This window comes from Odocoileus virginianus, chromosome 4, assembly GCF_023699985.2.
Source record: "Odocoileus virginianus isolate 20LAN1187 ecotype Illinois chromosome 4, Ovbor_1.2, whole genome shotgun sequence".
Lineage (NCBI taxonomy): Eukaryota > Metazoa > Chordata > Mammalia > Artiodactyla > Cervidae > Odocoileus > Odocoileus virginianus.
The window spans coordinates 77,479,082-77,623,260 of NC_069677.1; the positions used below are offsets into that span (position 1 = coordinate 77,479,082).

The window sequence follows — 144,179 nt, forward strand, 5'->3', positions numbered from 1 at the left end:
TGAGCTTCCTGATGGGCTTCAGGGAAGTGTTTTTATGGGTAAAGTGAGGGACGGGGAGGTGGCAGGGTGGGGATTAGCTTGTGCACAATTATTTGATTGGTTGATGGTGAGGATATCAGTTATTGGGGTGGTGTCACAGGAGTTAACATCATCAGGCTCCAGTCAGTCTGAGGGCTATGTGCTCAGGGACATCATTCAGTTAGCCTCTTCCATTGGTGGGGGCTTTAGTATCTGTAAAACAACTCAGGAATGTGCATGAGATACATTATCCATGTATTTCAGGGAGGAACTAAAGATCCTGTGATTGCCATATGGCTGATTTACTGTTTAAATTGTTACCAATTCTCTTGGTTGAACTGCTACTTTTCTCACTACATGTTCACATACTTTTAATCAATAATTTTAAAAAAAATAGTTTTATTTTTAAATTTATTTTTGGCTGTGTTGCTGCCTAAGGCTTTTTCTAGTTGCAGTGAGCAGGGGCAACTGCAGTGTACTGGCTTCTCACTGGCTCTGGGGTGAGAGGGCTTCAGTAGTTGTGGCATGTGGGCTCGGCAGTTTTGGCTCTCGGGCCCTAGAGCACAGGCTCAATAATTGTGGCATACAGGCTTGGTTGCTTTGTGGCATATGGGATGCTCAGTTACTTAGTTGCTCAGTCATGTCCGACTCTTTGCAACACCATGGACTGTAGCCTGCCAGGCTCCTCTGTCCATGGGATTCTCTAAGCAAGAATACTGGAGTGGGTTGCCATTCTCTTCTCCAAGGGATCTTCCTGACCCAAGGATTGAACCCTGGTCTCCTGCACTGCAGGTAGACTCTTTACCATCTGAACCACCAGGTACAATGAGTTGGTGGTTTTTTTTTTTTTTTCAGGGTTACAGCTCTATTTTATTTAGATAATAGCAGGAAAATCCATCTTCAAGGTGTGAGGGCATGTCGATCCAAAGACGGGAAGAGAAGAGCGCCCCATCGCGTGGGAGAGAGCGAGGGAGAAGAGCTTTGGCTCCTCTTTTTACATGTTTCTCTTTCCCTGGGCCTGTCCTGTGTAAATTGGGCCAGCCAGGAGTGTTGTTTGTTTTACCTGATGTTCTCACTCCAGTCCTTGGACCTTCCTTTATTCTATTTTCACGGGTTTTTCCCTTCCAGGTCTTTTAGCCACTGCCATTCTGGACTCCTTTTCCCTATTCTAACTACCTAACATTCCCCCACTCAAGAGATGGGAGGCCCAATTCTTTGGGAATAGGGGCATCAAGGTCTTTCTGGCTACTTCCTGCAGACCTGGGACGGCGAGGGGTATTGGGCCTCCCCCTCTTGCTAGTCTCAAGCCTCAGAGTCTTCATAGTGGTGTCCATCTAAGGGTGATATTTTCCGTGGTTGGCTGTAGTTTTATATCTTTGTTGAACTGGCACTGCATTTTGCAGCTTGACCTGGTGGCAGAGGCTTAGCCTCTATGATCGCAAAACTGGAGACTACTGCATATTCAGCTCTTCTTTTTTCGTCCAAGACAAAGCTGCTTCTATCAGTGTACCAGATTTCCTCAGGATTGATCAGAGGATCTTCTGACAGTCCTTCTCAGGGTTTTGTCCAGTGGTCCAAGGTTTCTTAACCGGAGGTCTTCTGGAATCTGAGGCTGAGCTGTGTGGGCTTTCTGCGGAGTTAGTTTTTCGCTGCCCCGGTTTCCAGTACGATGGACCTTCCCCTGCGCTGGGTTTTCTTCGCGTTCTGCTTCTACCGGCCTCCTGCTGCACTTGGCCTCTTCCACGTGGAGGTTGTTTCAGCCAGGTTAAATCCGAGTCACGGCACCATAGGTGTCAGGCGAGTGTATGCTCCTCGGTTCTTTGTCTCATCACAACAAAAATTTGGAGTGACGGACATTAAAGCCCCCTCCGCGGATCACAGCTCTTGGGTCTTGGACAGACCATATTATAGCTCTCAGGTCTCAAACGGACCGTGCTATAGCTCTTAAATAAATCAATATTACAGCTCGGTGTTACAGCTCTATTTTATTTAGGTAATAGCAGGAAAATCCATCTTCGAGGCATGAGGGCACATCAATCCAAGAGAGAGCGTTGGTGGGGTTTTTAAACAAAAAGCTTGTGACTTAAATTTGGGGAAGCATTAATCATCTTCACCTAATTTGAGGAGTAAACTTTGCATGTTGAGGCTGTAATTTAAATTATGGTGGGTTCATCTTGACCATTCATTCTGATGTAAATGAACTGAGCTATATTCTGGGCCCAGGGTAGCCTTCTCTTGCAAGGAGCTTACGTGAGGGGGAGTGGAAGAGGCCTCTGGATCTCCTGGCTCTGGTGAAGGGGTTGAATGCAAAAACCTGACAGGTTCCTCCCTTCTCTTGGATCCCACAGCCATGTCCTCCATGAGTAGCAAGGGATTGAAAATAAGAGAGTGACTTGGTTATTTCTCTCAGTTTTTTTTTAAAAAAGAGAACTTTGTTTACATAAATGCTCCATCACTATATTTTCATATTTTGGTCATGCTATGGGGCATGTGGGATCTAAGCCTCATTCCCTGCAGTGGGAGTGAACACAGAACCTTAACCATTGAACTACCAGGGAAGTCCTAAGACAATTAAGAAGGCTAAATATAGCCTTCCATCTTTGCCCCAAATGCCCTTGATCTTGACTTTGAAACCCATCAAGAGGGCTGGGTGTCTACTATCTGGGCTTCTTACTAGAGTTTTAATGCTAATGTTTAACAGAATTCAAATCATCTATACAAATAAGACGCAGAGAGAGAGCCTATTACAAACAGATCCCCCTCTCCCCAACAGCTCCAAAATAGTGGAGACAATTTGTTTGTTGAAGTCACTGGTGCTGACAAGCAGGCTGCCACCTCCCTGCCTGCTCTAGGGTGTCAGTGAAATCTGACACGGTCCTCGGCTTGTCAGCTTCAGTTCTTTAGGAGAAACAGGTGGTAAAGGGAGAAAACTGGAGACAGGCCACTCCTAAAGGAATCTATTGTGTGGCAGCTCATTGCATTTTTTTTTTAATGAAAAAAACCATCATTAGTTTTACTTTTTAACTGTATCCATTGGAATTGTATTGGAAGGTTTCATTAAGGTATTCCTCAGAGTAGACTTGAATGTGGGAAAGATGAGTATTCATAAATGATAACGAACAATGATTATTTTTTCCATTTATTTTTATTAGTTGGAGGCTGATTACTTTACAGTATTGTAGTGGTTTTTGCCATACATTGACATGAATCAGCCATGGATTTACATGTGTTCCCCATCCCGATCCCCCCTCCCACCTTCCTCCCCATCCCATCCTTCTGGGTCTTCCCAGTGCACCAGCCCTGAGCACTTGTCTCATGCATCCAACCTGGGCTGGTGATCTGTTTCACCCTTGATAGTATACTTGTTTCAATGCTGTTCTCTCTGAACATCCCACACTTACCTTCTCCCACAGAGTCTAAAAGTCTGTTCTGTACATCTGTGTCTCTTTTTCTGTTTTGCATGTAGGGTTAAACGATTAAGTATTAATTAGCAAATACATGTTTTGGGGACTTCTCTGGCACTATAGCGGTTGAAATACCTCTCTGCTAACACTGGGAGCACTGGTTCCAGCCCTGGTTGGGGAACCAAGATCACACGTGACATGCAGTGTGGTCAAAAGATTAAAAAAACCAAACATACTTTGTACATTAGGTGCCACTGCTGAATGGCTTAATAGTAAAAATCACTCACCCTTTAAAAACATTATTTAATAACCAACCACTACTGCTGATCCAGAAGGGATACTCTTTCTTATTAATGACAAACGTACTTTCTTGAGTAAACTTTCATCACTTGTTCCTTCTTCATTTTTTTCACTCAGCGAAATTTATCTGACCCAAAAATATAATAAAGCAAGACCTATGTAATGCAGAATTAAAGTGGAGATTCATTAAAGCGGACTCCAGTTGAAGGTCATTTAATTTTTTAATCTGTCATAAAATTTGAAATTAAGGAAGCCCGTCTTTATTTATTTAAAAGCTTCTGTGGCTGTTCTGACCCTTCCTTGTGCGTTTGCCAAATGCCCTGTAAACAAAGCCTCCTCTGGGACAGAGATGGTTTTCTGCGCTTCTCCAGCTCCTTCCCTTGTCTACGCCACCCTCCGCCCCGGGCCCCGCCTCCCTCCGCCCCGGGCCCCGCCTCCCTCCGCCCCGGGCCCCGCCTCCCTCCGCCCCGGGCATCTCCGCGCAGGCCTCTGATTGGTGCAGAGCGCAGCCTTGCCTTTTAGGGACAGTTGTCGGGCTTTTAAAGTGGTAAGGAAAAGGGTGCAGCGGGTGCTTTTATCAACCAATCAACTATTTTCTTGCCAGATCCCCAAATATTCCCGGGCCAATGGAGGGGAGAGCCCAGGATGCCCGGGAGAGGCCGGGCTTAAGTTGAGCCGAGAGGCAGGCGCTCAGACAGCTCTGGGGCCCCGCCAGCCCCCATCTGGCACTTGTCTGTGTCGCTGTCAGAGTCTGTCTTGCTCCGCGTTCCCTCGCAGGGGTGTGTTGGGGGGAATCCTCATTCCGACTCTCAAAATGGTTATCAAAGTGTTTGTTGCCACATCATCTGGGTCCATAGCGGTAGGTGTCTGATGGAATTCGGGGCCTTTCTTCTCGTCCTCTTTTCTGAAAAACTCAGACTTGGAAGTAGAAGCAGCGGGTATGGCCCAGCGCTGGGCTTACATTTCTTTTTGAGGCGTGTGTAAGTAAGCCTGCGAGCCCTTTGCTCTCTCCCTTGATCTGAATGGTGTAGAAGAAGTGTGTAAAACGTGTGATCTGGGGCAGCTGGGTGTGGAAGGGGATTCGAAGAAGGGGGGTGTGTTGGATGCTAGGACTTTTAATGTGTGATTTGTGTCTGTTGTGTGGCATCTTTGATAGAATCAGAGGCTTTTTTTTTTTTTTGGTGGAATGTTTCTGCCCTTCATCCTGTGAGACTTAGACAAATTTAAAATTGCAAGTAAATGACACTTTATGTAACAACATTTTTAGCGTATGATGGGCCAGATTACTAAAATGACCCTTGGCTATAATGACTTGTGTATGCGATGTAATCCTAAGGAAAGTGTAAAGTTGGCATGTGTAATACTATTATTTGAGGGTAATGATGTCACAGTGAAAAAAAAAACCAAACATCTCTGAGGGTACAGATTTAAATGCTCTAGGAATCCAAACAGACCAAAAATAGGTGCTTTATCTGATTTCCTTGGGACAAGGCTGAGAATCACCCAGCCATCTCTCTAAGTCCAGCCTTCGTTATGTGCTTTAAGAAACAGGGGTAAGAGAGGGACTTATTTTATTCTTGGAAATGATTCAGGCTTTGATATTAGACTTGAAGCTGCAGTGTCTATCTGGGACTGATATTTGGACCGGCATTTTAGCATCTGGGAGGCTGTGGAGAGAAAACAGTTTTATTAGCCCTGAGAGGTGAAGATCAGCACAGGGGCTGTTTCCTTTTATATCTGATTCCTGGAACTTCTCGGGTTGCAGCTTGGATTTCAGTGGGCCCTCAGCCAGGATGACACCCTAGGCGAGTGACTGGCCCAGGGAACAATCCTAACAGCAGCTACTGAATGCCATCCCCCCTCCCCTACCACCCACCTCCAGCCCTGAAAATTCACACCAGTTTCCAGAGAGGACAAGAGGAAAACCTGAGAAAAGAGCCTGGACCTTCCCTCTGACACAACTGTTTAGTGATCTGCCAAACATCTTTCATGATGTTCCAATTTTATGAAAAAATTCCAAATGTAAAACTGCAAAGTCTTTTGCAGCTGTTGATGACCTCAGAAACTTTGATCTACAGAAAGCACATTTTTGGATTGTTTAGATTAAAAAAAATTTTTGTTAAAGAAAATGACTTTCATCATGGAAAAATGGCTTTTATTGTGGGCTTCACATAATCTGTTGACACACTCATTGCTGGAAACTTTTACTGCTAACCTGTCAATCTTCTACATATTCCATAGATCAGGTCTGAGTGACCCTAGACATCCTTAACAAAGACAAAGAACAAACAAGTCCTTTCTTAGGATTTTCTGATTTCCTACATTCTTGAAATTTGGGAACATGATTTAATTAGCCTGGGAGGATCTGGAGGGGTACTGTTTATTCCTGGATCTTGAAAAATCCTAGTTCATTCTGCTGCTGTAAGCAAATGTTTTGGTGCCACGTGGGACAATGTGACCTTGAGAAAGTTATTTCACCTTGCTAAGCCTCAATTTCCTTGTCTGTAAAATGACGATAAGAATAGAACTCAACTTATAGTGTTGTCACAAAGACTTAGGAAGTAAGTTAAGAGTGAGGGTCAGTAAGGGTCAGTAAGCAAGGGTCAGTAAGCCAAGAGTGCCCAGCATGGTGTCAAGTGCTCAATAAATATTATCATTATTAGTTAATGCTATAATTATCAGTTATTAATATTATAATTGTTACAACTATTGGATATTATAATTATTAATGTTAAATGTCAATAATATTATTAGTAATTGTTAAACAATATTGTTGTCATTGTTATAATTATTAGGTAATATTAGAAGGTCTTCATTTATGATGATGTTCAGAATAATTATCTCAAGCCACATACCTTGAAGAATTTCTGTCTTATCACAAAGAATAAGAACAGATTATTCCTATGGTGTCTGTGCTAATGATTTTTCGTGGTTGAGGGAATTTCACCCGGAAGTTTCTTTGTAGGACAACCCAGAGCAGCTGCCGGCATTTATGCTGTGTGGATGGTGGTTGGTCTACAAAACCTTTACTCCTTATTTCTTCAGTCTATATGCTTTAAAACTAGGTTCTTGCCTGTGACATCATCAGAGAGAGCATAATGACTTCTGTTGGGTGAATGAAATAAATAAAAAAGGAAAATACCAATTGTAATCTCTTGATGAAGATTACACATGCAGTTGTGTATTACACCTCTGTTTCAGCAGTTGATGCCGAACTGTGGTTCCTTGATTCACTACTTTAGAGACAGATGTGGGTGAAGAGACTCTGGGAGCAGGAAAAGGTTGTGTCTTCGTTTCTAACCATCCCGTCATCCTGAAGGCCGTTGCTGCAAGGGTCTGAAGACAAAGGGGAGAGAGGACAGTCCTCCCTGTTTTCAAGATGCACAGTCCCTGAGCCACCATCATTAAGGACAGACTAATGTTGGCTCATGGATTTCTTAGTCCTTTTTCCAGTCTTGGGCTTTCATGGTGGCTCAGTTAGTAAAGAATTTGCCCACAATGCAGGAGACCCAGATTCTCTCCCTGGATTGGAAGATCCCCTGGAGAAGGGAATTGGCTACCCACTCCAGTATTCTTGCCTGGAGAATTTCATGGACAGAGGAGCCTGGTGGGTTGCAGTCCACGGGGTCGCAAAAGAGTCAGACACAGTTGAGTGACTAACCTTATCACTTCATAGAGGGAAAAACATAGCTCTTGAATAGATGACTCTGGGTGTGACCCTTGGAAAATTATTTAATTCACTGCACCTCAGTTTTGTTATCTTAAGATGGTGATCAGAATTCTTGCCTGGTGTGGCCATCAGGACGAGACAACGAGGTAACATTGTGCTGGGTGCCCGACTGCGCAGCTACTCAACTTGTGGTGTGAAATGCTTTTCCATGCATTCCTCAGTTCTCACCAGCCCTGGGAGGAAGGCAGTGTTCTATCCATTTTGCAGATGAGGTGATGGACAAGCAGAGCTTCAGCTCAGATAACAACCTTCCCGGCCAGGATGGACTCGCTGGTCACCTGTCACTTAGATGCAGCATACTTTATATTACAGTGCAGTCACCTGTTTTGGAGAGGTTTCTAACTGTACAAGACAATAAGCGGGAGATGCCAAGCGAGTGACCCAAAGATCGGTCTGACGCATCACAGTCACCAACAGTGGCTGGTGATTTCAGGACCCAGAATGACACTTTCTTTTTATTTTTTGATTTATTTTATTGAGGTATAGTTGACTTACCACACTGTGTTAATTTTTGCTGTATAGCAGAGTGATTCAGTTATATATTCATATACGCTCTTTTCCAGATTCGTTTCCATTACGATTCATCACAGGATATTGACTATGGCTCTCTGTGCTATATAGTCAGGCCTTGTCTATCCATTCTATATACACTCGTTTGCATCTGCTAATCCCAAACTCCCACTCCATCTCTCCCACACCCTCCTCCGCTTTGGCAACCACAAGACTGTTCTCTTTGAGAATGACACTTTCTTTTGAGTCAATGTAACAGGATAGGAAAACAGAGCTTTCTGAGCTTCCACTGAGGTCCTGAAGGCTCCAAGTGACACGGACCCTGAGGACCCCAGATCCTCCAGAGGGGCTGCTCAGAAGAATGAGGCAGCCTTGGCCATGGCACCCTGGAGAGGGGAGAAGGGGTGAGGCATGCAGGGAGAAGTGTGTCTGCCGTGAGGACTGCTGCGGGGCTCTGCACCACTCCTGCCCTTGAAACCATGAAGGGGAGGTCCCCTCTGGGGGCTGATGTATCCCTGGGGTCAGCTTGGGAGGCCATGTGGAGAAAAGCTGTACACCGACTGCAAGGAGTGGGGAGTGTGTAGTGGGTTTCCCTGAACAAGGGTCCACCAAGGGGGTGTTGCAGGAGAGTGCACCCGCACTCAAATGGGTATCAGAGTGTGGGCAAAGGCCACGTGCCAGCCAGGTGAAGCCACTGTTCACCCCTCCCTCTGGTCTCATCCTAAGACCCTTCTCCAGCCCCCAGCAGAAGTCAAGTGCTCCAGATAGCTAGGAGAGCAGTGCTTTCGACTCATTTTAAGTGATTGGTGTTTGGGAAGTCCAGGATGGCAGATTTTATTTTTCTTCTCTTTTTTTGAATGAGGTGCTGAGAGATAAACATTAATGCAATATCATGCTCCCAATAGTCAGTCAACTTTCTGTAGATGTAATTGCTTGTCTTGAGAGGGATAATAGTCAACAGATCTTCCTCTCCTGTTTTCTCCATTTTTCTTTGGCTTTCCAGAAGAGAAAAAATAAATCAGGACTTGGGAAAATGTTCTCCATCTATTTAGAAATTGTGGAATAAAATGAAATACTTTTCCATCCCACCTCAAGTCCTGAGGCATGATTTTTTTTTAAGTTTTTCTTTTTTATAATTGACAGGTAGTTAATTTGCAATGTTCTGTTAGTTTCAAGTGCATTGTATAGTGATTCAGTTAATTCCTGAGGCATGATTAATAGAGATGGGAATCTCGTCCATGGGGAAGTGGACTTCAGCCAGGCTGAAGGTATTTGAGGAGCAAGGAAGAGAGGGGTTTGAACAGAATAAAGAATGTTGCCTTCTGAGTATTTAACTAAAAGTAAATCTACCTGAAATGAAGATGTCTCTACTCTTTGAAACAGCAAAGTTATGTCCGCAAATAGCTAAAGGAGTAAGTAATTTATAAAGTGACAAAAGTAATTATGAACAGGTTGGAGAGTATGTAGAGAAAACATGATTAATTAAAGTAATAATTCAGTCCAACAACCTGTCGTCATGTCTGATGGGATTTTCTGATATTCAGAAACTCCTCCGTGAGGCCGGGGAATTTGGAGTCCAGTTTCCACTAGAAGGACGAGGCGATCTGGGGTTTCTCTAGCATAGCCTTGGGGAAGCTCACCCTGGTGGGGAGGTAAGCAGTCTGTCCATTGGTTCTGAGAGATGTGACACTCAGGAATGTGCCCAAGTGCTTATGCCAGATTCTTAAGGGACCTTCCATCATTCTATTCCTTTCTGTATGACTTCTGTTTTTATTTTTTGTCTACCCTTGCCCCAAACTGAAATAGATCCCTTGGCCTGAGTCTTATGGATTAAATGTTGTATTGTAGCTAAGAGCAGCCTTTAATTTATTGACCTAATGCTTTTAGTTGCTTTATCTTTGTTATGTTGATGATGCAAATGTTAATTAAGAAAACATATGATTACCATTTATATATGGGTATATGTAATTCATATACAAGAATTTATATATAATTTATATTTAGGTAAGTATTAGATACTCAATCGTGTCCAGCTCTTTGTGACTCCATGACTGTAGCCTGCCAGGCTCCTCTGCCCTTGGGATTCTCCAGGCAAGAATACTAGAGTGGGTTGCCACTCCCTTCTCCAGGGGACATTCCTGACCCAGGGATCTAACCCAGATCTCCTGCATTGCAGGCATATTCTTTACCATCTAAGCCACTAGGGAAGCCCATAATTTATATTCACTGTACATTAATTGAAATTATAAAACAGTAATTTAGATTAATTAAATTATTAAACAGTAACATTATACTTATAATTAATATGCTATGTCTATATATAATCAAGTCACCACCCAAACCAAATTACACAGGGTTGTTTTTGGTGGTGATTTGATTCTAGGGCATAAGCATCCATGTGTGTCTTTCTTTACCTTACCGTAGGAAAGAACCTCTACACAAAAGTCATTGATATCATCAATCATTTTGACAAAAATGAATAAAATAAGAATTTTGGGGAGGTGTATAAATCTCTGAAAGCTCAGCCGGTAAAGAATCCTCCTGCAATGCAGGAGACCCTGGTTCTATTCCTGGGTCGGGAAGATCCTCTGGAGAAGGGATAGGCTACCCATTCCAGTGTTCTTGGGCTTCCCTGGTGGTTCAGCTGGTAAAGAATCCGCCTGCAATGTGGGAGACCTGGGTTCGGTCCCTGGGTTGGGAAGATCCCCTGGAGAAGGGAAAGGCTACCTAATCCAGTATTCTGACTTGGAGAATTCCATGGACTGTATAGTCCATGGGCTGGCAAAAAGTCGGACACGACTGAGTGACTTTCACTATATAAATCTTTATCGAATGAATTGGATTTAAACAAAAGAGGATTTGAATCTAGATGTTGGGTTTAGGATGGGCATGTACCTTTTTAGCATTTGTTTGGAATCCTCAGAATCTAGTCCTTCTGCTGATAAACAAGTTATATGAAATGACAAGGGGACTCATATCCTAGAAAACATTCTTAATGACTATTTTCATTGTGAGGCAATACTCCATTCAGAGGACTTAAGATACTGGATATTTTTATGTCAAAGAAGATACTAATTTAAACTTTTAATTTTAAGAAAGGACCATATTGTGCCTCTTTATCATCTGTACAAATGAGTTCTTGACATTTTTTTCTTTTACCCAAATAACATCTTATGAATCTATTCGTGTGAAGAGCTTGGCACCATGTCTTGTGCAGAGTAGGGAATCAATAAATGAGTATTGATTGGCTTATGCTATTGATCATTCTGAAGTTTCTCCCAGAGTTCTTACAATGCGGTCCACAGTCTGCTGTAACTTGTTTACCAGTGTTTATAAAAAAGATTGGTGGTCCAGTGGGTAAGACTCCAATGCAGCAGATGCGGGTTTGATCCCTGGTCAAGGAACTAAGATCCCACATACCCTAAGTAAAAAAAAAAAGTTATCATGCGTTCTGGGAGTGAATTCCTTGACTTAAGAGAGAAAAATTCTGACTGAAGAGAGAAAATTGTAATTGTTTCTGGGGAAGGAGTGCTAAGATTTCAAGATGGCCACATTCACAAAGAAATGACATTGGTAGGTACAGTCCTTACTTGTGAACCACGTGTGGAGAAAAGGGTCCCTGGGTTTTCTCTTAGGTGTGGCTGCACTTTGATTTTACTTAAAGAGTTGGATGTGAGTAGAGAACAGTTACTGCATTACTCTTTCATGTGCCAGGAGAAATATCCACCAGCTTTTCTAGTTTTTTTTCCTGCTCTTCCTTTTCCAATAATCTCCATGTGGACTTTTCAGTTTCCTGTGTTATTTCTAAAGCTACTTTTGTTCAGCCTGACTCATGTTCCCATTTTCATAACTGTGAATAGTGCCTTTTAGTGTGGGTGTACTTGGTATTTGAGTTTCATAGTAAATTGTGTTTTTTTCTTCTATCATCTTGTTCTTTGTAACCAATCCCTATTTATTGTTTGGCTTTAAAGCTTAGCAGAGAATTAAAGTATTTTGAAGACCTCAGATAAAAGCTATGATGATAATATCTCTATTCCTATTCAGTTGACTATATCATGATTTAAACATTAATGAGATTAAAATTTCAGAATTTAAATGATTGCTCTGTTGATCCTATGGGATGAAGAAGTGTGATTTTATGATTTTTCTTGTTTAAATACTTAGCAAAGCTATTTGTATTGTATGGTATAGTTGGAGAAAGGGTTTTTACAAAACAGCCTAATGGTAATCTTTTTCTTCTCGTGACTAGATTAGGAAGAAACAGCAAGAAGTTGTGGGCTTTTTGGAAGCTAATAAAATCGATTTTAAGGAGTTTGATATTGCTGGAGATGAAGACAACAGGAAGTGGATGAGAGAAAATGTTCCTGGAGAGAAGAAACCTCAGAATGGGATTCCGCTGCCTCCTCAGATCTTTAATGAGGAGCAGTATTGTGGGGTGAGATTTAGTTTCTCTGAAAATTTTTCTGCATGTGAGCTTATCAGAAATTAAAGCAGATAAGCTTTGAGGTAGTGTTTACATTTGTTGACATTTTTTCAGCTTGTGATCTATTTCTACCATTCAATACCTGGATGGTTAGATCCATGGTAAAGAATAAATAGTTAAGATTTAAAAAATGATAGAAACAATAAAATGATGATTCAGAAGTTCTTGGGATTCCTTTAGGTTTTTTTCTTTTATTTTGAAGAAAGGAGGCCACTTGTTCAGACAAAACAAGTGTTTAGTTGAAAAGACATTCTGATCAACCTGGTAGGGTACACATACCTGCATCCACTGGGTACACGTTCACCTTTGTAAAGAATAATTTGCAGAAGTAAAGTTTTGTGTGAAAGTGAAAGTGTTAGTCCCTCAGTCATGTCCAACTCTTTGTGATCCTATGGCCTGTAGCCCGCCAGGCTCCTTTGTCCATGGAATTCTCCAGGCAAGAATACTGGAGTGGGTTTCCATTTCCTTCTCCAGGGGGCCTTCCAGGCCTAAGATCGAACCTGGGTCTCCTGCATTGCAGGCAGAAAGTTTTGTGTAAATGCATCTAAAATGGCTAAAAAACTGTTCTGGACACCCTTCCTCCTTGTGAGGACACAACAAGAAGACGACCATTTATGAACCAGAGATGGGGTACTCAACCAGACACTAAATCTGTTGGCACCTTCACCTGGGACTTCCAGCCTCCAGATATGTGAGAAATAAATGTCTGTTGTTCATAAACCACCAAAAACAACAAAACAAAACCAAGAAAAACTCTTCTGGGCATTTAATTATAATAGCAATTTTATTTTATACATTTAGTCATTCATTTTACCATAAAATCACTTTTTCCTCAGGGTTTATAGATTCTGCTTAGTAAATCAAATTGTTGAAAAGAAACATTTAAAAGCTCAAAGGACTTTGGAGCATGAGAACTGGAGTTAGCTTTGGGGGGTCATCTAAGTCTTCCAGGTCATTTTTCAGATTTGGCCATCATTCTTCTAATTACCTAGAGCTGTGCTGTTTCTGGAGATTGGAGCCTGACATAGGATTTTTTTCACTCACTTCTTCTCTTTTATAAAAAATTAATTATTTATTAAAAAATTATAAGCAATTTTTTTTTTTTTTGGCTTCACCACCTGGCATGTGGGATTGTAATCCCTCAACCAGGAATCAAACCTTTGCCCTTTGCCTTGGAAGCATGGAGTCTTAACCACTAGACTGCCAGGGAAGTCACCACTTTTCTCCTTGCTATACAAAACTGCTGGTCCTTTAGCTCAGCTTCTCTTTATTATTATATTTCTCAATTAAAGCAAGTGTCATCAAACTATAGCCCAAGTGCCAAGGCCTGCAGCTATGTGTTTTCGTGAAATGTTATTGGACATGCCTGCACTAATTCACCACCTAATGCCTATGGCTAATTTTGCATGATGGTAGAGCTGAGCATTTGCAACAGAGACCGTCTGACCCACAAAGCCAGAAACATTGAGATTTACTATCTTTTCTGGTGTTTCAGATAGTAAAGAATCTTCCTGCAAAGTAGGAGATCCAGGTTTGATCCCTGAGTCAGGAAGATCCCCTGGAGAAGGAACTGGCAACCCACTACAGTATTCTTGCCTGGAGAATCCCATGGACAGAGGAGCCTGGTGGGCTACAGTCCATGTGGTCTCAGAGGCAGACATGACTGAGTGACTAGATGACATATGACATGACATTTACAGAAAAGCTTTCAGACCTCTCATTTGAAGCATAAATCGTTCTGCTGTTGGGGGTTTATATTACTTTCTTAGGGCTGATATAACAAAATACCACAAACCTGGTGATTCTTATGGACTGTATGTTCGTGTCCCCCTAAATTCGTATATTGAAGTTCTAAGGCCCAGGGTGATGGTATTTGAAGAAGGGATCTTTGGGAGGTGATTAGGATCAGATGAAGTCCTGTGGGTGGGGCCTTCATGGTGGGATTAGTGCCCTTATGGGAGGAGGAAGAGAAAGAGACCCCTTTCTCTTTACCTTGTGATCACACAGCCAGGGGCAACTGTCTGTGAGCCAGGAAGAGAGCCGCACTCAGTGATGCTGAACCCAAAACACATTTCTGTTAGTAAGCCATCCAGTCTATGGCATTTTGTTATGGCATCCCCAGCTGATGGTTACAGTGCTTTAAAACAACAGAAATTTATTCTTTCACAGATCTGGAGGCCAGAAGTTTTAAATCAAGGTGTCAGTAGTGTTGGTTTGTGCTGCAGGCTCTAAGCAAAAATCTCTCCATGTGTCTCTCCTGGCTTCTGGTGGCTGCCAGCCATCTCTGACATCCTCCACTTGTTGACACATCATGTCCATCTCTGCCTCCACCTTTACATGGCCTTCTTCTTGGGGTCTCTCTGTGTCTTCACATGGCTTTCGTATAAGGACAGAAGTCACTGGAATAGGGTCCACCCTAGTCCAGCATGGCCTCATCATAAGTAACTACATCTGTGAAAGTAAAAAGAGAAAGTGTTAGTTGCTCAATCATGTCTGACTCTTTTCGACCCCAGGGATTATAACCCACGGAGTTATAACTCCTCTGCCCATGGGGTTCTCCAGGCAAGTATAAGGAGTGGGTAGTCATTCCCTTCTCCATGGGATCTTTCTGACCCAGGGATTGAACCCAGGTCTCCAGCATTGCAGGTGGGTTCTTTACCATCTGAGCCACCAGGGAAGCCAATATCCCAATTTGCAAATAAGGTCATTTTCTGAGATTCTGGGTGGACATGGCTTTTGGGTAAATTCACGGGCTGTGTGAATTTACATGGCTGTGTTAGGCTTCTTCAGAGGCTAAACTTAAAGTCCTGTGGATGTGGAAGTGTTTTCAAACATGTTTAAAGTGTTGAGCAATTATTTAGTGGAACTTATGGCCAGTCCCTTGGACTGCAAGGAGATCAAACCAGTCAATCCTAAAGGAAGTTAACCCTAAATATTCATTGGAAAGACTGATGCTGAAGCTGAAGCTCCAATACTTTGGCCACCTGATGCAATGAGCTGACATATTGGAAAAAACCCTGATGCTGGGAGAGACTGAAGGCAATAGGAGTAGGGGGTAGCAGAGGATGAGATGTTAGATAGCATCACTGACTCCGTGGACATGAATTTGAGCAAACTCCAGGAGACAGTGGAGGACAGAGGAGCCTGGTGTGATGCAGTCCATGTGGTCACAAGGAGTTGGACACGATTTGGTAACTAAACAAGGAACAATGGTCCAGTCCAGCTCTCTTGTGATTGACGCTGGGGCTTCCCAGAGTGAGGAAAGTATTCCCTTGGTAAGGGAGGGTCCCTCCCCTGTACACCACGCTCCTTCCCCCACACCCTCCAGACTGCTTGGCTTCTGGACGGCTCTCCAACCTGACCTGAATTTCTAAGAACTGTGACTCGTATTAGATGAGGAAAGGAGAAAAAGGCTTCTTGGGGTGGGGGACAATGGTGATGGCCAATTTTTATTTTTTAGAAATTAAAAATTTATTTATTTATTTGTCTGCACTGGGTCTTAGTTGAGCCACGAGGGATCTTTCGTTGTGGTGCACGGGCTCTCTAGTTGTGGGGTGAGGGCTCAGAAGTTGAAGTGTGTGGGCTCAGTTGCCTAGTGGCATGCGGGATCTTAGTTCCCCAACCAGGGGTCCAACCCACAGTCCCTGCTGCAGGGTGGATTCTTAACTACTGGGCCACCAGAAAAGTCCACATCAAATGTATTTTAATAATCGAAAAATGAGTCTGTGTGCACACAGAAAAATTAAAATGGTTCCAGAGTTGTCCACAGTGGAGATGATTCTTCCTCCCACTTTAGACCCCTCTGGTTCCTTTTTCTGAGGTGGGCCAACTTTATGAGCCCACCACCTGGCAAGTGACACCTGGCCTCACTCAAGAGAGCACTCTGCTTGTTTTCGCACTCTACTGTTGCTGTCTTGAAATTCATAATGATTTTTGGCAAAGGGTTGCCTTGTTTTTATCACTTTATTTTTACCACTTTATTTGCACTGGGCCCTGCAAGTTATGTAGCCATCCTGCTTTGACCCACCAGTGTTGGCAATTTCTTGTTTGACTTCCATGAATTTTGTATGTGTATTAACCATTGTTAATCACTTAAAAAATGGGAATAAACTCTATACACTTTGTTCTTTTCACTTAATAACTATCTCAGAGGTTATTGCAAAGCTGCACATATTTTTTTTAAAAAAGCTTTTTAAAATTTTATATTGGAGTATAGAGTGTGTTAGTTGCTTAGTTGTGCCCGACTCTTTGCGACCCCATGGCCTGTAGCCCACCAGGCTCCTTCGTCCATGGGATTCTCCAGGCAAGAATACTGGAGTGGGTGGCCATTTCCTCCTCCAGGGGATCTTCCTGACCCAGGAAATGAACCCATGTCTCCCACTTTGCAGGCAGATTTTTTTTTTAACCACTGAGCCACCGTGGAAGCTCAGGAGTGGGATTGGTGGGTCACATATTCTTTATTTCAATGGTTGCAAAACATTCCATTGTATATGACATAATTAATTGGCACAGTTCTCCAATGGGAACCATTCAGGTTGTTTTCAGTTTTCCTCTGGCTCAGCCTGCAATGCAGGAGACCTGCATTCAACCTCTGGGTTGGGAAGATCCCCTGGAGAAGGAAAAGGTAATCCACTCCACTATTCTTGCCTGGAAAATCCCGTGGACAGAGGAACCTGGCAGGCTATATAGTTCATGGGGTCTCAAAGAGTCGGACACGACAGAGCAACTTCATGTCTCTTCTCAGCTACAGACAGTGCTGCAGAAGTCTCATTACCCATACAGAGCTTTGTGTTTAGTCTGAGTGTATATATAGGATAAATTCCTAGAAGATGTGCTGAGTTACAGCATATATGCATCTCACATTTCAATAGATATTAAATCTGGACTGTAGTTGCACCAGCTTATATTTGGGTGTGGCTGGTTTCCTGTGACTTTGACAATACTCTATATGCAAACTTAATCAATTTGTTAGATGAAAAATGTGTTCTCACTGCTTTGACTTGGATTTCTGTCTTTATAGCCGAGGCTGAACATCTTTTCCTCTATTTATAAGCTTTCTGTGTTTTTTTCTATGACATTCTACTTTTTCTGTTTAGTTCCAGGTAATGTTTATTGGTTTGTGAGAATCTTTACTTATGATGGAAAGTAGCCCTTTCACTACCATAGATGTTGCAAATATTTCCCTATGTTTCTTATTTGTCTTTTGACTTTTTGAAGTGTTTTTTTGGGAATGTGGGGCTTAACATTTATTTTCTGTGGACAGTTTATTAATATATTTTATAGTTCCTGCACTCTATGTCTTGTTTAGAAAATCATTCAGCACTCCAATATCATTAAAGGAATCATCTCATTTTCTTCTCGTACTTTTCCAGTGAAAGTAGAATTTTAAATCTCTTACTTTTTCTTATTTTCACTGTCCTTTTCAATTAAGACTAGTTACAGTGGAGATGATACTGAAGTATTTTCTTTCAACCTATGTTTATCCCAGAGTAAAAATTCTGTAGTTACTTTCTGCTATAGGAATAGAACTTCAAAGGCATTTCTTATTTCATTTTACTGTCATCTAGCAATGCTTTCTGTATGAACTGTGGAAGAAGAAAAGATTTCCCAACTAAGAAAAAAGACTTCTATTTTTAAGATGTGTTTTCCTATTATAAATACGGCTCTAATGAGATAAGCGTACAAATGATTTTATGTTTAGCTGTTTTAAATTCTTTCTGCATTCAGAGAGGTATTAGTAGTTTTTCTTACTAGCAGCTTTGCTAAACTTGCTTTTCTGCAATCTGTGGATATTCCCAACAAAAGGGCATTAATGAGGCAGAGGACCTTGTTTTCAGAAAGTAGGTAAAATGACTATTTGTATTGCAGATTCCAATTTTAAAAAGAGACTCAAAGTTCTGAAGGATGTGTCAGGTTTAAAATGGCATTGTTGTTGTTCAGTTGCTAAGTCATCTCCAACTCTTTGCATGCAACCCCATGGACTGCAGCATGCCAAGCTTCCCTGTCCTTCACTATCTCCCGGAATTTGCTAAAACTTATGTCCATTGTGTCAAGGATGCCAGCATAAATCTACTCAATATTCTGTAATAGCCTATATGAGAAAAGAATCTGAAAAAGAATGGATATATGTTTATGTATAACTGAGTCTCTTTGCTATGCACCTAAAACTAACACAGCATGGTGAACCAACTATCCTCTAATATAAAATGAAAATTAAAAAAATAAAGTAATAAACCTGCTTTAAAAAATAAAATGGCATAAATCTGGATGGTTCACATATCTTTCCACATAATGTGGACCATCAGAATAAGGCTATCATTTAGGTTGACTCAATGGCCTCTGTGAGTTCTCAAATGATGACGGCAGCAGCTGGAGGGGAGCTCAAGGGCAAGTGGTGGCTTTCTCTGCACCAGGTCAGTGCGAGGGCTGGTGTCATGGGCGGTTCTGTGTACCATCGTGTCCCTGCCAGCCTGAACTCCTGCTGCTCTGGGCAGAACAGATGAAGATGTTATCTCGAGGGCATGGCAGACAACCTCTAGCTACAGAAAGGGGACACCACCAGGAAGCCAGGCCCAGTGGAGGCCAGGTCATCCGCCTGGCAGAAAAATACTAACAGGAAGTAGCAGACTTGTCTGCTGATGCCAAGTTGGAATCTGTGCATCTTCACCTACGTGAGGGCTGGGGTGCCTGCCTGGTCCTGGGTGCAGCTAAAAGGGTCTTCAACCATGCAACAGAGAGGCAAATATGTCTGGGGACTCAGGGCTGCAAGAGGGGACAGGATGCCCGCCTGATTAGGGCAGGGGGAGGGTGTTTTCAACACACTGATGTTACTGAATATGCTATTTTATTTTTTTTCAGTATGATGACAATTTTATTATATCTTCCATATAACTTTGATAGTGTACATATCAGCATGTTAATAAAAATTGTCTTTTGTTTTGCCATTATGGTCAAGTTTTCTTTGCTTTTTAAATTAATTAACCTGTCTATTTTTGGCCAAGCTCAGTCTTCATTGCTGTGCACGGGCTTTCTCTAGTTGTGGCAAGCAGGGGCTACAGTTTAGTTGCGGTTCATGGGCTTCTCATTGCGGTAGCTTCCCTCATTTCCGAGCACAGACTCTAGGCATGTGGGCTTCAGTAGTTGGTGGCACATGGACTTAGTGGCTCTGTGGCATGTGGGATCTTCCCAACTAGGAACAGGGATCCAACTGGTGTTCCCTGATTGGCAGGCAGATTTTCAAATACTGGACCACCAGGGAAGTCCTTCTTTGTTTTTTAAAAAAATTTTTATTGAAGTGTAGTTGAGTTACAATGTTGTGTTAGTTTCTGGTATATAACAAAGTGATTCAGTTATACATGTATTTGTTTTCATATTCCTTTCCATTATGGTTTATCACAGGATATTGAATATAATTCCCTGTCCTATAACTACTACTTGACTACTTGTTGATTACTCAGTTGTCTCCAATTCTTTGCAACGCTATGGACTGTAGCCCACCAGGCTCCTCTGTCCATGAGATTTTCCACGCAAGAGTACTGGAGTCGGTTGCTATTCCCTTCTCCAGGGGATCATCCTGACTGAGGGATCGAACCCGGGTCTCCTGTACTGCGGGGAAATTCTTAACCACTGTTTCACCAGGGAAGCCTGAAAGAAGATGGTGTCATGGATATTTGAAGCACTGGGTGACATCACCCCCATATCTCTGGACCCTCTAGGAAGGTTTTAATATTTGTTTTTATCTGACCTCCCTCAAGGGCCTGGGAGTCAGGGCTGGGGTCAAGTGAAGTGGAACCTTTGTGAGTTATAAATTCTTATCACTATTATATTGGTAAAATGTATTTTTCAATTTTATGAAAACAAATGATGACCATAGCAGACACTTAAAAATTTTTTTCCTACTTAACAAAATAAACCACCAACACCTCTCGTATTTAAAGATTGTTCTAAACCATCCACCCTGACTCCCTGTGGCAGTTTCATGGAGGCACGCAGAAGGCATCCTTTGACCGTGGCCATTAATAAAGAGATTGTGTAGCTCTTTATGTTTGTATCTTCTTCTGTGTATCTCTTGAATATTCTTCTATTGAGTTTTTGCCTTTTCCTTATGATGGAAGAGGAAAAAGCATAAAATATTATATATATTAGTATTATACATTAGTTATATATATATAAGTATATATTAGTTATATATATATATGTGTTTTATATATATACATATATACAGGCTTATACACACACACACACACACGCACATATGTATGTTGTTAAGAAGAGCAAAAAATTTTGAAATCCCTCCAAAATTTAGAAAGAGATGTCTGGAGAAAATTTGCATGTTAGTGAGACACTCTATTTTCTTGGGCTTCAAAATCACTGTGGACGGTGACTGCAGCCATGAAATTAAAAGATGCTTGCTCCTTGGAAGAAAAGGTATGGCAAACCTGGACAGCATATTAAAGAGCAGAGACATTACTTTGCAACAAAGGTTCATCCAGTCAAAGCTATGGTTTTTCCAGTAATCATTTACAGGTGTGAGAGTTGGACCATAAAGAAAGCTGAGTGCCGAAGAATTGATGTTTTTGAATTGTGGTGTTGGAGACTTTGCAAAGTCCCTTGGACTCCAAGGAGATCAAACCAGTCCATTCTAAAGGAAATCAGAATATTCATTGGAAGGACTGATGCTGAAGCTGAAGATCCAATACTTTGGCCACCTGCTGTGAAGAGCTGACTCATTGGAAAAGACCCTGATGCTGGGAAAGATTGAAGGCAAAAGAAGGAGATTGGCAGAGAATGAGATGGTTGAATAGCATCACTGACTCAACGGACATGAATTTGAGCAAATTCCAGGAAATAGTGTAAGACAGAGGAGCCTGGCATGCTGCAGTCCATGGGGTCACAAAGAGGCACACATGATTTAGCAACTGAACAACAAGTTACTAGTACTACTATTACTAATGTGTCCTATCACATAATCTTTAGCAACAACTAGTGAGTGTGTGTTCTGGGAATCAATGAATCTTTCTAATACCAAAGACTCACTCACAGTATGTGATATTTCCCTTAAGACATGAGGCAGCTTACAAAAATACATTCAGTACAAAAATACATTCAGTACAAAAGAAGAAAATAATCACAGAGAATCAGAGTGACAGGTAGGAAAAGAGCAAACTTTGGATAAGATGAACACAGAGGAATTACATAACATTTTCTTCTTAACATAGGTGGCCTGTCTTTGGTTTTAAGCTCTTAACACATGTCAGAGGAGGGTAGGCAGTAACATGACCACGTTTGAGAGTCCTGTTCAGTTCAGGCCAGACTAACTCTGTACAGGTTGAGCCTACGGCAACACTGTTGAAACTGCATCATAGCCCCAGCAATAAAGACTGGAAACAGGAAAGTGGACTGGAGGAGGATCTTTTATGTTTTAATGATAAAAAGTGAAACTTTTCCAAGCTATTGACTAACACACTGCTGGAGAGTTGGCTTAGGGCAGGACCCACCTGGTGAAGGACTGACTTGAGTGTGGCCTGGTCCGGGTTGGGGGTGGGGAAGGGCAGATCTTTACTGAGCTTCTGATTTCCATCTGCTGCCGGTTTCTAATCATTCTACAATTTTTCTCCCTTTGGGCAAAATAATCATGTTTCTAAACCTTCTGTAATCTTGCAGCTGCTGGTATTGGAAGAGCCTGAGACAGGTCCAGTCCCTTGGTGGTGATTTAGTTACTAAGTTGTATCTGACTCTTTGCAACTCTATGTACTGTAGCCCACCAGGCTCCTCTGTCATTGTGATTTCCCAGGCAGGAATACTGGAGTGGGTCACCATTTCCTCCTCCAGGGGATCTTCCTGACCCAGGGATAGAACCTGGGTCTCCTGCATTGCAGGTGGCTTCTTTACAGACTAGAAGCTACTATATAACAGCACAGAAATCTTGTTTTAGTCCTATGTTGTTTGGACCTTAATCAGGGTCTGAACCATAGGACCAAATTATAAGGAAACCAGCTAAAGATGTGAAACTTTTAGAGAAGACTTTCCCTATGTATGTTTGAGTCTTGTCAGTAATTCCTGAGCCGGAATACTCCATGTGTGTGTATTCTCACTATATTATAACAAGCACGATGAAGGTGTGTAAAAGCAAATGTAAACTTCATGGTTCAATTTCCCCAATTTGGGGATTGATCATCTTTGGCAAAGTGATTAAACTTTTGTGTTAGCTCCTCACTTTATGGCTAATAAATAAGAAAGATTAACTTAGGTCAATGTATTGGTTCACAAGTGTGCATTGGGTTTAATCATTCTTTTTCTTTGCTTCAAGGATTTTGACTCTTTCTTCTCTGCAAAAGAAGAGAATATTATTTATTCCTTCCTTGGCTTGGCTCCCCCTCCAGGCTCAAAGGTAAGCTTGAGTATCCCCATGGGGTTCGATATAGGTCATAAGTGAGGATAAGATCAGCATCTGAGACTGTTAAAAAAGTAATGATCTTTAAATTAACATGTTTGTAGTATACTTCTTTTTCTTATGCAGAGATATCATGCATGGGTTCTACTAAAACATATTTCAGAACTATACTTTTATTATTTTTGAGGTTTACACCCATTGTAATAAGTTTCATAGTACTTAAGAAATATTGCATTCAATAATTTTTAGTGTGTTAATTGAATAAGTAAAAATATAAATTCTCAGGTTATATCTGTAAAATTATTTTGTCATGAATTTTTCATAACAGCTTATTTTAGTTAATTTTATAGTGATATATACTCCTGTATTATTTCTGTTTAAAATAAATTGAATTTTGCCTTTTTGCATCTGGTAAGGAGGGAAAAAGTATGATCTAGACTCATAAATAAATTTCATAAGGTTTTTCCCCCTTCTAGTGTTGTTTCATCTTTAATTATGTATTATTATATCATTGAAGTAAAGAATTATGCTAATAACACAAGTACCATGAATTCGAATGTTTGATGGAGATCGCTTGGCTTTATTCTTTACTTCCATTGAAATCCTTACCTCTACCAAGCATCTCATACATGACTCTCCATAGATACAAGACAAGCACACATTTATCTAATTCATTTATTTCTTAGTTAATTTGTTTGTGCCCTGCTTCATTTCAAAAGAGATTTGTGTGAAAGTTAATTCTCACACAATTAAATTCTGAGTTCCCCCCAAAGGCTTACCTTACAGAGATGGGTGTGTCTCAGAGACATGTGGGTGTGCTGTCTTCCATGTGTCTGCATTCTTCAGCTAATAATACCTGAGGTCTCTTGTGTGAAGTTTAACAGATTCCATCTCCAAATGGTAATGTAGATTTCTCAGGTAGCTAATGGTTCTATAGGAGGATAAAGCCTCCTATTAAGACAATGAAATACCTTTCTGGCTTTGGTCAACTTAAATGCAACATATTTCGTACATTTTATTAACAGCTTAAAAAAGTGCTAAAAACTGTTACACACAATTTAATCTTTTTTTATTTGATGAAAGAGTTTGTTAACTGAGTCACATCAGTTTAGCTATTATGTTTAAGATATGGTGCCTTAGTGTTAGGATATATTTCTTGGTGGGGACACTCAGGTCCCTGGGATCTTGAAAAGAAAGGAAGGGTGGAGGGAGGAGTGTTTCAGGGAAAGGTAAGAGCAAGTGCAAAGGCCCTGAGGCAGCATAGAGCTTGGAGATGAAAACCTGCTTGATGGCCATGAGGCCTGAGTCTCTGGAGTGAGGGAAACAGATACATGGGATGTAGGGGTGGCAAATGGGCAGCCTGTGGCTTACAGGGGTGCTCTGGGGTCTATCTTAGGTGTGTGAAGATGTAAGGGTTTTTAAGCAGAGGAATAAAGTGATCTTATTTCCTTCTTAGAACTCTTTTGACTACAATAGGATGAATAGATTGCAGTGGAATGAATGTCATGGTGGCTTGGACTAGGGTGATGGGGATAGAATGGTACAGAAGTGGATGACTTGAGTGCCTGTTCTGAAGGAAGAATGCTGGTGAGAATTGTTGATGGACTGAATCAGCGATGAGCATGTTGGACAGCAAAGAGATGTATTGCAGGCAGATTGTTTACCATCTGAGACACCACAGAGGGACCCCACTATTTGCAGCACAGTCTGGGCTAGAAGCTTCGTTGCTGTCACTATTGCTCAGAGTTTATGTGTGTGCACTCTGGCAAAGTCCTTCAAGTCTCCTTGGGGAAGACAGACACTTGGTGATTTATGGAAACAATATTATTTGTCACAGTATCATTTTGTAGTAAACAACATCGTGGAGAAGTGTCAGCAAGGAAATCAATCTTGCTCAAGCTAAAAATAGACATTCTTGACTATTGTGGAGAAAATGTATACTTATAAAATGATATTCAGCATTATAAACAGCATTATTGCTTACAGAACCAGTTTTTTGTCTTAGTCAGGCTGTTACAGGCCAAGTACTGGGCTGGTTTTCCCAAGAGAGCTTTGTGAGTAAGCACTGTCTCTGTAAAGTCAACCTTAGTTCTTCACAGGCATCTGGTCATATCTGATTCAATAAGCATCATTCTTCTATTTTATTTTTAATTGAAGTATAGTTGATTTACAATGCTGTGCCAACCTCTGCTGCAAGATGACCTAGGTATATACATATCTACATTCTTTTAAAATGTTCCTTTCCATTATGGTTTATCCCCAGAGATTAGATATAGTTCCCTGTGCTATACAGTAGGACCTTGTTGTTTCTCCATTCTAAATGTAATAGTTTGCGTCAACCAGCCCCAAACTCCCAGTCCATCCCTTCCCCCACCTCCCCGCCTTGGCAACCACAATTCTGATCTCTAGGTCTGTGAGTCTATTTTTGTTTTGTAGGTAGGTTCATTCTTTTTTATGGCCAAGTAGTATTCCACTGTATATATGTACCACATCATTATCCATTCATCTATCGAGGGACATTTAGGTTGTTTCCATGTCTTGACTATTGTGAATAGTGCTGTTATAAACATAGGGGTGCATGTATCTTTTTGAATTATAGTTTTGTCTGGGTATATGCCCAGAAGTGGGATCATATGATAATTCTATTTTTAGTTTTCTGAGGAACCTCCATACTGTTTTCTGTAGTGGCCACACCAACTTGCATTCTCACCAACAGTGTAGGAGAGTTCCCTTTTCTCCAAACCATTTCCAGCATTTGTAATTTGTAGACTTTTTAGTGGTGGCCATTTTGACCCATGTGAGGCGGTACCTTGCAGTTTTGATTTGCATCTCTCTGAAAATTAGTAATGTTGAGCATCTTCTCATGTGCCTACTGGTCACTTGTATCTTCTTTGGAGAGTGTCTATTAAGGTCTTCTACCCATTTTTTCAATTAAATTGTCTGTATATTTTGGTGATAAGCCCTTGTCAGCTGCATCATTTGCAAATATTTTTTCCCATTTTGTAGGTTGTCTTTTTTTAAAAATTTCTTTTCCTGAGAAAAAACTTTTAAGTTTGGTTAGGTTCCATTTGTTTATTTTTGTTTTTATTTCTATCGCCTTGGGAGACCAAGACATTTATATGAGTTACATCAGAGAATGTTTTGCCTATGCTCAATGAGCCTCATTCTTAATAACACACAATCAAGGCTTTGGTTGCATAACCAGTTTCCAATTATGCCTTGGTAACAGGGACTATAGATTCTTACTGAACCTAGGCAAATAACTATATTGTCATAAAAAGTAAAAAGATTCAATTAGAATTTTTGAATTCTGGGGAAATCAGGTAGAGAGAATGTTATTTACAAATGTTTGATTTCAGTGTACAAAAGCAGTGTCTGCCACAATGTCAAAATTTATAAAATACTTAAGATAAAAAACAGAGGACTTCCTGACATATCCAGAAAATAAAACATTAAAATAATGTCAACAATATTCCAAACAAAAACTACAATCATACCTCACTGATTCATTGTGTTCTATGTAATTAGCTCTTAATTACACTGGATCTGAGTTTAGAAATCTCAGGAATCCATCTACATCTCAACTAGAATTTTGGAAATTCTGACTCAGTCCAGTCATATGGTCTCTAACTGATGCTATCAGAAGCCTATACTCCACAGCACTCGAAGTATAATCCTTTTCTGTGGCACTCTGAGCAGTCATTCTACATAATAGATTAAGCATGATGGCTTGTAGCTGATTACAAAGGCTTTCAGGGAAGCTAAGAAAAATATCTGTGTGTGACAAAAGACTTAAAATTACTGTGGTTAATTCATTCTTATTAATTTTCAAATTTGAAAGACTTGATGAGAATTATGACAAGAATAATGCACCTGGCAAGAAATTTGGTTATATATGCTAACAAAGAGCTAGCAGAAAAAGAAATTAAGAAAACAATTCCATTGCAATTGCAGCAAAAAGTAAAATACCTAAGAATAAATTTGACCAAAGAGCTGAATTACCTATGCACTGAGAACTGTAAGACATTGTTGGAAGAATCTGAATAAGACACAAATAAATGGAAAGATTTTCTGCATTCATGGATTGGAAGAATTAACGTGGAATCTATAAATTCTTTGACCAAATTTAGGAAGTTTTTAGCCATTATAGTTTCAAATATTATTTCTGCCCCATTTTTTCTCATCTCCCCATCTGACAGTCTAACTCCATATATGTTAAGTCTTTTGTCATTATCCTATATTTCCTTGAAGCTTTTTTTTTTTTTAACCTTGTTTCTCTCTAGTCTTCAAATTGTATAATTTCTGTTTGTCTATCTTTAAGTTTACTTACTTTTTCCTCTGTCATCTTTATTTTGCATTCAGTCTGGTGATACTTAAATTTCAGATATTGTACTTTTATTTTACATTATAGAATGTCCCATTTGTTTGCTGTTTACAGTTTTTATTTCTCTGCTCATAGTTCAAATTGTTTCATCATTGTAAGAATATTTTCCTTTACATCTTTGAGTATATTATAGTCTTAATAGTTGCTTAAAAAATTCCTTGGCTGCTAATTCCAACATCTGGCTTCTTTCTGGATTGTTTTTTCTTTTTGGGGGTGGGTCACATTTTCCTTGTTCTTTATACTTCAAGGGTTTTGGATACTTGGACATAGTGAATGTTGCGTTGTGCAGACTGTATTTTGTTACATTCTTCTGAAAAATGTTGATTTTTTTTTTTTTTTGGCTTAAATAGGGCATTCACTTTGTTGTACTCAGACTGCAAACATTATGTTTCTAGCAGCAACTTAAAACTGAGTTGAGTTCTTTTTTCTTTAGCTGAAACCAGTCACATGCACACATTGTTCTGGGCTCAGCTGAAGATTTTGGCAGAGTTTACAAACAGAATCTGGGGCTCTCTCCATTTGCCTCTCTCCTGTCCAAGATTCTGTCTTGATTTTCCAGGGGCTCTGGTTGCCCCAAATTCAGGTTTTTCAGACAAGAAAAAAAAAAATCTGTGAATTTTCTGTTGTGGTTTTATGTTTCTCACAAGATTTGCTTACTTTCAGGTTTAAGCCCTGAGAATGGCAACTCACTTGGTGCTATTCCTACTTTCTTAAAAAATATTAAAAAAAATTACTGCTCAGTAGTGTTAACTATATTTACATTGCAGTGCAAAAGATCTCCAGAACTTTTCATTTTGTAAGACTGAAAGTCTTATATTCATAAAACTCCCCATTTCTCCTTATTCTCAGTCCCTAGTGACCACCATTTTTTCTCTGTTTCTATGAATTTTTTCCATTTTAGATTCCTCATATGAGTGAAATCAAATGGTAGTTGTCTTTTTGTGACAGGCTTGTGTCAGGATTTCCTTTCCTTCTTTTTTTTTAAGGCTGAATAACATTCCATTATATATTCCATTCACCCACTGATGGTATTTGGATTGTCTCCACTTCTTGGCTTTTGTTAATAATGTGGCTGTGAGCATGAGGGTACAAATCATTCTCATCTTTCAAGTGTCAACTTCCTCTTGAATCATCTAGCTTTGGTTCATTCTCTTGTTTTTCCTTTACTTATGTCTTAAAGAAAATTTATTTTTTTAATTTCACCTAGAGTTTATAGTCAGTGTCTGTTAGAGTGTCTGTAGAAGATTACTTTCCTATACTAGAATTAGAGTTGTCAGTGAAATTAGATTTTAGTGAAGATTGAAACATGTTATAACAATAAAACAATAATTAAAAGAAAACTTGAAATGAAGGGCATAAACAAAAAGAAACCTGGAATATCGGCTTTCAGAGGAATTAAAGCTACAGAGGAATTAAAGACCAAAAGTGATAATGAAGTAAAAGAGGTATTATATAAAGAAAAATGGTAAAAATATATGAAGAAAATATAGTAGTTACGGATCTTTGTGGATCATAGTACATGGCAGTCAAATACATAAACCAGAAACCCCTAGAGAAAACTTGTTAAAAATATACCTTTCAATACATACCTTGCATTTCTTACATATTGTACTCTTTTAAGCATACAAACAAATGTTATTAGCAAAATTAATTTTTAAAAATCAAAGTTAAGAAAATTTCTTACAGTATTATTGGGATATAATTGACATATAGCCCTAGAATTTAATGTACACACCATAATCATTTATATGTATCATGAAATGAACCACAGTAAGTTTAGTGAACATCCATTATCTTGTATAGATACCAAACCGAAGAACTAGAAAAGAAATTGTTTTCCTTGTGTGAGAATTCTTAGGATTTACTCTTTTAACATTTTTCATATATCACATACAGCTTTGTTAATTATATTATCATGTTGTATAGTACATCTCTAGTTCTTATTTATCTTGTCACTGGAAATTTGTACCTTTTGTCCATCATCATCCAGTTCACTTCTACCCACCCCCTAACTCTGGTAAACACATTTTTTTTCTATGAGTTTGTTTATTTGTTTTTGAATTATAATTAACCAACAACACTATGTTAGTTCCCATTGTACAACATAGTGATTCATTATTTCAGGATGTTTCAAAATGATCACCATAATAAATCTAGTTACCATACAAAGATATTACATAATTGTTGACTGTATTCCCTATATTGTATGTTTCATAACAGTGATGCATTTATTTTGTAACTTAAAGTTTGTATGTCTTAATCTCCCTCAGTTATTTATTTCCTCCCTCCATCCATCTCTACTCTGGCAACCACTATGTATTTATGACTCTGTTTTTGTTTGGTTATGTTTATTCATTTAGTTTACTTTTTAGATTCAATATATGAATGATACCATACAGCACTTGTCTTTTTCTGTTTGACTTATTTCAGTTAGCATAATACGCTCTAGATCCATCCATGTACTTGAAAATTCCATTCTTTTATATGTGTGTGTTGTGTGTTAGTTGCTCAGTCATGTCTAACTCTTTGCGATCCCATGAACTATAGCCTGCCGGGCTTCTCTCTCCATGGGATTCTCCAGACAAGAATACTGGAGTGGATCACCATTCCTTTCTCCAGAGAATCTTCCCAACCCAGGGATCAAACCTGGTCTCCTGCATAGAAGGCAGATTCTTTACCATTTGGGCTACAGGGAAGTCCTAATTCTTTTTATATGACTGTGTAAATTCCACACATATATGGGATATATATATATATATATATATATATATATATAAAATATCTTCTTTATTTACTCATCTATTTAAGGACACTTAGGTTGCTTTGATATCTTGGCTATTGTAAATAATGCTGCAATGAGCATTGAAGTGCATATATTTTTTTCATATTAGTGTTTTCATATTCTTCAGATAAATACTCAGGAGTACCGCTGATGGATAGTATGGCAGTTCTATCTTTAATTTTTCGAGGACTCTCCATGCTTTCTTACCTAGTAGCTGTAACAATTTTTATTTTTATCAATGGTGCATGAGGGTTCTCTTTTCTCCATATTCTCACCAAAACTTGTTATATGTTGTCTTTTTTTTTTTTGCTTTACAATATTGTGGTGGTTTTTGCCATACATTCACATGAATCAGCCATGGGTGTACGTGTGTTCCCACCCTGAACGTCCCTCCCTATCCCGTCCCTCAAGGTCATCCCAGTGCACCAGCCCTGAGTACTCTGCCTCATGTACCAAACCTGGACTGGCAATCTATTGCACGTATGATAATATACATGTTTCAATGCTATTCTCTCAAATCATCTCACCCTCACCTTCTCCCACAGAGTCCAAAAGTGTTCTTTACATCTGTGTCTCTTTTGCTGTCTTTCACATACAGTCATCATTACCATCTTTCTAAATTCCATATATATGCATTAGTATACTGTATTGGTGTTTTTCTTTCTGACTTACTTCACTCTGTATAATAAGCTCCAGTTTCATCCACCTCATTAGAACCAATTCAAATGCATTCTTTTTAATAGCTGAGTAATATTCCATTGTATATATGTACCACAGCTTTCTTATCCATTCGCCTGCTGATGGATATCTAGGTTGCTTCCATGTCCTGCTATTGTAAACAGTGCTGTGATGAACATTAGGGTACATGTGTCTCTTTCAATTCTGGTTTTCTCAGTGTGTATGCCCAGCAGTGGGATTGCTGGGTCATATGCAGTTCTATTTCCAGTTTTTTAAGGAATCTCCACACTGTTCTCCATAGTGGCTGTACTAATTTGCATTCCTACCAACAGTGTTAGAGGGTTCCTTTTTCTCCGCACCCTCTGCAGCATTTATTGTTTGTAGACTTCTTGAGTGCAGTCATTCTGACCAGTGTGAGATGGTACCTCATTGTGGTTTTGATTTGCATTTCTCTGATGATGAGTGATGTTGTTTTCATGTGTTTGTTAGCCATCTGTATGTCTTCTTTGGAGAAATGTCTTTTTAGTTCTTTGGCCCAATTTTTGATTGGGTCGTTTATTTTTCTGGAATTGAGTTGCAGGGGCTGCTTGTATATTTTTGAGATTAATTCTGTCATTTGCTTCATTTGCTATTATTTTCTCCCATTATGAAGGCTGTCTTTTCATCTTGCTTGTAGTTTCTTTCGTTGTGCAAAAGCTTTTAAGTTTAATTAGGTCCCATTTGTTTATTTTTGCTTTTATTTCCATTACTCTGGGAGGTGGGTCATAGAGGATCCTGCTATGATTTATGTCAGAGAGTGTTCTGCCTATGTTTTCCTCTAGGAGTTTTATAGTTTCTGGCCTTACATTTAGATCTTTAATCCATTTTGAGTTTATTTTTGTGTATGATGTTATAAAGTGTTCTAGTTTCATTCTTTTACAAGTGGTTGACCAGTTTTCCCAGCACCACTTGTTAAAGATTGTCTTTTCTCCATTGTATATTCTTGCCTCCTTTGTCGAAGATAAGGTGTCCATAGGTGTGTGAATTTATCTCTGGGCTTTCTATTTTTGTTCCATTTATCTATATTTCTGTCTTTGTGCCAATACCATACTGTCTTGATGACTGTAGCTTTGTAGTAGAGGCTGAAGTCAGACAGGTTGATTCCTCCAGTTCCATTCTTCTTTCTCAAGATTACTTTGGCTATTCGAGATTTTTTGTATTTCCATACAAATCGTGAAATTATTTGTTCTAGTTCTGTGAAGAATACCGTTGGTAGCTTGATATGGAGTGCATTGAATCTATAGATTGTTTTGGATAGTATACTCATTTTCACTATATTGATTCTTCCAATCTATGAAATGGTGTATTTCTCCATCTATTTGTCTCCTCTTTGATTTCTTTCATCAGTGTTTTATATTTTTCTATATATAGGTCTTTTGTTTCTTTAGGTAGATTTATTCCTAAGTATTTTATTCTTTCCATTGCAATGGTGAATGGTATTGTTTCCTTAATTTCTCTTTCTGTTTTCTCATTGTTGGTGTGTAGGAATGCAAGGGATTTCTGTGTGTTAATTTTATATCCTGCAACTTTACTATATTCACTGATTAGCTCTAGTAATTTTCTGGTAGAGTCTTTAGGGTTTTCTGTGTAGAGGATCATGTCATCTGCAAACAATGAGAGTTTGACTTTTTCTTTTCCAATCTGGATTCCTTTTATTTCTTTTTCTGCTCTGATTGCTGTGGCTAAAACTTCCAAAACTATGTTGAATAGTAGTGGTGAGAGTGGGCACTCTTGTCTTGTTCCTGACTTTAGGGGAAATGCTTTCAATTTTTCACCATTGAGGATAATGTGCTGTGGGTTTATCATATATGGCTTTTATTATGTTGAGGTATGTTCCTTCTATGCCTGCTTTCTGGAGGGTTTTTATCATAAATGGATGTTGAATTTCGTCAAAGGCTTTCTCTGCATCTATTGAGATAATTATATGATTTTTAACTTTCAGTTTGTTAATGTGGTGTATCACATTGATTGATTTATTAATATTGAAGAATCCATGCATCCCTGGGATAAAGCCCACCTGGTCATGATGTATGATCTTTTTAGTATGTTATTGGATTCTGTTTGCTAGAATTTTGTTGAGGATTTTTGCATCTATGTTCATCAGTGATATTGGCCTGTAGTTTTCTTTTTTTGTGGCATCTTTGTCTGGTTTTGGTGTTAGGGTGATGGTGGCCTCATAGAATGAGTTTGCAAGTTTACCCTCCTCTGCAATTTTCTGGAAGAGTTTGAGTAGGATAGGTATTAGCATTTTGTAAATTTTTGGTAGAATTCAGCTGTGAAGCTATCTGGTCCTGGGATTTTGTTTGTTGGAAGATTTCTGATTACAGTTTTGGTTTCTGTGCTTGTGATGAACCTGTTGAGATTTTCTATTTCTTCCTGGTTCAGTTTTGGAAAGTTATACTTTTCTAAGAATTTGTCCATTTCTTCCAAGTTGTCCACTTTATTGGCATTTAGTTGCTGATAGTAGTCTCTTATGATCCTTTGTATTTCTGTATTGTCTGTTGTGATTTCTCCATTTTCATTTCTAATTTTGTTGATTTGATTCTTCTCCCTTTTTATCTTGATGAGTCTGGCTAATGGTTTTTCTATCTTATTTATCTTCTCAAAGAACAAGCTTTTAGCTTTGTTGATTTTTTCTATGGTCCCCTTTGTTTCTTTTTCATTTATTTCTGCCCTAATTTTTATGATTTCTTTCCTTCTACTGACCCAGGGGTTCTTCATTTATTCTTTTTTCTAGTTGCTTTAGGTGTAGAGTTAGGTTATTTATCTGATTTTTCTCCTGTTTCTTGAGGTAAGCTTGTATTGCTATGAACCTTCCCCTTAGCACTACTTTTACTGAATCCCATAGGTTTTGGGTTGTTGTGTTTTCATTTTCATTCGTTTCTATGCATATTTTGCTTTCTTTTTTAATTTCTTCTGTGATTTGTTGGTTATTCAGAAACATGTTGTTTAGCCTCCATGTGTTTGTATTTTTAATAGTTTTTTTTCCTGGTAGTTGACATCTAATCTTACTGCATTGTGATCAGAAAAGATGCTTGAGAGGATTTCAATTTTTTAAAAATTTCCCAAGGCTAGATTGATGGTCCAGGATGTAATCTATCCTAGAGAAGTTTCCGTGAGCATTTGAGAAAAAGGTGAAATTCATTGTTTTGGGGTAAAATGTCCTATAGACATCAATTAGGTCTAACCAGTCCATTGTATCATTTAAAGTCTGTGTTTCCTGTTGGTGGGAATGTAAACTAGTACAGCTGCTATGGAGTACAGTGTGGAGATTTCTTAAAAAACTGTAAATAGAACTGCCATATGACCCAGCAATCCCACTTCTGGGCATACACACCGAGGAAACAAGATCTGAAAGAGACACATGCACCCCAATGTTCATCACAGCACTGTTTATAATAGCCAGGACAAGGAAGCAACCTAGATGCCCATCAGCAGACGAATGGATAAGGAAGCTGTGGTACATATACACCATAGAATATTACTCAGCCATTAAAAAGAATTCATTTGAATCAGTTCTAATGAGATGGATGAAACTGGAGCCCATTATACAGAGGGAAGTAAGCCAGAAAGATAGACCAATACAGTATACTAACACATATATATGGAATTTAGAAAGATGGTAATGATAACCCTATATGTAGAACAGAAAAAGAGACACAGATGTACAGAACAGACTTTTGGACTCTGTGGGAGAAGGCGAGGGTGGGATGTTTTGAGAGAACAGCATCGAAACATGTATATTATCTAGGGTGAAATAGATCACCAGTCCAGGTTGGGTGCATGAGACAAGTGCTCGGGGCTGGTGCACTGGGAAGACCCAGAGGGATGGGATGGGGAGGGAGGCAGGAGGGGGGATGGGGTGGGGAGTACATGTAAATCCATGGCTGATTCATGTCAATGTGTGGCAAAAACTACTACAATATTGTAAAGTAATTAGCCTCCAACTGATAAAAATAAATGGAAAAAAAATAAAGTTTGTGTTTTATTGCTAATTTTCTGTTTGGTTGAACTATCCATAGGTGTGAGGGGGGTATTAAAGTCTCCCCCTATTATCATGTTACTGTTAATTTCCCCTTTCATTCTTGTTAGCATTTTTCTTCCATATTGTTGTGCTCCTATGTTGGGTGCATATATATTTATAATTGTTATATATTCTTCTTGGATTGATCCTTTGATCATTATGTAGTGTCCTTCTTTGTCTCTTTTCACAGCCTTTATTTCAAAGTCTATTTTATCTGATATGTGTATTGCGAGTCCTGCTTTCTTTTGGTCTCCATTTGCATGAAATATCTTTTCCCAGCCCTTCATTTTCAGTCTGTATGTGTCCCTTGTTTTGAGGTGCATCTCTTGTAGACAGCATATATAGGGGTCTTGTTTTTGTGTCCATTAAGCCAGTCTTTGTCTTTTGGTTGGGGTATTCAACCCATTTACATTTAAGGTAATTATTGATAAGTATGATCCCATTGCCATTTACTTTGTTGTTTTGGGTTCGAGTTTATAAACCTTTTCTGTGTTTCCTGTCTAGAGAAGATCCTTTAGCATTTGTCGAAGAGCTGATTTGGTGATGCTGAATTCTCTCAGCTTTTGCTTGTCTGTAAAGCTTTTGATTTATCCTTCATATTTGAATGAGATCCTTGCTGGGTACAGTAATCTGGGTTGTAGGTTTTTCTCTTTCATCACTTTAAGTATGCCCTAAAATTCCCTTCTGGCCTGAAGAGTTTCTATTGAAAGATCAGCTGTTATCCTTATGGGAATCTCCTTGTGTGTTATTTGTTGTTTTTCCCTTGCTGCTTTTAATATTTGTTCTTTGTGTTTGATCTTTGTTAATTTGATTAATATGTGTCTTGAGGTGTTTTGCCTTGGGTTTATCCTGTTTGGGACCCTCTGGGTTTCTTGGACTTGGGTGGCTATTTCCTTCCCCATTTTAGGGAAGTTTTCAACTGTTATCTCCTTAAGTATTTTCTCATGGCCTTTCTTTTTGTCTTCTTCTGGGACTCCTATAATTCGAATGTTGGGGCATTTCACATTGTCCCAGAGGTCTCTGAGGTTGTCCTCATTTCTTTTAATTCTTTTTTTCCCCTCTCTGTTTCATTTATTTCCACCATTCTATCTCCCACCTCACTTATCTTCTGCCTCAGTTATTCTACTGTTGGTTCCCTCCAGAGTGCTTTTGATCTCAGTTATTGCATTATTCATTATTGATTGACTCTTTTATTTCTTCTAGGTCCTTGTTAAACTTTTCTTGCATCTTCTCAATCCTTGCCTCCAGGCTATTTATCTGTAACTCCAGTTTGTTTTCAAGATTTTGGATCATTTTTACTATCATTAATCTGAATTGTTTTTCAGGTAGACTCCCTATCTCCTCCTCTTTGGTTTGGTTTGGTGGGCATTTATCATTTTCCTTTACCTGCTGAATATTTCTCTGCCTTTTCATCTTGCTTAGATTGCTGTGTTTGGGGTGGCCTTTCTGTATGCTGGAAGTTTGTGGTTCCTCTTTATTGTGGAGGTTCCTCAGTGTGGGTGGGGTTGGACGAGTGGCTTGTCAAGGTTTCCTGGTTAGGGAAGCTTGCTTTGGTGTTCTGGTGGGTGGAGCTGGATCTCCTCTCTCTGGAGTGCAATGAAATGTCCTGTAGTGAGTTTTGAGGTGTATATGAGTTTGCTATGACTTTTGGCCTCCTGTATTTTAATACTCAGGGTTATGTTCCTGCATTGTTGGAGAATTAGCTTGGTATATCTTGCTCGGAAACTTGGGTGGAGCTTGGTTTCAGTGTAGGTATGGAGGCTTTTGGATGAGTTCTTGTCAATTAATGTTCCCTGGAGTCAGGAGTTTTCTGGTGTTCTGAAGTTTTGGATTTAAGTGTTCTGCCTCTGGCTTTCAATCTTATTCTTACAGTAGTCTCAAGACTTCTCCATCCATACAGCACTGATGATAAAACATCTAGGTTAATGGTGAAAAGATTCTCCACAGTGAGGGACACCCAGAGGGGTTCACAGAGTTACATGGAGAAGAGAAAAGGGAGGGCGGGGGCAATTGAGATGACCAGGAGGAGAAGAGGGGTAATCAAAAGGGGATAGAGCAATGTAGCCAGTAATCAGTTCGCTATGTGCTCTCCACAGTCTGGAACCCTCAGAGAGGTTACAGAGTTACATAGAGAAGAGAAGAGGGAGGAGGGAAATAGACGTGACCAGGAGGAGAGGAGGGGCAGTCAAAAGGAGAGAGACCAGTCTAGCCAGTAATCAGTTCCCTAAGTGTTCTCCACAGCCCAGAACCCCCAAAGAGATTCACAGAGTTAAGTAGAGAAGAGAAGGGGGAGGGGGGGAGATAGAGATGACCTGGGGGAGAAAAAGGAGAGTCAAAAGGGGAGGGAGCAATCAAGCCAGTAATCATACTCCTAAGTAAGAATGGGTACTGAAGATTGGATTCTTAAAGGTACAAAATTGATAACAACTACCAAAGAGCAAAGATTAAAAATCTAGAGTAGAGGTTAGACTCTCAAAAATACATATTAAAAAACAAAACAAAATGCAAAAATTATGAAAAAAATATGAAATTTGCTTTAAAAAACAGGGTCTTTTTTTTTGAAAGGTAATAGTAGGTTTTTAAAATGAGAATTAAAGGAATAATAAAGAACTTAAAAATTTAAAAAATTAAAAATATTAAAAATGATAATAGTAAAATATATCTAGGAATTTCTCTGGAGCTGTTGAGGGCAGTGTGAGGTCAGTTCAGTTTCAGATAGTTCCTTGTTCCAGCTTATACTTCTTCTCAAGGTCTATAGGTCCCTTCCAATGTAGCCAGTGCTAGCTACAGGGATTTAATCTGTTGCACCTATTACTTCCAGTGTAGTTCCTTCTTATTTGTTTATTTTGGCTTCCTCTGTTTGCAAGTCTCTTCAGGGTCTAATTTCCACCCTGACACAAGGGGGCGGAGCTGGTCATTTATTTAGGCTCACTTGTTCAGTTGTGCTGTGGGGAGGGAGGAACACTGCAAACAAATATCACTGGCGTGTGTGGGGAGTGCTCGCAGTGTCTGGGCCACACTGGGTTTGCCCCCGCTCACGGCGTGTGTGCTTTCCCGGTCTACACTGCTCAGGCTCCAGGTTGCTCTGCAGGGGAACTGTCCAAAGCGGGCCCTGGGTTGCGTGCACTTCCCAGGTCTAAGCGGCTCAGGTTCAGGTTCTCAGGTACTCCACAAAGGCGCAGACTCGGTTGGGCCTGCGTTTTGTGCCCTTCCCAGGTCTGAGGAGCTCAGGTGACCAGGTGCTTGGCAAGCGCAGTCTCCCCAGGTGGGCGGTGCGTTTTATCACCTCCTTGGTCCCAGCCACTCAGTTTCCTGGGTGCACCACAAGAGTGCCGTCTCAGGTGTGATGTGTGTCTCTTCTGGGGAGCTGATCTCTTACTGAGACTCTCCTGGTGGATGTCCACTGTCCAGTTCCCAGGAAGTCTTGGTTAGCAACTGGGATCCTGCTCACAGTTTGGTGGAGGATGCCGTCTCTGGGGCCAAGATTGCCTCTCGTCTTCTGGCTCTGGCTGTTGCCCGCCTGCCTCTCTGCCTCCGGCGGGTGGAGGGGCCAGTCCACAGCTGGCTAGCTCTCCTCTGGTATTCACTCAATCCTTTGTTCTGTGAGCAGGCCAGGTTGTGCCTTAGAGCTTTTCGAGGGAAAGTTCTCTCTCTCTCTTTTTCTCTCCCACAGTTTGGGTTGCTATCTCATGTTAGCTCCCTCAGATTGTCCTCAGGGCATTCAGGCCTGGTCCTTACCCTAAGCATGCAGTCCAGGCCTCCCTGTTCAGCCCTCATTTGCTGCTGGCAGACGGGAGCATCTAGGCTTCTTCTCCGCTGGGAGTTGTGGTTAGGCATGTAGTCTGTGTGAGTGTTTTTTTTTCCTCTGAGTTATGTTGCCCTCTGAGATTCCAAAACTCCCCACAGACCCGCCAGTGAGAGGGTTTCCTGGTGTTTGGAAACTTCTCCTCCTTTGTGGCTCCCTCCTGGATGGGTCTCCATCCCTAACTCTTTTGTCTCTCTTTTTATCTTTTATATTTTGTTTTATCTCCTTTCAAAGAGAATGGGCTGTCTTTCTGGGTGCCTGGTGTCCTCTGCCAGTGTTCAGAAGTTGTTTTGTGGAATTTGTTCAGCATTCAAATGATCTTTTGATGAATTTGTGGGGGAGAAAGTGATCTCCCTGTCCTATTCCTTCGCCGTCTTATAACTGCCCTCTATGCTGTCTTTTTGATAATGGACATTCTGGTATGAGGTGATATCTTATTGTGTTTTGATTTTCATTTCCCTGATGATTAGTGATTTTGAGCATCTTTCATGTGCCTGTTGGCCATCTGTATATCTTCTTTGGCAAAGTGTCTGTTTAGGCCCTCTGACCATTAAAATTTTTGCGTGGTTGAGTTATATGAGTTCTTTGTATATTTTGGATATTAATCCCTCCTGAAATGTACTGTATACAAATATCTTCTTCCATTCAGTAGGCAATCTTTTTGTTTTTTAATATTTTCTTTCACTGTGCAAAATCCTTTTAGTTTGATGTAATTCAGTTTATTTATTTTTGCTTTTGTTTCTGTTCTCTGCAGAGACATCCAAAAATACATTGTTGAGACTGATGTTAAACAGTGTACTGCTTTCTTCTAGAAGTTTTATGGTTTCAGGTCTTACATTTAAATGTTTAATCTATTTTGAGCTCATTTTTGTATGTGGTATGAGAAAGTAGTCCAGTTTGATTCTTTAGCATGTAGCTGTCCATTTTCCCAACTCCATTTATTGAAGAGATCGTCTTCTTCTTATTGGATATTCTTGCCTACTTTGTCATAAATTAAATAACCATAAATATGTGGGTTTATTTCTGGGCTCCCTATTCTGTTTCATCAATCTGTATGTCTGTTTTTGTGCCAGTACCATACTGCTTTGATTTTGTAGCTTTGAAGCATAATTTGAAATCAGGGAACCTAATACCTCCAGTTTTATCTCTCTTTCTTAAGATTATTTTGGTACCTTGGGGTCTTCTGTGACAGCAAACAATTTAATAGATATGTGTAGACATATGTGTGCAAATACAAGAATAAGAATATATTAGATAGAAATAGAATGTATTTTTCTTGTATACTTATTACACAATTTCTAAATCTATTATATTCTTGGTCACAAAGGAAACCTTTACAAACTTCAAAAAGAGATGATTTTATAGGATACATTTTTATTCCAAGTATAGAATTACCATATGAAAGAGAAATACCATACAAAATTAAGAAATAAATGTATTTCAAATAACTCCATATCCAAAGTAAAACAAAATTGCTATTACAAATCATAAAATAATAAGCAAAAGATATTTTTGCTTATACAAATCACAACATATGGCCAAATTTCCATACAGAGGGAAATTGTTAGCTTTAAATATTTTTGGGCTTCCCTTGTGGCTCAGTGGTAGGGAAACCACCTGCCAATGCAGGAGACATGGGTTTGATTCCTGGTCCAGAAGATCCCCTGTAAAAGGAAATGGTAACCCACTCCAGTATCTTTCCCTGGGAAATCTCATGGACAGAAGAGCCTCATGGACTCTGAGTCCAGAGGTTGTAAAGAGTCAGACACAACTTAGCAACTAAACAACAACAAAAAATAGCAGAAAAATAAAAACCTAGTAAAATGAATACTCAACTTTTAAAATTAGGAAAATAGAAAAACAGAATAATTCATATGCAGTGAATGAATAAAAGGAAAAGCCAAGATTAAGACAAAGTAGAAAGTGTATCTGTGTATGTTTATGTGTGTGTATATATATTCAATTTATATATTATTTGAATACAAATTGATGGGGAAACAATGGAAACAGTGAGAGATTTTATTTTCTCCGGCTCCCAAATCACTGCAGATGGTGATTGCAGCTATGAAATTAAAAGACGCTTGCTCCTTCAGAGAAAAGCTATGGCCAACCTAGACAGCATATTAAAAAACAAAGATATTACTTTGCCAACCAAGGTCTGTCGAGTCAAAGCTATGGTTTTTCCAGTAGTCATATATGGATGTGAGAGTTGGACTGTGAAGAAAGCTGAGCGCTGAAGAATTGATGCTTTTGAACTGGGTGTTGGAGGACTCTTGAGAGTCCCTTGGACTGCAAGGAGATCCAACCAGTCCATCCTATGGGAGATCAGTCCTGGGTGTTCATTGGAAGGACTGATGCTGAAGCTGAAGCTCTAATCCTTTGGCTACCTGATGCGAAGAACTGAGAAACTGGAAAAGACCCTGATGCTGGGAAAGATTGAAGGTGGGAGGAGAAGGGGATGACAGAGGATGAGATGGTTGGATGTAATCACCAACTCCATGGACATGAGTTTGAGTAAACTCTGGGAGTTGGTGATGGACAGGGAGGCCTGGCATGCTGCAGTCCATGGGATTGCAAAGAGTTGGACACTACTGTGTGACTGAACTTGAATACATTTATATGAATTAAAAATATTTATTTATTTTATTATTGTTTACTTGGCTGCTTGGGGTCTCAGTTTGATCATACAGGATCTTTTGCTGTGGTGTGTGGACTCTCTAGGTGTGGAGCATGGGCTCTGTGGTACATGGGCTGAGTAGTTAATGGGCACCCAGGCTTAGTTGCTCCACAGCATGTGAAATCCTTGACCAGGGATCGAACTTGCATTCCCAGCATCGCAAGGCAGATTCTTAACCATTGGACCACCTGGAAAGTCTCATATATGTAATTTGGCTATATATAATTTGAACAAACAAATAAAATAGATAAAATACCTGATCAGCTGAGGCGTTACTTAGAAAACTTTCAGTTATATTTAGATCAATTTCTGTTACGAATTTGGATGGGAAAAGCCTAAATAATGTATTAGCGAACTCTATCTAGCAGTGGGTTACAGGTAATTAATTAAAGCAGAATTTTTTCTATTGACATAGTTCATTACATGAACTTATTAATGGAGAAAAACTATAAGATTCTGTCTATAAGTACCAAGAAGATATTGGATATAATTAATCAGATATTCCTAGTTAAAAATAAACATGGATTAAAAAAATAAACATGGATTAAAATATAAGCAGAAGGAAACTGATTAAATGTGATAAAAACCAATTGTCAAAAGGAAACTATCATTATAAACCATGAAATACTGAAGCATTTCTATTAAAATAAAAAGACAATAGGCATGTCCATCATCACCATATTATTAAACATTGTTTTAGAAACTGTGGCTATTTGGCTTCCCTGGTAGCTCAGATGGTAAAGAATCTGCCTGCATTGCAGGAGACCCTGGTTTTAATTCATGGGTCAGTAAGATCACCTGGAGAAAGGATAAGCTACTCACTCCAGTATTCTTGGGCTTCACTGGTGGCTCAGATGCTAAAGAATCCGCCTGCAATGTGGGAGACCTGGGTTTGATGCCTTGGTTGGGAAGGTCCCCTGGAGAAGGGAACAGATACCCACTCTAGTATTATTGCCTGGAGAATCTCATGGACAGAGGAGTCATGGACATATTATTAAACATTGTTTTAGAAGCTGTAGTTATTACACTAAAGTAAGAAAATGAAATATCTCATATATATGTAATGTATGATATATAAAAAATATCTTCATTTGTGTATGATGTAAACGTATACTTAGAAATTTCAACAGACTTCAGTAAAATTCATTAGAATTAATAACATACAGTTTCTGGATTAAAGAATGGAAAAAGTAGTAGCTTTTACTTATATCAACTATAATGGATGAGAAGTTAAAATGTAAAAAACAAATCCCATTCACAATGGTGATAAAAATCTTTAAAATGTTTAGGAGTAAATTTACCTGAAGGACACCAACAAGTACTAAAGTTATGGGGAGAGTATGATGCCCTAGGTGAGATGACTTAACAATAAGAAGTGAAAATTTATAAACTAATAAATACATGTAGTGGCATTTCAAAGAAAAGCCTATTTAAAAATTGTTGACACTGGGGAAAATGATCTTAAAATGTACTGGAATAATACATGTCTGAGAAGAGCCAAAAAATTTTGAAAAAGGAGACTTTGTAGCAGCTTGACTTTCTGAATATTAAAATTCATGTTAAAACTACAGTGATAAAAGCTACATATTGGCATGGGAATGTATAAATACATCCAAGGAAAAAATAAATACATCCATGGATATGTTTATATATTTATATATAGACTAGTGTGTTAACAGATCCAAATGTATATAAAGAATTTTATAAATGACAAAAATAACATCTTAATTGAAAGGACAATGGTGGTATATAAATGTTACAGGCATACTTTTTCATCTATCTGGAAGAAAACAGAGCCCTACTTTATATTATACACAAAATTAGACTTCATGTTGATTAAATACTAGATGTTAATAATTAATATAAAATAACTACATGTCAGAAAATAAAAGTTAGATGTGTGCATGTTAAGTTGCTTCAGTCGTGTCTGACTCTTTGCAACCCCATGGTCTATAGCTTGCCAGGATCCTCTATCCATGGAATTCTCCAGGCAAGAATACTGGAGTTAGTTGCCATGCCCTCCTCCAGGGGATCTTCCTGACCCAGGGATCAAATCCCATCTCTTAGGTCTCCTGTATTTGCAGGCAGGTTCTTTACCACTCCCCTGGAGAAGTAAATGGCAACCCACTCCAGTACTCTTGCTTGGAAAATTCCATGGATGGAGGAGCCTAGTAGGCTACAGTCCATGGAGTTGCAAAGAGTTGGACATGACTGAGAGACTTCACTCTCTCTCTCTCTTTACCACTAGTGCCACCTAGGAAGCCCCAAAAGTTAGATAAATTTGTGTATATGCTGCTGCTGCTGCTAAGTCGCTTCAGTCGTGTCTGAGTCTGTGCAACCCCACAGACGGCAGCCCACCAGGCTCCCCCGTCCCTGGGATTCTCCAGGCAAGAACGCTGGAGTGGGTTGCCACGTCCTCCAATGCATGAAAGTGAAAAGGGAAGGTGAAGTCACCCAGTCGTGTATGACTCTCAGCGACCCCATGGACTGCAGCCTACCAGGCTCCTCCATCCACGGGATTTTCCAGGCAAGAGTACTGGAGTGGGATGCCATTGCCTTCTCCGATTTGTGTATATAAAAGGCTACAAAACAAAAAATTTCTTTTTTGAAAAAGTGAGTTAATATGTAAATCCATGGCTTATTCATATCAATGTATGACAAAACCCACTACAATATTGTAAAGTAATTAGCCTCCAACTAATAAAAATAAATGAAAAAAAAAAGTGATTTAACATGCCTTTATTCAGTTCAGTATAGTGTTTGTAAAGCACAAATGTGAACTTTCTGAATAGCCATCAGTTGGGAAATATATGAGTAAGTTACTATATTTTTAACATTAAGCAAATGTTAATAGGAATGAGTTACAACCATATGAGTTAATCTGGATAAGTGCCCATGATATACTAAGCTAAAGAATCAAGTTGTGCATAGTATGTACCTATTTATTGTTTTTTAAAAACACAAAAATGAAACAAAAATAGCCTATGTATATGTTAAGATAGAGTTGAATACATATGAATATTTTAATATTGAGTATTGTAGGAGCATGGGATTGGAGGGTGTGTTTATGGCCCAATTTATTCCCATGAACTTGAAGTGCCTTCAGAATAAAAATCACCAAATGTTTATGCATTATTATGTGATATTTGTTTCTCTGTTTCTGACTTATGTTACTTTGTATGTCAGTCTCTAGGTCCATCCACAACTTGCATGTGGATGTGGAATCTAGGAAAACGGTATAGATGAACCTATTTGCAAAGCAGAACTAGAGACAGATGTAGAGAACAAACACATGGACACCAAAGGAGGAAGGGGCGTGGAATGAATTGGGAGGTTGGAACTGACACAGACACACACAGGCTATGTGTGAAATAGATAACTAATGAGAACCTGGACTTCCCTGGGGGCTCAGATGGCAAAGAATCTGCCTGCAAAGCAGGAGACCTGGGTCCAATCTCTAGGTTGGGAAGATCCCCTGGAGAAGGGAATGGCTACCCGCTCCAGTATTCTTGCCTGGAGAATTCCATAGACAGAGAATCCTGGCGGCAGGCTACAGCCCATGGGATCATAAAGAGTCGGACATGACTGAGTGACTAACACACACTCACAGACGAGAACAATGAGAACCTACTGCACAGCACGGGGAACTCTGCTCAATGTTATGTGGCAGCCTGGATGGGAGGGGAGTTTGGGAGAGAATGATACATGTATATGTATGGCTGAGTCACTCAGATGTGCACCTGAAACTATCACAACATTGTTAATTGGCTATACTCCAATATAAAATAAAAAGTTTAAAAAATCACCCCACTTTACTAAGATATAATTGAAAGATAACATTGTATGAATTTAAGGAGTGCAACACAATGATTTGATATGTGTAGATATGTGAAATAATCACCACAGTAAGTTTATTTAAAATCTGTTACCTCACATAGTTAGGATTTACTTCTGATGAGAAAAGTAAACTAGCACTTTAAAAGGCTGGAAACCACTGGATAGGTCAGGAAAATATAAAGTAGAAGGTGTATCCTAGCCCTGCCCCTAACTTGCAGTGTGACAATTTTTGCCTTATTTTCTTGTTTCTTAGGTGTGAGTGGTGGTGACTATCTACTGACTTTGGTTAGAGCATCATAGTGAAGATAAAATGAGGGGTGAAGACAAATTTAGTTTGGAGACTTGAAAGGTGTTGAAATGCAAGCCAGTATCCTCAAGAAAACTATCAAACATTCTCCATTTCTGTGATGCAGGTGACAAAGTCGCCTGAGGAAGCATCTTCCCTTCCTGATGGTGATGTGGCAGGAGAGGCTCAGAGCACCACAGAGGTAAGAGTTGGTGTCTGGAACCATCTTCCAGGAAACCTGTTTTACATAGAATGTCTTCTGGGTTCTAGTTTTTCCATATCTGTTTGTCTGTCTACCTCATCCATCCATCCATCTATCTATCTATCCATCTATCCATCCATTCATCCATCCATCCATCCATCTATCACATCTATCTGTCTATTTATCCATTCATCCATCACACCTATTTAGCTACCCATCCAACTATCTATCCATCCATCCATCACATCTATCTATCATTTCTCTATGGATCTATCAATCATCTATCATTTATCTCTATCATCTATCTTTTTTAATCTCTAAAATTATAATGCCTCTTTCCACATAAGCAATAGAAAACAAATACTCCCTAAATATGGAATCCTTTGAAGTCCTCTTCACAAGCCTTAAATGGATGAATTAGCTTCTATTAGGGTCTTTATGACTCTACCATTCATGTGAGTCGAGGCTGTTCATTGACACTGATAGATCCAATTAGCAATGTTGAGGGTTGGTGATCCTATACTCTAGGAGTTAAGTGACTAGTAAATAGAGGTCTACCTTTGCTTCATTTATACACTGTATCTAAATAAGGAAACTGTAGCAGTTATGGCCTGGTGTTGTCTTGGAAGCTTATCCAAGGTTGGTGATACCATGGATTTCCTTTGTGACTAGGGAACAGAGAAGGCTGAAGAAAGTGGAGAACAAAAAGAGGGTGATGAAGATGCGGGTGACCTTGCCGAATCCCAAGAGAAGAATGTGAGTGTCTGCTTTTCTCACTGTAGTTTCACTGGATTCAGTTCTATTCAATAACCATTTATTGAGCTCTGACCAGATGCTGGGCATCTTTCTGGGCACACAATAGTGAGCTCAAAAGTGAGAAACTGGGGGATTAGCCAGGAGGCAGCAGGTAATTTTCACTTAACATGTTAACTGCTGTGTGTGAGGTGGGTGAAGGCTGAAAGGAAGATAGAGGAAGGGCCTGAACTCAGGCCTGGAGTGACAGGCTACACAAAGCTTGTCATTGTGTTGTTCGGGTTAGGTTGGGTTCATGTTCTTTCAGAAACAAGGGACCTTATGCCTTGTTCATAAGTATTGATGAACTCCTATCATACTTGTTGACTTAAAAATTGCACAATGTGAGAGTTGTGAATTAAGCTTTATTTGGGGCAAAATGAGGACTATAGCCTGGGAGACAGCATTTCAGTTAGCTCTGAGAAACTGCTTCAAAGAGGTAGGGGGAAGGTCAGTATATATGATTTTTCTGAAGGAGAGGTACACGCAATCAAGCTTATATATTTTGCAGAAGGTTTCTGGTAGTCTTGAGGAGCAGTCATCACCGTGAAGGATTTTGGTGCTTTTCTAGATATGAGGAGGTGCAAGAATTGGGCTCGTAAAATCTAGTCCTGAAAATACCTATCTGAGGACTTGTTCTGTCAATTCCTCCCAGGGCACAGAGGGCCTCGTTCCTGATCTCCACCCTGAACTCCTCTCTGGGGGTGTTGAAGGTCAGCAGCTGCAGTGGCTCATGGTTTAATTTTTGTAGAGGTAGATGGCAAGTGACGATTTGTAGCTGACATACTCCACCAAGAGGATTTGTGGGAAGCCAACAGGAGCTGAGGATAAGAGGAGCTGTCGGGGAGGGATCTGAGGCCTCCAATTTGAGGCCAGTCAGAGGAACTGCAGGACCCAGCTGATGCAAGGCTACTTCTAAAAAGTTCCAATGCAGCGGCTGCAGGGTAAAAGGCCAAGTGGGGATTGTGGTTCTGGAAGCACCAAACTAAGATAATGGGGGTCAGATGGGCTACTTATTCAAGGAATTCTGAAAATGTGGCTGGGAAGCTAGGCAAAGGAGAGACCCTGGCAACAAGGGAGCCTGAATGGGCAGGGTAGAAATCAGGAGCGTTTCAGCGGGTTTCTGCTTTGGGCCAATTGTAGCAAAGATTATTTACCAAAGCCCAGTGGTTTGCATTTGTCCCTATTTATTGATTCCAGGAGAGGTGTGAACAGCTCTTAAGATCGTTGGACCCTTGTTCCCAGCAGAGAGACTGTGACTGGGAAAGGGGCCAAGACTGAAAGCCTCGCTATGGAAAATGTGAGATGGCATCAGTTTATCTTTATCTCAAGGAACTTAAATTTGGGAGCAACCAGGGCAGTAAATTCCCTTATGTTTGAACACTGCTATTTCAGTGTTGATAATTTAAGACCCTTTGACATTTCTATTTTGAAGAAAGACCAAATCTTCTTCAGTCTTTGCTTAGAAGTTAGGTGGGATTTCATCGCAAACCTGTATAATTGAAATAAACACTTTAACATGAAATGGAGTGACCATTTAATTATCTTGGAGATTATAAAAATCTTTTAAAACGTTTTATAATCTGACTTTGCATGGATTGCCTAATACACTGGTACAGAATTATTGATTTAGACATTGAAATTCAGTTTGCTCTTTTTAAGGCAGAGAAACAAAGGAGAGAAATGTTACACCCCACGCCCTTTCTCTCATGAGACCTAAGAGGAAGACAGCATCTTGAGGCCACAGCCTGCTGGCTTCAGCTTTCCGGCTTCTCAGTTGGGCCGGTTAGTTCAGAGAAGTGATAAGCCATTCAGCCCGGGGATTCTCTTGTTCATATTTGCTGAAATTGTGAGCACTTTGCAAAATAAATTACAATCTTGTGGATCCCCATAGGAACTAAAAACATTGTTTTGGTATTTTTGCATGGGCTGTGGTGAAGGAATGACGAAGTTTAGAAGACATTTTTATTTTAGATGAATTAATGGTAATAATTAATTAACATCAATGTTAATTATCAATTCCTTAATAATATTTACTCTACCCTAGCGGCTCAGATGGTAAAGAATCAGCCTGCAGTGCAAGAGACCCAGGTTCAATCCCTGGGTTGGGAAGATCCCCTGGAGAAGGGAATGGCAAACCACTCCAGTATTCTTGGCTGGAGAATTCCAAGGACAGAGGAGCCTTGTGGGCTACAGTCCATGGGGTCTCAAAGAGTTGGACATGATTGAGTGACTAGCAATTTTTCATTCTACATAAAGAAAGATTTTGACTTTTTCTCATTTAACAAGCGATGCATGCCCTATGACTTACTGTAATTCAGTTAAATAAGGGAGAAAACCATGATCTGTCAGAGAACATTAAAAATGACATAATAACATGATTAGCTTTGGGATTGAATACATAGAAAACCTGATTAAAATTTTAAACAGAGACAAAAGGGATCTGATATTTAGAATGATTGCATTTTGTGCTTCAAGAACCTTCTGTCTGTTTTTCTGGTTTGGGGTTGTTTTTCAAGGTTGAGATGGCTGTCTCAGCTCTTTGTCATCATGTCTTTCCCAGCTGTGCATCCAGGCATACACAGGCTTATCTGTGATGAGCAGAAAGGCCAATTAGATCACTGTGTTCTACCTTTGTGACATGGATTTTTAAAGTACCATTCACATGTAGTAGGTTCTTCTAGATATCACAATTCAGATAAATCCAAGGCTTTTAGGTACAAACCTTGGTTCTGTTGAAACCATCTTGGGGAGATCTCATGAATTCTTAGCTTTTGCTGCTCCAGTCTGTTGTAACTAAAAAGCGGCTCCCTGTATTTCCTTTTCTAACCAACACTCTGTGAGGGATTTAAATAATATTGGACTTGTGGGCTGCTGCTGCTGCTAAATCCAGGTTTAGTTTTTAGAACTTGTAGTCGTGGACCTTCAGCTTCATTGATTTCTCTAGACATCATATTATCTGCTTCATGCCTCCACTTCTGGCATGCCTCCACTTCACTCAATCTAGGTGAACCATTTTAGAGACCCACTCCTCTCCAGGGGCATAAGAGTCATCCTGGGGTCTTCAGGGGTGACTGGAGGTGAGAGGGCTGTGGTTCTTTATGGTGGTCCTGCTGTGATGTGGGTTTCCTGATGCCCATTGGAAGCTGTTAATGCTGGTCTCTCAGCATGGGTTAGGCCCTCTGCCCTGGCTGGATGCGGCCATGCCTCTCACAGTGACCAGCCCTCTGACCAAAGTCGATGCTTCTCCGAGCATCGTGTCCAGGTGCTGCCCTGATGCCCCAAGAGTCCCTGGCTCAGCTTTTGCATCAGATATGTCCTGGCACCACCTGGAACATCCACCTCCTTCTCTCTTGAATCTGGCTGCTTCCATCTTCTCAGCTCCGAGCCCTAAACTCCAAGGTCTTTTTTTCCCAGGGATCATCTAGCCTCCTCACCTCTCTCAGCCCAGGGTTTTGAAAAGCATAGTCGGTAACTTCTTCCCAGCAGGCGGGGAACCAGAACAAGTATGTGGCTGTCTCCTTGGAGTTTGTGTGTGGGGAAAACAGTAACTCTTTTGGGTATCAGGGAGAACAAAATGAGAATTCATATCCTGGTATGTACCATTGCTTCCCAGGTATCACAGTGGTAAAGAATCCACCTGTAATTCAGGAGAGGATTCGAGCCTGGGATGGGGAAGATCCCCAGAGAAGGAAATGGCAACCCACTCCAGTATTCTTGCATGGAAAACTCCACGGACAGAGGAGCCTAGCAGGCTACAGTCCACGGTGTTGCTGAGCGACTGAGCACATGTATACAGCCACACTGTTCATGACAAGGAATACGAACATATTTTAACCTTTTATTCTGAAAGAATTACAGACTCACAGGGATCTTGTACTGAGTCCTGTGTGCTCTTAGCCTGGAGTCCCCTAGTGGTGACATCTCAGCTGGCTGCAGTAGGAGGTAGAAACCAAGAGTATGACCCTGCTGCATCTCTGTTAAGTAGACTTATAGACCATATTCAGGGTTGACCATTTTCCCCAAACCTTTCATTTGTGTGTTAAACACCATTCCTGTGTGTCCAGTAGTCATGTATGGATGTGAGGGTTGGACTATAAAGAAAGCTGAGCGCCGAAGAATTGATGTTTTTGAACTGTGGTGCTGGAGAAGACTCTTGAGAGTCTCTTGGACTGCAAGGAGATCCAACCAGTCCATCCTAAAGGAAATCAGTCCTGAATATTCATTGAAAGGACTGATGTTGAAGCTGAAGCTCCAATAATACTTTGGCCACCTGATTTGAAGAACTGATCATTCGAAAAGACCCTGATGCTGGGAAAGATTGAAGGCGGGAGGAGAAGGGGACAGCAGAGGATGAGATGGTTGGATGCCATCACCAACTCAATGGACATGAGTTTGAGCAAACTCCTGGAGATGGTGAAGGACAGGGAGGCCTGGCGTGCTGCAGTCCATGGGGTTGCAAAGAGTCAGACAGACTGAGCAACTGAACTGAACTCAACTGTGTGTTCAGAACCATTTTCAAGTGGGCAGTGGTAATAGCTCCCTCCAGCGGCTGGGAGCGTTAAAACCAGTGATAGACCAGCTGAGTGTCTAAGCTCACCTGATTTCAACTACTGCACATGCTTATTCAGTACACACTTAAAAACGCTCAGATGATGCCAGTTTCATGGGAAAGAAATTTATTGAAGAATATCACATTGATTAAAAAAATCAGAATTATTTCCTTTAATGATGTGGACTTTTCCTGACTACCAACCCAAAGCTCAGGGTTCTTACACATAAGATGCTGAAGTGTATGTTACCTACTTGCTGACAGATCAGGGCAGTGTTTGGGAGGCAAAATGGTGCACCGTGAAAAGGGCTTTCATTCCTGCCTATGATGTAATCACCTGTAGCTTCAGATCTACAGAGAGGGGACTTCATGTTTCCCTTCCCTGATGACCATGGAGGGATGAGGGGCTAAGGACGAGAGGGGTGGTTTGTGAATGCTACCAGAGGAGGAAAGAAGGAAGGCAAGCTGGTCACCTCAGCTTCTGGGAACACTGAGAAGGGGTCTGCTGACTGGGGGTGTCATGAGAACTTTATGAAACCCTGGAAGTAAAAGATGCAACTTGTTCATCTTTGTGTTTGGTTTTCATTGAGGCCAAAATGTTTTACATTGTGTTCTTTGCCAATTCAGTGATCCTCTCCAAAACCTTCTGACACCTTGGCTTGACTGACTACATGATTATGGTCTATACATATTCCCTACTCTGCTTCCTCCAAAATCAATCTTGAGGATAGTTGCTACATCAAGGGGCAGGTGTTGGTTTAGGTCCACCATGAACTCGTGAGTCTGAGGCTGAGTCCCCATACTGTCTGACGATGGAGAGAACACTGCTCTTATTCCTGACCTCCAGCCTGGTCACCCTCTTCAGATCCCTCTGGGCTGTCCCCTGCCTTCCGTCCACACTGGCCACTTGTCCTAACAAGCCACTGCCTGACACTCACCACGGCTGACACCTGTCCTTAGTCCTGGCCACATGCCATATCAGCAGCCTGCCTCCCTGGTCAGCTTCCCAAGAGAAACAGCTGCTATGAAATTCTAAGACTTCTCACTTTGGAGGCTTCCTCTGACTAGATTTCTTTTTTTAAAAGTTTATTTATTTATTTTTAATTGAAGGATAACTGCTCTACAATATTTTGTTGGTTTCTGATAAACATCCACATGTTTGCCCATGTCCCCTCCGTCTTGAATATCCCACCCACCTCCCTCCCCATCCCACCCTTCTAGGTTGTTACAGAGCCCTGGTTTGTGCACCCTGAGTCACACAGAAAATTCCTATTGGCTCTCTATTTTACATATGGTAGTGTACGTTTCTATGTTAGCTTCTTCATGCATTCCACCCTTTCCTTCTTCCCCACCCCCATTTTCTTAAGTGTGTTCTCTATGTTTTTCTTATGTTCTTATGTGTTTCTTAAGTGTGTCTCCACTGATGGACTAGCTTTCTTAGAAGAACAACAAGGTAAAATGATTTTAATTTGTAGCTTTGTCCAGTGCGTGATTCAAACCTATCCTGTTGTTGTTGTTTAGTCATTCAGTCGTGTCTGACTCTTTCTGACGCCATGGACTGTACTCCACCAGGCTCTTCTATCCATGGGATTTCCCAGGTAAGAATACTGGAGTGGTAGCCATTTCATCCTCCAAGGGATGTTTCCGACTCAGGGATTGAACCTGTGTTTCCTGCATTGCAGGCAGATTCTTTACCATCTGAGCCTCCAGAGGACATTTAAGGACCTGCGTAATTCTGATGCTTTAAAATTCTGTGAGCTAAGTGACCATTATATCTACTACTGTGGGCAAGAGTCCCTTAGAAGGAATGGAGTAGCCCTCATAGTCAACAAGAGTCCAAAATGCAGTACTTGGATGCAATCTCAAAAACAACAGAATGATCTCTGTTCTTTTCCAAGATAAACCTTGGAAAAATATCAAAATAATCCAAGTCTATGCTCCGACCAGTAATGCTGAAGAAGCTGAAGTTGAATGGTTCTGTGAAGACTTACAAGACCTTCTAGAACTAAGGCCCCAAAAAGATTTCCTTTTTATTATAGGGGACTAGAATGCAAAAATAGGAAATCAAGAGATACCTGGAGTAACAGGCAAGTTTGGCCTTGGTGTCCAAAATGAAGCAGGGCAAAGGCTAATGGAGTTTTGCCAAGAGAATGCACTGGTCATAGCAAACACCCTCTTCCAACAACACAAGAGAAGACTCTTCTACACGAGGACATCACCAGATGGTCAATACTGAAATCAGATTGATTATATTCTTCACAGTCGAAAATGGAGAAGCTCTATACAGTCAAGAAAACAAGACCAGGCACTGACTGTGGCTCAGATAATGAACTCCTTATTGCAAAACTCAGACTTAAATTGAAGAAAGTAGGGAAAACTACTAAAACACTCAGGTATGGCCTAAATCAAATCCCTTATGATTATACAGTGGAAGTGACAAATAAACTCAAATAGATCTAATAGGGATTAGATAATAGACAGACTGCCTGAAGAACTATGGATGGAGGTTCATGACATTGTACAGGAGGCAGTGATCAAGATCATCCCCAAGAAAAAGAAATGAATAAAGGTGAAATGGTTATCTGAAGAGGCCTTACAAATAGCTGAGAAAAGAACAGAAGCGAAAGGTAAAGGAGAAAAGGAAAGATATACCCATCTGAATGCAGAGTTCCAAAGAATAGCAAGGTGAGATTAGAAAGCCTTTCTCAGTGATCAATGCAAAGAAATAGAGGAAAACAATGGAATGGGAAAGACTAGAGATCTCTTCAAGAAAATTAGAGATACCAAGGGAACATTTCATGCAAAGATAGGCACAATAAAGGAGAGAAATTGTATGGACTTAACAGAATCAGAAGATATTCAGAAGAGGTGGAAATAATACACAGAAGAACTGTACAAAAAAGATCTTCATGACCCAGATAACCATAATGGTGTGATCACTCACCTAGAGTCAGACATCCTGGAATGATAGGTCAAGTGAGCCTTAGGAAGCATCACTATGAACAAAGTTAGTGGAGGTAATAGAATTCAGCTGAGCTAATTCAAGTCCTAAAAGATGATGCTGTGAAAGTGCTGCACTAAATATGCCAGCAAGTTTGGAAAACTCAGCAGTGGCCACAGGACTAGAAAAGATCAGTTTCCATTCCAATCCCAAAGAAGGACAATGCCAAAGAATGTTCAAACTACTGCTCAATTGCACTAATCTCACATGCTAACAAAGTAATGCTCAAAATTCTCCAAGTGAGGCTTCAAAAGTACATGAACCAAGAATTCCCAGATGTTCAAGCTGGATTTAGAAAAGGCAGAGGAACCAGAGATCAAATTGCCAACATCCGTTGGATCATAGAAAAAGCAAGAGAGTTCCATAAAAACATCAACTTCTGCTTTATTGACTACACCAAAGCCTTCAACTGTGTGGATCACAATAAATTGTGGAAACTTCTTAAAGAGATGAGAATACCAGACCACCTGACCTGCCTCCTGAGAAATCTGTATACAGGTCAAGAAGCAACAGTTAGAACTGGACATGGAACAACAGACTGGTTCCAAATAGGAAAAGGAGTACATCAAGGCTATATACTGTCACCCTGCTTGTTTAACTTATATACAGAGTACATCATGTGAAAGGCTAGGCTGGATGAAGCACAAGCTGGAATCAAGATGGCTGGGAGAAATACCAATGTCATCTTAGATATGCAGATAACACCATCCTTATGGCAGAAAGCGAAGAGGAACTGAAGAGCCTCTTGATGAAAGTGAAAGAGGAGAGTGAAAAACCTGGCTTAAAACTCAACATTCAAAAAAACCAATATCATGGCATCCGGTCCCATCACTTCAAGGCAAATAGATGGGGAAACAATGGAAACAGTGACAGACTTTATTTTGGGGGGCTCCAAAATCACTGCAGATGGTGATTGCAGCCATGAAATGAAAAGATGCTTGCTCCTTGGAAAAAAAGCTATGACCAACCTAGACAGCATATTAAAAAACAGAGACATTACTCTTCCAACAAAGGTCCATCTAGTCAAAGCTATGGTTTTTCCAGTAGCCATGTATGGATGTGAGAGTTGGATCATAAAGAAAGCTGAGCATCAGAGAATTGATGCTTTTGAATTGTGGTGTTGGAGAAGACTCTTGAGAGTCCCTTGGACTGCAAGGAGATCAACCCAGTCAATCCTAAAGGAGATCAGTCCTGAATACTCATTGAAAGGACTGATGCTGAAGCTGAAACTGCAATCCTTTGGCCACCTGATGCAAAGACTCATTGGAAAAGACCCTGATGCTGGAAAAGATTGAAGGCGAGAGGAGAAGGGGATGACAGAGGATGAAATGGTTGGATGGCATCACTGACATGATGGACATGAGTTTGAACAAACTTTGGGAGTTGGTGATGGATAGGGAAGCCTGGCATGCTATAGTCTTTGGGGTTGCAAAGAGTCGGACATGAATGAACAACTGAACTGTAGGATGGGCATTGAAGTTTTCATTTAATTAATATCCCATCTCCTCCTAAGAAAGATTTGACACAGGATTGGCATACATAAATACTTTAATTCAACATTTTATTGACAGATTGAATGCTGCCTCATGCCAGGCAGTCCCGGGATTGGGGATGGAGCCATGAAAGTGAGCTTCTATTCTGGTAGAGCTGATGATGGTTTTAGCCAAGTTTCTTCAAAGCTTACATGACCTTTAAAACTGTTTTTTTTAAAAAAATTTGAGTATAGTTGCTTTACAATATGTGTTAGTTTCTACATTACAGCAAAGTAAATCAGCTATATGTATACATATATCCCCTCATTTCTGGACTTCCTTCCCATTCAGGTTACTGCAAAGCATTGAGTAGAGTTCCCTGCACTATACAATAGACTTGTATTAGTTACCTATTTTATACAGAGAAGTGTATATATGTCAATTCCAGTCTCCCAATTCATCCCACACCTCCTTCCTCTCTTGGTGTCCATACATTTGTTCTCTACGTCAGTGTCTGTACTTCTGATTTGCAAACAGATTCACCTGTGCCATTTGTCTGCATCCCACATATATGTGTTAATATATAATGTTTGTTTTTCTTGACCTTTTGAGGCTAAGTATCTCTAGAAATTCTCTGAGCAATTACTTTTTCTATTTAATGTCTCTTTCAAGAAACCAAGGTCAATTCAGATATTGATAAAAGCCCTAGGTTCCTTGGTAATTACTGCTAGCTGGATTTTCCAGTACTCTTGCCTGGAAAATCCCATGGGCAGAGGAATCTGGTAGGCTGCAGTCACAAAGAGTCGGACACGACTGAGCGACTTCACTTTCACTTTTCACTTTCATGCATTGGAGAAGGAAATGGCAGCCCACTCCAGTGTTCTTGCTTGGAGAATCCCAGGGATGGTGGAGCCGGGTGGGCTGCTGTCTATGGGGTCGCACAGAGCCGGACACAACTGATGCGACTTAGCAGCAGGGGCAGTCTCTAAAAATTGAGATGACCACTTATTCCTATAAGAACTCTTCGTGCCCTCCAGCCTAGCTCTAAGGATAACCCCATTTTTAATAGTGTGTTTCTGTTAACTCATTTGTTTCAACTGTACACAATGAATAAAAATACTTGGATTTAGAAAAGTGTAAAACTCTACATAGCTAATAGTTCTGTATTGTGTAGTGTGAACTCTAATTTGATTGTATGTGGACAAGAAGAAAATGAATATTCTTTGAGATCTAATGAGTTAATAGATCTAAAAGAGTGACAGGTTCATTTATTTAGTTACTTAACACATTTATTGAATTTATTCCAGACAGTAGCTGGGTCCTGGAAATCCAAAAATGAACAAGGACACATGTTGTGCCCCCAAGAGCACACGGACTAGTCAGGGAGACCGATAAATGGTGACTGCGGGAGCAAATAAGGGGATTCTTTAATTCAGCGCTTGTTGTTAGTTAGTCGCTAAGTCGGGTTTGACTCTGCCGCCCCATGAACTGTAACCTGCCAGGCTCCTCTGTCCATGGCATTTCCCAGGCAAGAAAACTGGAATGGGCTGCCATTTCCTTCTCCAGGGGATCTTCCCTACCTAGGGATCAAACTTGATTCCGCTGCATTGGCAGGCATATTCTTCACTGCTGAGGCACCAGGGAAGCGCCTAGGGGTCAGGAAAGTCTTCCTTAAAAATATTGTATGCAGTGTGTGGTTGCCATATTGTATGTAGCCACTGGAAGGTGTGGCTGATGTGAGAAAGTTACATGTGATCATTAGCTGAAGTAAAACATGGCGTGACTAGAAAAGTGAGCAGGAGGCAGATCATGACGGCTTCTCAACCATTCTAAAGATTATGGATGTATCGTGAGAAGATGGAAGGTTTTAGACAGCATGGTAATGTGGGTTGTCTTTTTTTAATTAATTAACTATTTTTTGACTGCACTAGGTCTTCTTGCTGTGTGTGGGATCTCTCTAGTTTTAGTTAGCAGGGGCTACTGTCTAATTGTAGTGACCTCTTATTGCTCAGCACAGGCTCTAGAGCTCAGGCTCAGTAGTTGAGGCGCATGGGTTTAGTTGCCCTGAAGCATGTGGGAGCTTCCTGAACCAGGGATGGAACCTGTGTCCCCTGCTTTAGTAGGCAGATTCCCAACCATTGGACCACCAGGGAAGTCCCTGGGATGTCTTTTAGAATGATATCTCTGGCAATAGCGTGGAGAGTTACTTGGAGATAAGGAAGCCTAGAGGTGATGTAATCTTGGTGAGAGAAGACGGCAGTCATGGTGAAGGAAGGGCAAGGCGTGGGCAGAGGTAGACAATATCAAAGGCATTTAATATTCAACACATCGCTGCTGAAAAACCAACACTCGGATTCTGCAACAAGTGCAGGACTCTCTTTCCCTGAACGTTATAAGACTTGCTGTGTTGCCAGCTTTAGTTTAGAGATTCCCAGTACTGGGACACCTCTGGAGTTGACTCAGCTTAAGCCGGCTGGATCAGGCTTTCTGTATTTTCTTTGCCAGCATCAGAAATCTAACAGTATTGTTCTGGAGCTGGCCAAGAACTTGAGGCTGGGCCAGAGAAGGTGGCCATATGGCAGGCCCTCCATGACTTTCTTTCCATGACAATCTTGAGAGGTAGTGTGGTGGAGTAGGAAGAACACTAAATTAGGAACAAGGAGAAGGGGGTGACAAAGGATGAGATGGTTGGAAGGCATCATCAACTCAATGGACATGAGTTTGAGCAAACTCTGGGAGACAGTGAAGGACAGGGAAGCCTGGCGTGCTGCAGTCCATGGGGCCACAAAGAGTTGGACACGCTTAGCGACTAAACAACAACAACAACAAAGAGTCTCAGAGTAAGCCCTGATTGTGTTACTTGACTTCTGATTTTTGTCTAATTACTTACGTCTGTGGTCTTTGTGTCCTTATTTGTCCAAAGGAAAGACTGAGTAAGAGGATATAGGTAATTATGAGGTTGCTTTCAACTCCTTTGGTCCAGAATTCCATGAGCTCACTGCCTGCTTTGAAAGGCATTAGGAATGTTTAGGGACTGCTCTTTAGAACCAGATCTGCCTGCCCAATTAAAGCCGTTGTAATACTCTGGCCCCAGAAAGGCTCATCAGAGGACCATTCTGGGAAAGGATGTGAAGGTTCTTATCTCTTTGCAATTTTAGGAGGTATTGCTTGGTTTTCCTACTTTGATCCCAGGGAAATAGAAACTTCAATGTGTTGGCAGAGTGGAGACCTATTTGAGCCTGGAAATGGCTTTATCATTTCTTAACTTTAAGTCTCTTTCTTTAACCAGGACTCAATGTTTAAATGGTTTAGAAATGTTATTTGTTCTGAGGGAGGAAAAGTTTTTGATCTACTTTTATTAACTGGTTCAGAACTGAAGTAAGGCATACTTATAAGGCTATAAAAGCAAAGACATAATTTTGTTCAAATTTTCTAGTTGCTTACATATATAGTCTGAATTTTCCTTGATAGCTCTATAGGTCTGCAATATACTTGGATATAGAACAGTATTAAACATATAATTAAGCAGTATTACTAATTAGTTGTATTTTCTTAGGATAAGAGTGATGAAAATATGTCTTTAATTTTATAATATTCCAAGGACTTGAAATAAAATGCATGAAATAAGTAGGCATAGCTCAGTTATCATATCTTTGCTATTGATGTTTTCTCAATAAATTGATATTCTTCATTTTGGTACACATGTATTTATTATAGCTTGCTTAATTTCTATTTATTTTTTTAATTAAAAATTTTTATAGTTTAAAATTTTTATACCATTTTAAAAGTTGCTTTCCATTTACAGTTATTACCAAATATTGGCTATATAGTTTGCTTAATTTTTAGATTCAACTTAAAACTTATGTGAATTTATGTTTTTATTTAATTTCTGTTTGTGGACTTAAGGAAGAAGAGGGAGAGACAGCAGCGGAAGAGGTACAGTAGCATATTTCACGCTTGTGTTGTGCTTAACAGAAGCATCTTTTAGGTGAGAGAATTGCAGCTTTCCCAACATTTCTCTATGTTCATGATACAGAGAAGCTGACTCAACCCACACTCCCAGAAAGTCCTCCTTTAGCCTGCCGAGAAGAGAAATAAAATAAGTTGGAGATACATTTGGAGGTGAATGGACAAATAAGGGCTCAGGACCCTTCATCTCTTTTGGTGAAGGTGTCATCAATGAAGTCAGGCCAGGCTGGGCCAAGTCCTGCAGTGGTGCTGTCTCCTCCCTTCTTCCTTCCCACCCCACTGAATAGCGCACCATTTGTGCTGCTCTGTGTGCTTCTTACTGGTGTTACTTGATGGCCTCGTATTCACCTTCTTGGGGAGTGAGGAATTCCCTCCCTCTGGTTATGGGAATGGCAGACACACAACTGCACACACTCACTGGACAAGTGAGATGGACAGGGTTCATTTTATTTTTTTAATTAATTAATTTAACTGGAGGATAATGACTTTACAATATTGCAGTGGTTTTTGCCATACGTTGACATGAATTAGCCACAGGTATGGACAGGGTTTATTATTCACATGTTCTCCAAGCACAGGAGATTAGGTCATCCCCACAGTGCAGGGCCACATGGGCTAGGGTCACTTGGGAACAGTGTGAACAACCAGGGCTGTGGGAGGCAGGTTGTGTAGAATCAAGAGGATGGGGTGTCCCTGAGTCCACACGGGGGACGTGGTTGGCCTGATTGAGTGATTCTGGGGTGAAAGCAGGCACTGCATCTGGTCCCTTGATAACGAGGGCTGCTTGGGTGGGAGACCTAATCTATGGGAGCAGAGGGGGAGGGAAGCCAGTGGTCAGACCATTGTAAGTCTTCCTGATTTTTACCAATGTTAAGGCAGCAGATAATACTGAGTCTTAATTGTAGTCTTGCACCATGGTATGTACCTTAGACACCAGGAGGTTTAAACATGCAGCTCATCATTTAGTGTCTGGAAGACATGTGACATAGGTAAGTACCATATGGTTCCAGGATTTCTAGTGTGGATCTATCTGGGGGAGCATTACTATTTGTGTGTGTGTGGTTTTTTTTTTTTTTTTTGAATATAGTTGATTTACAGTGTCATGTTAATTTCAGATATGTAACAAAGTGATTCATGTGTGATTCTTTTCCCTTACATGTTATTATAAAATATTGAGTAGAATTCTCTGTGCTATGCCATAATTACTGAGCCAGGGCACCACAACTAAGACCCAGAGCAGGCAAATAAAATAGTAATAATAATAAAAAAAGAATTGCACAAAGTAAGAAGTATTCAATACTTGAGTACTGAGGATACAAGTACACTTAAAACAAAGAAAGAAAAATTATAAAACAATATTAGTGATATTAAGGATAAAATTTAAAGGAATAAAATATATCCTCTGTGACATATAATTTAAACTATTATTGGGCTGGCCAACATGTTTGTTTATGGGATCTATGCTCAAATAATAACCAACATTCCTAGGGAGACCTCATATCTCATATTTGGAGCTGGGAGTTATTTGAACAAATGAAGATTTTAATTAAAATGTTAAATCATAAAAATGTAGAGACCGTAAACATTTATTTTAACTTGAAATATACAGATGGGTATTTACTACCAATTTTTTGGATGCAGGACAAAAATCACTTCTTTAAATAATAATCTGATGACTAGAACTACCCACTGTCTTTCTAACATAAACATAATCAGTGGTCTGTCTAGAAATTCCAGTTTTGGTTTCTTTCCCTTTGGATTTCATGAGTCTTCCTTACCACCTAAGCTTTTCAACACTTCATTTGATAACAGACATAAAGTATTCTATTAACTTTACATGGGAAAAAAGTTGTTTTCATGTTCATATTTCACTGGATTCCATGGTGCTTATTTTTTTTTTAAAGCTTTCTTGATGTGTACCATTTTTAAAGTCTTTATTGAGTCTGCTACAATATTGCTTTTGTCTTATGTTTTGGCTTTTTGGCCTCAAGGCACGTGTGATCTTAGCTTCTCGACTAGGAATTGAACCCGTACCCCGTGCATTGGAAGGCAAAGTCTTAACCACTGCACCACCAGGGAAGTCCCTATGATATTTATTTAAGTTGTGTAATTACAATAAGACTGACTTGGGAACAAACATAACCCACCCTGGTAAATGAAGACTTCGGCGGGTGGTGATACCAAACCTACTACTTTTAAGCACTCACCATGTCTTCATCAACCAGGGTGATTTAGGAGACAGAACACAGGCTCCTGCATTGCAGGCAGACTTTACCGTCTGAGCCGCCAGGCAAGTCCAGGCTTCAGCAGAGGTTCTCAAAGTGGGTTTCCAGAGCAGAAGCAGCTGCCTCACCTGGAAACCTCTACAAATACACGTTTTCAGGCCTGGCCCCAGATTTATAGGGTCAGAAGCCCTGAGCTGGAGCCCAGCAGATTGTTTTGAGAAGCTCTTCAGGTGATGCTGATGCTCTATAAAGGCTGAGAACACAGGTTCTAAGTGACCCAAGGGTTGCTAAGTGGAGGTCAAGGGCAAGAACGCCTACTGTTTTGATGCTCGTAATTGCTGTTGTTCAGTCGCTTAGTTGTGTCTGGCTGTTTTCAACCCCAGGGACTGTAGCAAGCCAGGCTTTCCTGTCCTTCACTATCTCCCAGAGTTTGCCCAGACTCATGTCCATTGAGTTGATGATGCATCTTCATTGTGGGGATTCAGGATTGAAAGGAATGAGGGATCACTCAGAGGTAAAAACAGCTGATCAGAGTCTCCAACTGTTTGGGGCAGAGCCTTCCTCTCTGCCTTCCTTCCTGTATCCATAAAGGAAAACACCAACAATGGGAAAGGAAAAGAAATAGCGGCTATATTCCAATAAAAGTTAATTAAAAAGTACAAATGCTAATCGGAGAGAGATAAATTAAAATGGAAAACTCAAGGATAGATAGAATATTTACCAAAAGTCACATGTATTGTCTAGGTATTTCAGTGGCGGCCACTCACATTAAAGAAGGTCCCAAGTGTTGTAAGAAACTCCCCCCCGCCCCCCCAAAAGCTTTTGCTGATTTTTAAAATTGCAAATAATTCATGACATTTATAGAAAGTTTAGATAATACAGATAAAAACAGAAACTAAAAATAGTTTATAACCCCATTACCCAGAGAGACCCACTGGTTACACACTCATATATATACACACACATATTTATGAAATCTTCATGGATCCTCTTCTGTAGTCTACTTTTATTCATGTAATTAAGCTATATATTTTATGGGGATGGTAAATATAGATCTGTTTCATTATTTTAATATTATTGTATCAAACTCATCCCTATTATTAGACCTAAAAGTTATTTTTAGCCTATTCTATACAGTGACTTTTCATTACCTGTATGTTATGTTACAACATGTATGTTATATCTTTCCAATAATAAATTTTCATTTCTCTCTTGCTAGGCAAGCTTCCATTAAAAAAAAATCCCATTTTTAAGTATAAAAATGAGACAAACATATTATTAAGTTGCAAGTAGTTTCAGATTATATACATAGGTTGCTGATAACTTTGGATTCAAGAAATTACTTTGTATAACAAAATATAGCCAGCTTACATGTTTAAAAGCTTCATCAAAATTCTGACAAAATTCTATTTGCTGAGATTCTTTTTGTATTTTATTCTTCCAGCTGCTTTCTGAATTTTTAAAGGTAATTGTATTAGAACACTCTGTTAATACAAGTAAAGACTGTATGCTTGAGAGGAATCATGAAGCTCATTAGAATTAACGTATTGCCAGCAGAACCATCCCAGGGTGAAGGGTCTCAGTTTAGGAAGATGATGTGTGTGTGTGTGTGTGTGTGTGTGTGTGTGTTGGATGGGGTGTGGGAGGCCCTGACCTCTAGTCAGATATTTTACACTCGTCCTCACTGTATCTGTTAACCCTTACACCTCTCAATAACGATGTAATTTTTGTTAAAGTCAAAAGGAGTAACCGCAGAGGGAGCAGAAGGGGAAGCCGAGGGAGAGGAAGCTGAAGAAGGAGAAGAGGAACCAGAAGAAGAAGGAGAAGAAGACGAGGAAGAGGAGTCTTAGGCCTTTTTACGCTCTATTTTTCCACTTGTCCAGGTAGCCACCTCATCCTGGGGTTGAAGGCTTGTTTATTACTGTCTGCCGTCTAGACCACATTTCACTTAGTGACAGAGGTGGATTCCAATTCGACCTGTTTGTCTGTCTTCCCAAGGCCCTGGGCTGCCCCTTCCTGGAGCCGCCGGGCTGGTTAACTCTCCTGGACCCATTTCTTGGGTACCAGGGCAAGGAAGGCTGTGGCTGATACAATTTCTAGTAAAAAGTGTGACTTTCAGGAGAGGAAGCTTGTGTTGTACCTGCCGCTGCTCCTTCCTCTTTATTTAAGTGAAAGTATAGGAAGTTTTCTGTTCTCAGCGTCTATCACATGAACTCCTTTACATATCTGTGGGGGACTTTACCATGATGTTCATAACAATGGCGATAAATTATCAATGCAACCTAAAAAAACCACGAAGCTGGCTGCCCATGAAAAAAAATATTGCCAGATTAAGTGATAAGTACTTGATATTACTATTCATTGGTTTATATCGAAACATCCATTTATTCAATATTAGCCAGAGCACTCATGGAGAAACAGTTTGGAATATGGTGAAGTCACTTTAGGTGTCTTTGACAAGCATGCTCACTACCTTGTAATTTTAAACTTCTATTGACAATGAAAAAGAATTATGTGGTTCTTAACAGTTCGGTGAGTTAACCCTTTTGTTGTTCAGTCGCTCAGTTGTGTCCGACTCTTTGCGACCCCATGAATTGCAGCATGCCAGGTCTCCCTGTCCATCACTAGCTCCCGGAGTTCATCCAAACCCATGTCCATTGAGTCGGTGATGCCATCCAACCATCTTATCCTCTGTCGTCCTCTTATCCTTCTGCCCTCAATCTTTCCCAGCATCAGGGTCTTTTCCAATGAGTCAGCTCTTGGCAGCAGGTGCTCAAAGTATTGGAGCTTCGGCTTCAGCTGCCGCTGCTGCTGCTAAGTCACTTCAGTCGTGTCCGACTCTGTGCGACCCCATAGACGGCAAGAATGCTGGAGTGGCTTCAGCAGGTAACCCGAAATGTATTATATTAGTAAGATACTGAAAGTGGATATTGAGGACACAGAGAAAATACTCAAATGTTGTGGCCGGTACAGAAAAGATGATAAGGTCATTAAGAGCTATAAAATTATCTGGTATAACAGACTTTTAGCAAATACCCATGTGAACATTATGTTTCTATTGACACGATTTGACCATGCAAACAGATTTGAGGGCAACTATTTATTTTCTAGGGCAGCGAGGCTCACAATTTGCTCTGGTACCCTAAGGGTTCTTGTTCATTAAAAAAAAAAAAATGTAGTCTCTTTCTGTCTGTACCATGCCTCCACTGAAGCAGGTAAGACCGATTTGGTGGCCATCGACATCAGGGGAGCAGGAAGAGACAGAGGATGAGAGAGTGAGCTCTGGACACATAACAAGTCTTCGGTTAATGTCTGCAGTCACACTTGGAGCCTGTCTAGTGAAGGGCAGACAAAAGGGTCCCACTGTACACAGAAAAAGAAACTCCAGTGCTTATAAATATCAGCTAACAGAAGTCTCCGCTCTGTGCACCAAAGACCAATTCGAATAGTATATATCTCCCCTTTAATATACGTACACTTATACATAAAATGCTGATATTAAAAAAAAATGGATGTATTTTTAGGAAATCTCGGAGCTGGTGGGAGCAGCCATCACACTGTGTTATTGGGACTATGGAAGTTTCATCACTCCTTTATTCAAATTACAAAAAAATCTGAAAGTGAAAGTGTTAGTCACTCAGTTCAGTTCAGTTTAGTTGCTCAGTCATGTCCGACTCTTTGTGACTCCATGAACCGCAGCACGCCAGGCCTCCCTGTCCATCACTAACTCCTGGAGTCCACCCAAACCCGTGTCCATTGAGTCGGTGATGCCATCCAGCCATCTTATCCTCTGTCATCCCCTTCTCCTCCTGCCCTCAATCTTTCCCAGCATCAGGGTCTTTTCAAATGAGTCAGCTCTTTGCATCAGGTGGCCAAAGTATTGTCCAACTCTTTGCAACCCCATAGACTGTAGCCCGCCAGGCTCCTCTGTCCATTGGATTCTCCAGGCAAGAATACTGGAGTGGGTTGCCGTTCCCTTCTCCAGGGGATCTTCCTGACCCAGGGATCAAATCCAGGTTTCCCGCATTGCAGACAGATTCTTTACCGTCTGAGCCCCAGGGAAGCAAATCTAGCCCATCATTTGATGCTTTCCCAGGTGCTTTCTTTCGTTTTGTGACCACACAGACATCCATGTTAAGGCCAAATGATGATCAATTTGGAAGCGATCTCATTTCTTTATTTTTTATTTTCTTCTAAATAGAAGAAAAAAGTTACAATTGAGAAGTCTGTTGTCAGTCTGATTAGTGTCCCTAATCCCATTTCTAAGGGATGGATTGGGACTCAGTTTTGAAAAAAATGAAGACTGAAAAGTTTACTTTTAGAATTCTATCTGAAGATTGATAGAAAAGGAAAATATGATGATATTTATAGCAACCTTCCCCCCAACAGTAAAAGACTCATAAATACAGTTAAATTCATTTCTATTCACTCTGCTTGTAAAGTCTTTTAAAATTATGCAATTTAATGTGATAATTATAAAAAATATTGAATATGAAATGACACAGCTGAGAGAGAATCCTTCAGTAGTCAGAAGGCTCTATAGACTGATTAAAGAAAAACCTATGACAAGGCCATTTTACTTGTTTCTCTGATGATGAGATGGTTGGATGGCATCACCGACTCAATGGACATGAGTTTGAGCAAGCTTTGGGAGATGGTGAAGGACAGGGAAGCCTGGCATGCTGCAGTCCATGGGGTTGCAAACAGTTGGACTTGACTTAGCAACTCAACAACAACCGATGACTTATAGTTTGGAATTTAGTTCATAGAAGTTTGTTGTGAGGTCAAAATGCCTGGCAGTCAAGGCATGAATCACTTTCCTAAATCGCATCCCTGACCCCCAGAGAGATCCTATGTCCTTGAAAATGCAACATGAAATGCGCAAACCATTCAGTGTCTAAAGACAAACCATCTCATAGCTCATGGATATGCCAGGCATTTTGCTTGAAAAAATGGTCCTATGGAGAATATGACTGTGATTGGAACGACGAGAGATTTCTCATTTTTTATATTTGAAATGGATGTTAAATTGATGCCCCAGGAGAAACAGTCTATAGTCTGAGAGTGAGTTCTGTCTCCTAACGGGATGCTGCTTCATGCTGTCTCTAGTCTAGCAGTGGACCATTTCAATTACCCCCACTTGCTCCTCCACTGCTTCCCCCAACACCCAGGACTAAGCTGTAAATTCAGTCTCTCCATTTTTCATGAAAATGCAATGGGGAAACTAATGGAAGATGCCAGCTTCCTTCTGATGTTTGATAGGTTAGTATGGAGAAAGGATATAAACCTTGGCTAGTTTTCCACGAGAAAAATTTAATTTCCTTTCTTTTCCCTTGATGAGTAGTAGTTTCTAGAATAAAAGCAGTTCGACTCTTGATTGGAGAAGGAAATGGCAACCCACTCCAGTATTCTGGCCTGCAGGATTCCATGGACAGAGAGGAGCCTGGCAGGCTGCAGTCTATGGGGTTGCAAAGAGTTGGACATGACTGAACGACTTTCACTTCACTTCGCTTGATAAATAATTAAATTTGTGGTAAATGTTCTCTGTCTCTCTTTAATTTTCATCTCCCTCATATCTTCCCTTTCTTTTAGGAAACCCAAACCACGAAGCACCATTTCATCTGTCTCCCCACAAACCGAATTCAATGAAATGCTTTGGCCTGAAGCTAGCACACCTCTGTCAGGATGTCCAGGGTTCACCGGGGAATTGTATGATCTGATGCGATTAGATCTCCACGCATGTATTTACTTAATCATATCGACATGAAATCAAATGTGAAGACAGCACACACATACCTTCACGGGCCTGACATTTGTGGCCTTTGCTTAATTTTTTTTTTTTTTTTGCTTTGCATGAATAGTCCTTCTCACTAATACCCTGAAAAAAAAAGATTGCAAAATATAGAACTTCTCTTTGTGATAAGACAAAAGTACTTCTTTGTATGTGCCTTATGCTACTAATTCTCAGAATTAGTGTTGAAGATGAAGAACTTTCCAGAGAACAACCATACAAATAAAGTTGAATAACAAATATCTTGTCCCAAGGAGTGGATTTCTTCATTTCTAGTCTCTCCATGTACAGCCTGGCTCAGTCTGTCTGTTGCAGGGGGCAGGGGGTGGTCCTGGATCTTCGGCAGAACTTTTCCGTGCCTGCTGGGATGGATGCTTTTCGTTGCATCGATGATTTGGTCCATGTTTTCAAATGACACTGATTGTCTCATTATGTATTATTAAATATATAATATTTTGTATCATTCCCACTGCTGTGTGTCCCTTGTCTCCCAAGCCTTGTTTAAATGTCGCTGCTGTCCACGTGTGTAGTGATCTCGATGCAGACAAATACATTTGCCACCCCAGTGCCCTCTGAACGTTTCTACGCTGGAGGGAGTGGCTGCTTCTGCTTCTCCTGTACTGATTCATTCGCAGCCATGCCTGCTACGTGCAAAGCCTGTGACTGTAATCTTGCCTCCTGATGCTGAGTGTCTGTTCTCCAAGAGCTGGTCCAGCCCCTTGACTTGTTCACCAGGTAGGTTTGAAGCGTTTCTCTGCTCACTTGCCCCATCTCAGTGTCTGATAGCAATTTCTTTTTTTTTCTTTTCGTAAGGTTTTGCTGACATCTCTCCCCTCTCTGCATATGTGCTGCTCTGTGTATTTTTCTTGCAGCCAGTATTGCTTCTGTACCATCAGAAGGGCCCTTCTCTGTGCTGTTTTCTTAATTAAGGACAATGCTGGCTGTCAACTTGGAGTGCCCTTAACTTTTCCTCCTCCTAAGTCTCCCTGTTGATTTTGTGACCAAGCCTGTTGGTGTCACTGGGGAATGCAGTCTCTGGTGGCAGAAGTCGTGTGGCTCACGGGAACTCTGGCAGACAGCTCTTTTCTGGTTACCCTGGTAACAAAAAGAGGCATTTTGAAGAGAATTAACATTATTTTGTTCCAAACTGTTGAAGTAGACTCCTCTGAGGAAATTTCTCTCCTTGTTAAAAATAAGGTGAGAGACTGCAGTGGGTTGGAGATCCGTATGCTTAAAATTTAGTGTCTACCTTGTACTCTCTTTCATTAGATTATGTCCTATCTAAAAAGCATCACAATTTTATAGCTGCTCCACACCCAAATAGGCCTTAAGCATTTGCTGTTGCTGGGGCTGACTTATAGCTCTTGTGGTAGAGCAGGCTGGAGACAGATTTATTCATCTAGATGCCAATTTTCCTCCAATTTTTTTTGCATTTTTGAATGAGGATAAATATTTGTGCTAATAATAGAGTATATAATTTATTTAAATTAATTAATAAATCACTTAACTGAATGAATTTTTTATTATGTTTTCTTTTGTAGTCAAGAAATTAATATTCTAGTATGTATTATTTATTCACTTACATTTCACTTTTTACGAGGTATTATTAAAATGCAAAAATCATTTTGATCAATAATACCATGTAACTAGTATCAGTTCTCACCCAGATTTGGCTTCACCCATCAGTTTAACCTCCGATGGCTAGTGGGTCCAGGGGCACGATGACAAATGTGGACTATGAGATATCAAAATATAGTTTAAAAATCCACATGCTTTGTCGATATATGAAGTTTCTAGAAACGAACCAGCATTACAAATATATATATAAAAAAAACTCAAAAGAAACACCCAGGTTAATAGGCAAAATCCTTCTGCAAAAAAAAAAAAAAAAAAAAGAGAGAGAGAGAGAGAGAAAAGACCAGAGACATGGAATAATTCTAGGATGATCTCAACTAACAGAGGTTCAAAGAGTTGATTTTGATTAGTTCACACAGAGCCTGAACATTCAAAGTAACTGTTTCTTAAAAAAATTTTTTTGTTTTTTAAATTGAGTTTTAGGCGACACTGGGTCTTGGTTGCTGCACAGTCTTTTTCTAAGTTGCAGGGAGTCAGGGCTACTCTCTAGTGGTGGTGGGCAGGCTTCTCATTGCGGTGGGTTTTCCTGTGGAGCGCAGGCTCTAGAGCACAGGCTCAGTAGTTGTGCATGAGCTTAGTTAATCTGCAACATGCAGAATCTTCCTGGACCAGGGATCGAACCTATGTCCCCTGCAGGTCGGCAGGCAGATTCTTAACCATTGGACTGCCAGGGAAGTGCTCCTTTTTCACTTTTTAACTTAAAGAGCAGGTCCATAAAAAATTCGAGTGCATTTTTCTAATCACAGAACAGCAAATGCTTCCTCTTCCACTTTTTACTTTTGGGGTTTTTTTTGCATTTCTTTGGTTTGAAATCTTCCCTTGGTGCAAGGATCCAAGATAAGAGATAAAGAGGGTTTATTTCTGTCATCAAGTTTTCTAGATTAAATGTGAGAGGTGTAGAAAGGGAATGGAATGTACTGCCTACAAATTTCCTTGAGGGATATCAGAAATGCTTCTTTAAAAATCAGTGTCAAACCTGTGCAAAGGCGCTGAGTGTAGGGTGACCGTTTTACTGTCGTGCCCGACTCTTTTGCGACCCCATGGATTGGGATTCTCCAGGCAAGTATACTGGGACGTGTTGCCATTTCCTTCTTTGGGGGGTCTTCCCTACCCAGGGATGGAACCAACATCTCCTGCATTGCATGTGGATTCGTTACCGCTGGGCCATTGAGAGAGCCGGTGAGGTGTAGTAATAGAGAAGAGCCACTAGATGGCGATAAAACACAAGTTTCTTGATAACAGCATCGCTGTCCGCGGAGCACCCCTGGCTATGTACGCGGGTGCTGTGGAGATCAGAAGGTGAGAGTGAAGCATTTGTCCACCAAACAGAGGAAGAGCAAACAAACCCTCTTCCACATCCACTGGTCAGTTAATTAGTATATTGTTTATAATGCTTTTCATTCAGTTAAGTTCAGTCGCTAAAGTGTTCGACTCTGCGACCCCGTGGACTGCAGGACACCAGGCCTCCTTGTCCATCACCAACTCCCAGAGCTTGCTCAAACTCATGTCCATTGAGCTGGTGATGCCATCCAGCCATCTCACCCTCTGTCGTCCCCTTCTCCTCCCGCCTTCAATCTTTCCCAACATCAGGGTATTTTCCAATGAGTCAATTCTTTGCATCAGGTGGCAAAATGATTGGAATTTCAACTTCAGCATCAGTCCTTCCAAAGAATATTCAGGACTAATTTCCTCTAGGAGTGACTGGTTTGATCTCCTTGCAGTCCAAGGGACTCTCAAGAGTCTTCTCCAAAACCACAGTTCAAAATATCAATTCTTTGGCACTGAGCTTTTCATGTATGGATGTGAGAGAGTTGGACTATAAAGAAAGCTGAGCACCGAAGAATTGATGCTTTTGAACTGTGTTGTTGGAGAAGACTCTTGAGAGTCCCTTGAACTGCAAGAAGATCCAATAAGTCCATCCTAAAGGAGATCAGTCCTGGGTGTTCATTGGTAGGGCTGATTTTGAAGCTGAAACTCCAATACTTGGCCACCTGATGCGAAGAGCTGACTCATTGGAAAAGACCCTGATGCTGGGAAAGATGGAGGGCAGGAGGAGAAGGGGACGACAGAGGATGAAACGGTTGGATGGCATCACCGACTCAATGGACATGGGTTTGGGTGGACTCTGGGAGTTGGTGATGAACAGGGAGGTCTGGTGTGCTGCAGTTCGCGGGGTCGCAAGGAGTCAGACACAACTGAACTGAACTGACAGCTTTTTTATACTCCAACTCTCACATCCATACGTGACTACTGGAAAAACCATAGTTTTGACTAGATGGACCTTTGTTGGCAGAGCAATGCCTCTGCTTTTTTTTTTTTAATTGCACTTCATTGTGCATCACAAATACAGCATTTTTTATGAATTCAAGTTTTGTGACAACCCTGCACTCTGCCTCTGCTTTTTAATATGCTGTCTAGGTTGGTCATAGCTTTTCTCTGAAGGAGCAAGCATCTTTTAATTTCATGGCTGCAGTCACCATCTGCAGTGATTTTGGAGCCCTCCAAATAAAGTCTCTCACTGTTTCCATTGTTTCCCCTTTATTTGCCATGAAGTGATGGTACTGGATGCCATGATCTTAGTTTTTTGAATGTGGAGTTTTAAGCCAACTTTTTCACTGTCCTCTTTCACTTTCATCAAGAGGCTTTTTAGTTCTTCTTTGCTTTCTGCCATAAGGGTGTCATCTGCATATCTGAGATGACGTTGATGTTTCTACCGGCAATCTTGATTCCAGCTTGTGCTTCACTCAGCCCAGCATTTCACATGATGTACTCTGCAGATAAGTTAAATAAGCAGGGTGACAATACACAGCCTTGACGTACTCCTTTCCCGATTTGGAACCAGTCTGTTGTTCCATGTCCAGTTCTAACTATTGCTTCTTGACCTGCATACAGATTTCTCAGGAGGCAGGTCAGGTGGCCTGATATTCTCATCTCTTGAAGAATTTTCCAGTTTGTTGTGATCCACACAGTAAAAGTCTTTGGTGTAGTCAGTAAAGCAGAAGTAGATGTTTTTGTGGAACTCTCTTGCTTTTTTTTGACAATCCAACAGATGTTGGCAATTTGATCTCTGGTTCTTCTGACTTTTCTAAGTCCAGGTTGAATTATCTGGAAGTTCACAGCTCACGTACTGTTGAAGCCTGGCTTGGAGAATTTTGAGCTTACTTTGCTAGCATGTGAGATGAGTGCAATTGTGCAATTGTATAGTTTGAACATTCTTTGACATTGCCTTTCTTTGGGATTGGAATGAAGACTGACATTTTCGAGTCCTGTGGCCACTGCTGAGTTTTCCAAATTTGCTGGCATATTGAGTGCAGCACTTTCAAGGCATCTTCTTTGAAATAGCTCAGCTGGAATTCCATCACCTCCACTAGCTTTGTTCATAGTGATGCTTCCTAAGGCCTACTTGACTTTGCACTCCAGGATATCTGGCTCTAGGTGAGTGATCACACCATCATGGTTATCTGGGTCACTAAGATCTTTTTTGTATAGTTTTTCTGTGTATTCTTGCCACCTCTTCTGAATATCTTCTGCTTCTGTTAGGTCCATACCATTACTATCCTTTATTGTGTCCATCTTTGCATGAAATGTTCCTTTGGTATCTCTAATTTTCTTGAAGAGATCTCTAGTCTTTCCCATTCTATTGTTTTCCTCTATTTCTTTGCATTGATCACTGAAGAAGGCTTTCTTGTCTCACCTTGCTATTCTTTGGAACTCTGCATTCAAATGGGTATATCTTTCCTTTTCTCCTTTACATTTCACTTCTCTTCTTTTCTCAGCTGTTTGTAAACCCTCTCCAGACAACCATTTTGCCTTTTTGCATTTCTTTTTCTTGGGGGTGATATTGATCACTGCCTCCTGTACAGTGTCATAAACCTCCATCCATAGTTCATCAGGCACTCAGTCTGACCTAGTCCCTTAAATCTATTTCTCACTTCCACTGTATAGTTATAAAGGATTTGATTTAGTTCATACCTGAGTGGGTTAGTGGTTTTCCTTACTTTCTTCAATTTCAGTCTGAATTTGGCAATAAGGAGTTCATGATCTGTGCCACAGTCGTCTCCTGGTTTTGTTTTTAATGACAGTATAGAACTTTTCCATCTTTGGCTGCAAAGAACGTGATCAATATGCTTTTGGTATTGACCATCTGGTGATGTCCATGAGTAGAGTCTTCTCTTATGCTGTTGGAAGAGGGTGTTTGTTATGACCAGTGCGTTCTCTTGGGAAAGCTCTTGTTAGCCTTTGCCCTGCTTCATTTTGTACTCCAAGGCCAAATTTGCCTGTTATTCCAAGTATCTCTTGACTTCCTACTTTTGCATTCTAGTCCCCTATATGAAAAGGAAATCTTTTTTGGGTGTTAGTTCTAGAAGGTCTTGCAGGTATTCATGAACCGTTCAGCTTCAGTTTCTTTAGCATTACTGGTCTGGGCATAGACTTAGATTACTGTGATATTGAATAGTTTCCCTTGGAAATGAACAGAGATCATTCTGTCATTTTTGAGATTGCATCCAGGTACTGCATTTCAGAATCTTTTGTTGACTATGAGGGCCACTCCATTTCTTCTAAGGGATTCTTGCCCACAGTAGTGGATATAATGGTCATCTGAGTTAAATCCACCCATTCCAATCCATTTTAGTTCACTGATTCCTAAAATGTCAATGTTTACTCTTGCCATCTCCTGTTTGATCACTTCCTTGCCTTGATTCATGGACCTAATGTTCCATGTTCCTATGCAGTATTGCTCTTTACAGCATCAGACTTTACTTCTATCACCAGTCACATCCATAACTGGGTGTTGTTTTTGCTTCAGCTCCATCTCTTCGTTCTTTCTGGAGTTATTTCTCCACTGATGTCCAGTAGCTTACTGGGCACCTACCAACCTGGGGAGTTCATCTTTCAGTGTCCTATCTTTTTGCCTTTTCATACTGTTTATAGGGTTCTCAAGGCAAGAATACTGAAGTGGTTTGCCATTCCCTTCTCCAGTGGACCACATTTTGTCAGAACTCTCCACCATGATCCGTCTGTCTTGGGTGGCCCTAAACATCATGGCTCCTAGTTTCATCGAGTTAGACAAGGCTGTGGTCCATGTGATCAGTGTGGTTAGTTTTCTGCAACTGTGGTTTTCATTCTGTCTGCCCTCTGATGGTTAAGGACAAGAGGCTTATGAAAGCTTCCTGATGGAGAGATTGACTGAGGGGGAAACTGAGTCTTGTTCTGATGGGTGGGGCCATGCTCAGTAAATCTTTAATCCAATTTTCTGTTGATGGGCTGGGCTGTGTTCCCTCCCTGTTGTTTGACCTGAGGCCAAACCGTGGTGGTGTTAATGAGGGTAATGGAGACCTCTTCAAAAGGCTGGTGCACTGCTGCAGTCAGTGCTCCTGGACGCTGCAGCAGGCCACTGCTGACCCACGCCTCTGCTGGAGACTCCTGGACACTCATGGGGAAGTCAGTCAGTGTCTTGTGGGGTCACTGCTCCTTTCTCCTGGGTCCTGGTGTGCACAAGGTTTTATTTTTGCCCTCCAAGAGTCTGTTTCCCCAGTCCTGTGTAAGTTCTGGTAGCTCTATGGTGGGGTTAATGGCGACCTCCTTCAAGAGGGCTTATGCCACATCCAGGTCTGCTGCACCCAGAGCCCCTGACTCTGTGGTAGGCCGCTGCTGACCCGAACCTCTGCAGGAAACACTGAAACCCCGTTCTGGCTCAGTCTCTGTGGGGGTCTCTGGTGTGCACAACGTTTGTTTGGGCTCTCTGAGCATCTCTGATGGGTAGGGGGTTTGATTCTAAATGTGATTTTGCCCCTCCTACCATCTTGCTGGGGCTTCTCCTTTGCCCTTGGATGTGGGATATCTTTATTTTGGCGGGATCCAACATTCTCCTGTTGGTGGTTGCTCAGCAGCAATTTGTAATTTTGGAGTTCTTGCAGAAGCCGAGCGTACATCCTTCTACTGAACCATCTTGGGTTTTTGGACAATTAATTTTGGGCAAAATGTGCTGCATTCTTAAAAGACATGAAAACAAGTCGTTGATTGAATTTCATATGCTGGGTTACATAAGAGGGTTTCCCTGGTAGCTCAGCTGGTAAAGAATTCACGTGCAATGCAGGAGACCCTGATTTAATTCCTGCATCAGGAAGCTCTGCTAGAGAAGGGATAGGCTACCCACTCCAATATTCTTGGGCTTCCGTAGTGGCTCAGCTGGTACAGAAGCCACCTGCAATACGGGAGACCTGGTTCAATCCCTGGGCTGGGAAGATCCCGTGAAGAAGGGAAAGGCTGCCAACTCCAGTATTCTGGCCTGGAGAATTCCATGGACTGTATACAGGGTTGATAGGAGTCTAAAGTTGTCAACAACTGATAGCCTACTATAATTTTGATCAAGATACAGAGTCTTCTTTTACCTTGTAAATAGCTCCTCATGGAAGTGTAAACAGAAACCCCATGGGCCAAGTGGCTGACTGTCCTTGTTTCAAGCCTTTTAGCCTAGTATGATGTGTTTCCAAATGTTTGGAAATAGACTCATTATCCTCGCAGAAGCCGTCTTTTCATGCGTGCCTGAGCTGCTCGGCATTTTGACGATTTGTTTTGGAAAGACTTTCAGGTAAGTAGGAAAAAAGTAAGTTGTGAAATCTCTAAAACACACTAGTAGAATGACTTTAATGAGGTAAAATATGCCTTAGTCCCAGGACAAGAATTTTAATTTGCTTGTTTTGTAGCAGGTCACTTTTCTCTGTGGTCTGTTACATAAAATGTTTGTTTTGTCTATCCCTCGAAAGAAACAAAAGTTATCTAGGGATGAAAATAAAGCTCCCACAAGAAAACATCACACTCGCAGACTGATTTCTCCTCAGGGTCTGCAAAAATAAAGCAGAGAAATGCAGCCTGGCTTAATTTTTCCCTAGAGACCACTCTAGATATTAACAGATTTCTCTATAGATAACTTTGGATTTCCCTGGTAGCTCAGACAGTAAAGAACCTGCCTGCTGTTCCAGGAGACATAGGAGATGCAGGTTTGATCCCTGGGTCAGAAAGATTCCCCTAGAAAAGGGAATGGCTACCCACTCCAGTATTTTTGCCTGGAGAATTCCATGGACAGAGGAGCCTGGTGGGCTACAGTTCATGAGGTTGCAAAGAGTTGGACACCACTTAGCAACTGAACAACAACAACAATAGAAAACTTTCTCCAGCCTTTGACTAGATTCATAGATTTTAAACTGAAATGTTGGTAGGTCAAATTCACTAAAAAAGTGCACCTTGATGGTGTTTCTGAGTAGCTACAGGGGATTTGCTTGATATGTCAAGATTGCAAAATATCTAGGTAGAGAATGGGAGTTTAACAACGTTCCTGAATACACCTGCTAATGGTTCTCCTGGCTTGAATTTCTGGGATAGTTTTAGAACAATGATGTCACCTTTGACTCACTATGAAATTCTTGATGGGGCTCATCAGCCAAAGTATTTTTAGAAGCTCCTCAGATAATTGAGCGGTGAAACTGGGTTAAAGAAACACTGTGTGACACAGGAAGCTCAATCCAGTGCTCTGTGACCATTTACAGGGGTGGGATGGGATGGGAGGGAGGTTTGGGAGGGAGGAGACATATGTACATGTGGCTGATTCATGTTTTATGAATCCAGCACAATATTGTAAAGCAATTATCCTTCAATTAAACAAACAAACAAACAAAAAAAGAATTGCTGGCCAGGAGGAATTTAGACCCTGGAAAACACCCAATTTGTTCTCCCTCAAGGGGAGCTTCCCAGGTGGCATTTGTGGTAAGGAACCTGCCTGCCAATGCAGGAGATGTAAGAGACGCAGATTCAATCCCTGGGTCGGGAAGATCCCCTGGAGGAGGACATGGCAACCCACTCCAGTATTCTTGCCTGGAGAATCCCATGGACAGAGGAGCCTGGTGGGTTACAGTCCGTGGGGTCACAAAGAATCGGGCATGGCTGAATCTACTTTGCATGCATGTACACGACTGTATGGGACAATAAAATTGATCACTACTGATGGAATTTTACAAAGGATCCAGTTGTTTTCAAATACATAGATATATTCATATTAGGCCATGGAACTCTTTGTTTAAATGGATCTCCATATAAAAATCAGATGGATGAAGAGCTGCTCTGAGTATAGCTACAGGGACTTTGACCCCCACGGGGACTCAAGTCAGAGTACAGTTTGAAGACTCTTTGCTTGGTTGTAGACTTTAAAAGTTAACCTCATTGAGGTTAGGTTGTTGTTCAGTGCAGAACTGTTCTGCAGTGATTTGGGAACCCAAGAAAATAAAGTCTGTCACTATTTCCATTGTTTCCCCATAAACATCTACTTCCGCTTCATTGACTATGCTAAAGCCTTTGACTGTGTGGATCACAACACACTGGAAAATTCTTCAAGAGATTGGAATACCAGACCACCTTACTTGCTTTCTGAGAAATCTGTATACAGCTCAAGAAGCAACAGTTAGAACTGGACATGGAACAATAGACTGGTTCCAAATAGGGAAAGGAGTACGTCAAGGCTGTGTATTGTCACCCTTGCTTATTTAACTTATATGCAGAGTACATCATGTGAAATGCTGGGCTGAGTGAAGCACAAGCTAGAATCAAGATTGCTGGGAGAAATATCAATAACCTCAGATATGCAGATAACACCACCCTTATAGCAGAAAGTGAAGAGGAACTAAACAGCCTCTTGATGAAGACAGTTCGGAGAGAATGGGAAGCTGTTAGATGTCATAACTAGGTGAGCGGTGTGTGGAACAGGGTGCTGTGTGTGTGTGTGTGTGTGTGTGTGGGGTGTGTGTCTGAGTTAGGAGTGGGGGACAGAGGGCTTCTGGGCAAATCTTGCCTCACTCAAGTAGGATTGAGAGCTGTGGTCAGGCAAGTGAGATACCATGTTAGTCGAGTAGTCCACCCTGGCAGATATTTCTGCCTCGAGTGCATCTGCCGCCTCTCATCTGGTCGGCTCGGTTTTCCTGGCCGGCCCCACCTGGGATCTGCGTGCTCTCTCACTTCCACTGCGTGCTGGTGTAACTATCAGCACAGGTCCACATTCATCTTCACACCTATGCCTCCTGGAAAGCAGAGAAGAACTAAAGAGCCTCTTGATGAAAGTGAAAGAGGAGAGTGAAGAAGTTGGCTTAAAACTCAGCATTCAAAAAACTAAGATCATGGCATCTGGTCCCATCAATTCATGGCAAATAGATGGGGAAACAATGGAAACCCTGAGAGACTTTATTTTTAGGGGCTCCAAAATCACTGCACACAGTGATTGTGGCCATGAAATTAAAAGATGCTTGCTCCTTTGGAGAAAATCTATGACCAACCTAGACAGCATATTAAAAAGCAGAGGCATTACTCTGCCAACAAAGGTCCATCTAGTCAAACCTGTGGTTTCTCCAGTAGTCATGTATGGATGTGAGAGTTGGACTATAAAGAAAGCTGAGCGCCAAAGAATTGATGCTTTTGAACTGTGGTGTTGGAGAAGACTCTTGAGAGTCCCTTGGACTGCAAGGAGATCAAACCAGTCACTCCTAGAGGAAATCATTCCTGAATATTCTTTGGAAGGACTGATGCTGAAGCTGAAACTCCAATCATTGGCCACCTGATGCGAAGAACTAACTCATTGGAAAAGACCCTGATGCTGGGAAAGATTGAAGGCAGGAGGAGAAAGGGACAACAGGGGATGAGATAGTTGGATGGCATCACCGATTCATTGGACATGAGTTTGAGCAAGCTCTGGGATTTGTTGATGGACAGGGAAGCCTGGTGTGCTGCAGTCCATGAGGTAGCAAAGAGTCAGACATGACTGAGCGACTGAACTGAGCTGAACTGATATTCCAATAAAACTGTTATAAAATAATGTGAACTCCCTGTCTGCCTAATACTCATAATCTCCCTTTCCTGCTTTATTTTCCTGCTAATTCTCATGCCTGTGTGCAGGCATGCTCAGTTGTTTCAGTCGTGTCTGACTCTTTGCGACCCCATGGACTATAGCCCAACAGGCTCCTCTTGTCCATGGGATTCTCCAGGCAAGAATACTGAAGTGGGTTGTCATGCTCTCCTCCAGGGGACCTTCCCAACCCAGGAATGAAACCCATGTCTCCTTCATTGCAGACAGATTCTTTACCCACAGAGGCACCTGGGAAGCCCTAGTTCCATCCTACTATATACCATTTATTCTGTGCACTGTCTGTCTTAACCCATTACATTATAAGCTCCATGTAATTAGAGATTTTTTGCTGTATTGTTCACAGTTATGTCCTGTGAGCCCAAATAGTGCATACTACATGCCCAGTAAATCTGTGTTGTCTAACTGATTGAGTAAATGTGACTATACAGTAGACCCTTGAACAATGTGGAGGTTGGGATGATGACCTCCATGCAGTTGAGAATCTGACTGTAACTTATAGCTGTCCTCTATATCTGGGGTTCTGTATCTTCAGATTCAACCACCCCAGGTTGAGTAGTACTATAGTATTTACTATTGAAAAAAATCCACATGGGATTTCCCTGGTGGTCCAGCGGTTAAGACTCTGCTTCCACTGCAGGGGGCATGGGTTTGATCCCTGGTTGGGGAACTAAGATCCCACAACTCGTGTGGTGCAACCAAAAAAAAAAAGAAAGAAAGAAACCCAAGTATAAGTGGACCCAGCAGTTTCAACCTGTGTTATTTGAGGGTCCACTGTCTATACACTGAAGCAGGCACAGGATATCCTCTTTAAAAAAATGATTAAAAAAAAAAGATAGCTGCTCAGATAAGGAAAAGAGAATGAATATGGAGACAATTTTGTGTTAGGTTACCATAAGAAAATGACTTAGTGAAACTAGGTTTGGGTTGAAAATGTCAGTACAGACTTATGACTTTGTAAGATGTAAGACTCTCTTCTTCTCATTGAGTAACTGAAGACCCCTTTTTTTGGGTCACTTTGCCTACAACTATGGGGACCCAGCAACTAACATTCAGTGTTTTATTCTTTTCCCCCCCAGGAAAGGGCTTCCCAAGTATTTCAGTGGCAGAGAATCTGCCTGCCAATGCCAGAAACACTGGAGTTCGATCCCTGGGTTGGTAGGCTCTTCTGGAGAAGCATCCCCACTACAGTAGTCTTACCTGGGAGATCCCATGGACAGAGGAGCCTGGTGGGCTACAGTCCATGGGGTCATGAAGAGCTGGACATGCTGAGTGGCCAAGAATGCATCCCCACCCCCCCCCCCCCCAGGAAAACTCACAGTGTATTAATAGAAAATTTGGGGCTCATTAAGGTCAACTGATCCGTAAATGATTGTTATTGAAATGACAGTTTGTTGCTCATAGCTCCCAAATGAGAGGGCTCTCTGTGCCATGGAGGAACATGAAAGCACCAGAGTGGTTCAAGAAGCAGAGGGAGTGGGAGAAATGTGGACAAGAGGCTTGACCATGGTTGCTTTGGGAAGGGACAACCTAGACAGGCAAGCAGGCTTAGGATGGGCTAGTTTGGATAATTCCAATGCACTCTGGGGCCTGGGGACTGACTAATTGTCTGGGACCTGAGGCCTGGAATGTGAGAAGGTAGTCAGAGAGTGGGTTCTAGATTGGCTGGGTTGTATTTAGAGAGTGTGTGAGTTATTGGGGCTGTCTCTAGGAATTGGCCAGCCCTGGGAGGGGCAATCTTTCGAGGGTCAGCAAGACCCCAGATGCCAAAGCATCAGAACATGGAAAATAAGTCATAGTTAATACATCTGAAGGGTAAGTAGCACTAGATCTTATAACTTGGAAACCAAGATAACCCTGAGATGTTTTGAGAATACAGAAGGGTTTGAGGGTCAAGTACATGATGGAATGGGCTTACCAGGTCGCACTAGTAGTAAAGAATCTGCTTGCAATGCAAGAGACGTGGGTTCCATCCCTAGGTTGGGAAGATCCCCTGGAGGAGGGTATGGCAACCCACTCCAGTACTCTTGCCTAGAGAATCCCATGGACAGAGGAGCCTGCCGGGCTACAGTCCATAGTGTGGCAAAGAGTTGGACACAATTGAAGCAACTTAGCACATATGCTGGAATGGGCATGGAGGCCATCTATGAAGGCCAAGCATTGAGGAGCTGGATCTGAAAACCGGTAGTAACAGCTAGAAGAAATAAGCCAAGCCTGTAAGAACCTTGTGTCTATGAAGCTGCTGAACCGATACTGGAAGGTGCCAGGGGCCTGTGTCCTACTTAGGCTGTAATGTTCACTGGGGATTACATGTTATCTGTTCCAGGCACTCTGTAACTGAATTTCACTCAAATTTTGGCCAACATCCAGACATTATTACCCCTTATACCTTTAGACTTGATCAAGTTATTAGGCTGGAGGTTGAGAATGTATACTGTTCTTTATTGTTCTGGCCAGCCATGTATCTTTACCAAGTAGTGTTTGATGTGTGTGAAAAATAAAAGTTGATTTTTAAGAGTTTCTAACTGCTAACTATATTTCAAATGCTTAGGTTTTATACACACACCGCACACACCTTTGCATGCACACACAGACAATTGTATCTGCTACTCCAAATTCCTAAAATGGCTCAGCTACCCTACTCTTGGAACCAGGAACATATTAGGGGGAAATATGCAGGGGAAATTTCACAGCAAGAGATGAAAATCAGGTCAGCATTTTCCCCCTAAGACTCGTTTCTTTGGTAATCTTTACTCCTTCCCTCCCAGGCCCAGTTCTGAAGCCAATAAATGTGGCGGAGAGCAGCGAATGATCATATATATTTCCTGCTCCTTGAAGTCCAGCCAGTACTTGATTTTACTGCCTCTTGTTGCGTGGTGGCACTTGGAGGAGCCAGTTTTATGACGGTGGTTGTCAAGTGGCCCCAATGAATTCTGAGTCTCCAAGGCCTCCTCCTTGGTCATGCTCTGGAGAATGGAAATTGGGACAGAGTGAATGGTCTGCAGAGAAAGTGGGTGAAACTGAGAGTTTCTTAAAACCAAATCCTTGTTTTATCCTCTAAATAATGTTCCTGTTTAAGGTGGGAGTGGTTGGGTGGATTTTGTCCTTTAGTTAAACTATAAGCTGAAAAGTGAACTTACATGATCTGAAAGGGAAAGTGAAAATAATGAACATGTTCAAAGGTCATGAATACCTACACGTCAGAGTCAAAATTTGAACCCAGGTCTCTCTGTATGTCAAGGCCATGCCTTACCATTTCCATCCCAATTTATATATGCATGCGTGGGTGCTAAGTTGCTTCCGTCATGTCCAACTCTTTGGGACCCTATGAACTGTAGCCTGCCAGGCTCCTCTGTCCATGGGATTCTCCAGGCAAGAATACTGGAGTGGGTTGCCATTATACATGACATATTGTAAACTTTCTAAATACTCCTTTTCTGAATCTTCTTCCTCTTTCTCTCTTCTTCTTCCTGCTCAGGGTTCCTCCTGCCACTGTCCCCTCCCTCTCCCTTTCCACATCTCCTCCTCTTTCTTCTCATGATTATTGTTATAGCCACCACTTATCAAACATTAACTATGCTGTGTCTTGAGTATTGTGTCAAGCATTGTGCATGCATGCTAAGTCACTTCAGTCAAGTCGGATTCTTTGTGACCCATGAACTGTAGCCTGCCAGGCTCTTCTGTCCGTGGGATTTTCCAGGCAAGAATATTGGAGTGGGTTGCCATGCCCTCATCTAGGGGATCTTCCTGACCCACATCTCCTGCGGCTCCTGCATTGCAGGCAGATTCTTTACTGTCTGAGCCACAGGGGAAAACCTACAGTATTTCATTGTTATTTTGTACAACTGGTGTCATCACTCTCATTCTGCCATGAGGATATTGACACCCAGAAACATTGTGTGGCTCGCCTAAGCTCTCAGGGCTAGCAAGGGGTTGAGCTTTGACCTCAGACTGACCTGATTTCAAAGCTGTTGCTCTGAAGTATCATCGAGCATGGAGCCTTGATATCCACTTATCTGTAAATCCTAATTGTGCCAAAAAACCCCCCTCAAAAACCACATAGCTTTCTCTCTTGGCATGGGTTCAACAGTGCTCAGGCCTTCTTGTAGGTTTTGTAAAATTCAGTGGTCAGTAGTGACACCCCTGGTGTTGTTGTTTTATACTTGTGTAGTTCGCATTGACTTAAATTCATAATGACAGTGGGGGTTGGGTACCCACATGGGTGTGTGCTAGCCTCACCTTGGTTGATGTGGGGAGCTGCCTTCTGGCAGATTCTCTGAGAGACCCCCTCCTGAAGCTGGGGCTGCTGAAGTGATGCTGACACCCCCCTGAGATCTTTGATTTCCTCTAGGACCCTGATGACCCATCTGGGCTTCACCTTGAGTAATTCTGACCACTGGGAAAGAATTTATCACTGGCAAGACATCAGCTCTAGTTTTTAGTTGGTCACTGCAATTTTTACTTTATTATATCAGTAACATATATTTGAAGAGGAGTGTTTTTCTCTTTCACTTTTGCTTATTGAAGCAATTCATCACAGGATTCCCTGACAGGAAGTCCCACCCGACCTGAAATTAGACATAATTTAAAGACATTAATGTAAAGGTTATAAAATCCACTTGTCAAGCCAAGTGGTGTGCAATATGGTTGAAAAGACCATGCCATGCTCACAAGGCTCTTGAATACCAGGACTGAGATGTATTCTTCAGTATCAGAGGCTCATGTTGATTTTTAACTCAAGAATGAAACAATGGAAACAGTGTGAATGGAAGCCAAGGAGCTGGTTTGTTTTCAAACAATATTTGTAAATCCGGAAAGCGCCCTAGAAGGGCCTGGTAACTATGGCAAGAGCTGGCACTCAGAGCTCATGGTCCTCAGGCTGCGAGGCGAAGTCCTACAACAAAGTCTTTTCTGTGTTCAAGTGGACTCAGGGAAGCTGTGGGCTGGAACAGTGGCCACAAACCTGAGGACCCCTGAGTGAGCTATGTGAGTCTTAACTGTTCACTGTTAACTATTTTATGAAAAGATGAATGAAAAATGTCAGCAAACCCGATGAACGTCTCCATATGATTTGGGCTCCTCTCCTAAAAGGTGTCTTTGCCTCATTTGAAATGTTACCACATGAGTGTGTTGGACGGTCCACAGAGTCTGGACACGGTTTGTAAGGATTTCTCATTTTATGTCCAAATTTCACAGTAGCTAAAGTCATCTCAAGTGTCTAGAAGGGATTGGAAAAGCCACCTTCTCTACAAAGTTTGTTTTAGAAGAACCCCCACTATTAAAATATTATGCTTCAGAATAGATGCTGCTTCAGTGGTGTCGCCACAAGTTCCCCATTCAAAAATGCAATGGGATAAAAAATATTGCCTTTTTCACGAAGTGTGATTTCCAGAATTTTCTATTTCAGTACCATTGTTTAGGGAGTTTATTGTCAGCTTACAGAAAATCAATCAAATTCAAGAGAAAGTAGATCCCAAGTTAATAAAATGATTGGGATGGGAAGTATTAAACCTGAAAAGAGCTTTAATTTTGGATTTTAAAGGAAGAAGTTGTCTTCTGTGGGGTCACTTCTCCTTTCCCTTGGGTCTTAGTGTGCACAAGATTTTGTGCATGCCCTTCAAGAGTGGAGTCTCTGTTTCCCCCGGTCCTATGGAAGTGCTTAATTAAATTCTGCTGGCCTTCAAAATAAAATTCCCTGGGGATTCCCAGTCCCATGGCTGGAGCCCCCAGGCTGGGAGCCTGACATGGGGCTCAGAACCTTCACAACTGTGGGAGAACTTCTTTGGCATTATTGTTCTCCAGCTTGTGGGTCGCCCACCCAGCAGGTATGGGATTTGATTTTATTGTGATTGCACCCCTCCTACCATCTTGTTTCTGCATTTTTTTTTGTCTTTGGATGTGGGGTATCTTTTTTTAGTGGATTCCTATGTCCTCTGGTTGTTCAGCAGATAGTTGTGATTTTGGTGCTCTCACAAGAGTAGGGGACTGCATGTCCTTCTCTAAACAGGTTTCATTAGAGGCTCATTTTTTTTTTAAAGATGGTACTTATGAGTAAAATTATATGGTATCTGTCTTTCTTCAGCTCACATATTTCATTTAATGTAATACCCTCAAGGCCCATCTATGTTGTGACAGATGGCAAGATTTTATCCCTTTTTATGGCTGTGTAATATTTCACTATGCATACCACATCCTCTTTACCCATTCGTCCATCAGTAGAGCCGTAGGTTGTTTCCGGATCTTGGTAACCGTAAATAATGCTGCAATGAGCATAGGGGTGCATATGTTTTTTCAAATTAGTGTTTCTGTTTTCTTTGAGTATACTGCCAGAAGAGGAACAGACAGTTCAATTCCTAATTTTTTTGAGTAATCTCCCTAATGGCTTCCATACTGGCCGCACCAATTTACATTCCAAGCAAGGGTGCAGGGTTCCCTTTTACCCACATCTTCACCAACACTTGTAATTTGTTGTCTTTTTGATGATAATTACTGTGACTGATGTGAGGTGACACTACATTTTGGTTTTGATATGCATTTATCTAATCATCAGTGGTGTTGAGTACCTTTTCATGTGCCTATTGACCATTTGTATGTCTTCTTTGGTAAAATGTCTATTCAGATCCTTTGGCCATTTCTAAATTGTGCTGTTTGGTTTTATGATTTTTGAGTTGTATGAGTTCTCTATATACCTTAGATTCTTGAGTTGTAAAATGGGGATAAAAACAATGGGGGATGCCACTCTTCAGAATATTGTTAAGATCAGTGAAGTTGCTCGGTCATGTCCAACTCTTTGTGAGCCCACCAGGCTCCTCCATCCATGGGATCTTCCAGGCAAGAATACTGGAGTAGATTGCCATTTCCTTAAATTAAATTAAATAGTCTATGTGATGTGTTTAGCTCTGTGACAGTAAGGGTTCAATACTGCTTTTTAAAATTGGTACATGCTTAATGGATCACTTGTGGCTACATTCACCAGATCATATGTACATTTCTTTGGAAACTATTATTCAGTAGAGAATGTGGTGGTGGAAGGATACAGTAAAAGTTAGCCTATCTCTTGGCTTATGTTCCCAGGTGGTGCAGTGGTAAAGAATCTGCCTGCCAATGCAAAAGAAGCTGGAGATATAGGCTCGATCCCTGGGTTGGGAAGATCCCCTGGAGAAAGGAAATGGCAACCCACTCCAGCATTATTGCCTGGAAAATTCTATGGACAGAGAATTGGGGCTGGATACAGTCTATGGGGTCTCATGCAAAGAGTCAGACACGACTGAGTGACTGAGCAGGCACATGTGGTGGTTTGGGTCAGAAGATATTCAAGATGTTAGCTTCAACCTCTGGACTTGAAAGCTTACCATTGGATTCACTATGGAATTGGAAAACCATTCTGTTCCTTACAGAGCATCCTGCCCTGGCAATGGGAAAGAAGTTCTTTTTCCAACAGAGGAGAATCAGCAATGCATGGTGCTCCTTGGGCAACTGCCTACCTGGAGTCTAGAGCAAGGAAAAGGGGACCCAAATGTTACTGAGTCTAAGCTTGGTCTGCTTGCCAAATAACAGGCCAATTAACTGGGAGATGAAGTGTTGAGGCAAGGAATACAACTGTATTTGGAAAGCCAGCTGACCAAGAAGATGGCAGACTAATGTCTCAAAATAACCTTCTTGGCAGGGTCTGGATGCCAGGTTCTTTTATAGGAGAGAGACGGGGAAGGATTGGGGAAGATCATTACCTTACAAATATCTCCTGGCATGGCCAACCTAAGGGAGGGTGTGTTAATCTCTTCAGGTAGAGAGGCAGGGTCAAGAAGCAACAGTTAGAACCTTACATGGAAAAACTGACTGGTTCAAAATTGGGAAAGGAGTATGACAAGGCTGTATTTTTCACCCTGCTTATTTAAGTTATATGCAAAGTACATCATGTGAAATGCCTGGCTTGATGAATCACAATCTGGAATCAAGATTGCCAGGAGAAATATCAACAATCTCAGATATGCAGATGATACCTCTTTAATGGCAGAAAGTGAAGAGAAACTAAAGAGCCTCTTGATAAAGGTGAAAGAGGAGAGTGAAAAAGCTGACTTGAAACTCAACATTCAAGAAACTAAGATCATGGCATCCAATCCCATCACTTAATGGCAAATAGAAGGGGGAAAAGTGGAAACAATAACAGACTTTATTTTCTAGGGTTCCAGAATCACTGCAGTCATGAGACTGCAGCCATGAAATTAAAAGATGCTTGCTTCTTGGAAGAAAAGCTGTGACAAACTTAGACAGCGTATTAAAAAGCAGAGACATCATTTTGCTGACAAAGGTCCACATAGTCAAAGCTATGGTTTTTCCAGTAGTCATGTATGGATATGAGAGTTGGACCATAAAGAAGACTGAATGCTGAAGAATTGATGCTTTTGAATTGTAGTGCTGGAGAAGACTCTTGCGAGTCCCTTGGACAGCAAGGAGATCAAATTAGTCAATCCTCAAGGAAGTCAACCCTGAATATTCATTGGAAGGACTGATGCTGAAGTTAAAAATTCCAATATTTTGGCCACCTGATGCATAGTGTCAACTTATTGGAAAAGACCCTGATGTTGGGAAAGACTGAAGGCAAAAGGAGAAGAAGGTGACAGAGGATGAGATAGTTGGATAGCACCAGAGCCTCAAAGAACATGAATGTAAGCAAATTCTGGGGGATATTGCAGGACAGGGTAGCCTGGTGTTTTGCAGTCCATGGTGTCACAAAGAGTGGGACATGACTTAGTGGTTAAACACCAACCAAGGGACAGGGTTCCCTGAGGCAAGTCATTACTTATGATTTTAATAGCAAAAGCAATGAAAATGAAAGATTAAAGTCAAAGAAACAGCTCCATCATGGAGTCAGAATTGGCTCTTACTTGCCGCACTAAGAAGAATTCCAAGGACAGGGGATCACAGACCAGGGTCCAGGCCCATCTGCACTTCTGGAGGCTTGAGTTGCAAGTACAAATCCCTGATGGCAGAGTATCCTGTGGCATTTAAATTCAAGCATGAAAGCAGAAGTCTGACTGTGTCTTCCAGTGGATGGCTTGAGTTTCAGTTCCTCAAGTCATAAGGTCGTAGGCTCTGCTAGGGGCCCCTGCATGAGGTCCTGAATCTGGCTCCGAGGTAGAAAGGGCGGCCTCCTGGCTCTTCTGCTTTGTCGTTGTGTGGTTCCTCTGTTGTCCTACACTAACTCCTGGAATTTGCTGATTCATGTCCATGGAGTTGGTGATGCCTTCCAACCATCTCATCCTCCGCTGCTGCCTTCTTCTTTGGCCTTCAGTCTTCACCAGCATCAGAGTCTTTTCCAATGAGTCAGCTCTTTTCATCAGGTGACCAAAGTATTGGAGCTTCAGCATCAGTCCTTCCAATGAATATTCAGGGTTGATTTCCTTTAGGACTGACTGGTTTGATTTCCTTGCTGTCCAAGGGTCTCTCAAGAGTCTTTTCCAGCACCACAGTTTGAAATCATCAATTCTTCAGTGCTCAGCCTTTTTTATAGTCCAATTTTCACATCTGTACATGACTACTGGAACAACCACAGTTTTGACTATACAGACCTTTTTTGGTGAAGTGATGTCTTTTCTTTTGAATATGCTGTCTAGATTTATCATAGCTTTCCTTCCAAGGAGCAAGTGTCTTTTAATTTCATAGATGCAGTCACTGTCCATAGTGATTTTGGAACCAAAGAAAATAAAATGTGTCACTGCTTCAACTTTTTCCCATTCTATTTGTCATGAAGTGATGGGACCAGATGGTATGATCTTAGTATTTTGAATGTTGCATTTTAAGACAGCTTTTTCACTCTCCTCTTACACCCTCATCAAGAGGCTCTTTAGTTCCTCTTCAGTGTCTGCCATTAGAGTGGTATCATCTGCATATCTGAGGTTTTGATCTTGTGATTCCTTCAGCCCAGCATTTTGCATGATGTACTCTGCACATAAGTTAAATAAACAGGGTGACAATATACAGCCTTGTCATACTCCTTTCCCAGTTTTGAACCAGTCCATTGTTCCATGTTCAGTTCTAACTGTTGCTTCTTGACCTGCACATAGGTTTCTTAGCAGATAGGTAAGGTTGTCTGGTACTTCCATCTCGCTAAGAATTTTCCAGTTTGTTGTGGTCCACATAGTCAAAGGTTTTAGCATAGTCAAAGAAGCAGCAGTAAAAGTTTTTCTGGAATTCCTTTGCCTTCTCCTTGATCAATGGGAATAAAGAGATGCTTTTAGTTGTCTCTGTCTCCATCTGTCTCTGCCTCTTTTAGTAATGCAGCAATAGAAGCCAGGGGGCAGGGGCAAATTGTACCACCAGCAGAAGACCCAGTTAAGTGTGCACATGTGTAATATCAATCCATGGAAAGTCAAGAACTTTCTTGAAGGGTTAAAGTCCTCATAAAGTGTGGGTGTAAATTATGTTGGAATATCCATAAACAAGGACTCACATGAGCAAAGCCTGTAAGTTTGCACTAAGTGCCCTTGAGTTATTACGTGGTGCCCTCCACCACTGGGGTCCCTTCAACATTAGAGTCACTCTAAAGAAATGATCAATATAATACATGTTCATGGTAAAGCAAAATATTCAAACAGATAGAGAGTCAAAATTCACTTTCTCCTGCCAATTCTTTCCCCAGTCTCTAGAAGTAATCATTTAATAATGGCTAATATTAATAATTTATCCATAATTAATAAAAACTATTAAAATAGTTTTTGTATATTCTTCTTGAATTCATATATATATATATATTAGTGTATAAATGAAAAATCAAATTGTAAAATGTTTAAGAAGACTATGTATAGTGCAGTAAATATAGTATAGTATAGGATTTATTTTTTACTCTTTTTTTCTTTCTACTTAAAATATCCAGACAATCTTTCCATATCAGCATATATAAATCTTTTGGATTTTTTGGGAAAAAAACAGTATAGTATCATTACTATGCTGACTTAACCAGGCTTATACTGTAGACTTTGGGGCCAGCTTCTACTTATTTGCTATAACAAATAGTGCTACTATAAACATTTTTGAGCCATCATTTTATATATTTATGCAAATATCTATATGCTAAATTAAAAAAAATTTTTAAATTAAAAAATTTTGATCAATATATAGTTGATTTATAATGTTCTGCTAGTTTCTAGTGAACATCACCATGATTCAGTTATACATATATTCTTTTCTATTATGGTTTATTACAGGATATTGAATATAGCTCCCTGTGCTATACAGAAGGACCTTATTGTTTATGTATTTTATATTATATTATGTTTTAATTTTGATTGGAATATATTTGGTTTACAATATTGTGTTAGTTTCAGGTTTACAACAAAGTGAATCAGTTATATATACACATTGTTGTTGTTTAGACACCAAGTCATGTCCCATTCTTTTGGGACACAATGGATTGTAGCCCACCAGGCTCCTCTGTCCATAGGATTTCCCAAGTTAGAATACTGGAGTGGGTTATCATTTCCTTCTCCAAAGGATCTTCTAGACCCAGAGATCAAACCTGTATCTCCTACATTGGCAGGCAGATTCTTTTTCACTGATCCACCAGGGAAGCCCATATGTATTCATATATCCACTTTTTTGTTTAAATATTATTTTTCCATATAGGTCACTGCAGAGTATTGAGTGGAGTTCCCTACTATAGTAGGTCTTTATTAGTTGTCTATTTTATATACAGTATTGTGTATATGTCAGTCCCCATTTCCCAATTTATCCCTCCTTTCCTTCTCTTTCCTCCTGGTAGACATATACTTGTTTTCTACATCTGTGACTTTGTTTCTGTTTTGTAAATAAGTTCAATTATACTGTTTCTCTGGGTTTTTGTTTTTTGTTAGATTCCACATGTAAGTGATATGATAGTTATCTTTCTCTGTCTGACTTACTTCACTTAGAATGATGGTCTCTAGGTCCATCCATGGTTGCTGCAAATGGCATTATTTTGTTCTTTTATGGTTGAATAGTATTCTGTTGTATGTGTGTACCACATATACTTTATCCATTTATCTGTCAATGGGCATTTAGATTGCTTCTATGTCTTGGCTATTGTAAATAGTGCTGAAATGAACATTGGAGTAAATGTAGCATGTTTTTCTCCATATATATATACAGGAGTGGGGCTGCTGGATCACATGGTAACTCTACTTTTAACTTTTTTGTTTTTCAATTTTGGGCTGCACTGCCTGGCATATGAGATCTTAATTTCCCAACCAGGGATCAAACCTGTGCCCCCTAAATTGGAAGCAAGGAGTCTTATTCACTGGACTGCCAGGGAGTCCTCTATTTTTAGCCTTTTAAGGAACCTCCACACTGCTTTTCACAGTGACTGTACCTGCTTACATTCCCACCAACAGTGTAGGAGGGTTCCCTTTTCTCCACACCCTCTCCAGTAATATATTTGTAGACTTTTTGGTGGTGGCCATTCTGACTGGTATGAGACAGTACCTCACTGTAGTTTTGACTTGCATTTCTCTGATGATTAGTAATGTTGAGCATCTTTTTATGTGCCCATTGGCCATCTGTATGTCTTCTTTGCATAGAATAAATTCTTAAGGAATATTTTAAGAATTTAAACTGTGCTAGTTTGTACATTTTAAATATATGTTGCCAAAATTTCCCACAGATATTGTACTTACACTGCAGCCCACGCTGTATGAGAATGCTTGTTTCTCATACCTAAACTTAAAATTTTTGCCAACATTGAAAATAAAACATTTTTATTATTTTTATCTTAGTTTCTATAATTATGAGCCAGCTTGAGACTATTTTCCTATGCTTTGATGTCAACTACCTATTTAAATCCTGTTTCTTCCCCCAACTATTGGGTGGCTCCTTACTGATTTTTAAGAGCTCTTTTTATAGTGAAAAATAAGCTCTTGTGTACATTGTTGTTCAGTTGCCAAGTCATGTCTTACTTTATGACCCCATGAACTGTAGCACGCCAGGCTTCCCTGTCCTTCTCCATATCCCAGTTTGCTCAAACTCATGTCCATTGAGTTGGTGATGCCTTCCAACCATCTCATCCTCTGTTGCCCCTTTCTCCTTTGATCTTCAATATTTCTCAGCATCAGGGTCTTTTCCAATGAGTTGGCTCTTCCCATCAGGTGGCCAAAGTATTGGAGCTTCATCTTCAGCATCTGCCCTTCCAATGAATATTCAGGGTAGATTTTCTTTAGGATTGAATAGTTTGATCTTTCAGTCCAAGGAACTCTCAAGAGTCTTCTCCATTACCACAATTGGAAACCATCAATTCTTTGGTGCTAGACTTCTTTATGGTCTCACATCCATACATGACTACTGGAAAAACCATAGTTTTTACATCAGCAAAGTGATATCTTTGCTTTTTAATATTGTGTTTAGGTTTGTCATGGCTTTTCTTTCAAGGAGCAAGTGTCTTTTAATTTCATGGCTGCAGTCACTGTCCACAGTGATTTTGGAGCCCAGGAAAACAAAATCTGCCACTGTTTCTACTTTATCCCCATCTATTTGCCATGAAGTGATGGGACTGGTTGCCATGATCTTAGTGGTTTGAATGTTGCGTTTTAAGTCAGCCTTTTCACTGTCCTCTTTCACCCTCATCAAGAGGCTCTTTAGTTCCTCTTCATTTTCTGCCATTCAGTTCAGTTCAATTGCAGCATGCCAGGCCTCCCTGTCCATCACCAACTCCCAGAGTTTACTCAAACTCATGTCCATCGAGTCGGTCATGCCATCCAGCCATCTCATCCTCTGTCGTCCCCTTCTCCTCCTGCCCCATATCCCTCCCAGCATCAGGGTCTTTCCAATGAGTCAACTCTTCACATGAGGTGGCCAAAGTACTGGAGTTTCAGCTTCAGCATCAGTCCTTCCAATGAACACCCAGGACTAATCTCCTTTAGGATGGACTGGTTGGATCTCCTTGCAGTCCAAGGGACTCTCAAGAGTCTTCTCCAACACTACAGTTCAAAAGCATCAGTTTTTTGGCACTCAGCTTTCTTCACAGTCCAACTCTCACATCCATACATGACTACTGGAAAAACCATAGCCTTGACTAGACGGGCCTTCGTTGGCAAAGTAATGTCTCTGCTTTTTTAATATGCTATCAAGGTTGGTCATAACTTTCCTTCCACGGAGTAAGCGTCTTTTAATTTGATGGCTACAATCACCATCTGCAGTGATTTTGGAGCCCCCCAAAATAAAGTCAGCCACTGTTTCCCCATCTATTTCCCATGAAGTGATGGGACCAAATGCCATGATCTTAGTTTTCTGAATGTTGAGCTTTAAGCCAACTTTTTCACTCTCCTCTTTCACTTTCATCATAGTTCCTCTTCACTTTCTGCCATAAGGGTGGTGTCATCTGTATATCTGAGATTATTGATATTTCTCCCGGCAATCTTGATTCCAGCTTGTGCTTCTTCCAGCCCAGCATTTCTCATGATATACTCTGCATGTAACGTAAATAAGCAGGGTGACAATATACAGCCTTGACGTATTCCTTTTCCTATTTGGAACCAGTCTGTTGTTCCACGTTCAGTTCTAACTGTTGCTTCCTGACCTGCATACAGGTTTCTCAAGAGGCAGGTCAGGTGATCTGGTATGCCCATCTCTTGAAGAATTTTCCACAGTTTATTGTGATCCACACAAAGGCTTTGGCATAGTCAATAAAGCAGAAATAGATGTTTTTCTGGAACTCTCTTGCTTTTTCGATGATCCAGCAGATGTTGGCAATTTGATCTCTGGTTCCTCTGCCTTCTCTAAAACCAGCTTGAACATCTGGAAGTTCATGGTTCATGTATTGTTGAAGCCTGGCTTGGAGAATTTTGAGCATTACTTTACTAGCGTGTGAGATGAGTGCCATTAGAATGGTGCATACAGCATGCTTATGGAGAATAACTTAATCATTTGTCATTTATTGTCTGACTTTAGTTAGGATTTTTTTTCTCACACAGAAGTTGTAAAGGGTCACAGAGCTAAATTACGAGCATGTTTTATGGCTGCTGGGATTAGCTAGGGAAAACCCTTTCTTGAGGTTGAACTTGTGCTTTGGTGGTGGGTGTAGAAAGTCTTGTGGTTGGAAAAGCAGCTGAGTTGTTACAGAAGAATGACTTCTTTCCTTACTTTATGACCCTGGGGAAATTTTAAGAAGTCTGGTCAAAATATCTCCACCATTTTGTCCCAGAAATGCTTCTGGGTCTGTGGTTATCAGCTCACTGCAGGAGCACACCCATGTAGTTATCTCTTTTGGGAATGACATCTTGCTCTGCCTGACTTACTGAATGTCATGGGGTGTGGGCTTTTGGTCCCAATTAATAGAGCAAGCTCTGCTTGACCCAGCTTCTGAGTTTTCTTCTGAGATAGCTGCTTGGGTGAAAATCCCAAAGAATAGGTGTAGAGGGTGTGGCGCTGAAAATGTCTTCCTTTTCCCTTGTAAGCTCTGGGGACAACTCAAAGGATGCTAATGGAGAGAAATCCAGAGACATTGTTCCAATTAGTGACTCAGACTCTCTCTTGCCAGATACGAAACGATGGGTTAACAAACCATAATCTCCACAAAATTTTCCAACCTTGTATTATTTTGTATGATTCATTCAGATTGTTTGCTTATGAACTATTTCTCTTGTTGTTCAGTTGCTCAGTTGGGTCCTACTCTTTGCGACCCCATGGACTGCAGCACTCCAGGCTTCTCTGTCCTTCACCATCTCATGGAATTTGCTCAAACTCATGTTTATTGAGTTGGTGATGCCATCCAACCATCTCATCCTGTTGGCCTCTTCTCCCCCTACCTTCAATATTTCCCAGCATCAAGGTCTTTCCCAATGAGTCAGCTCTTTGCATCAGGTGGCCAAAGTATTGGCGCTCCTCCTTGGTCATCCAGAAAGATACAACTCTGGGCTTACTGTCATGTGAATAATCACAATTGCTGGGGATGTGACCTCTTGTAACTTCCTGGAGTGCAGCAATCCAGGGATTAGTGGATTAATTAATCCTGGTTCCTTGAGAAGTATCTGTTTCGCTGGGTGGTAACTGGGCAGTACTGGTTCATCTCAGCTTCCTGCATTCCAGCCCCTGCTCAGCCCCTAGTAACCTACAGTATGGATTGTTCTGGGCTTGGATTCAATACCACTTGATTCTTTTCTGTGTAAGTTTAGTGTCAATATTCCCACCCATTTCTTTATTCAAGTGTTTCAGAAGGTGTGGTGGCTTAGCAGGAACTCTCTGCAAAGCAGGGTAGCTGGTGAGTGATTCAACACTTCCACACTTGAGTCATGTGGAAGTTTGGGGTGTCACCACTGAGCACTCCTCAACCCCAGTGATGCAGACCACTTCTAGTTTAAGTGTGAGCTCTTCCTTGATCCACCCTCTTTTTAAAAAATATTTTTATTGGAGTACACTTGATTTACAATGTTGTGTTAGCTTCTGCTGCACAGAAAAGTGGATTAGTTATGCATATAGATATATCCACCCCTTTCTAGCTTACCAGGTGACTCAGATGCTAAAGAATCTTCCCGCAATACAGGAGACCCAGGTTCAACCTCTGGGTCAGGAAGATCCCCTGGAGAAGGGAACGGTAACCCGCTCCAGTGTTCTTGCCTGAGAATCCTAGAGGAGCCTGGTGGGCTACAGTCCATTGGTAGCAAAGAGTTGGCCATGACTGAGCGACTAAAACACTCACACACACACTCCTTTCTTGATTCTTTTCCCAGTGCTTTCTTTTTGGGGGGGGGGGTGGTGGTGGTGGGGGGTTGCACCATAGGACACACCGGATCTTAGTTCCCTGACCAGGGATTGAACCCATGCCCCCTGAAGTGGAAGTGTGGTGTCTTAACCACTGGACCACCAGGGCAGTTCCATGGGTCCATCCTTTTGAAGGCAGACTGCACCTCCTGTGTGTCCACCTTAGACCCTAGGGGGCTGGAAGGCTGCTGGTGTTACTGCAGGCAGGTAGCTAGGTCTGAGCAGAGAAAAGGGGACTGGGGCCAGGCAGCAGGAAATCACACAACTTGTAAACAGTGAGGGTCCATGGGCAGAGAGAGGAAAGCAGGAACCTTCAGACTGACAGGAAGCTGCACATTTTGGGTGACAAGGGTCCAAGTAGCAAAAAAGGAAATGTAGGGGAAAGATGGGAATCTTCTGTGTCTAAATGCAACCTTTTGCTCACTGTGCTCTCATTATAGTAAGATTTGCCTGCTCAGCCTCTAAGTCATGTCTGACTCTTTGCAGCACCATGGACTGTAGCCTGCCAGGCTCCTCTGTCCTTGGAATTCTCCAGGCAAGAATACTGGAGTGGGTTGCCATTCCCTTCTCCAGGGGACCTTCCCAACCCAGGGATTGAACCCATGTCTCCTGTGTCTCCTGCATTGGAAGGCAGGTTCTTTACCACTGAGCCACCTAAAGAAGCCCTGAGAGTGTATCTTTGCTCAAATAAGCTTTCACTTTACTTTCTCAACCTCTTTGCTTCATCTCTGAATTCTTTCTCAATGAAGAACCTCAAATTCACCTGCAATACTAGAACCTGGGGCTGAAAAGGGGTGGAGCTACAAGAAGAAGGAAATGGGTGCAGGTTGTGAGCCTGGTGTCCACCTGCTTCCTTGATCTGGTCCACAGTGTTAGGGGCTGTCTACCTTGATGACATCTTGCTCCCTCCATCCCCCTCTTCACATTTCTACCAACCCTGCATTGCATTGTTCTAAAACCTTACTGACCTGGCTTCAGAGATCAAGTTCAAGCTCTTAATCTAGTCCCAACAGGTGCCCCTGATTTATCTCCCACTCTGGACCAACACAGACTTTCTCCTTGAGCCTGGATATTCAAGTGACAACCCTCCATCACAAGCATACCTGCCCAGGTGCACACACCCATACTCACTTGTTCATCATCATCTGTCTCCAGAACTTCCCCAAGTGAAACTCTGTCCCCATTAAATACTAACTCTCCATTTCCCCTACCCCAGCTCCTGGCAACCGCCCTTCTACTTCCTGTCTGGATGAAATTGATTGCTCTAGGTACCATAAAGAAGTGGGATCAAGTAGTATTTATCCTTTTGTGAGCTGCTTATTGCAGTAAACGTTTGAAAACTTCTCCACCATGGACTGAGTAAGCATTCCCTCACCTGGCATTAGAATTGCTGGGTCATTGGGGGTGATTGAAAAACTCACCTGCAATGCATAAGACACAGGAGACTTGGGTTCAATCCCTGGGTCAGGAAGATCCTCTGGAGGAGGAAATGGCAACCTACTCCAGTATTCTTGCCTGGAGAATCCCACAGACAGAGGAGCCTGGTGGACTAGTCCATGGAGTGGCAAAGAGTCCGACACAACTTAGGACCTAAACAACAATGGAGTGATTTGACTTAATTTGCCTAAACCAGGGACAGCCTGTGCCCCAGAAAGTGCCCCTGCCATTACTCCCACCAGCAGAGCCAGCACAAGGTCCAGGGAGCCCCACACCCTTGCCAGTTCTTGGTATCAGTCAGCTTTTGAATTAATTCCAGGCTGAGAGGTGTAAAATGATTTTCAGTGGTATTAATTTGCATTTCTCTGCCTACTAAGGATTTTGAGCACCCCTTCGAGTGCAGGTGGATTTCCACAGCTTCCTGCCTGTAAGTTGTTTTTAGCCCTTTTTCTATCAGGGTTGTTAAGATTTTTCTTTTGCTTGCAGACATTTCTTGTTCCACATTTTTGATACCTTGTTGATTTATTTCTTTCAAAATCTTCTCTCACTTTGTTACCTATTTTCTTAGTCTATGATGATCTTTCTTGAGGAAAACTATTTCATTTTTTTTCTTCTTTTTTGGCTGTGACATTTGGCTTATGGGATCTCAACTCCCTGACCACGGATCAAATTCATGCCCCTTGCAGTGGAAATGCAAGATCCTAACCACTGGACCAACAGGGAAATCCCAAAAGTCCTTCTTTTTCATGCCATCAAACTTAGCAGCTTTTCTGTGCACCTGAAGTTCTGCTTAAGAAGTCCTACCTTGTGGGTCAATCATTCAGATACTCTCTTGTCTTTCTCTACTAACTTCATAGTTTTGCCTTTCTCATGTCAGTGTTAAGTCAATCTAGAGCTCACCATTATTTATATATTAGATAGAAATTTGATTTTATTTTTCTTGATACACTTACAATTTCCACAGTACTATCAACTAAACAATCTGTTCTTTCCTAATTGGTTTTTTCTACCACGGGGACTGAGCACACACAGCAAAAGGAAAAAAAAAAAAGAATTCCCATATAGACCGAGGTTTTACTCTGGGCTCTCTATTCTGTCCTTTTGATTCATTTTCTACTTTTGTGCTTCAGTTCAGTTCAATTCAGTCACTCAGTTGTGTCTGACTCTTTGCAACCTCATGGACTGCAGCAGGCTTGCCTGTGCATCACCAACTCCTGGAGCTTGTTAAACTCATGTCCATCAAGTTGGTGATGCCATCCAACAATCCCATCCTCTGCCATCCCCTTTTCCTCCTGCCCTCAGTCTTTCCTAGAAAAGAATGTCAGCTCTTCAAATCAGGTAGCCAAAGTATTGGAGCTTCAGCTTCAGCATCAGTCCTTCCAATGAATATTCAGGACTGATTTCCTTTAGGATTGACTGATTTGATCTCCTTGCAGTCCAAGGGACTCTCAAGAGTCTTCTCCAGCACCATAGGTCAAAATCATCAGTTCTTTGGCACTCAGCTTTCTTTAGGGTCCAACTCTCACATCCATACATGACTACTGGAAAAACATTAGCTTTGACATCAGCAAAGTGATATCTTTGCTTTCTGGTCATAGCTTTTCTAGAGGCAAGCGTCCTTTAACTTCATGGCTGCAGTCACCATCTGCAGTGATTTTGGAAACCAGGAAAATAAAGTCTGTCACTGTTTCCATTGTTTCCTCATCTATTTGCCATGAAGTGATGGGACCAGATGCCATGATCTCAGTTTTTTTAATGTTGAGTTTTAAGTCAACTTTTCCACTCTCCTCTTTCACTTTCATTGAGAGCCTCTTTAGTTCCTCTTCACTTCCTGCCATAAGGGTGGTGTCATCTGCGTATCTGAGGTTATTGATATTTCTCCCCCAATCTTGATTCCAGCTTGTGCTTCATCCAGCCCAACATTTCTCATGATGTGCTCTGCATATGCGTTAAATAAGCAGGGTGACAATATACAGCCTTGACGTACTCCTTTCCCAATTTGGAACCAGTCCATTGTTCCATGTCCAGTTCTAACTGTTGCTTCTTGACCTGCATACAGATTTCTCAGGAGGGAGATAAGGTGGTCTAGTATTCCCATCTCTCTCTCTCTCTCTCTTTTTTTGGGATTCCCATCCTTGAAGAATTTTCCACAGTTTGTTGTGATCCAAACAGCTTTTGCATGGTTAATAAAGCAGAAGTCGATGTTTTCCTGGAACTCTCTTGCTTTTTCAATGATCCAGCAGATGTTGGCAGTTTGATCTCTGGTTACTCTGCCTTTTCTAAATTCAGCTTGAACATCTGGAACTTCTTGGTTCATGTACTTTTGAAGCTTTACTTGAAGAATTTTGAGCATTAGTTTGCTAGTGTGTGAGATGAGTGCAATTTGTAGTAGTCTGAACATTCTTTGGCATTGTCTTTCTTTGGGATTGGAATGAACACTGACCTTTTCCAGTCCTGTGGTCACTGCTGAGTTTTCCAAATTTGCTGGCCTATCTAGTACAGCACTTTCACAGCATCATCTTCCAGGATTTGAAAGAGCTCAACTTGAATTCCATCACCTCCACTAGCTTTGTTCATAGTGATGCTTCCTAAGGCCCACTTGACTTCACCTTCCAGGATGTCTGGCTCTAGGTGAGCAATCACACCATCGTGGTTATTTGGGTCATTAAGATCTTTTTTGTATAGTTCTTCTGTGTATTCTTGCTACCTCTTCTTAATATCTTCAGCTTCTTTTAGGTCTATACTGTTTCTGTCCATTATTGTGCCCATCTTTGCATGAAATCTCTCCTTGCTATTCTTTGGCACTCTGCATTCAGATTGGTATATCTTTCCTTTTCTCCTTTGCCTTTAGCTTCTCTTCTTTTCTCAGCTATTTGTAAGGCCTCCTCAGACAACCATTTTGCCTTTTTGCATTTCTTTTTCTTGGGGATCACTGCCTCCTGTACAATGTCATGAACCTAGGGCCATTAGTTCTTCAGGCACTCTATCAGATCTAATCCTTTGAATCTATTTGTCACTTCCTCTGTATGATGTAAGGGATTTGATTTAGGTCATACCTGAATGGCATGGTGATTTCCCCTAATTTCTTCAATTTAAGTCTGAATTTGGCAATAAGGAGTTCATCATCTGAGCCACAGTCAGCTCCCAGTCTTGTTTTTGCTGACTGTATGGATCTTCTCCATCTTCAGCTGCAAAGAATGAAATCAATCTGCTTTTGGTTTTGACCATCTGGTGATGTACATGTGTAGAGTTGTCGCTTGTATTGTTGGGAGAGAGTGTTTGCTATGACCAGAGTGTTCTCTTAGTAAAACTATTTTGTACTCCAAGACCAAACTTGCCTGTTACTCCAGGTATCTCTTGACTTCCTGCTTTTGCATTCTGGTCCCCTATGATGGTATTAGTTCTAGAAGGTCTTGTAGGTCATCATAGAACCATTCAGCTTCAGCTTCTTTGGCATTTGTGGTTAGGGCATAGACTTGGATTACTGTGATATTGAATGGCTTGCCTTGGAAACAAACAGAGATCATTCTGTCATTTTTGAGACTGCATCCAAGTACTGTATTTCAGACTCTCTTGTTGACTATGATGGCTACTCCATTTCTTCTAAAGGATTCTTGCCCACACTAGTAGATATAATGGTCATCTGAGTTAAATTCACCCATTCCAGTCCATTTTAATTCACTGATTCCTAGAATGTGGATGTTCACTCTTGCCCTCTCCTGTTTGGCCACTTCCAATTTACCTTGATTCATGGACCTAACATTCCAGGTTCCTATGCAATACTGTTCTTTACAGCATCAGACTTTACTTCCATCATCAGTCACCCACAGTTGAGTGTTGTTTTTGCTTTGGCTCCGCCTCCTCATTCTTTCTGGATTTATTTCTCCACTCTTCTCCAGTGGCATATTGGGCACCTACTGACCTGAGGAGTTCATCTTTCAGTGTCCTATCTGTTTGCCTTTCCATACTGTTCATGGGGTTCTCAAGGCAAGGATACTGAAGTGGTTTGCCATTCCCTTCTCCAGTGGACCAACCATAGCTTGTCAGAACTCTCCACCATGACCCATCCATCTTGGGTGCCTATCGTACAATTTTTTATTGCTCTAACTTTGAGGTATGTCTTTGTATCTACTTGGCCAGGCCCACTATTTTACTGACTTTTTCAAAGTTGATTTAGCATTTACAAACCTTTCTTCCTCCATATAAATCTTCAAACGGTTGTTGAGTTCTTCAAACACCTGGCTAGAATTTTCATTCACTTTGCACTGCATTTGCAGGTTAAGGCAAGGAGAAAGACACTTTCCCCACCCCTAGTGTTTTCCTATATGAGTTATTTTTCATGGCTTCTTGACCCTTTCACACCAAGTGATAAGGGAGAGAGTGAAGACTGAGGGCGTTCCTGCCGCAGAAGGGAGCATGGCTCTCTTGGTCTGAATAATCCATCAGAATGGGTTTCAAGAGGCCCCAATGTGAAATTTGGATGCTGTTTTCTCCCAGGATCCCTGCCTCCATCTGAGGGAGGTGGGAGTTGGAGGTATGTTACAGAAAGCTTGACTTTTCTATATATTAGTGTTGAATCAAATTCTTGGAGACAGAGTTTTGGGTGTAGTAGAAAAGGAGAATCTAGACAGCATATTAAAAAGCAGAGACATTACTTTGCTGACCAAGCTCTGTCTAGTCAAAGCTATGGTTTTTCCAGTAGTCGTGTGTAGATGTGAGAGTTGGATCATAAAGAAAACTGAGCGCCAAAGAATTAATGCCTTTGAACTGTGGTGTTGGAGAAGATTCTTGAGAGTCCCTTGGACTGCAAGGAGATCCAACCAGTCAATCCTAAAGGATATCAGTCCTGAATATTCATTGGAAGGACTGATGCTGAAGCTGAAGCTCCAATACTTTGGCCACCTGATGTGAAAAGATGACTCATTAGAAAAGACCCTAATGCTTGGACATGACTGAACAACTGAACTGAACTTAACTGATTACTTTGGCAGACCAAGGGGGAAACAGTGGGCTTCTGCCTCAAAAAACTATGTGTCCCAACCTGGGAGTATCTGATGAAGGGTTTTATAACAAAGATTCAAATGTGGGGTTGCTAAGATTAGACTATAAACAGGGTCTCAGGCGGTTGGTGTCCTAATCTTGATGAGTTCTATGGTTCCTTTAATCTCACCTCAGATGGTTTCTTGGCTGCTCCTCCCTTGATTATTGTTGCTGTTCAGTCACTATGTCATGTCCAACTCTGAAACTCCATGGACTGCGGCAAGCCATGCTTCCCATCCTTCACTAGCTCCTGGAGTTTGCACACATCCATGTCCAATGAGTCAGTGATGCTATCCAACCATCTCATCTTCTGTTGCCCTCTTCTCCTCCTGCCCTTAATCTTTCCCAGCCGCAGGGTCTTTTCCAGTGAGTCAGCTCTTCACATCAAGTAGTCAAAGGATTGGAGCCTCAACTGTTTAAATCTACCCTTTGGAACTCAGGGAAGGTCATGGAGGCTGGAGTCTTGCCAAAGGAAATGAGGAACAAAAAAGATACTACGTGCCTGGGGGCCCCACAGGACTCTGCTCGGTTTCAGGTGGAGGGCACTTGAATCCTGTTCCTCTTTCACCCTCAGGTTCAGCACATACTGGTCTCTGTTCCCTGAGACTCATCTCCATATGTCTCTCAGCTCACTGATGTCAGTCACCGCCAGGTGCCTTGGAACCCCAAGTCATTCCTGTCTCCCTCATTCCAAGCACCCTACAGAAGACAAGTAAAACCCTGGACCAAAACCACACAAACAACACAGGAGAATGAGGAAAAGCAGGTGATTCAGCAATAACCCTTGAAGAATGAGAATATCTTGGAAAGAGCTGTTTTCATGGCCTTGAGCCTGGCAGCATGCCAAGACCCATGGAAAATACAAAACTCCTGTAAAAACCTTGATTCTTTCTTTCCTGAGTGGTCAGAGGACAGAGGCAGGTGAAACCACAGACACCGGAGAGTGATGGGTGATCTTGGGAAGGAAGGGACCAGAGGGAGGGGGTCCCCAGTTCTCAGCAGAAGCTTCACCATCCTGCCTGACCCCTGAACCAAGCAGAGAAGGATAGAGCCCAGCTAAGGGAAAGGACATCAGCAGAGGAAATCAGCACCTGTTGGAGACAGAGTGCAGTCTGAGTCCAAAGACATGAATTACCTACTCCACAGACAGCCATTCACATCCGTCAGAGGACTCAGTCTCCAAAACACAAGGCTAACAATGTCCAGGATATCATACACAGTCCTTTGCTTGTTTTTAATATTTATTTATCTGGCTGCATCAGATCTTAGTTGTGGCAAGCGGGATCCTCCCTGCATCGTGCAGGATCTTTCATTGCACCTCATAGACTCTCTAGTTGAGGTTCTTGGGCTCAATAGTTGTGGTGTATGGGTTTAGATGCCCTCTGGCAAGTGAGATCTTAGTTCTCTAACCGAGGATTGAACTCATCTCTGTCTGCTGTATCACAAGGTAGACTCTCAACCACTGGACCACTAGGGAAGTCCCAACACACAATCCTCTGGAGTTTATTTCCTTGGCTCTATTTTCACACACTCCTCCCCATAACACCTGAGTTTTTCTGAGAGTATTTAAAATTTCTGGATGTCACTATTTTGCCAAGATTTTCCTTTACATAAGTGATTCTCAGGGTCAGGACCACATTTCAGTCCCCTGGGACCACCCCTCTTCCCCCAGAGACTTCCAGTCAGTCCTTCTTGGCTGCAGCCCCGGCATCTCCTGGTACTAACACCTCCCGCGGTACTTCTGCTCTGCATCTCAGGCCAGAGTCTCCTCTCCTCCTGGTTCCTGGGGAGCCTGCCCCACCCAGCTCAACCACTGCTCCCAGGGAAGGCCCCTGTTCTGGTCCCTGACCACTGCTGAGACCAAAAAATTCTCTTTAGATTCGGGGTGCTTGTCAAGATTTCAGACTAAAAATGAATGTACAGTACTAAACAGGTCCACCAGACATGCCAGCATACATGGAAAAAAGCAAAGTGATGTTCCTTTTTCAGGAAAGAATGTAGTGCAGTCACCTGAGTCACTTTGCTTGCCCCTTCCCAGCCCTTGCTGAGGTTCTTCTTCTCAGCCTCTCCCAACACCAAAAGGGAAAGGTGATCAGGAGAGATGACAGGTGCCTGCCAGGCTACCAGCATCCAATGAGATTCTCTCTTGAGACTGAAGAAAAAGAACGCACCTGGTCAGATAGAGGTGAAGCCATATCTGCAAGGTCGAGCAGGCCCAGGCTGGTAGGCCCAGCTGTTGGGAGCTCTGTGTGTGGTGGTAAACCAACACTGAGGCTGGGGAGCAAAGTGAGGAAAGGAGCATAGGCCAGAATCCCTGGGGCTGCAGAAAGGGAGTGGCTCCTGACAACTCCTCAGCTCCTGGACGCCCAGTCACATTCCTAATCCATTTTCTCACTGGATCTGATGTTCCTTCCAACCAAACCAGTCCTGCCTGATACAAACCAAAACAAACAAACAAACAAACAAAACAACAACAGAATAACCTCTGAAACCAATAAATTCTGTTTACAATGCTTAGAATCATAAAAAGAATGTAAATGTTCTATTCCTTTTAAAAGCTGACTTCTTTTATGTTAAGTATTTTTAAACATACATTCCTGCTGATTTAAAAAGATGTATCTCTTTTGAGTTTTTTTCTTTGATTGAGCTAGGGATCATAATATGACTTAATTTATCATAAGCCACTTCAGACTAATATTAACTTAATTCTGGTAAAATGTAGAAATTTGTCCCCTTCTCCTTAAAAAAATTTTTTTTTTGGTCTGCACTGGGCCTTAGTTGTAGCAAGTGGAACTTTGATCTTCATAGAGGTTTCCTAGGTGACTCAGTGGTAAAGAATCTGCCTGCCAATGCAGGAGCTACAGGAGATGTGGGTTTAATTCCTTGGTTGGGAAGATACACTGGAGAAGAAAATGGCAATCCACTCCAGTATTCTAGCCCGGGAAATTCCATGGACAGAGGAGCCTAGAGGGCTATGGTCCCTGGTGTTGCAAAGAGTTGGACATGACTGACACACACACACACACACACACACACACACACACACACACACAGACACACAGGGAGCTTTAGGTCCTTCATGCAGGACCTAGTTTTCTGACCAGAGATTGAACCCAGGCCTTGTGCAAGTCCCTGCCTCCTTTTTTTTAAATCCCTCTTCCAATTGTCTCAGAGGGTAAAGTGTCTGCCTGCAATGTGGGAGACCGGGTTTGATCCCTGGGTTGGGAAAATCCTCTGGAGAAGGAAATGGCAACCCACTCCAGTATTCTTGCCTGAGAATTTCCATGGACAGAGGAGCCTGGTGGGCTACAATCCATGGGGTCACAAAGAGTCGGACACGATTGAGTGACTTCACTTTCACTTCCAATTTACTATTGTTGTCTTATATATTAAATTTATAGATGTTAGAAATCCAACAATACAATGTTAGTAATGGTTTGGTAGAATCTGTGTCTATTGAAGAAGTTAAGAGCTAAATGAGAAAAAATATGTTTATAGACTTTAAGCTCCATGTTTACCATTTTGTGAGCTATTAATTTCTTTCCCTGGATTGTTTATCAGCTGGTGGCATTTTCTTTCAGCCTGAAGAACTTCCTTTAGTATTTCCTATAATGTAATCTGCTAGCAGTGGATTCTTTTATTCTTTGTTCATCTGGAAATATCCTTATTTTACTTTCATTTTCAAAGAAGAGATTTGTTGGATATAGAATTCTTTTTCCCCTCACCAGTTTTACTGAGATACAGTTCACATCTAACAGTTATATTAGTTTTAGGTGTACATGCTGACTTGATGTGTATATATATTGCAAAGTGGTTACCACAATAGTTGGAATTCTTGATTGATGGTTTTTTTTTTTTTTTTTTTTTTCAGTTTTAAGCATATTGAATATGTCATTCTCCAGCTTTCTGGGTTTCTCTTGTTAGATGAAGATGCCCATCAATCATGTTGATGCTCTTCTACTCATAAATTATTTTTCTTTTTTTAAAAATTATTTTCTTTTATTGATTTATTCTTGCACCGGGTCTTCCTTGCTGTGCTGGGGTTTTCTCTAGTCGCAGCACGCAGGAGTTACTATTCGTTGTGGTGCGTGGGCTTCTCTTGTTACTGAGCACAGTTTCTAGGTGCTCTGGCTTCAGAAATTGCAGCCCAGGGACTCAGTAGTTTTGCTGTGTGGCTCTAGGGTGCATGGGCTTCAGCAGTTGTGGCATACAGGCTCAGTGGTTGTGGCACACGGACTTAACTGCTCCATGGCACATGGATTCTTCTCAGACCTGGCATTGAATCCGTGTCCCCTGCACTGGCAGATGGGTTTCTATCCACTGCTCTAACCAGAGATGTCCTCTCTTGATACTTTCAAGATTTTCTCTTTGCTTTTCTACAATTAGACTATGCAATGTTTGAATTTATCCTACTTAGTATACATCAGAGTTCTTGGATATGTAGATGTTATTGAAAGAATATTTCTTGAATATTGACTGAATTCATATGGTGGTGGTGGTTTTGGTGGTTTAGTCACTAAGACGTGTCCGACTCTTGTGACCTCATGAACTGTAGCCCGTCAGGCTCCTCTGTCCATGGGATTTTCCAGGCAAGGATATTGGAGTGAATTGCCATTTCCTTCTCCAGGGGATCTCCCGGCCCAGGAATTGAACCCAGGATATTGAAATCTAATTTCCTATGTGGTGGTATTTGGAGGTGGGGCCTTTGGGAGGTAATTAGGTGATTGGTGCCTTCATTAGAAGAGGCCAGAGCACTAGCTTTCCCTTTTTCTGCCACCTGAGAATACAACAGGAAGTTTTATCAATCAGAACCCAGTGGTGCTGGAACCCTGATTTGGATGCCATGTTCCAGAATTGTGAAAAACAAATGCATGATAATAAGTTGCCCAGTTCATGGTAATTGCTTCAGTGCACTGAATTAAGATGGTAGATTAATGCTTTTCTCATAAATTCTGGAAAATGTTGGTCATTGTTCTTCAATTTTTTTCTGCTTCTTTTTCCTTTTTTTTTTTTTTTTAAAACCATTTCTGTGGTTCTCACTGAGTGTAGATGTTATGCTTGATGGTAACTCACAAGTCTCTGAGGCTCTGTTAATTTTTACTTAATATTTTTTCTCTCTATTCTTCAGATCGGAAATTTCTATTCCTCTATCTTCAAGTCCACAGAAACTTTTTCTTCCATCTCAAATCTGTTATTGAGTCCTCTTGGTGAAAGTTTCATTTTGGTTATCGGATATTTCACCTCCAGAACGTCTTTGCTGTTTTTTATTTATAATTTCTATTTCTTATTGAAAATATCCATTTGTTGATTCATTGTCATAATTTCCTTTAAATTTTTACACTTGGTTTTCTTTAGTTCCTTGAGTGTATTTATAATAGCTACGTTTGAGTCTGTCAGCTAAACATGGCCACCGTCACCACTAACAAGTAGCTATAAAAAACAAAACAAGACAACAGCTCAAGTCCCTTGGAATCACAAAAGAGTGATAGAATATTTAATTCTTTGGGCTTCCCTGGTGGCTCAGATGGTTAAGAATCTGCCTGCAATGTGGGACACCTGGGTTTGATCCCTGGGTCAGGAAGATCCCCTGGAAAAGGGAATGGCTACCCACTCCAGAATTCTTGCCTGGAGAATTCCAAGGAAAGAGGAGCCTCATGGGCTACAATCCACTGGGTTGCAAAGAGCTGGACACGACTGAGTGACTAGCAACATCATCAGTGACAGTTTTTATTAAATATTTTTCTTCTGGAGTATGGGTCACTGTTTTATTTACTTTTTGAGATTTTGTGTTGAAAACTTGACTTCTGAGATTGTATATTGTATCAACTCTGAATTCTGATTTTCTCCCTAAATGCTTTTTTCCTTGTTTCTTTGTTTATGACTTATTTGGTCTAACTCTGCGAATCAACTCCTGGCCCCCCCACCCTGTGGTATCCAGCTGCTATTGAATATACTTTCCTAAAAAAATTTTTTTTTTTGGTTTTGTTTTAAAGCTCAGCTTCCTGGGCTCACCTCTCCATCTAGGTAGCTTAGCAGTCAGTCAATGAAGTTGCACAAATACGGATACTATATTCATGGTAGAGTGGGTCTTGTCTGAACACAAGGATTCTGTCTTTAAAACTGTGTGTCCAACTCTGTGCTACCCTATGGCCTGTAGCCCATGAAGTTCCTCTGTCCATGGGATTCTCTAGGCAAGAATACTGTGCTGTAGTTCAAATGTGAGGGAAAAAAGCGTTAGTGAGGGCCAAAGTAGGAAATGAACCAACAAAGGCAAACATTAAAAAAACTTATTGACATATTTAGGTCAGTTTTCAATCCAATCCCAAAGAAAGGCAATGCCAAAGAATGCTCAAACTACTGCACAATTGTGCTCATCTCACACACTACCAAAGTAATGCTCAAAATTCTACAAGCCAGGTTTCAACAGTATGTGAACCAAGAACTTCCAGATGTTCAGGCTGGATTTAGAAAAGGCAGAGGAACCAGAGATCAAATTGCCAACATCTGCTGGATCATAGAAAAAGCAAGAGAGTTCCAAAAAAACATCGACTTCTGCTTTACTGACTATGCCAAAGCCTCTGACTGTGGATCACGACAAACTGTGGAAAATTTTTCAAGAGATGGGAATATCAGACTACCTTATCTCCCTCCTGAGAAATCTGTATGCAGGTCAAGACGCAACAGTTAGAACTGGACATGGAACAACAGACTGGTTCCAAATAGGAAAAGGAGTATGTCAAGACTGTATATTGTCACCCCACTTATTTAACTTATATGCAGAGTACATCATGAGAAATGCTGGGCTGGATGAAGCACAAGCTGGAATCAAGATTGGGGGAGAAATATCAATAACCTCAGATATGCAGATGACACTACCCTTATGGCAGGAAGTGAAGAGGAACTAAAAAGCTTCTCGATGAAAATGAAGGAGGAGAGTGGAAAAGTTGGCTTAAAGCTCAACATTCAGAAAACTAAGATCATGGCATCTGGTCCCATCACTTCAAGGCAAATAGATGGGGAAACAATGGAAACAGTGAGAGACTTTATTTTTTTGGGCTCCCAAATCACTGCAGATGGTGTCTACAGCCATGAAATTAAAAGATGCTTGCTCCTTGGAAGAAAAGCTACAACCAACCTAGACAGCATATTAAAAAACAGAGACATTACTTTGCCAGCAAAGGTCCATCTAGTCAAAGCTTTGGTTTTTCCCGAAGTCATGTATGGATGTAAGAATTGGACTATAAAGAAAGCTGAACACCGAAGAATTGATGCTTTTTAACTGTGGTGCTGGAGAAGAATCTTGAGAGTCCCTTGGACTGCAAGGAGATCCAACCAGTCCATCCTAAAGGAAACCAGTCCATCCTAAAGGAAACCAGTCTTGAATATTCATTGGAAGGACTGATGCTGAAGCTGAAACTCCAGTACACTGGCCAACTGATGTGAAGAGCTGACTCATTTGAAAAGACCCTGATGCTGGGAAAGATTGAAGGTGGGAGGAGAAGGGGACAATAGAGGATGAGATGGTTGGATGGCATCACTGACTCAATGGACATGAGTCTGAGTAAACTCGGGAGTTGGTGATGGACAGGGAGCCCTGGCATGCTGCAGTCCATGGGGCCACAAAGATTCGGACACAACTGAGCGACTGAACTGAACTGAACTGAACGTACTTCAGAAAAGAGCACTTTTCTGTGTACCCAGCTCAACGTGTTTTCATAGAGCACATCTATGTATGAGAACTCAGATTAAGATTCAGAACATAACTAGAACCCCAGATGTTCCCCTAAGACCCCTTCCATTCACTCTCATGCCCCCAGGATGACCATTCTCCTGACCTCTAACACTGGAGATTAATATTGCCTGTTTTTGAATTTTGTGTCATTAGAACTTAATGTAGGTTGTCTTTGCTGTCTCGCTTTTCTCAACATTATGTTTGTGAGGTTTTATCTACATTTCTGCATGTTGTTGTAGATAGTTCATTCCTCTAGCTGTATGGACCTTCATTGCTTAAATCTGTTTCAGTTTCCTAAGTACTCAATTTCCTAAGCACTCTCAAGTTTTACAACAGCAGTATATACAATTTGCTCCTTGGAACTAAATAATTTGCAGATTTTGGGAATAGGCACATCAAAATATGCTCAATGTCACTAACCATCAGGGAAATGCAAATCAAGACCAGAATGGCCATTATCAAGAAGACAAATCAATAACAGTGCTATCAATAACAATTGTTGGGAAGGATGTATAGAAAAGGGATTGCTTGGGACTTCCTTGGTGGTCCAGTGGTTAGGACTTTGTCTTCCAATGCAGGGAGTGCAGGTTCAACCCCTGGTCAGGGAACTAAGATCCCACACGCCTCAGGGCTGAGAAACCGAAACATAAAGCAGAAGTGATATTGTAACACATTTAAGAAAGACTTTAAAAATGGTCCACATCAAAAAACCTTAAAAGAAAAGGGAAAGAAAAGGGAATCCTTGTGCACTTTGATGGTAATGTAAATTGGTGAAGCCACTATTTTTTTTTTTTGAAGCCACTTTTGAAAACAGTATGGCAACTCTTCAAAAAATTAAACATAAAACTCTCATATGGAAATGCAAATCAAAACCACACGCCAGTCAGGATGGCTGCTATCCAAAAGTCTACAAGCAATAAATGCTGGAGAGGGTGTGGAGAAAAGGGAACCCTCTTACACTGTTGGTGGGAATGCAAATTAGTACGGCCACTATGGAAAACAGTGTGGAGATTTCTTAAAAAGCTGGAAATAGAACTGCCATATGACCCAGCAATCCCACTTCTGGGCATACACACCTGAGGAAACCAGATCTGAAAGAGACACATGCACCCCAATGTTCATCGCAGCACTGTTTATAACTAGCCAGGACATGGAAGCAACCTAGATGCCCATCAGCAGACGAATGATGAGGAAGCTGTGATACATATGCACAATGGAATATTACTCAGCCATTAAAAAGAATTCATTTGAATCAGTTCTAATGAGATGGATGAAACTGGAGCCCATTATACAGAGTGAAGTAAGCCAGAAAGATAAAGACCATTACAGTATACTAACACAAATATATGGAATTTAGAAAGATGGTAATGATAACCCTATATGCAAAACAGAAAAAGAGACTCAGATGTATAGAACAGACTTTCAGACTCTGTGGAGACGGTGAGGGTGGGATGTTTCAAGAGAATAGCATCGAAACATGTATATTATCTAGGGTGAAACAGATCACCAGCCCAGGTTGGATGCATGAGACAAGTGCTTGGACCTGGTGCACTGGGAAGACCCAGAGGGATTGGGTGGAGAAGGAGGTGGGAGGGGGGACCGGGATGGGGAATACATGTAAATCCATGGCTAATTCATTTCAGTGTATGACAAAAACCACTGCAATGTTGTAAAGTAATTAGCCTCCAACTAATAAAAATAAATGGAAAAAAAAAAAAAAAAAACCTCTCATATGATCCAGCAATTCCACTCTTGGGTATTTATCCAAAAAAATAAATGAAAACACTAATTCAAAAAGATTTATGCACCACTATGTTCATTGCAACATTATTTACACTGGCAGTACTGTGTGATTTTACTTGTATTGGGAATCTAGAAACAAAAGAACAAACATAACACATGAACATAACATAAGAAGCAAAACAAGTGAACAAATGTCACAGAACAGAGTTATAGATACAGGGAACAAACAGGTGGTTGCCAGAGGTAGGGGTGGGATGAGAAGAGAAATAGGTGCTGGAGATTAAGAGGTACAAAATAAATAAATAAGTCACAAGCATGAAATGTACAGTATGGAGAATGCAGTCATTGTATAATATCTTTGTATGGTGATGTATGGTATCTAGACTTACTGCAGTAATCATCTTTAAATTTGTATGCGTGCAAGTGTATGAAGTCACATCAGTCGTGTTTGATTTTTTGTGACCCTATGGACCGTAGCTCACCAACCTCCTCTGTCCATGGAATTCTCCAGGAAAGAAAACTGGGGTGGGTTGCCAGTCCTTCTCCAGGTGATCCTCCTGACCCAGGGATCAAACCTGCATCTCTTAAGTCTTGTGCACTGATGGGCCGGTTCTTTACCACTAGGGCCACCTGGGAAGCCCCAAATGTGCATGAAAATATCAAATCACTGTGTCGCATAGCAGGAATTAACATAGTGTTGTAGGTTAATTATACTTTAAAAACAAACAAATGCATAGAAAAAGAGATCAATTGTAGCTATTACAGGCAGGGATGGGTTGGAGCCGGGACAATTGGTTGAAGGTGGTCAAAAGGTACAAACTTTGAGTTACAAATAAGTTCTAGGGGTGTAATGTCCAACACTGCTGCACGTTACATACAAAAGTTGTTTAGAGAGTAAATCCCAAGAATTCTCACACAAGGAAAAAATTTGTTTCTTTAATTTTGCATCCATGTGAGAGGATAAATCTTCAGTAAACTTACTGTGATCATCATTTCATGATGTATGTGAGTCAAATCATTATGTTATACACCTTAAATTTATACAGTGCTGTATGTAAGTTATATTTCCATAAAGCTGGAAGAGAAAAACAAAAAACACTAAGAAAACCATAGAAAGAATAAACGTGTTTTCCTTACAGAGAACATCTCACAGCTCTAATTAGGGATTCCGAGAAAAAGAGTGCACTCGAATTTGACAAAAGATGAAGATAAGCGGGGAAAATGCTCTTTGAGTGCATCGCTTCAATTTCCTTTCAAGCAATTTCATTCTTTCAGAGTCCCTCCAAAGCTGGGTACCATAGGTGCACACTCTGTAGGGAGAGGAGCTAAAGCAGATAACTTATCTCTCCTCCCAGCACCACTTCTTTGCTCTCTATTTCTATCCTGGATATGCTGCAGGCCAGGTGGAAATGATGAAGAGGTGTGAGGTGGAGTGAGAGAGAAGCAGATGGGTAGAAGAAACCTAAATATTGTGAAAAATATTTAAAATATTTTGTGAAATATTTTGGGAAAAATATATTGTGAGAAATAAAGGAATGGTGACTTTGGCTAAATTTACAATTGTTTGAAGTATGGTTTATATTTATTATTTCTAAGTACATCCTAAAAATATGTATAGGCTTAAAAAACAATTTTATTTATTTATGTAGTTATGAGTGAGTGAGTGAAAGTGAGTGAAATTTGCGTTTGGCTCTTTGCGAGCCCATGGACTATACAGTCCTTGGAATTCTCCAGGCCAGGATACTGTCCCTTCCTTTCAGAATATTAGCCTTTCCCTTCTCCAGGGGATCTTCCCAACCCAGGGGTTGAACCCAGGTCTCCCACATTGCAGGCAGATTCTTTACCAGCTGAGCCACAAGGGAAACCCAAGAATACTGGGGTGGGTAGCCTATCCCTTCTCCAGCGGATCTTCCCAACCCAGGAATCAAACAGGGGTGTCCTGCATTGCAGGAGGATTCTTTACCAACTGAGCTACCAGGGAAGCCCTGTATATAGTTATAAATATAAAAAAGGAAAAGACTGTAATGCTGGGAAAGATTGAGGGCAAGAAGAGAAGGGGGTGACAAAGGATGAGATGGTTGGATGGCATCACTGACTCAATGGACATGAGTTTGAGCAAATTCCTGGATAGAGTAAAGGACAGGAAAGCCTGGCATGCTGCAGTCCATGGGGTTGCAAAGGGTCGGACACGGCTTGGCAACTGAACAACAACAATGACACATATTTATTTATTTTTGACTGTGCTGGGTCTTTTTAACTGTGAGTGGACTTTCCCTAGTTGTGACGAGCAGTGGGGGTACTCTCTATTTGTGGTGTGGGCTTCTCTTGCTGTGGAGCATGGGCTCTAGGGCTCCTGGGCTTCAGTAGTTATGGTGCATGGGCTTAGTTACCCCACAGCATGTGGAATCTTCTGGACTAGAGGTTGAACCTGTGTCCCCTGCATTGACAGGCAGATTCTTAAAACACTAGACCACCAGGGAAGTCCTCCTACACAGGTTTTAAAACCAACTGATGGCCATGTTTATTTTAATTTCTGGGTGGAAGGTCAGAAGAATTCTCCAGGGTTCTTAGCTGGAAGCACATAGAAATAGTCCTTGGGCGAGTGGCTGGCCCATCTGCACAGAGCGTCAGTCCACTAACAAAGAAAGCCCTGAGTTGGAACTACAGGAAATTGAATTATGAACAGTTCTGGAACCCAGTAAATGAATTATAAAATGACTGTTTTATGCCCTGAGCCAGGCTTCTCTATATTTGGGCAGCTCCTTGGCTCTTGTTGGCATGAGGGTGGGTGGGTTTCCCTCACACTCAGACAGGTTTCTACATTTGCATGGTAACATATGCATTTTGTATATTGATTTAATTCACTTGGCAAGTTTATACAAATCATAACAGAAGCTTTCATATGCTGGCAGAATAAAGAGAACCATAAACTACTGCTTGAGAAATTATACTTTGTGTAATAGTCTGTTTCTTGGAGAAAAAAGCAAAATTAAACAATTAGTAACCTTATTGGAATAACGCACAGAAGACAATAGGGTGTTTTTAAGCCTGAAATACCCTTGCAGGTTGCAAGCTCAGAGTTGATCATGACTATTTAAGTGGGATGGAAATGCATTTTTAAAATGTGGTGAGGCAAACTCTAAAACATTATTATGAATATTAATACTAAAACAGCATTTAATATGCTTTCTTTTATAATTTAGCGGTTTCTTCCTAAAGAGATGTGGTTATACACTTTCGAATGGCGTCACTGAAAAACTCTCCCAGTGGCCTGACTCAGCATGGAGATGCTTCTTTTGTTAATGCTACCTCAGTAACGATGTGATTCAATCATTCACGGTTTGTTAAATCAAAACATGAGCAGTTATTTACAAGTCTCAGAACTCTGTTCTCAGAAACAAAATATTTTGGGGATAGAAAAGAAAAACTAGTTCATAAAATACTGCAAAATAAATCATTGACCCAGGTCTGGGAGTATTTGCAATTTTAGAAGATCCTAAGAGAAGAGCAGGGCTGATCTGTTGACCTTCTAAAGCTGCCACTGGACGAGGCTACAGGGTCCACACAGGAACCAGGAAAACTTGTACCTGAGCCCAAAGTCAGAAAGTCTTAATCAAAACATTCCCTTTGCCTTTGACTTACAACTGAGGGAGACTCTGGGCAGGGACTGGGTCCCCCACATCCTCCTACGAAGTTCCTTGGTTCCCTCCAAGCCTCTTCCCCAGTCTCCAAGCACCATCTCCTATTTCCTCCTTTAACTCCAGTGCTACTCCCCACTCACCCCCATAAGCTTATGAAAATGGATACTTGAGTAGAATGGAAGGAACCACAGTCCTACACCCCATATGCACTCGATCTCCACTTAGACTCTCAGCTACACTGAAGTACAATATTTAGCACAGTGCCCCACCCAGAGTAAGGAGTGCAATAAATATATAGTGGCACACAGTGAGCAAACGTTGGGTTCCATGTAGCCTCATTCCTGTATCTTGGGACACCCTCACCCACACCTACAGTATGGAAGGGATCTCAGTGACAGTGAATGACCTACACAACAATCTAGTAAGTAAGTTACATCTGTGACCTTGCAGGTGTGAAACGTGGAACCTAAACATCCTGGGTGCCTGAACAGATCTGGTTGGCCCACGTGCAGACTTCCTCTTGTCTGCTGTCAGGGCCCTAGGCTTCCAACCATGGGCATGACTGACTTTTCCAGAGTGGAACTACATGGGTGGGCTAAACAAACAGACACTCAACAGCTCCCTCTGCAACTTTCACCCGGCTTAGGGAACTTTGCTGTGCTTTTCCTTTCTTTTTATTTTTTTTCCTTCTTATAACTCCTGTGTTTGTTTGTTTCTTTTTTTTCTTTTAAATATTTATTTATTTGGCTGCATTGAATCTTACTTGTGGCCTGTGGGGGAATCCTCCTTGCATCATATGGGATCTTTCATTGTGGTGCAGGGACTCTCTAGTTGTGGCACATGGGACTCAGTAGTTGTGGATTGTGGGATATTAGTTCCTAGACCAGGAATTGTCCCCTGCATTGCAAGGCAGATTCTTGAATACTGGACCACCAGGGAAATCCCTTCCTGTGTTTCTTACTCTCCTGGGAAAGGCTGTTTTTCCATAGATACTCAGTTAGCTGGAACACAGATTTTTACAAGAACTGGACATAGACTTTGGAGCCTTGGTTCTTCTCAGCTGATTTTGTTGTTTGATGATAAAGAGTGCTGCTTCTTTCAGAATAAAGTGACTTATGGGGCAGAGGCTGGAGGTGGGGTTGCATTATGGGGTGAATTATGTAACCCTCTAAGTCATATGGTGTTATCCTGATCCCTAATGCCGCAGAGAGGCTGTTTTTGGAGATGAGTTTCTACCAAGTTAAAATGAGGTTATCATGGTGGCCCCTAAGCCAATATGGCTGGAGTACTTATAAAAGGGGGAAATTTGGAGACAGACTTGCACACAGGGATAGGACCATGAAAGCACGAACAGATCTGTGGACAAGCCAAGGAGAGGGCTTGGAACAGATCTTTTCCTCACAGCCCTCAGAGGGAAACAGCCTTGCTAGCAAACACCTTTATTTCATATCCCTCATCTCCAGGAATGTGACAACGCATTTCTGCTGGATAAGCCACCCAGTCTGGGATACCTTGTTACAGTAGCCCAAGAACATTGAAACAGGGGGACTGACAGATTCAGGACTAGCGAGGAAACCTCGTGGTCAAAACAAGTATGATGGCAAGAAATAAGAATGTGTATGTACGTATATTGGCTCAGACATAAAGAATTCACTTGAAGTACAGGAAACCTGGGTTTGATCCCGGGTTGGGAAGATCCTTGGGAGAAAGGAACTGCAACCCACTGCAGTATTCTTGCCTGACTAACACTTTCATACTTTCATTTATGTATGTATATATGCTGTGCTAAGTCACTTCAGTCATGTCTGACTTTTTGTGACCTATGGACTGTAGCCTGCCAGGTTCCTCTGTTCATGGGATTCTTCATGCAAGAATACTGGAGTGGGTTGTCATGCCCTCCTCCAGGGGATCGTCCCAACCTGGAGACTGAACCGATATCTCCTGTGGCTCAAGCTTTGGCAGGCAGATTCTTTACCCCTAGAGCAACCTGGGAAGCCCATTTATATGTATAAAATATGTATATGTATATATACATATCTACAATATATACAAGTATATAGACATGGGGCTTCCCGGGTGTCACACTTGTGAAGAATCTGCCTGACAAAGCAGGAGACAGAGTTCAATCCCTGGTTTGGGAAGATCCCCTGGAGAAAGAAATGACAACCCACTCTAGTATTCTTGCTGGGGAAATCCCATGGACAAAGGGGCCTGGCAGGCAAAGAGTCTAAGTAAAGCATCAGTGGCAATAGATATGCAGATATATACACATAAACATTTATATAGCCTCATTTTACTTATGTATGAGGAATGGAGCATCCTTTTAAATGGTAACATATGCAAGCCCCTCAGTAGATGTATTTGGCTGGGGGCTCAGCTCCAGCCTCTGTCTTCCAGGGAGGGGGAGTTCTAAGGCAATGTTAGGAGCGGCTGCTTTAGAACTTCACCTTGGGTGGGTGCCCTGAAGGCTGAACGACTTACTTAGAAAGGATTCTGTCAAGTTTGGTTTAGAACATCCTGTTTGCCAAGCATTACCAAGTCTGATGCTTCTGATCTCTGTGCCATGAAACTCCATTTGAATCTTCGATTCAATAAAGCCTGTCTCAAAGAAATCCTCACGCCTTAGGAAGAGACATACAGCATTGTTCACTGTGGTCTGCCTCTGGGCAGTGGTCATGGCCCTCGTTGAACTTGGGGAAGCTCTGGAATGTTTGGATTCTTCCATGGCAAGTGTGTGTACTCTTGACATTTGTAGTGTAAGTATGGGAAAAATCATGTGCTTCTTTGCTTCCATTCCCAAGTATTCCCTTTATATTTCTATAATGGAGGTGCCTTTCTACTTTTGACATTCCTATATTGGAAATTTTGAAAGTAATCTCTTTTCTTTGGCTACAAACTTCTCTAATTATTTTCTTGGCATCTTCTGTACTTAATCTCTTGCTTCTACACAACTTCCCCTCCTTCCTGAATCTTTCTATTCTTTTTATTTTAAAAAGATGTTAAAGTTCAGCAGTCTGATGTTATTCAGTGGCTAAGTTGCATTCAACTGTTTGCAATTCCATGGACTGCAGCATGCCAGGCTTCCCTGTCCTTCACCATCTCCTGGGGTTTGCTCAAACTCATGTTCATTGAGTCAGTGATGCTAGCTATCTAACCATCTCATTCTCTGCCACCCTCTTCTCCTTTTGCCTTCAATCTTTCCCAGCATCAGGATCTTTTCCAATGAGTCGATTCTATGTAACTGGTGGCCAAAGTATTGGAGCTTCAGCTTCAGCATCAGTCCTTCCAATGAATAATCAACCCCTAAAGGGTTGATTTTCTTTAGGATTGACAGGTTTGATCTCCTTGCAGTCCAAGGGACTCTCAAGAGTCTTCTCCACCACCACAATTGAAAAGCACCAATTCTTCAGTGCTCAGCCTTCTGCATGGTCCAACTCTCACATCCGTACATGACTATTAGAAAAGCCATAGCTTTGACTATTTAGATCTTTGTTGGCAAAATTATGTCTTTGCTTTTTAATATGCTATCTAGATTTGTCACAGCTTTCCTTCCAAGGAGCAAGTGTCTTTTAATACCATGGTTGCACTCACTGCCTACAGTGATTTTGGAGCCCAAGAAAATAAAAATCTGTCACTGCTTGCACATTTCCCCATCTATTTGCCATGAAGTGATGGGACTGGGTGCCATGATCTTTGTGTCAATGATCTGATACAGAATCTTAAAAGGGTTATTTACCCATGAGAATAGAAGCTTTGAAAAAATAAGATGACTTAGAATTCACAAATAATACTAAAGGAAAAGGCATCTAGAGAAGATGGAAAGCTACATTAAAAGGTCTTTGGGCTTTATGAAATAATGTAAGAAGATGGAGAGGGAGGGGCTCTATATAAATAGAATAAAATTCTTTGGTAGCGACCTATAAGAAGAGGATCAGGTGACTGAGAAATGTAAGAATCTTTCCTTGAGTTTCATTAGGTCCCATTTGTTTATTTTTGCTTTTGTTTCTAAAATTCTGCTATGTGGGTCATAGAGGATCCTGCTGTGATTTATGTCGGAGAGTGTTTTGCCTATGTTCTCCTCTAGGAGTTTTATAGTTTCTGGTCTTACATTTAGATCTTTAATCCATTTTGAGTTTATTTTTGTGTATGGTGTTAGAAAGTGTTCTAGTTTCATTCTTTTACAGGTGCTTGACAAGTTTTCCCAGCACCACTTGTTAAAGAGGTTGTCTTTTTTAAAGACTTTGTACAACAAAGGAAACTATAAGCAAGGTGAAAAGACAGCCCTCAGATTGGGAGAAAATAATAGCAAATGAAGCAACAGACAAAGGATTAATTTCAAAAATATACAAGCAACTCCTCCAGCTCAACTCCAGAAAAATAAATGACCCAATCAAAAAATGGGCCAAAGAACTAAACAGACATTTCTCCAAGGAAGACATACGGATGGCAAAAAAACACATGAAAAGATGCTCAACATCACTCATTATCAGAGAAATGCAAATCAAAACCACAATGAGGTACCATTACACGCCAGTCAGGATGGCTGCTATCCAAAAGTCTACAAGCAATAAATGCTGGAGAGGGTGTGGAGAAAAGGGAACCCTCTTACACTGTTGGTGGGAATGCAAACTAGTATAGCCACTATGGAAAACAGTGTGGAGATTTCTTAAAAAACTGGAAATAGAACTGCCATATGACCCAGCAATCCCACTTCTAGGCATACACACTGAGGAAACCAGATCCGAAAGAGACACGTGCACCCTAATGTTCATTGCAGCACTGTTTATAATTGCCAGGACATGGAAGCAACCTAGATGCCCATCAGCAGATGAATGGATGAGGAAGCTGTGGTACATATACACCATGGAATATTACTCAGCCGTTAAAAAGAATTCATTTGAATCAGTTCTAATGAGATGGATGAAACTGGAGCCCATTATACAGAGCGAAGTAAGCCAGAAAGATAAAGACCATTACAGTATACTAACACATATATATGGGATTTAGAAGGATGATAACGATAACCTTATATGCAAAAAAAGAAAAAGAGACTCAGATGTATAGAACAGACTTGTGGACTCTATGGGAGAACGCGGGGGTGGGATGTTTCAAGAGAACAGCATCGAAACATGTATATCTAGGGTGAAACAGATCACCAGCCCAGGTTGGATGCATGAGACAAGTGCTCAGATCTGGTGCACTGGGAAGACCCAGAGGGATGGGGTGGAGAGGGAGGTGGGAGGGGGGACTGGGATGGGGAATACATGTAAATCCATGGCTAATTCAATGTATGACAAAAACCACTGCAATGCTGTAATGTAATTAGCCTCCAACTAATAAAAATAAATGGAAAAAAAAATAAAAAAAATAAAGAAAATGTCTGATCCTCAAAAAAAAAAAAAAAAAAAAAAAAAAAAAAAAGAATCTTTCCTTGAGGAAGATGCTTTTGTGCTTGAGATAGAGGGAAGCCAACAGACTCATTATGGTCCTCCAAAGAGGGTCTTCTGATTTGAAAAATTAAAACAATATATAAAGAGATGTAGACTGAGGGCCTGATTGTTAGAGCCAACTCATTGGAAAAGACCCTGGTGCCGGGAAAGATTGGAGGCAGGAGAAGGGGACAACACAGGATGAGATGGTTAGATGGCATTGTTGTAGCCATGCATGCCAGGAAACAAACTCACTCAGAAGGACAATGCAGATAGTGGAGTGCAGTGTATCACACCGGCAGGCCCAAGGCAGAGTCTCCTCTCAGCCAAGGACCCCAGCCAGTTTTTGCGAAAACCTTATATACCCTAAGTGTATGTGCTCAAACCCACCTCCCCAAATTCTTTGAAACTAGTCTGAACAAAGGAAAAGAAAGATACAATCAAAGTTAACCCATGATTCATATGCCTTAAGTCTAGGTAGTTAACAGTGGACAACTATCAATAGGCCTGTGGTCATACCCCAATAAGCATAGTAGAATTTATGATTCTGTTTGGTTTCACAGATAATTTGGGTATTCTTTTAGGTCATGGAGAGTCTAGGTATGGGCCCTGGGGCTCTTCTTTTCGGGGGCCTGGTTTTCCAGTTGGTATGTCGTTTCACAGATACTGGGCAAATAGCTCAAAGTCCACAGTCCGGCCCAAGATGGAGTCCTGCTTTCAAGATGGAGCCTGTTCTGTCTGCTTCCTCCTTCAGCCTCACCTGCTCAATGGACATGAATTTGAGCAAACTCTAGGAGATAGCAGAGGACAGAGGAGCCAGGTGTGCTGCAGTCCATGGGGTCACAAAGAGTTGGATACAACTTAGTGATTGAACAACAGCAACAAAGACTCAGGAGAGGTGAAAGGAGAGTCAAAAAACCGGTCAGGCATTTGGCAAGTGGACCCTTCAGCTCCAGACCAGTCACATTCCAGAGTATTTCTCAGAGCTCCTGCCAGGCACCTTTGAGGAGTCCTGGGGAGGGGCAATAGACCCTGGACTTGTGTGAGTTCCTTTCAGAAAAAGGGGAAAAATAAAGACTCAGGACTGATGAACTCCAAGTCAGCTCCTGGTAGGCTCGGGAATGCCGCATGAAACAGATGGTGTCAGAACATTTACAAGAGGAAATAATGAACACTGGGTGCCAGCTGAGGTTCCTGACAAACAAATCCGTCACCAATCAGCTTCGTTTCTTCTTGTTTTTAATTAGTGGGCTTAGGAATACTGTCTGAACGTTTTCATCTCGTTAAAAATACTTCATGAAGTTTCTCATAGAAATGTTCTTGGATACCGCAAAGAAATGAGGAAATGTGGGTTCAGGTTCCAGGAAGTGGATTCTACCCTGATGAAGGACTGTCTTCAAATAGTGTTGACTGAGGACATGGTCTAGAGGTCTCTGCCCTGGGGTGGCCTTTGTTGTCAGGCATACAAATGAAAACTTAACAGATGGGCCTATGAGAGTGCAGGATTCCTGCAAACAGTTGTTGTGTTTTAAGAACACAGAAAAGAAACAGGGATATTTGATTTTGAGGGTGAATTTAGGCAAAAAGAAAAAAAAAGCTGGCAAGTATATAAAATGCTATCAAGTATTCTGAAAAAATATAAACTTAGTGTTGAGAAGGAAATGGCAACCCACTCCAGTTATCTTGTCTGGGAAATCCCATGGACAGAGGAGCCTGGTGGGCTACAGTCTGTAGGGTCCCAAAGAGTCAGACATGACCTAGCGACAAAATGACATCAAATTTAGTATTGATACATTTAATGGAATGATATCATGATGCTTAATTAGCCCACAGACAAGAGAATAGTGATGGGCAGTTTGGTGATTTTAAAAAAGAAATACGTGATGTGGCTTCTTGCACTTGTTGGCCATGGTAACGGGTGTCTACAGGCAGGCAAGTTTCGGGAGGAAGGATGTTGACTCAGTAAGGTTTTAGAGCATCCTTTGACTGTCAGTCAGGAAATTTAAGTTCAAACATTCCCCTGCTTTCATTGTTCAGCTTAACATTGTTATAAGAATAATGTCATTGTATACAGCGTATTCAAATTTTATGATTTAAATAAGTAATTTGGGGCTCTAAAGAGTTCTTTGTTATTACATTTGAATTTAATACTAAATTCAGAGAACTTTAAAAATGCACAGATTAGGACTTTTATTTCTGTCAATGGGGAGGCCCACATTCACTACTATTAAAGAAAACTCTAGGAATACTGGGTGACATAAAAAAAGATCCTTCCAAGTGCAAGATTGAGCTTGCAAGAGATAGAGGCAACATTCAAAGAAATAATGGCTGAGAATTTTCCAATCTCAAGGAAGAAAACAAGTTCTTAGATTCAGGAAGCTCGGTGAGGCCTAAATAAATAAAAATAAACAACAGCTAGATACATGGGAACAAAATTGAAAAACACCTAAAACAAATATCCTGTATGGAAACAGGGAGCAAAGTCCAGGTTGCTAAAAACAGAACAAAAATGAGACATCATCATCTTCTCAAAAGCAGCAGTAAAGTGATAAATACAGGAGATGTAAGAGATGTAGGTTCAATCCATATGTCAGGAAGATCCCCTGGAGGAGGGTACGGTAACCCACTCTAGTATTCTTGCCTGGAGAATCCCATGGACCGGGGAGCCTGGCTACAGTCCATGGGGTTACAGAGTCAGACATGACCGAAGCGACTTAGGATGCACACACACAGCCATGTACCCAAAGAATAGAAAGGGAAAGCATAACTTCCAAGTGTATACACAAAAAAACTCGATTTATCAAATAACTACTTTGATACAAAATATTCAAAAACATGTTGATCCTCTTTGCTTGGGGTTTTATTATTGGAAGTGAGTTTAAAGGTGAGTCCCCTGTTGAAAGGACACAGACCATTGTTGAGTGCCTGCTGTATGCCAGCTGTTTGTCTTACGTTGTTTGAGTTCATTGTAAAAGGACACCTACAAGGGGATGAGTATTACTCCCCATTTCCAGATACAGAAGCCAAGGCTCACTCATAGATGTTTTGTAACGTGCTCATGATCACACAGTTTTTAAAGGCAGGATATAACTTTAAAGGGGGCTTCCAAGGTGGCCCAGTGGTAAAGAATCCCCTGCCAATTTGCAGGTGATTCGGGTTTGATCCCTGGACTGGAAAGATTCCCTTGAAGAAGTAAATGGCAACCCACTCCAGTATTCCAGAGATCCCATGGACAGAGTGAAGAAGGAATTCATAGGGCCTGGACTCCATCTTAGGCCTGTTCATGCTGATCATGCTCGGCCACATCTCCAATGGACTCTGAACTCTGTTTAGTGTCTATGGAAACGACAACAGAAAGATAAGACTCCCTCTGGACAGGGAAATCTTGAAGGTGGTATCCAGGTTACTCCTCGCCTAAGAGAACACATACACTAATCACCCCTTTCTCCAGATAGGCCATAAATTTTTCTGTACCTTTTGGAGTTTAACCTCATGCTTATTGATTATTGGCTAATTGTTTAACTGTCTGAGCACATGAAACATGAGTGATGGGGTTATTGGGATTGTATTTACCCTTCCTTAGTTTATGTAAGTCTCAAGGAATTTGGGGTGGTGGGTTTGGACACGTACACATGGGGTATAAAAGATTTTCAAAAATGCTGGTCAGGATCCTTGGCTAAGAGGAGACTCTGCCTTGGGCCCACCGGTGTAATAAACTGCACTCCACTATCTGCATTGTCCTTCTGAGTGAGTTTGTTTTCCGGAACATGTGGCTACAACAAGAGGAGCCTAATGGGCTACAGTCTATGGCATTGCAAAGAATCAGACACAACTGAATGACTAAACAACAGCAATATAACTTTAAACACATCACTGTGATGCAGAGGCCAGGATATTTTATCCTCATTAGGGTTTCCAAACTCCTGAGGAGCAGAGAGCTTTGTAAAGCAGCATTCAGCCTGTGTGTGTACCCTTAGCATCACGCATGGCTGGGATAAAGAGTTTTGCTTCTGCGTGTTCTCAGTTGTTCAAATATATGTAGAGGCACTTGTGAAACAGAAGGAACAAAGTCATTGAAAATTTATGAGGCTTTTCAACAGTGTTTACTTTCTGTAACAGAAGTTAGGGTGGAACACAGGATATCATTTTTTATGTCAAGAAGGAAAATAAATGAGAAGGAACAAAAGAGAAGCATGCAGTTCTCTTACTAAATGTGTGAGAACCTCTAAACTCAACTTTCTATGCAAGATGTACCAAGACCTCAGCACACTGCACCATAATGGGAGCATTCCACATCCATGTTGATTTTGTTTTCAGGGATGTGGAGACTTCACTACTTTCCTGCCAAAAAAACATGTCCTCCCTCTGGTTTAACTCTGCAGGCCATTTTGGTTAGCTTTCTGTGATTTTAGTTGGATCATAAAAAAGGCTGAGCACTGAAGAATTGATGCTTTCAAACTGTGGGGCTGGAGAATACTCTTGAGAGTCCCTTGGGCTGCAAGGAGATCAAACCAGTCAATCCTAAAGGAAATCAACAAAGAATATTCATTGGAATGATTGATGCTAAAGCTGAAACTCTCATACTTTGGCTACCTGATGCAAAGAACTGACTCGTTGGAAAAGACCCTGATGCTGGGAAAGACTGAGGGCAGGAGGAGAAGGGGGCAACAGAGAATGAGATGGTTGGATGGTATGACTGACTCAGTGGACATGAGTTTGAGCAAACTCCTGGAGATGGTGAAGGACAGGGAAGCCTGGTATGCTGCAGTCCATGGGATCGCAAAGAGTCGGACATGACTGAGTTACTGAACAATGACAACCACAGACCATGGCCAATCTTCACATGATTTTTGTTAGCAGTAAAAGATTTAAATAAAATTTTGTTGTGTTTAATTGTTCAATTGTGTCCGACTCTTTTGTGACCCCATAGATGGTAGCCTGTCAGGTTCCTCTGTCCATGGGATTTTCCAGGCAAGAATACTGGAGTGGGTTGCCATTTCCTTCTCCAGGGGATCTTCCTGACCCAGAGATAAAACCTGCATCTCCTGCATTGACAGGCGGATATATATATATATATATATATATATATATATATATAACCACTGAACCACCTGGGAAGCAATTAAATAAAAGTTTACGTATTTTAAAAAACCCTTTTTGCTCTGAATCTCAGCCCAACCTACACTCAATTATTCATTCACTTACTCACTTATTCATCCATCACTTGCTGGGGGTCACTGGGTTCCAGGCCCCCTTCTTTCTGAATCTGAACAGCCCTGAGGTCTGACAATGTGTAAGTGACTCACCCTAAGTTATGAGCTTGTATAGGGAAGGACCTTGCCTTTAGCTTCCTTATACAGGGCAGTCTCACTTTATTTGTACATATTTCTATTTAATCTCCTTTATCTACTCAACCAATCTTTATCTAAACTGCTGTTTATCCAGTATTTCCTGTATTTTATCAAAGGAGTGGCATAATTGTAACTTATGTGGCTTTTCTGTAACTTTTTCTTTTTTCCCCAGAGGCAACATGATCCACTCTGTTTCTGGCCAAGAACTACCTGGATTAAGTCAGTCAGGGCTGGGGCAGGTGGGGTGCCCAGACCCACCAATGTGGGGGGATGGAGGGCTCAGCCTGGCTTCTAGCCCTGGCAGGACATAGCTGTAAGGAAGTCCTTGAGGATGGAGGGTCATGCTAGGTCTGGAAAGATAACTAGGCTCGGCCACTGCATAGTCTGATGGCTGTGTCTGAGAGAAGCAGCTGAATGGATGCACCTGAATCAGAATAGAAGTTTTAGCTACAGACCTGACGGCCATCCACTGGGTAACAAGACCTGGAAGTGGGGTCCAAACGTCCTGGTTTTACTAACAGCTATGATTTATGCCTGTTGTCTCAATGTCCTGTCTGATGGAGCATCTGCATGATCTATAATACAGTAGAATTTGAAAGATGACCAGCAATAAACTCTGTCCATGGGATTTCCTAGGCAAGAATACTGGAGTGAGTTGCCATTTCCTTCTCCAACGGATCTTCCCGACCCAGGGATTGAACCCGTGTCTGCAGTATTGCAGGCAGTCTCCTGCGTTACAGGCAGATTCTTTACTGACTCAGCCACCAGGGATGAAATCCCATGGACAGAGGAGGCTGGTGGGCTACACTCCATGGGTTCACAAGAGTCTGACATGACTTAGTGACTAAACCACCACCAACAATAAGCTCTGCCTTTCGTTCTGACCTTTCTTTTCAATGGCAGCCTAAAAGCAAACGGGTAGGTGGGCCTAGGGATTGGGACCCACCTCTTGGAAGGTGCTGGCAGAGATGTTTGGTGCTGCTGCCCCTGCTGGTCTCTTAGTGTATCAGCCAGTTGACCAAGGTCCTTACCAAGACCAGTCAATGGATGAATGGGGCCCTTATGCACAAGCTGGAGGGCCCCCCGGAACAATGTTGTAGGTTAGGTCTGCATGAGGGTAATATTTTCTTTAGTTCACAGTTTTTATGTGAGCTAAATGGGAAACGTACATATCAGAGAGTGAAGGAGTGAAGTGTTAGTCACTCAGTTATGTCTGACTCTTTGCGACCCCATGGACTGTGGCCCACCAGGCTCCTCTGTGCATGGGATTTTCCAGGCCAGAATACTGGAGTGGGTTGCCATGCCCTTCTCCAAGGGATCTTCCTGACCCATAATAAATAAATAAATAAACCACCAAAGTAAAACGTTACAAAAGAGAGTCTACTCTTTGCAGGTGGGAAAGTGAGGAATTTTTAACTGCTAAAAAGGAGTTCAGTTCATAGTTAAGTATGAAAGTTGCCCTCTAGATAGGATGAGATGAGCCCATAAGTGTGTACTCAGTGTCAGAAGAAGGTTAGGAAACAAGAGCTGATTTTGACAATTCCTAGACAAGAGAGTCTACAAGTGGGATGGATCCTTTTTAATCCCTCCTTCTGGTCCTCTTACTTTCTGAGATGATAGTAAGATCACATAGGGGAAGGCAAATTACCACACTTTTGGATCTACACTATCATCTTGGTTTCAGCTTGTCATAGATTGAGGGGGAGTGGTCAAAAAAGTTAGAGAAACTTCATAACTAGGTGAACAAATTAAATGTAAGTCATGCCTACTTATAATTATTATAATAATAATATCAGAGCAAAAGAAGATATTATTCTTTAAGGCATAATATATATGTATATAAATTTATAAGGATATTTTCAATAATTACCCTAGGGTAGGAACATATTATAGATAGTGAGGGTATTGACAGATTTCCAGCACTTTATTCTAAAACAGAAAATGTATTATGATTATCCGCAACTGGAAAGGTTATTAAAATGTAGGTAGGAACAAAATATTTTCCAAAATAAATCAACTGGTAGACAGTTTTGTCAGCTTTTATACACAAACATGAACATCCTACTTCTCAATATGTAAAGTATGTAATCACTTAAACACGGCTCACATTAACAACAAACTTTTATTTCTATAAAAACAAGATTTTGTTGTTGTTGTTCACTTGCTCAGTCGTGTCTGACTCTTTGTGACCCCATGGACTGCAGCACGCCTGGCCTCCCTGTCCTTCACCATCTCCCAGAACTTGCTCAAACTCATGTCCATTGAATTGGTGATGACATCCAGCCATCTCACCCTCTGTTGCCCCCTTCTCCTCCTGCCTTCAATCTTTCCCAGCATCATACTCTTTTCCAATGAGTCAGCTCTTTGCATCAGGTGGCCAAAATTACTGAAAATTCAGCTTCAGCATCAGTCCTTCCAATATTTAGGGTTGCTTTCCTTATAAATCAATAAATATTAGGGCTGTTTTTCCAGTCGGCAAAAACAAGACCGGGAGCTGACTGTGGCTCAGATCATGAACTCCTTATTGCAAAATTCAGACTTAAATTGAAGAAATAGGGAAAACCAGTGGACTATTTGGGTGTGATCTAAATCAAATCCCTTATGATTATACAGTGGAAGTGACAAATAGATTCAAGGGATTAGATCTGATAGACATAGTGCCTGAAGAACTATTGATGCAGGTTTGTGACATTGGTCAGGAGGCAGTGATCAAAGCCATCCCCCCAAAAAAGAAATGCAAAAATGCAAAATGTTTGTCTGAGGAGGCCTTACAAATAGCTGAGAAAAGAAGAGAAGTGAAAGGTAAAGGAGAAAAGGAAAGATATACCTATTTGAATGCAGAGTTCCAAAGAATAGCAAGGTGAGATAAGGAAACCTCCCTCAGTGATCAATGCAAAGAAATAGAGGAAAACAATGGAGTGGAAAATACTAGAGATCTCTTCAAGAAATTAGAGATACCAAAGGAATATTTCATGCAAAGATGGGCACAAAAAGGACAGAAATGGTATGGACCTAACTGAAGCAGGAGATATTAAGAAGAGGTGGCAAGAATAGACAGAAGAACTGTACAAAAAATATCTTCATGACCCAGATAACCATGATGTTGTGATCACTCACCTAGAGCCAGACATCCTGGAATGTGAAGTCAAGTGGGCCTTAGGAAGCATCACTATGAACAAAGCTAGTGGAGGTGATGGAATTCCAGTTGAGCTATTTCAAATACTAAAAGATGATGCTGTTAATGTGCTGCACTCAATATGCCAGCATATTTGGCCACAGGGTTGGAAAAAGTCAGTTTTTATTCCAATCCCAAAGAAAGGCAATGTCAAAGAATGTTCAAACTACTGCACATTGCACTTATTTACATGCTAGCAAAGTAATGCTCAAAATTCTCCAAGCCAGGCTTCAACAGTATGTGAGCTGTGAACTTCCAGATGTTCAAGCTGGATTTAGAAAATTCAGAAGAACCAGAGATTAAATTGCCAATATCTGTTGGATTGTCAAAAAAGCAAGAGAGTTCCAGAAAAACATCTACTTCTGCTTTGTTGACTACGCCAAAACCTTTAACTGTATGGATCACAACAAACTGGAAAATTCTTAAAGAGATGAGAATACCAGGCCACCTGACCTGCATCCTGAGAAATCTGTATGCAGGTCAAGAAGCAACAGTTAGAACTGGACATGGGACAACAGACTGGTTCCAAATTGGGAAAGGAGTATGTCAAGCCTGTATATTGTTGCCCTGCTTATTTAACTTATATACAGAGTACATCATGTTAAATTCCAGGCTGGATGAAATACAAGATTGCTGGGAGAAATATCAATAACCTCAGATATGCAGATGAGACCACCCTTATGAGAGAAAGTGAAGAGGAACTAATGAGCCTCTTTTTTTTTTTCCATTTATTTTTATTAGTTGGAGGCTAATTACTTTACAACATTGCAGTGGTTTTTGTCATACATTGAAATGAATTAGCCATGGATTTACAGAGTGAAAAAGGTGGCTTAAAACTAAACATTCAAAAAAACAAGCTTGGGAAGCCAAATTTTCTTTTAATTTTGTAGGTTTTTCTTATGTACCAGGTTTAATTAACAGTTCTCATGAGAATTTTGAATGAATTAAAATCTGGAGGACACCAAACTCAACTATTTTTGTTATTTTTTGTTTTACAAGGTGAAAGGGTCAACATTCATGTTTACTTAGTGGCTGTCCAAGAAACTCAAAAGATATTTTAGGGGTCAAGGATGTCTTAACAGCTTCATGTCTCTAAATTTGGGGTCTGAATTTGGGGAAACAATATTAAAATGAGATGTCAGAAGAGACTGGTCACAGAACAGGAAATAGTTGTTCTTGTGGTATCCTTAAGAGAAAAAGTGAAAATATCACATTTAAAATGAACACCACAGAAGCTAACATAAAAATTATCAAGAATATTAATTCTTACTAAGGAAGGATTTGTACTGCTTTATTTAAAATGGCCTAAGGAACTTCCCTGGTGGTCCAGTGGCTAAGCCTCTACACTACCAATGCAGGTGGCCTGGATTTGATCCTTGGTCAGGGAACTAGATCCTGTGTGAGGCAACTGAAGATCTTGCATGTGATAGCTAAGCTCCAGTGCAGCCAAATAAATAAATATTTAAAAAAACCCAGAAATCTATTTTTTGAATATTAATACATTTTTAAAGTTTTACATTGCTTTTTTTTTTATCACCAGAAAATTTATACCAGAACTCTGTTTAAAAATAAAATAAAATGGCCTTAGATTCCTGCTCTGGAGCTGGAACATGGAATAAGCTTTTCTGTACCACAGATCAAAGTGAAAATCTCTAGACAAAACACAGATAGCAATGACCTAATGACTTTGAAAAGTAAAGCTAGCAGGCAGATTCAGAGAGGGGTCAGAGCTTGAGGGAGTGACTCATGTAAGGTGAGTTTTCCTTATTATTATTTTTTTATCTTTTCATCATTCCATTCTGACCTGTGGGTTGTCTTAGTTGTGCAAATAGCAAAAGATTGAAGATAAGCCCTTCCCTGCTTTTTTTCCCCCCTGGCTGGACTGCCCGGAAAAGAGCTTCCTTCAAAGCTGAGAGTGTGGTTTGCAGAGGCCTCCCCATATATCTTCCTTGCTTGCCCATGTCCCAAGTAACTGCCCTAGTATAGAACTGTCTGAAGATTACATCGGCAGCTTAAATTGAGACAGAAACCCCACCTTTCTGGCAGGCAGGAGTAATTGGAGAAAGAAGCTCTTACGTTCCAAACAGTTAAATTTTTCCTCTCTGTTTTCTCACTGCATTGTCCTGAGTAGGACTCCCAACTGTATAGAACAGCAACGGCAGCAACAAAACTCTTTCAGAAATTAATTTTTCTGAACCAAAGAACAGGAAAGGAGTCACCAGAAGCTGGAGAAAGTAGAGATAATTCTGACTTTGGAAGCCATCTCCAGATTTTAACATAACCTAGAGTCTCCAAAGAGAATATTCAAACCATCCAGGATGTACTGCATATTTACTCAACATAGCAAGAACCAGGAAAATGTGAACAACTCTCAAGAGAAAACACAACCAACAGAGGCCAAGTCCAAGATTATCCAAATGTTGGAATTATCAGACAAAGCCATTAAAAACAGCTATTTTAATTGTACTTCATGATATAAGGATAAACTATCTTTGAATGAATGGAAAGTTAGAAATTCTCAGTAGAGAAATAGAAAGTATAAAAAGTAACATGAAAACTTTAGAACTGAAAAAATCTGTCATCTAAAATAAAAAACATTCAGAATATATATTAGAATATATATGCAATATATATATTTCATATTATAATCCCTGGAACAACCAAAAATATTTATATATATATATATATATATATATATGAAATATAGCCAAAAAGTCAATAGATAAAGTGAAATGGAAACTAAAAATGGTTGAAATCATCCAGAAAAAGACTAGAAGGGGAAAAACTGGAATAATAAAGGGATTAAAAAATACTTAATAAAATGACATCTAAACATATTAATAATTATATGAAATGTAAATGATCTAAAAATACCAGTTAAAAGTTAGAGATGTCCGATTGGCTAATAAAACCTAACTGTATGCTGGCCACAAAAAGCCAATCTTTAAAAAAAAATTGAACTATTGTTGATTTACAAAATTATGTTAATTTCTGATGTACAGCAAAAATTCAGTGATATACACACACATAATTCTTTTTCATATTCTTTTCCATTATGGTTTATCATGGGATACTGAATATATTTCCCTGTGCTACACAGTAGGACTTTGTTGTTTATCCATTTTATATATAATAGTATGCATCTGCTAATCCCAACCTCTCAATCCATCCTGTCCCCACCCCCACTTCCCCTTGGCAATCACCAGTCTGTTCTCTATGTCTGTAAGTCTGTTTCTGTTTAGTAGATAAGTTCATTTGTGCCATATTTTAGATTCCACATGTAAGTGATATCATATGATATCTGTCTTAGAAAACCAATTTTTAAATATAATGACATAAGTAAAAAAGATGAAAAAGATATATCATAAAAATTCGAATCAATAGAAATCTGGAATGGATGTACTGATATCACGCAAAGTAGACTTTAGAGCAAAGAAGCTTACCAGGGATAAAGAGGGGCATTATACATTGATAATGGAGAAGGAAATGGCAACCCACTTCAGCATTCTTGCCAGGAGAACTCCATGGACAGAGGACCCTGGTGTGCGACAGTCCTCGGAGTTGCAAAGGCTCGGACTGACTCAATGAGAGAACACACACACATGAACATTGATAAATGGTCCATCACCAAGAATAATAACAATCCTCATGTGTATTTGGCCACCTGCTACAAAGAGCCAACTTGTTGGAATAGACGCTGACTGGGAACGATTTAAGGCAGGAGGAGAAGAGGACAGCAGAGGATGAGATGGTTGGGTGCTGCAGTCCATGGGGCTGCAGAGTCAGACACGATTACTGTGTAGTAAGTACTATGTAGTACTCATGACAGACATGAGCTACTGAACAGCAAGAACAAATGTGTATACATCTAACTTTGAAATATATGAAGCAAAATTGAAAAGAATAAAAAGTATAGGTAGATAAATTCATAGTTATACTCGGACACTTTAACATTCTTTTCTCAGTAATTGATAGGACAAATGAATCAGCAAGGATATAGAGGATCTGAATAACACTGTGAACCAATTTGACATAATTTATAGAACATTCTACCAAAATACACGTTGTTTTTAAATGCACACAGAACACTGACCAAGATATACCACATTCTGAGGGACAGAACAAACCTTAATACATTTAAACAAATTGAAATAATTAAAAGTATGTCCTCTCTTCATAATAGAAATAAACTAAAAATCAATAATAAAAAGATATTTGGAAAACTCCCAAATACTTGGGAGCATAATACAATTACTTATACTACAATTATAAGTAATCCATAGGACTTACTGAAGTGACAAGGAAAATTATAGCATACTTAGAGCTGAGAGAAAAGGAAAATAGGATCTATCGAAACTGGTGAAATTCAGCTAACACTGCATGGAGGAACTTCTCTGGAATTACATAGTACAAAATTTAATGCTTTTAATAGGAATAAAGAGTTCTCAATTAAATAATTTAAGATTCCACCTTAAGAAATTAAACAAAGCTAAAAGTGTTGTAGCCATGCATTCACAAACTCACTCAGAAGGACAATGCAGATAGTGGGCTCTTCCATCCAGGGGGCTTGGTTTTCTAGTTGGTATGTCGTTTCATAGATACTGGGCATATAGCTTAAAGGCCACAGTCTGGCCTAAGATGGAGTCCTGCTTTCAAGATGGAGCCTGTTCTGTCTGTTTTCTCCTTCATTCCCCCCTCTTGATGCTCTTAACTCATAGTATGAGCATCATTCTTAAGGATATATTGCACCCTGACTCTCCGACCTTCAATTTGGGAGAACGACATCAACCTTCGGGTTACAAAGTTCACAATACATTGTAAAATAAAGGGTCCACAAAGCAGAACCAAGGCAACTATAACAATGATAAATATAGTTTTCCACCAATCACCCTTCACCCAAGATAGGACTGAAGTTCAGGAAGATAATCATCAGACATAACTTTTACCTGACCTTTCACGTCAGCTAGGGTGGCTGATATATGGCCAGATAAGTCAGGAATATATACACAACATTCAACTTAAATTAGAGCATAGGTCCCTCTTTGTACTGAAACTATGGTTAGTCTCAAGATGATACCAGTAAGTCCTTGTAGCAGCAGTTGATTGGAAAGCTTCATCTCTTTCTCTTCTTTAAGATGATCTTGGTTTCCCAGGGGTCAGTGGGGTCCTTTGTGTAGTCCACTCGGCGTCCTCCAGGTCTGCGTGGTATGCACCCTTCACCCTTATGTGGTGGATCCAGAGAGCGGCACCTGCAACTTTAACTGCAGTAGGGCTGGTTAGAACAGCAGTATATGGACCCTTCCAAACACGCCAAGGAGTCGTGTTTCCAGTCCTTGACCGCACCTGATCTCTGGGCACAAATTCGTGAATCTGTTCCCCAAGGGGGAATGGCACACTTTCTTGTGCAAACTTAGTTCCCTGATTTATGACCTTACCCAGTTGTTCCATCTGCTGTGAAATCGCATCTCCCCTTATCTGAGGCAAATTTGTTGACACCTGTTTTATTATGGGAGGGCCTCCCATATGCAATTTTGTACAGAGAAGAGCCATTAGACCTTGGGGTCATCCTGGGTCTGAGCAGAGCCGTCAGAAACAAGCCTACCCAGGAACAGTCAGTCTGTATGATCCGCTTGGAGAGTCTCTTTAAGTGTCTGGTTGGTTCATTCCACCATCTCAGAACTCTGGGGCCTATATGCTGTATGTAATTTCCACTTGATGTTTAAAGTTTTGCTTACTTGTTATACTAAATCAGCTACGAAAGCCAGGCCAATGTCTGATCCAATTCTGGTAGGAAATCCAAATCTGGGGACTATCTCCCTAAGCAGGCACCAGGCTACTTTTGATGCTCTTTCAGTCCAGGTAGGAAAAGCTTCTACCCATCCCGAGAACATACATACTATGACCAGCAGGTAATGGTAGTGTCGGTGAGGTTTCATTTCAGTGAAGTCCACTTCCAGGTGTTCAAAGGGCAGCGTGCCTTTTGGCTGAATCCCTGGAGGTTTCTGTCTGTGCTGAGAGGCAGCATTGACCTGTGAGCAGGCAGTGCAGTTCTGAGATTTTGTCCTGCATAGGGAAGAGAGGCGGGGAAGAAATATTTTCAAATTAGCTCTTCCAGTTTATCATGGCCTAGATATGTCGCTTGGTGTGTTTGGCTTACAGAGTGGGTGCCAGCTCCTCCAGTACCAATAATTTGCCACTTGGCAATTCCCACCATCCCTTTTCAGTCTTGATGGCCCCTTCTGCTTTGGCTAGATGGTTTTGGGCTTCAGTGTATTTTGGAGAGTCTAGCGTTAGCTCAGGTAGCTCCGCCAATATGAGAGCTTTAATAGGGGCTTCACTTGTCACCCCCAAGCCCTTGGCTGCTTGTTTAGCGGTCTTATCTGCCAGTCTGTTCCCTGAGCCCAGGGGGTATCCTCTTTTTGATGTCCTCAGCAGTGTATGACTGCAATCCTTTCTGGTTCCCAGGCAGCATCTAATAGGGTCTTAATTTCTTCCTTATTTTTAGTATCTTTTTCACTAGCTGTCAAAGGCCTCTCTCCTTATACAGAGCCCTGTAGTGTGGCAAAAGCATCCATACCTGGAGTCTGTGTAAATGTTTGTCTTCTTACCTTTTGACAGCTGGAGGGCCTGGATTAGAGCATGTAGTTCGGCCTGTTGGGCAGACCAGTGTGATGGCAGAGAGCTAGCCTCAACGATGGTTTCTTCCATGACTCTGCACATCCCGACGGTCATTGTCCTTATTGCACCAAGCTGGTGCCATTGGTGTACAGGACCAAATCTGGGTCCGGGATTGGCTGGTCTCTCAAGTCAGGTCTGCCGGCATATTTCCTTGCAATCATGTGAGGTCCCACCTTCTCCCACAAGAAAGAGAGTGGCCAGATTCAGGGCCTGACAAGGCTCAGTAGTAACCTGGGGTTCTCACATAACAGTCCCTGGTATTGAGTAATCCGGGGTGTTGACAGCCATTTATGGGGGTCCCCTCGCAGGAGAGTGTTGACCTCATGTGGGACTTTCACAAACAAATCTTAGCCCAAAGTCAGCTTGGTTACCTCCCGGACCAGTAAGGCAAATGCAGCAACTGCCCGTAAGCATCCCAGCCACCCAGTGGCCACATCGTCCAGCTGATTTGAGAGATAAGTCACCGGTCTGTCCCACGTCCTCATAATCTGGGACAACACTCCTTGTTCTTTTCAGTCACATAGAGTAAATGGCCTAGCAAGGTCTGGCAGGCCCAAGGCGGGTGCCAATGTAATTGTACCGGGTTTGAGTTCTATTACCAGTGGGACTTGTTTTGCAAGCCTGTGGGGGTTGTCTTCCGCCCAGACCTCAGGGAATTGTTGAGTTAACTCTCTCTCTCAACTGTTTAGCCTGTCCGGTTTCCCTTCTGGGAGACTGTGCAACCTCCATTTATCTTGAGGGGTTACTGAGAGGAAGAGTAAATACGTGGTTGAGCTCACTCGAACAGTGGGTCTTTCTTGGGGGGAAAGGTCACTTCTGCCCCCAATTTAGACAGCAAGTCTCTTCCTAACAAAGGTACTGGGCATTCTGGGATGTATAAAAATCCATGAGTCAGTTGGTGTTCCCCTATCTGACATTTTCAGGGTAGGCTAGAGACACAAAGGCTACATTTATCACCATCTGAGACCCAGCAGCCTCTGGTTGGGTCTATCGGCGTATAAAGTCTATAGGCCTCACACAGTCTTTTGCAGAACTCAGAGGGTGATTCATTTTCCTTTTGAATCATTTCGGAGGGTTTTGTGATACTCATAGCTTTTCGGGTCCCGCTCTTGAGACCATGTAAAACAGTCACCCGATATCTCTCCAGGAGGCCCCTCCCTTCCTCTGTGTTACAGTCCCAGTCGGGCCCCTCATGGGGGTGGCTGGTTCTCCCACCGCCGCGGGTTTGCAGCGCCCTCAGGTGCCACTTCTCTGAACCATTTTCTGGTCTCAGTTAGGATCCTGCGTCTTTCCTCAGTGCTGAAAAGGGAGACTAGTAGTTGGATTATGTCATCCTATGTAGGGCGGTGGGTTCGAAAAATAGTCTCCATTGGCCTAATCACGGCTTGTGGTTCCTCCGAGTACAGTGGAGTATGTCTCTGCCAGTTTAATATATCCGTAGAGGAAAATGGCTGGTAATAATAGGCTACAGGGGGCTGATGGTAGTGCTCCATGCGTCCTGACCTGGGGGCTGTTGTAGCTCTCTGAGAGGCATCTGTAGTGGGGTTCTTTGCCCCTGCTCCTTGGTGGAGCGCAGCCTCTGTCTAACTGCTGTGTTTTCTTCCCCCTTCCCATCAGTACTCACCGGGAGAGGCGGATACAATCTAGGCGGTCCAGCTGAGGTGGAATTCTGGGGGCGTTGACCAGAGGTCTCCATTGCTGGGGTCGGAGCCTGCCGAAACGGCAGCTCTATGAACTCCGGGAGAGCTGGCGGAGGAGCGGCGGCTGCTGCAGGAACTTCCCCTGGCCCTGGATCGGGCATCAAGGCGGCCTCTGGTCCTGGTGGAGCCCTGGGAGGCAGGCGCGTCATTATCCAGTATGGGGGAGGGGTCAGGTCATCCCCGTCCAAATCCTGTAGAATTTCCCTTTTTATCATCAGTCATTTTTTGTGCCATTAATATTTTTCCCTTTCCCTTCTGGATACAGAACCTTGTCCAAGTAGCAGGGCCTTGAGCTAACCCTAGCCATGAGTCAATAGATGGATATTGATCCAGGTGTCCTGGCTGTCCTGTGACTACTGTATAGACCGCTTCCACTATTTTTAATTTCATGGTGTTCTCTGGTGGCCATCCTACTCCCACAGGGGGCCATTCGACCTCACAGAGTAGGTGCAGGCAGTTAGGCTTCATCCTCACCCCATAGTCTCCTCCAAATCCCTTCTTTAAATTTTTAATCATGCACTCCAATACAGTTGCCTTAGATTCACTTCACCCCATCTTGCTTACCTTCTCAGACCTTCTTCTCCTTTTCCTTTTTGTTCTGTCTACAAAGTTCTCAGTACCCTATGTACTTCTGATATTTCCTCTCAATGACACTTAAATTGCCATTCTGCCTCCTTCCTAATTGGGGTGAGAAGAGTCTTATCTGCCAGATCCCAGAGGGAGAAGGGGGATCAGCGTGTCATCACCTGCCGGTCAGCACAGTCAAACCAGAACACCACGTGGTCCAAGACTGTTTCTCCCTTAACTTTTAAAGTCCATTCTGCCTTGGTGGGCTTGATCAGGTGCGGATGAAAATACAGATGGGTTAAATATCCCATGTCCCAGGCTGTCTCCAGAAAAGCCAATTCATACTCACTTATGTATCCCCCTCCTTCTAGTCTGACAATTCTGAGGGGGTCAAGCATTTTATAGCAGATGGGACACCTCCTTGGGGAGGGCAGAATACGAGCACACAAAAACCAAGTTTCTTCTCCTAAAAATCCCCTGGCAATTGCTTGGTAATAATTTTCCCCAAGATGGCATGGACACCACCTCCTAAATGACCTTCACAAATTTCCTTCCTAAGCCCTAACACGCTGGTCAACCTGTGTACCAAGCAATCGTTGCCACCTGCCTATTCCAGGCTCCTGTGGGTCTGTGCCCCTTCTAATCCCTCCCAGGGGGGTGATCAGGCCCCCTCTTCCACCCTGCTGGGTGGGTTCCTCCTCACCTGAGCGCTCACCCTGCTGCCGTCACTACCTGCTAACGTGAACGGTCCGGGCATTGAGAAGCAGAATCCTTCCAGAAGGGCAAGGTGCCTTCCCCCCTCTAGAAGATTCGAGCCACAAGGCCTTGGAGTAGTCCTAAATGGGGCTTGTCTCCTCAAAGTGAGGAGTTTCCCAGCTAATGCACCAAATGTTGTAGCCACATGTTCTGGGAAACAAACTCACTCAGAAGGACAATGCAGATAGTGGAGTGCAGTTTATTACACTGGCGGGCCCAAGGCAGAGTCTCCTCTTAGCCAAGGACCCTGACCAGTTTTTCTGAAAACCTTATATGCCCTAAGTGTTCGTGCCCAAACCCACCTCCCCGAATTCCCTGAAACTAGTCTGAACAAAGGAAAAGAACGATACAATCAAAGTTAACCCATGATTCATATGCCTTAAGCCTAGGTAGTTAACAGTGGACAATTATCAATAGGCCTGTGGTCATACCCCAATAAGCAAAATAGAATTTATGATTCTACTCGGTTACAGAAATAATTAGGGTATTCTTTTAGGCAACAGAGAGTGTAGATATGAGCCCTGGGGCTCTTCCATCCAGTGGGCCTGGTTTTCCAATTGGTATGTCATTTCCATAGATACTGGGCATAGAGCTCAAAGTCCACAGTCTGTCCCAAGATGGAGTCCTACTTTCAAGATGGAGCCTGTTCTGTCTGTTTCCTCCTTCAAAAGTACATGTAAAAAATAATTTAGATTATTCTAAAATTTATATGAAAAGGCAAAAGACCTAGATATCTAAGACAATTTTGAAAAAAAAAAGTGGAAAGAGACAATTTACCCCATTTCAAGATTTATTATATAGCTACTACTTGGTACTAGCAGAGGGGTGGACCCATAGATATATTGTACAGAACAGAACCTGGAAATAGACTCACACAAGTTAAGTCTGACTGCCCTGCCGAAAGGCAGAGCAATTCAATGGAAGAAAGGTAGCCTTTTTCAGGAAATGGTTCAGGGACAATTGTACATTCATAGGCAGAAAAGTAATTCTTCAAAAGTCTCCTACATTATAAAAAAAGGAACTCAAAAGGGATCCTGTACTTACATGTAAAAGTATACAACTTTTAGAAAGAAATATAGGAGAAAGCCTTTGGGATCTAGGCCAAGGCAAAGAGTTCTTAGACTGCATCAAAAGCAGAATCCCTAAGAGGAAGAACTGATAGACTGGACTTCATTGAAATGGAAAACTTTAGCTCCATGAAAGACCCTGTTAAGAGGATGAAAAGACAAACTACAGATAGGGAGAGAATGTTTTCAAACCACACATCTGACAAAGGACCAGTGTATATAAAACAAAAACGCTAGTAAATTAGTTGGCACGATGATAAAGAATACGCCCGCCAATTCAACTGACACAGGAGATGCCAGTTCGATCCCTGGGTCGGGAAGATCCCCTGGAAAAGGAAATGGAAACCCACTCCAGTATTCTTGCCTGGAAAATTCCATGGACAGAAGAGCCTGGCAGGCTACAGACCAGGGGACGGCAAAGAGTCAGACATGACTGAGCACTTAGTATGCTGGTAAATGATATACATACACATACACATGTATAAAGAATTCTCAAAACTCAACTGTAACTGTGAATGTATTTTTATAGGGGATTAACAGTTAAATCAGTAAACTCTGAGTGAGGCTGACTTCCCTTCATAACATGGGTGGGCCTCATTTAATCAGTTAATGAATTGCCAACCCATCCTGCAGATTTTGGACTTCCAGCCTTCACAACTGTGTGAAACAATTCCTTGAGAATTTCCTTCTCTTTCTCTCTGTCCACTTCCTACTGATGCTGCTCCTTTAGAGAACCCCGGCCAATACAAGTAGTTGCTTGAAGGGAAAATTCCAAAGTCTTTTAAGGCCAGGAAGAGGAAGATCATGTTGATTATGCTAATGAATCTTGTCTTCTGGAAAGGCTGAAATGACTCCATAGGTCTGTATGTGTGTGTGTGTGCTAAGTCGCTTCAGTCGTGTCTAACTCTTTGCAGTGCCATTAACTATAGCCCACCAGACTCCTCTGTCCATGGGGTTCTCCAGGCAAGAATACTGGAGTGGGTTGCCATGCCCTCCTCCAGGGGATCTTTCCAACCTAGGGTCGAAGCCAAGTCTCTTATGCCTCCTGCATTTGCAGGCTGGTTCTTTTACTGCTAGCGCCACCTGGGAAGCCCCATTGCTCTGTACACGGGTGGTCAAAAGAAGTCCCACTGCTCATTTCAATTAAGCCCAATGGGTTCTGACATCTCAGGTCCCTTCAGCTCATTGGAACCAGTTGAGATGAAACAACATCTACTTTATAAGTGTTTACATACTAACTATTGCTGTAAAGTGGGAAGATCTTCTTTATATATGTTTGAAACCCAGTGCCTGGCATACATTCAGCTCAGTTCAGTTGCTCAGTCGTGTCCGACTCTTTGTGACCCCATGAATTGCAGCACGCCAGGCCTCCCTGTCCATCACCAACTCCCGGAGTTTACTCAAACTCATGTCCATTGAGTCGGTGATGCCATCCAGCCATCTCATCCTCTGTCGTCCCCTTCTCCTCCTGCCCCCAATCCCTCCCAGCATCAGGGTCTTTTCCAATGAGTCAGCTCTTCGCATGAGGTGGCCAAAGGTGGAGTTTCAGCTTCAGCATCAGTCCTTCCAATGAACACCCAGGACTGATCTCCATTAATTCTCAATAAAAGTTACGTCCAAGTTTTCTTTTAAGATTCAAGCCATAAAATTGCCACACCAGGAAAAGAAGACTAGGTCAAAAGGAAGGCAAGAAATAAGTATCAAAGAAATTGAAGACTTTCTACTCTCTCCGCTTGGCATGCTGATGTTAACCTTGGTCAGAAACAAGGACTTCACACCTCTAACTGATTCTGCCAACAGCCTGAGTGAGCCTGAACGTGGATTCACCCCCAGGGCTCAGTTCTGGCTACACTTAGATTTTGGCTTGGAGAGACTCAAAGCAAAGAAACCAGATGAGCCCACTGGACTTCTGACCTGCAGGATAATAAATGTGTGTAATGTGAAGACCCTGAGATTGTAGTGATTTGTTTTAGTTGCAATAGAAAATCCATTTCCGCATGTGTGGGCCTTTGCTGGCGCTTACACTGCTGCCAGGAACAGATTTTACCTATTTCTCCACTTTGTATGATGTCTATGTCCTGAGGTGGGGGGTTGGGAAAGGGTGGGGAAGTCCAGTTTTCCTGACCGTTCCTCTCAGCAGCACTTCCCTCATCCCACTGGCGGAGCAGTCATTCACATCTTCGTTTTTGTGCCATAGAACTCGGCTCCTGCCTTGGTCCAGTACACACGGTCACTTGTTTGCTGATGGCCACTCCTTGCCCCCTCTGGCTTTTAATGACTGGTACCCTTGTCCCTGGGCTTCCCTGGTGGTTCAGATGGTAAAGAGTCTGAGTGCAATGCAGGAGACCCAGGTTCTATCCCTGGGTCGGGAAGAACCCCTGGAGAAGGAAATGACAACCCACTCCAGTATTCTTGCTGGGAAAATCCCATGGACAGAGGAGCCTGGCAGGCTACAGTCCATGGGGTCACAAAGAGTCCTTAGCCTAGTGGCTGACAGTCTGTCAATCAGATATTATTGAGGGACTATGTTGTGTCGGGCAGATACGTCTCAGGTAGGCAGATACAGTGATGCGTATATCAAGCCTGAGCCCTGTCCTCATGGAGCTTGCAGGCTACACACAGTCAGGGCCCAGCAACATTTGCCAGGTGGACTGAACCAATGCATTCTGGGAACAGGAAGCCACAGCCCCCAGGAAGCAGGCTTGGCTGGGTCTCTGTGTCACAGCAGCCACATGCATGCATCAGTGAGCCTTCCTCCTGCTCTGCGCACTGCCTGCTGGGCTGGTGTGGGACCAGATGCTCACTTTGGGGCCTTGCAGAAGTTGCTTTATTATTGTAACAGGTAACAGGAAGCTTTGATGTGAGTCTTAAGCAGAAGCGCTATCTCAGACATAGAGTCCTTCAGCCTTACTGTGCCCAGCGTCTCTCCATCCTGGATGCTCAGCTTCTTTCTGGCTACAGGGAAGCCCTGAGAAGGGTGAATGCTCCAGACCTAAGATGTTGGCTTCAGACAATCTGTAGAGCATCTGGGAAAGTTCTTCCCTTTAGAGAGCAGCAAGCCAGCCCCAAAGAGAGCTCAGGAGGGTGTCAGGGCCCCTGGCTCCTGTATGAAGACACATGTAGCTCCAAGAGGGACCCCACCTTGCCTCCATTATTATTACACTCCCAAGAGGAAAGAGGTGGTGATTTATACCCGAGGGAGGGTCTTCTGAGGTTCTATAACACGGCCTTGTTGTCTGTGGGAGTTGAAGGTGATTGCTGAGGATGGCTGACAAAGATGTTCTTGCTTCCAATGTTTTCAGGAGCTCCTGAGGAAGGTCAAGTGCAAAGACTGTGAGAAGGATGGTTCTGTCCTTGTTTGTCCTGTGGAACTCTACCAGGAGGAACTGGCTCTGTAAATGATCAAACAGCCACTTCTTTCACCAATGGGGGACTTTTACCAATTTCAGAACAGCTATTATTATCTCTAAAAATATAGATGTCATGAAATTTATAGTGTTCCCTTTTGAGGCTGGAAAATCTAGGTATCAAACACTTAAATCATTTTCATACACTATAAAAGAAGATTAATGATATGCTTTTTAAATGATTTTTTTTTCCTAAGATTAAAACCTTATATGTGGAAAAATACTGGTTACTGTCCCTATTGTGAGCCCCAGCTGAATTACTTTAATGTCTCTGTCCATGACAGATGGTCCCTGTCCACTGCAAATTTTACTATCCCTTTGTTTAAATAAATAAAATTGATTACAGAGTTTTCTAAGTTGTCTAAATTTGTTGATTTAATTCCAGTGGCTCAATTCATTCCAGAATTTTATTCACTAATGGCATGACAGTGCACTTTCTTGTGTGAGGAGGTTCTTTTATGGTTGGCAGTAATGCTATTGATAGGAACACAAGAAAATACCCTATTTATAGGTCTGTAGATGGAACTTGGCCGACATAAGGTATTCTGATTAGTTTGCATGCAGCTTCCAATAGGATGCAAAGTTGAAATATTAATTGTACAATTCTATTGATTTTGAGCAGATGAGCAGAAAGGAATAGTTTATAGGATCAAATAATTTCCAGAAGTCCTTTTGGTGTGACCAGGGCTTAAAGTATGTGGTGAAATGAACAAAAACATCATTCCGTGAATATGGACCATGACCAGAGTCAAAATGATGAAGCAAGATGTCCCTGCTGGGCCCCCATCATTGACATTCCCTTCCCTCTGCTGTCCCAGCCCAGTGGCCCCAGACACCCCAG

The 144,179-nt window shown here is 41.4% G+C and overlaps 1 protein-coding gene across 2 annotated transcripts; it reads left to right on the forward strand.

The window, feature by feature from the left end:
• Window positions 1-4,311: 4,311 nt before the first annotated feature.
• On the forward strand, window positions 4,312-67,596 carry SH3BGR (SH3 domain binding glutamate rich protein). 2 transcript variants are annotated; one of them, XM_070466788.1, is made up of 8 exons: window positions 4,314-4,581; window positions 12,212-12,397; window positions 22,755-22,835; window positions 45,478-45,552; window positions 46,225-46,308; window positions 59,276-59,305; window positions 63,300-63,446; window positions 67,156-67,596. In XM_070466788.1, exons 1-7 carry the CDS (start codon window positions 4,537-4,539, stop codon window positions 63,411-63,413), a joined length of 615 nt encoding a protein of 204 aa, XP_070322889.1. In that variant the 5' UTR covers window positions 4,314-4,536; the 3' UTR covers window positions 63,414-63,446; window positions 67,156-67,596. The 2 variants fall into 2 exon arrangements, with proteins under 2 accessions (XP_070322890.1, XP_070322889.1); XM_070466789.1 differs by lacking the exon at window positions 59,276-59,305 and having other exon boundaries at window positions 4,312-4,581.
• The last annotated feature ends 76,583 nt before the right edge of the window (window positions 67,597-144,179 follow it).

Coding starts and splice junctions, on each gene's coding strand:
- SH3BGR (XM_070466788.1), top strand. CDS start 4,537: ATGGTTATCAAAGTGTTTGTTGCCACATCATCTGGGTCCATAGCG. Junction 22,836..45,477: donor CTCCCCCTCCAGGCTCAAAG/GTAAGCTTGAGT, acceptor TCTGTGATGCAG/GTGACAAAGTCGCCTGAGGA. Junction 46,309..59,275: donor CCGAATCCCAAGAGAAGAAT/GTGAGTGTCTGC, acceptor TGTGGACTTAAG/GAAGAAGAGGGAGAGACAGC.